This window comes from Arachis ipaensis, chromosome B4 (assembly GCF_059453495.1).
Source record: "Arachis ipaensis isolate K30076 ecotype BB chromosome B4, ASM5945349v1, whole genome shotgun sequence".
Taxonomy (NCBI): Eukaryota; Viridiplantae; Streptophyta; class Magnoliopsida; order Fabales; family Fabaceae; genus Arachis; species Arachis ipaensis.
The window spans coordinates 125868322-126009999 of NC_142439.1; the positions used below are offsets into that span (position 1 = coordinate 125868322).

The 141678-nt window shown below is 37.0% G+C and overlaps 18 protein-coding genes, 1 long non-coding RNA gene and 6 pseudogenes across 27 annotated transcripts in view; 12 read left to right on the forward strand and 13 right to left on the reverse strand.

The window, feature by feature from the left end:
* The window catches only part of LOC107639742 (RING/U-box superfamily protein), a 4711-nt gene extending 3720 nt beyond the window's left edge, over positions 1–991 (forward strand). The window contains exon 8 of the mRNA XM_016343329.3: positions 505–991. Within this exon, the coding sequence (XP_016198815.2) occupies positions 505–610 (106 nt within the window). The 3' untranslated portion in view covers positions 611–991. The remainder of the gene's footprint in view (positions 1–504) is intronic.
* A 948-nt stretch (positions 992–1939) lies between these two features.
* Positions 1940–5281, reverse strand: LOC107639743 (uncharacterized). Its single transcript, XM_021121624.2, has 6 exons — positions 4884–5281; positions 4579–4752; positions 4029–4154; positions 3583–3687; positions 3014–3187; positions 1940–2573 (listed from the first exon to the last, which is right to left on the reverse strand). The coding sequence occupies exons 1-6, from the start codon at positions 5079–5081 to the stop codon at positions 2208–2210; spliced, it is 1143 nt and encodes a 380-aa protein (XP_020977283.1). The 5' UTR covers positions 5082–5281; the 3' UTR covers positions 1940–2207.
* Positions 5282–23417: 18136 nt separating this feature from the next.
* On the forward strand, positions 23418–27599 carry LOC148569102 (uncharacterized). Its single transcript, XM_088483105.1, has 8 exons — positions 23418–23944; positions 24111–24337; positions 24451–24553; positions 24991–25439; positions 25641–25679; positions 26266–26339; positions 26450–26603; positions 27182–27599. The coding sequence occupies exons 2-4, from the start codon at positions 24251–24253 to the stop codon at positions 25182–25184; spliced, it is 384 nt and encodes a 127-aa protein (XP_088339231.1). The 5' UTR covers positions 23418–23944; positions 24111–24250; the 3' UTR covers positions 25185–25439; positions 25641–25679; positions 26266–26339; positions 26450–26603; positions 27182–27599.
* LOC107636972 (CRS2-associated factor 1, chloroplastic-like) lies at positions 27004–31462 on the reverse strand (annotated as a pseudogene). Its single transcript, XR_015880790.1, has 5 exons — positions 31439–31462; positions 28569–29014; positions 28254–28478; positions 28013–28113; positions 27004–27862 (listed from the first exon to the last, which is right to left on the reverse strand). The product of XR_015880790.1 is annotated as a CRS2-associated factor 1, chloroplastic-like (transcript).
* Positions 31027–33395, reverse strand: LOC107639744 (putative pre-mRNA-splicing factor ATP-dependent RNA helicase DEAH4). 7 transcript variants are annotated; one of them, XR_002361648.2, is made up of 5 exons: positions 32656–33395; positions 32344–32467; positions 32132–32222; positions 31673–31734; positions 31027–31279 (listed from the first exon to the last, which is right to left on the reverse strand). XR_002361648.2 is itself a non-coding variant. In XM_021121626.2 (4 exons), exons 1-3 carry the CDS (start codon positions 32765–32767, stop codon positions 32141–32143), a joined length of 318 nt encoding a protein of 105 aa, XP_020977285.2. In that variant the 5' UTR covers positions 32768–33395; the 3' UTR covers positions 31027–31734; positions 32132–32140. The 7 variants fall into 7 exon arrangements, 3 of the variants coding, with proteins under 3 accessions (XP_020977285.2, XP_020977286.2, XP_088339214.1); XR_015880574.1 differs by having other exon boundaries at positions 31027–31543; XR_002361645.2 differs by adding an exon at positions 31439–31543 and having other exon boundaries at positions 31673–32222.
* Positions 33396–33671: 276 nt separating this feature from the next.
* LOC148569103 (uncharacterized) lies at positions 33672–34634 on the reverse strand. The gene is made up of 3 exons (XR_015880575.1): positions 34285–34634; positions 34145–34173; positions 33672–33992 (listed from the first exon to the last, which is right to left on the reverse strand). It is a non-coding gene; the product is annotated as an uncharacterized LOC148569103 (long non-coding RNA).
* A 14479-nt stretch (positions 34635–49113) lies between these two features.
* On the forward strand, positions 49114–56153 carry LOC107639746 (auxin-responsive protein IAA9-like; annotated as a pseudogene). The gene is made up of 6 exons (XR_015880811.1): positions 49114–49311; positions 50333–50712; positions 50830–51059; positions 51134–51495; positions 51616–51711; positions 55701–56153. The product of XR_015880811.1 is annotated as an auxin-responsive protein IAA9-like (transcript).
* Positions 56154–58144: 1991 nt separating this feature from the next.
* Positions 58145–58711, forward strand: LOC148569104 (sucrose transport protein-like). Its single transcript, XM_088484889.1, has one exon. The coding sequence runs from the start codon at positions 58145–58147 to the stop codon at positions 58709–58711; it is 567 nt and encodes a 188-aa protein (XP_088341015.1).
* A 3043-nt stretch (positions 58712–61754) lies between these two features.
* LOC148569105 (sucrose transport protein SUC5-like) lies at positions 61755–62250 on the reverse strand. The gene is made up of 2 exons (XM_088484890.1): positions 61907–62250; positions 61755–61821 (listed from the first exon to the last, which is right to left on the reverse strand). Exons 1-2 carry the CDS (start codon positions 62248–62250, stop codon positions 61755–61757), a joined length of 411 nt encoding a protein of 136 aa, XP_088341016.1.
* Positions 62251–65170: 2920 nt separating this feature from the next.
* On the forward strand, positions 65171–65656 carry LOC148569106 (putative sucrose transport protein SUC6 pseudogene; annotated as a pseudogene).
* A 2501-nt stretch (positions 65657–68157) lies between these two features.
* LOC148569107 (putative sucrose transport protein SUC6) lies at positions 68158–69559 on the forward strand. Its single transcript, XM_088484891.1, has 3 exons — positions 68158–68293; positions 68427–68546; positions 68925–69559. The coding sequence occupies exons 1-3, from the start codon at positions 68158–68160 to the stop codon at positions 69557–69559; spliced, it is 891 nt and encodes a 296-aa protein (XP_088341017.1).
* An 89-nt stretch (positions 69560–69648) lies between these two features.
* LOC148569108 (sucrose transport protein SUC1-like) lies at positions 69649–70113 on the reverse strand. The gene has a single exon (XM_088484892.1). It carries the CDS (start codon positions 70111–70113, stop codon positions 69649–69651), a length of 465 nt encoding a protein of 154 aa, XP_088341018.1.
* Positions 70114–71653: 1540 nt separating this feature from the next.
* Positions 71654–72256, reverse strand: LOC107636979 (putative sucrose transport protein SUC6). Its single transcript, XM_016340443.2, has one exon. The coding sequence runs from the start codon at positions 72254–72256 to the stop codon at positions 71654–71656; it is 603 nt and encodes a 200-aa protein (XP_016195929.2).
* Positions 72257–77167: 4911 nt separating this feature from the next.
* Positions 77168–77653, forward strand: LOC148569109 (putative sucrose transport protein SUC6 pseudogene; annotated as a pseudogene).
* A 2691-nt stretch (positions 77654–80344) lies between these two features.
* Positions 80345–81556, forward strand: LOC148569110 (putative sucrose transport protein SUC6). Its single transcript, XM_088484893.1, has 2 exons — positions 80345–80543; positions 80922–81556. Exons 1-2 carry the CDS (start codon positions 80345–80347, stop codon positions 81554–81556), a joined length of 834 nt encoding a protein of 277 aa, XP_088341019.1.
* An 89-nt stretch (positions 81557–81645) lies between these two features.
* LOC148569111 (sucrose transport protein SUC1-like) lies at positions 81646–82110 on the reverse strand. The gene has a single exon (XM_088484894.1). It carries the CDS (start codon positions 82108–82110, stop codon positions 81646–81648), a length of 465 nt encoding a protein of 154 aa, XP_088341020.1.
* Positions 82111–83650: 1540 nt separating this feature from the next.
* Positions 83651–84253, reverse strand: LOC148569112 (putative sucrose transport protein SUC6). Its single transcript, XM_088484895.1, has one exon. The coding sequence runs from the start codon at positions 84251–84253 to the stop codon at positions 83651–83653; it is 603 nt and encodes a 200-aa protein (XP_088341021.1).
* A 7898-nt stretch (positions 84254–92151) lies between these two features.
* Positions 92152–93730, forward strand: LOC148569113 (sucrose transport protein SUC1-like). The gene is made up of 3 exons (XM_088484896.1): positions 92152–92287; positions 92421–92540; positions 92919–93730. Exons 1-3 carry the CDS (start codon positions 92152–92154, stop codon positions 93728–93730), a joined length of 1068 nt encoding a protein of 355 aa, XP_088341022.1.
* A 1936-nt stretch (positions 93731–95666) lies between these two features.
* Positions 95667–96269, reverse strand: LOC148569114 (sucrose transport protein SUC1-like). The gene has a single exon (XM_088484897.1). The coding sequence runs from the start codon at positions 96267–96269 to the stop codon at positions 95667–95669; it is 603 nt and encodes a 200-aa protein (XP_088341023.1).
* An 8712-nt stretch (positions 96270–104981) lies between these two features.
* Positions 104982–105479, forward strand: LOC107636980 (putative sucrose transport protein SUC6). Its single transcript, XM_016340444.1, has one exon. It carries the CDS (start codon positions 104982–104984, stop codon positions 105477–105479), a length of 498 nt encoding a protein of 165 aa, XP_016195930.1.
* An 812-nt stretch (positions 105480–106291) lies between these two features.
* On the forward strand, positions 106292–107617 carry LOC107636981 (sucrose transport protein SUC1-like). Its single transcript, XM_016340445.1, has 2 exons — positions 106292–106385; positions 106770–107617. Exons 1-2 carry the CDS (start codon positions 106292–106294, stop codon positions 107615–107617), a joined length of 942 nt encoding a protein of 313 aa, XP_016195931.1.
* An 11882-nt stretch (positions 107618–119499) lies between these two features.
* On the forward strand, positions 119500–120228 carry LOC107636982 (putative sucrose transport protein SUC6 pseudogene; annotated as a pseudogene).
* Positions 120229–120264: 36 nt separating this feature from the next.
* LOC107636983 (sucrose transport protein SUC9-like) lies at positions 120265–121480 on the reverse strand. Its single transcript, XM_016340447.1, has 3 exons — positions 121378–121480; positions 120905–121025; positions 120265–120793 (listed from the first exon to the last, which is right to left on the reverse strand). Exons 1-3 carry the CDS (start codon positions 121478–121480, stop codon positions 120265–120267), a joined length of 753 nt encoding a protein of 250 aa, XP_016195933.1.
* Positions 121481–133014: 11534 nt separating this feature from the next.
* Positions 133015–133503, reverse strand: LOC148569115 (sucrose transport protein SUC1-like). Its single transcript, XM_088484898.1, has one exon. It carries the CDS (start codon positions 133501–133503, stop codon positions 133015–133017), a length of 489 nt encoding a protein of 162 aa, XP_088341024.1.
* A 1160-nt stretch (positions 133504–134663) lies between these two features.
* On the reverse strand, positions 134664–140281 carry LOC107636984 (putative receptor-like protein kinase At5g39020 pseudogene; annotated as a pseudogene).
* Between the last annotated feature and the right edge of the window lie 1397 nt (positions 140282–141678).

Genomic DNA, 141678 nt, shown 5'->3' on the forward strand with positions numbered 1-141678 from the left:
ATATATACTGGTCTGCCTAGTAATCTGAAATTATTTTATTTATTTTGAATTGGCACTTGGTTACCTGTATGTATGAGTTTTTTTATTTTCAAATGTAGCAATAGTTTGCTTCATCTTTATGGATTTTAACTTAGAAGTTTCATGTTATGCTTTTTAATTTTTAGCATGGAGTTATCTGGTCCTAGATTTGGCTTTTCTAGAGTATACCCGGCTCTTTAGGTAGTAGAATGCGCAATAATAGCCGTTGATGAGAAAATTGCAGATATATTTATCTATCATACAGGATTCTATGTTTCAAATTTTTAAATTATTTTATTTTCAAAAGTAGCCGTCCACTCCTAATGGGATAAGGCTTTGTTGTTGTTTGTTATTTTCAAATCAGTGGCTATGATTGTTGAATGTGAATGGTAGAGAAGCCAAATTCACTGATCTTGCAGTGCTTCAATCTCTCTTGCTATTTTCATTTTTATTCCTTTCTATTTTCTTGCTCTCTTATTTTACCAGGTTTGAGAGGGAAAGGACCTGCCCATTGTGCAGGGCTTTGGTAAAACCAGCAGACTTGAGGTCATTTGGTGATGGTTCTACTAGTTTATTCTTCCAGTTATTCTAAGATATTATAAATACAAGCCAGGATGTTTTTCTGCTATGAAGCTTTTTACATTTTTGAAAGAAGCAACCTTGATATATATACACCAACAACACATGTAAAATTTCGCTGGAGGCATTCGTGGTTACACTTTGAGAACGTCGAATGCGGATGAGTCGCATTGAACTGGTCGCATCATGTTCATATAATGTACTAGTAAGAGGTTAAGTGTATCTTCTAATGACCCTGTAAGCTAGAGGAAGTTCATTGTAAGTCTTTGACTCTTCATTAAGAAATGAAGGTCTATTTCTGCAGTTTCTGCCATATATAGTGTAAAAGTGACAAATATTTCCGAATGTGGTTTATGAAACACACCCGCAAGGAGTGTTGCTTCACTTCACACAATCTTTGTGTAGTTTTATGTTTTTGTTTTATTGCATTTGATCTGATAGTTTCCTTTTCTATATATTATGATAACTTAGTAGGAGGTAGTTTTAATTAAGAACTATGTGAAGATGCTTTTAATTATGGGTTATTCTGAATTTATTAGATGAACATTTTGTTTCTCTTTGACTAAGGATAATCAACATCATTTCACTTGTGATATTGCTTTAATTTGTTATAGATTAGTTATAAATAACTAAAGTTATGATCAAACAATATACAGTGGTTTCATAATCCTGGTTGTCACTTGAAATAGGTATGTAGCTCAAAAAATGGTCTAACTATGAAATAGGTTCTCCATCTCACTAGACCAAAATAAATACTGATGACAGTAAAGATTAATTTTCAGAGAATGGTCAAAAAGGAACATTCAGTCACTATTACTTAAATACTTCATACGAGGCATGAGCTGAGTTAATTCTAGGTGTCTTTCTAAAGTACTGATGATTGTTGAAAAGTATATAAAGGACATGAAATGAGATCATTTGCGTAAATGCCTATATGGTATCGTTATATGAAACAATTACAAGTATATATGAACTTGTGTTAGCTACTTGTACTGGTTAATATTATTTTACTAGTAGAGAATTTTAATTACTTCATAGATGAGGCAGTAAGATGAAGTCATTTCAAAGCTTGATTGTGCATCTTCTGATGCAAAAGAAAGGAATGAATTGATTTGGACTTGCTACTGATACTTTGTAACATTCTGATTCTGAGGCCACTGTACCATATAATATAGGATTTTTGTTCAAAAAATTCACCATCCAAAATCTCTGGCTGGTTTTGTTGTTATTTAACTTATTAATCTTCTTATGATAATTTGACTTCTATTAATGCATTGAATCTGAATACCAATACTTCCCTAATATAAAGATGAGAAAAAAGTGCAATTTGAATTACAAGAAGTTACAAAAAGAAAGAAAAAAGAATAACTTTGTATAGATCAATATCAGCCAATACAATAAAAAACCATGAACATAAGTCAGACAAAAATAAATAAATAAATAAATAAATGTGTAGTTTCTTGAAATATCACCCAGCCTCTTCCTCAGTGGTAAAAAATAGAAACAAATTAATAAATGCTACAAAAAAGAAAAACATGCATTTTCCTTGCTTCTAAACAAGAAGAACCCCATCTAAACTAAATGCTATTGTTTGAAGGAGAACAGATATATCACTTTGGAGAAGCTGAGACACTGGGAAGAGGAGCCTCATTTTCTGATGCACTCTTACTATCTTTCTCTATCACAGTTAACATCTCGTTTGGGAGAATAGGTGAACTTTCTGAGTTCCGAATAACCACTCGAAGAGGTGATTCTGATGGTGATGGGTTGAAAGACGTTATCCGGGACACCCCACTCGAGCTGTCATAAACCTCTGGGACTTCGGCGATGCCATCATCCAGGTACACTACATCCTGCATTGTCAGCTGATGGTACTCCACAATCTCCCTTAGGAAACGGTTTTCCCTAGCATATACCTCATTCTCGCCTGCCAAGCGAGTCTTCTCGGCAAGAAGCGTCTCCAGTTGAAACCGAATCTGTACAAGTTACAAAAATATAGCCATATAGGAGTTTCATATTTAAATGATCATATTCTTGTTAAAAACACAATGAGTTCTTGGGATATATGCCTAACACAGGGTAGTTAGTATATATGCATATAATAAACAATTCCATAGTGTGCTTGAAGCAAAAGAAAGCTCTTGCCTTCAACCACAAAATGCGTACCACTTTAACTATTTTTCAATGCTGTATATGATAGGCAAACATGCAATGGTGTAAAAGCTAGAAGGGATGAAAAAAATAATCTCCAGCAAAAATGAGGTTATAAACTTATGAGACTCAGACATATAACTCATGTTTAGATAAAACAACACATGAAATTGGAAGATGCTTTCAAATTTTGTTATGCCTGTATGAGTGCTTCATAGGTGTTGTCATATCAAATTTGAAATAGGGAACAACAAATAACCAATACCATATCATCATCTTCACGGTTCTGTCCCTTAGTGGTAGTGGTATCGCGGTCGCGGAGCATTTTATTTTCTTCTTCTAGTTGAGAACACCTGGCTTTCGCAAAAGCCAAATCTGCTTTAACAGTTTTTAGCTCGCGAAGAAGTAGTTTTGCTTTGGCAGCCGTTGCCATTGCCACCTGCAAGTCGCAACCAAAGCAAAGTGAAATTATGCTTGTTCAGTTACTTAAGACCACAAACATTTTATTCAACTAAACTGTCATTACAAACTCAATTTTCTTTTCAGAAATGCTATCAGAAGCGGCTGATAATTCAAAGGAGTAAAAGGTTGAAAACTACTCATCAATCCAATGGTTAAAAAACATTATGATGTTCTGCCATAAACTTCTGACAATGAAATTCTGGTTTAGTATTTTTCTTATGATTTTATAATGGTTGAATGTGTCATTACTGATCTGCATAGAACCATCTTATTCAAACTAAAAAAATCTATTAACATCTCTGATATAACTTATACAGTCTGTGCCTTCACTTAGTGAGGCAACAACACACGATTACATAGTTGGCACCTTACTTCTCGAGATGCCTTGAGTTGTGATTCATTGTCCTCGTGACTTCCTTTAAGCCGGATTTGAGTCTTCAGTTCTGCTGTCTTGCTCTCCACGATCATTCGGCCTTCCTGAAGAAATTTGAGAAGCAGCAATGAGATGAAGAATGTGATAATGGTTATGTTGTTTCAATACTTGAAATGATACAATTCCCATACACCAGATAATGAAGAATCAAATTAGTAGTTAACTATGTGTCTCAACTAGTTCACAATTCTGTTTTTTTCTGAAAGCAAGATGTTACTACATTGTTACCCTATAATAAAACATCATTAATAGACATAGATCAGGTTTGATGTTTCAAGCGTGGAAGAAACATTTGCCAACTAATTCAAACAAAGCCATGTAACTTGTTATGAACTGTGGACATAAACCAATTCCAAGGTGGAAACATATAAGACGGAGAATTTACCTCAAAAGCCTTCTCAAAGGTGTCACCTAAGTGATTAAGGGAACTAGTGATTGCCTCCAATCCCTTCCTAATTGTAGGGTTGTCCCCTAAATTATGAGATTCATGTTGTTGATATGACGGCTTCGACTGTGAAGGGAAGTCCCAATCATGGCAAACAAAAGAAAACACAATTGATTCCAATTCAACTAGACATAGATTTAGAGTCTCAGTTCTATGGTTCATGTGATTTACATTGAGTTTAGGAATCATACCATAAACATAACACATCCATTGGTTTAATAATACAAATACAAGATATAGATACAATACAATACCATTTAGAGGGAAATGTTTTTCCATTTCAGTATTAATATGAATTATTGCCAACACAACAAGTTATACTAAAGATCCTGAAAAATTAGTATGAAAAGTAATAACATAATTGGAAGCATGTAATTAATATCAGAACAGATACAATGACTAATTTTAAGTATTCGAAAATCATAGGATGGTAGGATGGATTCAAGAAGAATCAACATTTTTGCCTCACATTTGAACCAACATTAATCACCTGAGATTCTGGAGCACCTGTATTACTGAATGGGTATGATCTGAATTTTTGTGGCATAGTGGCATGTGATGATGAATACGGATATGGAACAGTGTTAATATCATCATCAATAATTGATTTGGCTCTCTGAGCCAAGACACCCCAGAAGCCAGTCTTTGAGTCACCATCATCATTCTGCATGCATGCAAATTCACCCATTCATTCGTTCATTGAGACAAATCATCAAACACATGGTATCATTTCCAATAAGATAGACTCATCAATAAGAAAAATGAAAAGATTTCTTGATAGGGAAGGAAAAAGACCTTGGATTTGTGATGATCAGAGGCAGGGTCGAAGGCGTGGCCGCCAGAGGCGGAGGCCTTGGCTTGAGCAACAACGGATGACGACGACGATGAAAAATCACTCTTGATTTCATTGTTTTCAGGTAATGATGATTGAGATTGAGGAATCTCATCCTCAAAGGTTGAAGACTTTGGACCCTGCCTTCTTCTGTAAGCCATGTTCTGTTATAAGAGAAAGGAGAAAAAGAAAAGAAAAGAAAAGAAAGATCACAGGTTCACAAGAAGAAAGAAATGAGGGGAAGGAAAAGAAGCCTAAGCAAAGTTTTTGATTCAGATTCAATCAACAACCTCTTCTCCTTTTTTGAGGGGTCATGAAATAGAAATACCAACCAAAATATGAAACATTATGTCATGCTGCTATGTCATATACAAATTAATTAATTTTTAAACCCATAATCTAAATATCTAAATATAAGTAATAATTGTTAAAAAAAAGGAACGTAGGATAACTGTAACTGGAAGTACTAACATCACATTGGTTTGAAACTTTGAATAATCCTCGTTCTATTTTTAGCGGTCTGAATTTCGAGTTATGTTAGTGCTGATTGCTGAAGAGTGTCTAGTCATATATAGAATATCATTGCATTCTTTTCGGCACTAATCTATAATGTATAGCTAAAGTTTAGACAAAAATAAATGTTTGGAGTGTTTAGTTTATTATTCTGTTTAAGTAAATATTGAGATGTTCAAATTTTGTCTTATACATATAGTAATTTATTGATTGATGATAAACTTTTAAATAAAATTTCGATCCATGATGAATTAGTTTTTATTCTACCAGACTAAAAAAATATTGTGGAAGACTAAAAAACTTAAATAAAAATAAGTTTTTGAAATGCACAAAAAATATATTCTAAAATTATTTTAGAATTACATTAGTATTTTTTAAGTTTTATAGTGAATGGAAATAATGTAATAAATTAATTATTTATAGCTTAATTCAAATATAATATTTTATGAGGAGTGTTAGGGTCAGCAAAATTTGTGATGTTTAGCCATCAATTAGTCATCATCAATATTTTTAATGATGTGAGATGACATCTAATGATATAGGATTAATCATTTTCTTTTTTATGGTTAAGTGTTGGTCAGATTTCAACAAAAGTATTGACTCTCTAGACTTTCTCTTATTTTACATTTAAATAAAATACATAAAAAAATTTATTTCATATATTAAATATGTGTACAATTAAACGCAAGAATATATAAAAAATGGTACTTCATCCTTTAATTTTGAAGAATATATAAAAAATGGTACTTCATCCTTTAATTTTGAAGAATATCAGAATAATTGTCGAATAGAAGGTGTTTCGAGTGTTACCTGAAAATGGGTTGTATTTGGGTCTAGACGTGAGGTCCAGGCTCCTGCTGGCACCGTCTGACTTTTACGGGTGCCGCTGTCTAAGTTTCTAATGAGGAGGCGGAGGGAGGGTGGTACCTGCAAGGGATTCTCATGCTTAAGTTAGCAAGGGTTTTGTTGAGTTTAGAAAACTAAAATATGATTAAGATGATGACTAAACATTATTGGGTTATTTGTTTGTATGATTTTATTGTGTTTGTGTGCAGAAAATTAATTAATTCCAATTGGCCCAAGAAGCATGAAAAACAAGCCCACATTAATAATCCAAATCTTGATCCAAAATGGAAAACGGTTTAATCAAGAAAAAGAAAACAAGCCACATGTTATGAGTAGAAAAACAAATTAGTTATGGCATAATTTATCAAGCCTATTAATAAACAAGTTGATTGAAAACAAGTGGCCGAAAAAAGAAAAACAAAAAGGGCCAAGTAAAAGAAACCAAGCCCAAGCGATAAAGTAACCCAAAGAATCAAGTATGAAGAATTAAAGAAAGAAACCCAAGAGTTCACAAGCTTCATATGGATTCTATCATTCTTAGTAACTATAACTCCAAATTCAATTCAATTTAATTTCATTGAAAGCTTCCACCAAAAGTTTCTCTCTTCTCTCTCCTCTCTCACTTGCTTCGGTCAAATCACTTCATCTTCCAAGAAAGAAAGAAAGAAAAGAGAAAGTACAAAGAATAAGTTGTGAAGAAAGGCTAAAAGATTTTTGCCAAGAAAAGAAAAAAGGCTTCGATCACAAAGCAAATCTATCTTGGTGAAAGCACAATAAAAAGTTTATTTCCTCTTTTGTGCTACAAAGAAGAAGAAAGCTTCAGAGTCTCAAGCATGGAAGAAGCAAAAATGGAAAACAAGAAGCCATCTTGGGTCAGAAGCACATCAATGGTCAGAATCAAAACTTGAAGCCAAAGCAAAGTTCAACGGCTCAGATTCAAGATGCATGAAGAAAAAGGTTGAAAGAGAAGATTGAAGGTATGGTTGCATGTTTGATTCGGTCACTGCTTCTACCCTGTCTCTCCTCTGTCACGCCAATGCTGCATCTATGTATTGGGAAAAGAGAACCAAAATATGCTGAAGAAGGTTTCAAGCCCTGGAAGCTTCACTCCTCTATAATAGGGGTGAACGGCCAAGGATTAAGTAAGGAGTGAAAGCACATGTTTGGGTTCCCGTAGTTCTTTGAGCTGTTTATTCTTCTCCTTCATAGCTATCATTGAATATTTCTTTTTCTCAATTTAGACTGTCTGTGTTTCATTGGTAAAAGGCAAAATGTGAGATTTTGTAAGAAAAATCCAATGATTGGAAAAAGGCAGAGAGTTAAACAAAAAGCCATAGTTATTTCAGAAATTCTTTGTATGTATTTCTGTTTTGTTGTCATGATCCTAAGGGGATTCCTTTGCAAGTTGGATTAGCACTTTGTTGTTGAAAGCTAGGGTGAGTCCTAGTCAAGTTTAGGTTGGGATAGAATTTGGACTTGTTCCCTTGCAAGTTGGGTTAGAACTTTGCGGTTGAAAGCTAGGTTTTAGTCCTAGTCAAATTCAGATTGGGTTTAGAATCTGAATTTGTCCCAGATAGGATTAGTTAGATCCTAGAGAAGGAATTGGTTTTTGTAATCTGTTAAAAATAGTGAAATTTTGTCACTGTTGTGATGGAGACTGGATATAGGCTACATTGCACCTTGTAGCTAAACTAGGATACATCTGGGTGTTCTATCTTCTTCCCTTCTACTTTTCTGTTTCTGTTAGTCAGGAGACAAAATAAAAAGATCTCTCAGTTGTTCACGAGAAAAAAAGTAAAAATATCTCGTAAGTACCTTCGAGAAAGAAAAAGGAATACTCAGCAGAAAAAGTAGCTAAGATTCAACCATCATTTTTTCTTAGCCACTGATAACTATCAGGTTCAAAGTAGGTTTTTAGTAGATTGCATTCTGAATATACCTGAGGTTGTTAGTGTATTTATAGTAGAAAAGATAACCACCTTTTAGAGTAGTTCCACCTTTAATAGTGGGTAGCGGTTCTCTTTTTCTAGGGAAGTTGTTGATATCTCCCTTCTAAATAAGTGGGAGATATCTTAGGAGTTAATTACTTATTTGAATAAGTAGAGCTGAACTGTCGTCATCGCGCCCGACTTCTATAAAATTGGGTAGGTGTAATAGTTGGATCTCTTGAGTGGGCTTCTATTTTGGGCCTAGCTATTCTTTTGGGTCAAGGTATGAACAGTGCCCCTGCTTGAATCCGAGGTTTTCGAGGTCAGGCTCGAGCATTTGTAGATCAGACTGGTCTCTAGCGGATATAGACATCAGTTCGGGCAAGCTGACTTCCTCGGGGCTAAGTTGAGTACTCGACGTATATTAAAATTTGAGATGTTACATCTTTTCGTAGTTTTGCGTACGTTATTCTACGATTACCTTGGTAATCGAATGCCATAAAAGAGGAGTCGTGAAATTATTCTTTTATCCCTGGTATCTTATAAATACAAAAATTCCCTCTTTCTTCTTTTTTCATTCCTTCTTTTAAAATGTTTATACTCACTAAAAAATTTCTTCAATCTTCTTCGAAACCCCCTTTTCTTCTTCAAGACTTATTTATCTTGAATTTCTGATTGGGAATCTTCGTTCGTTTGTTGGTGATTTTGGATTGTACGCGTTTCTGCTGCTTGTATTTTCAACGTTTTCACTTCGTGTTTTCTCAAGGTTGGTCTTTTTGCTCTTTTGAACTACCCTTTGCATTCTGAATGATGTTCTTCTTCTTTGTTTTTTTATTTCTTTTGTTAATAATTCTTTGTATGCTTGATAATTTGTGTTGTAAAAAATCGATTGTGAAAGGTTGCTTCTTTCTTTGTTGCGGAAGGTTGCTGTGAATGTGAGTGTGGGGGTTTTGTTCTGTGTTGCCATCAAATGGTGCCATTTTTCTTATTGAAGATGGCGCCATTTCCATATTTTGGAAAATGTAGTGTATGTGTTGTGTGTAAGAAGGGTTGTAAGAATTGTGTTGTTCTTGGTTGATGATGACCCGACCTCTTTTGACTGCGCGAATGCTTATGTGTTTATTTTTGTCCTGCCAACTTGTGGTGATGATCTTATTTTGTTGTATTGTAGGTATAGCTTTTATGTCTTGGTCAGTTATTCACAACATGTCTTCTAAAGTTCTGTCCGACCTGAGCTGGGTAGATATATCTGTTCTTACTCCTGTCTCTGTTATTGATAAAGAGTGCGTGAAAACCTTTCGTAGGCATCATAGGTTATGTTTAAATCGGGAGGATGAGAGAAGATACGAAATTGTAGTTGCCGATCCTAAAGAGAGGATCTGTTTTCCTCGACCTGATAAGTGGAAGCGTCATTTCATTTATGTGTATGATTGCTTTTTCACAAAACTAGAAGTTAGCCTTCCATTTTCTAATTTTGAATCTGATGTCCTTAAGGTTTGTAATGTTGCCCCTTTCCAACTGCATCCTAATTCTTGAAATTTCTTGAAAATATATAAACTTCTTTGTTGGAACTCGACGTCCTTCCTTTTTTTTTATCTAAGGTTGTGTTTTCATTACTAGAAAAAGGTCCACTAAGGATTTACATGCACCAGGGAGTAAATAAGTAAAAGTTCCACCAAACAGGATTTAATTAAAGCTCATTACGTTGAACAAGTCTGAAGAATTGGTAAAGTTAGCTCATGTCCTTCTGTTCTTGTAGCATAGCATGGACTTCTTCAACACAAAGGGATGGAGGCTTCCTGGACCCATCGAAGATGAAGCTATTCATGGCCTTCCAAAGCTACCATAGAAGGTTTGCCGCTAGCTCTACCCGATCTGATTTGTCACTGAAAGCTTCTATTTTCTTGGTAACTTATTTCTAACATCACCAAGGGTGTTCATCTGGGTTTGGAATGGAAAAGTTTACTAAGTGCCAAGCTTCCAATGAATTAGTACAATACCACAGATAATGGTGGACTAACTCTTCCGCCAAGCCACACCTGGGGCAGGCCGAATTCACTACTTCAATTCTGGCACTGATTTTGAACTTCACCGGTAAGGCATTGTATATTAATTTTCAAAGAAAACTTCTAATTTTTGGTTGGCATTTCAACTTCCAGATGCTAAACCATAAGGTGTTTCAAGTGACATTATTCCGGAAAAAACTCAAGCAACAGATGATTGAATTGGAAGGCAGCTCTGTACCCAGCTACAACTGAGTATGCACCAACTCGATTCATCATCTAGGTAACCTTATATTTTCTTCCCTGGATACTTATTTGTAAGGTAGCTATTGTTACTGTTAGGCTAAATGTCTCTGTTATTTTTTGTTGATTCCACTGTCCATTTGATTGAATTAGTTCAGATACCCATTTTGAAACATGATCTGAGATTGGGGTAGAATTAGGAGTAATAGCCACAAAGTTCATGACCCAAGAATCCTCCTTAATTCTGATTGATCTATCGTTCCCAACTTCCTAGAGGATACCTTTTTCCAACACCTTTTTGCTTTCTATGATACTACGCCAACCCCAAGAGGGGTTTATTCCTGTCTCAGTACTCAGAAATGTGGAAAATCTAAAGTATTTACTTTTTAGGACCTTGTAGATTAACGGATAAGGTCTTGTTAAAAGTCTCCACCCTTGCTTTGCAAGCATTGCAAGGTTAAAAGTTTTCATGTCTTTAAAATTGAGTCCACCTTGTGATTTCGATCTACATGTTATCTTCCACCCCACCCAATGCATCCTCCGTTCATTACCTTAAGGTCTTCTTTTATCTCTTTGTTTTTACCAAACCTTTCAATTCCAAGAAACAAGGCTGGATCTCCTTCCGAGCTGTTCAGGAAAGGAAGGTTTTTGCCATTTTTTATGATTCTTTTCAGGACTTTAAAAATTACTTCTTTAATATCCGTGCTGTGGAGGGTGTCCGACATTTCTTTCTGGGTGAGGGAGATGAGCCCCTTTTTTCTTTGTACTGGGAAGAACATTCTGTAATAGTTAAGCATAATTTGGACGACTTAGATGAGATTAAGGAGAGCATAGTCGGTTTGTTCTAGGATTGTTGAGGTCAAGCTCTTTATCTGGATACCAAGAAGTTTAAGAAATCCAAGCCAACTTCAATTCGAATTAGGTAGCCTTCTTTTTCATTTTGTAGATGTAGTTTTGTTGATTTGTTTTCGTTGCTGACTTAAGCATTGGAGTCTCTTGCAGGTACCAATCCCCACCTCCTCACGAGGAACTCGGACAGGCGGCACCTTGACATCTACAAGTCGAACGCTGCCATACAGAAAGATCCAGACCTCACGTTTAGGCCCAAATCAACGTTTCAGGTAACTCTCAAAACAATTATAATTATTATTATTATTATTATTATTATTATTATTATTATTATTATTATTATTATTATTATTAGTGTTTTCGTTAAAGATGAGTAATTAATATTATCATTAGTATATTATTAATTTTTTGTAATACTATTTTTTATAACAATCATAATTTATTATTATTAATATATTAATAAAAATATTTTAAGAATATATTGTTAGTCGAAAGAGTATAACAATAATGACATATTATTATATTATTATTTTATTCGTATTATTTTTTTAATATATTATTAATTATTATCATTAATATATTAATATTTTTAACGGATTATTATTTTTCATAACTAAAAAATGTTACAGTTATTATTATTATTATTATTATTATTATTATTATTATTATTATTATTATTATAACGCTGTTTATTATGAAAATAATAATTTATTATTATTAATATGTGAATAATAATATTTATTATTCCAAAGAGTTCAATGATAATGATATATTATTATTTTTTGAATATATTATGATTATTATTATGACTGTTATTGTTGTGGCTAATTATTAATATTATTATTAATGTTATTATTAACATTAATTATAGTTATCAAGTAATATTAATAATTTTTTTTTGCAAGCAATCAGAAATTTGTTACTCAGAAAATTTGATTTGCTATAAACTTTTAACAAGATAACTACAACGGCGCTAATATTAACTGGGTTTCACCATGTTTTGCAAGTAAATGAAATGAGAGGTCATTCTGCACTCCTTAGTGCTTTGGTGGAACGATGGAGGCACAAAACCCGCACGTTTCACTTTTCAGTTGGCGAAGTAATACTGTGACACTAGAAGACGTGACACATATACTTGGCCTCCCAGTTAATGGGGAGCCCGTCACGGGTAGAACGGACAACAGTCACCAGTTCTTGGTGGAGAATTGTTTCACTTGTTTTGGTCAGTTGTCCAGTCCTGACGATCACGTATTGAGTAAGGTAATATTGTATGGGTCCGGCGGTGCAGAGACACCGAACTACGTGACACGCTGGAGTCCGTTGAGTAGTACGTCCGGGCTCATATTTTCTACGAGCTCAGAATGGTATTTCCAGATAAGTCGACCAATTCTTTGAACTCAAAGTTTTTGCCTCTACTTTGAGATTTTCACCGCGTTCCACTATACAGTTGGGGCAGCTAGTTTGGCACATCTGTACAGGTCGTTGTGTTGTGCATCACGATACAACTGTAAAGAGATGGATAGACCTCTCGTTCTACTTTTTGTATAGGCGTGGGAGCATATGCCGTTCCTGGCACTTATTCTCGCAATGAGTTTGCCAATGTTGGTGTTCCACTTGCGTGCCGGCATTGGTTATCGTTATTGTTGTTGTTGTTGTTGTAGTAATTACAATCATTCTAATTTTCTTTAAGTGGAGTTATTGGTGCCGGCTAACAAGATATACGTGAAGGTCTACGACGCACTTTAGGCGACAAGTCGATGACATGGGAGTCAACGAGGTAGGTTTTAAAAGTTTATGTTAAACAACTTATTTAGAATAATAAGTTTATTAATCGACTTTGTGGTTACTGATGTGCAGTTTATATGGCAACCATATATGGTAGTTGTAATTTTAATTAATAACCATAACATACCCATATTCACATACTCAGAAAATTCCGGGACATGCATGTCTGTGAGATCTAGAATTTGCATAAAAGACGGAACACTAAATGGGTGCTAGTTTACAATCGCATCTGCTTCATTTTGCACCGCCGGGTTGCCTATGCTAGGTCTCCGTCATCGTTTTGTCATCGACTTTGTAGTTGGCTTCGAACTCTTCTTCACTGACATTGTTATCTTCTTCCTAATTTATATCCATGAGCTCATCAACATTGACCTCCTCGCCAATCGCGTCTAGCCCCGTATGCTGTTCAAACTCAACATATAGCTCTATTATCGACACGTGAAATCGGGTTTGTTGATAAATATAGAACATCTGCTGCATACATGTGTCGTTAGTGATGGACATTATTTAAAACTATATCAACCTACCAAATATTTGTACAGAATTCCTGTATAAAATGTTACTCACCCTTTTTAAAATGTAACTTTGTATCTTCTCACAATGACCATTTTATAACTCTACAAATGAGACCAAACAGGGAGTTTCAGTACACTTATAAGCTTCAATATGTATGCTCCTTCTTCATCAGAAAGGACAGAGGTCATGAAGAAGGAAAAGAAGAAGAGCACAAGAGTATAAAAGCCAATAAGAATTTTGGATTCTGATTTGAGGTATGTTATTGGAGCGAGCAAGTAGCAATAAACTTAGATGATGTTATTACAAAATTCGTCGCATAAACTTGTTATAATTCTATCTGCCTTGCTTTAGTGGACACCTCTCTCTTAAAAGATTTATTCAAACATAAACCTAGTAAAAATATTACATCTTATGAATCTAATAGAACATTAAAGCTCAATGCATCACCAATAATAAAATATATACATGATAGAATTTGAGTAGGAAAATGAAGGATAATATGCCAATTGCCAACCAGAATAACGGAGAGTATAATACTAAAAAATGACTAATGTTAGGTGAAGGTACACCTTAATTTGTTGCCATTCAACGCTAACCTAGTTGCTTCTTTTGGACTAACATTTTGTTTGGATGAGATGAATTTGGAGAAAAAAAAATGGAAGAGGATAAAATGGATGAAAAAAGTGATTTTTCTTCGTTTGGATCAACAGTAAAATTGGATAGAAAATGCAAAAGTATATGTGAGATTCAGGTTAAAATTTTCTTCTCAAAGTAGCGAAGAAAACTGATATTGGAAGGACAGCATAGGTAAAAAAATACAAATTTATCCTTTCAATACAATTAAAAATACATTAAAAAAATTTACCCTTTAAAAGACAACAGAAAAAGATAAATTCAAAAAAATCTTTATTGTTAACAAAGATAATATATTAAAATTCTAAAATACAATTGAAATTACTCTTTTTTTTGTTAGAAAAATAATTTAAATACACTAGTATATTATAATTTATATATAAAATAGATAAGGGTGTTAATATAATTTCATTTGGTTATGATTTTCTTTCTTCTTACTTTTTCTTCCATCAAAAAAAAAAAAGGTTTCTTCTAACTTTCTTATTGTTCATTTTTCTCTTCATCCAAACAATATAAAAAAAATCAACTTTTTCTTCTATTTTCTTTTTTCTCATTTTCTTTTCTCCCATATTCTTTTTTTTTTATTTTCCATCTTCCATCCAAAGTGTAAATATACCCACTAACGTGGTCTCTAGCTAGCATGAAACAACCAGGGTCTCTGGATTTGTTATTGTTATTTTATACCACGCATGCAAGCCTGCACGTGAAGATCATGTATTTCTACATATTTCATAACAACAACATTATTCATACATTAAAATCAGTCACTAAAATCAACTATTAATATATTTATATATAAATATATGTGTGGTTTAATTTATTTTTAATGTGTATTTATATTTTAATATATATTTTATATTGATGACCGACTTTAATAACTTATTTTAGTGTACATATAACATAGTCGTTCTCATAATGCATGGACTAACATAAACTTGAGTGATATATTGGTCTTTAAAATATTAGATATGCTAGATAATTTAGTGCTTCATAAAATAAAAAAAAAACAAATTATTCTCTTAAAAGAGTCTTAAATAAATATGTTTAAACAGGATAAGTATCCTTTACATAACTGTTCTATTTATAGATCCTCACACTTGGATAATTGTAGCCAACAAATTTAATATCATCAATTATCTCTCATCTCAATCAAACATCAAGGATCAAAATCATCACCAATTATCACAGCTTTTCTCTCTTTTGCTTCATTTGATTCTAGGGAGCCATCTTTTACCGTGGTCATTGAATTGGACTCATCATCCATATTGCTGGAAGATATACGTGAAATTTGTAAGCATAGACTTGAAGTAGAATACAAGAAAGGCTTAGGAAGAAATGTATTGAGTGCAGTGATCTTTTTATCATTTCTACTGCTTTATTAATTGATGGTCTATGTGATGAATTTGTTTGAATGTATCATAAACTCATTAAAAATAATTTTTTTTATCAAATCATTTTTTTCATCGGTCACAAGTGAGTGAATATGAGATAGTATGTTATTTTATTCAAAATCTTTGTAAATCCAATCTGAGAAGTATATTTTGCTGAAATTTGACTGTCTATTTTCGTAGTTATTTCTTCTGCTAACCATTTCAAAAATTAACATGCCATAACTATATACATTAAATTTGTGCAAAACACCACCGTTAATACAACTAAATACTTCAGGTGCAATATATCCAATTGTTCCTCTTCTTCTCAATATGGACACAATATTCTCTTAAATCTTCATCCAAAAAAATCTTCATCCAAAAACCTTCCATATATTTAAATCATTATTTGGATTGCAGACAATCACTGTATATTAGTATGCCAGTAAAGTACACTGGGCATATGTGAAATTTTTCCCATACTATTATACTAAATGTTTATTAATTTGATTTTGTATAGATTCAATATATATAATAATAACAAAAAGTATGATATGTACTCAAGTTTTCTAAATAGTAAAATCATTTATATATTTATTTTTATTATTAATTTAAATTTTTAAAATAAATAATTTTAAAATGAATTATTTTAATATGCTAATAATTTTAACATGTATCCAATTATATTATATATATATATATATATATAAAAGTATATATTACTTATCTTTATATTAGTACAATTAGAGAGTCCCGCATATTCTATATGTTTTCGTTATAATTGATATAAATTTAGTGTTTTATTTACAAGGTTTTCTTCTTAAATAAAACAATTTTTAGATTTTTATTCAAATATAACAATTAGTACAATGAACATAATTTGATAATTTGAAGAGTAGGTTGGGGGATGTCTAATTGACACTCAATATTTTAAAAACGTGTTAGGTTTAAATTTTAGATTTTTTATTTAAATTAAATAAATATAATATTTACAAAAATAAATAAATGGTAAAATAATTACAAAAATGCATACTCATTTATATTTCGAATGCTAAGAAAATTTAAAAAAAATGAGTATATATCATATGCACAGACCTCATTTTATAATAGAATGACGATGTCATATCTCGAATGCACGCATAATAAGAACATGCACTAATATCAGCATCCTAGCAATTTGTAATGGGGATTCAAGTATCTGAAATAAATATTATTTTAACTCAAAATCGAAGATATGGTCATTTTAATTTAATTGGAACGTTTTCAATTAATATTGAAAATAGATGATTTTAATAAACTATTTTAACTCAAATTATGTAATTTAAAATTGTGTATTTAAGTACATAATTTAAAATTACCAATTTAATATAACAAATTTTATAAAATTATTTATGTATTTTATTATTTAAAATATTTAAATTATATTGTTTAAATTATATTAAAATTTTTAAATTTAAATTATATCATTTAAATTTTGTTTCAGTTTCAAAAAGGTCACAATTGTTATATGGTTATGTTTATGTGTCGATGCAATACGTGAAGGGTCCTTTATATAATGTGTGTAGGACTGTAGGCAACACTTCTAGCCTTTCATTTTTTTCTCGTTTTTATTTTCTTAAAATTAAAAGTGAGACTTGAATTTGTGAAATTATATTATTTAAATTATAATTTGTTAGTCTTTTATTTTTGTCCGTTGTTATTATTATTATTGAATAATATATTGACATCGAAATTCCATTATTATGACTAATCTAACAATTTAATATGATATAACTAAGTTGTAACTCAATTATGTTATTTATACATTAAAATAAGTCACTAAATCAATTATACATATAAAATTAATATTAAAATATAAAATATATATTAAAAACGATAAAATAATTACCGGTGGATGAAATTCTCTTCCAATCTTCTTACGAAGTCACGGAGTCCAATTCTCGTCGGAGACAGCGTCCTCGCACTCTGCAACGTCGGCTCGTTGTGGCTGATGGAGGTTGCACGACGGTGCTGATGGTTGGTGGATTGAAGTCGCTGTGGCCGATGGAGATCACGCGATAGTACTTCAAGGAGTCCAACAAATTCAAGGTTTTTGGAGGCAGAAATAGGATTTGCTTCTCGGTGAAGCAGATCGGGAGTGGGAGGACGTCGGAGGCCTCAGGAGGTGAAAGAGAAGGTGTAGTGGTCGTGATTGTGAGTCTTTTGGCCACTGCATTAGCGTTGGGAAGGCCAACAGCAGAAGTCCATTGTAAAGAGGGGTGAGAATGAGAAAAATGGGAAATGGACAAAATAAAAAAGGAAATGCGAAGAGAGAGAGGGGGGATGATGGTAATAGTGGCGAAGAGAAGGGTAATTTGAGATTTTTTTAGTGTTTGGATTATTTTGTTATACAGAACTCATATTTCATAGGTACAAATAGTAATTTATTTCTTGTATGGGTATATATGTCAGCGTATTCAACTTTCGTGGGTAAAAATGGTAGTTTACTTTATTCTTAAATTAAAATAGTGAGTCATACATTTCGTAAAAGTTACAGAATTAATAGTGATTAACCATTTACTTTACCATTTTATCAACTTCTTCATTTTAGACCAATAATTTTATTAAATAAATATAAAATAATTAAAAATTCATAAAAAAATATAAATTTACCTAAATTTATATGAAAAGAAATTAATAAGAAAATTATAAACTCATCACCTAAATTTATATAAAATGAAGATGCTTTTTATTATTTCCTTAACCGTTATGTGTAATTATAATTTGATATTTATAACTATTTTGAACAGAACAAAATATGCGAGTAAGTATTTACTGTAAATATTTCTTAAATTTATTGCAATATATAATGAATTAAAAATGAATAAAATTTATAATTTAATTTGGTACAATAAAAATAAAATTGGCATTTACATAATTATTTTGTTAGGTGTACAAATAACACAATTTTATTTCAATTTTACAATATACTATTACCAGCTTATTTATTTCTTTTTTGTTATAAAAGTAAATAATCATGTTATATGTATACTAAAATTAATCATTAAAATAAAGATTCAATTATTTTATTAGTCTCTATAGTTTTATCAAATTATTAATTAGATTTTTATACTTTTTTTCTCTTTTCAATTAGATCCTTACATTGTTTTAATTTTGTAATTAAGTCATTTCTAGTGTAAAAAATATTAGAGTTAACTGAATATTTTTTTGCAAATTGAAGATATTTATAATTAAAAACTTAATTAAATTTTTGACCGCATGTATTTTGGTAAAAATATTATGTTAATTTTAACATGAAAATGACGTAATTACAAAATTAAAAGTATTGTAGGAACCCAATTAAAAAGAAAACAAATACAAGGACCTAATTGAAAATTTGATAAAACTACAGAGACCAACAGAGTAATTAAACCTAAAATAAATTACTAATATAAATACATATTAAAATATAAAATATACTTTAAAAATGAATTGAACAATATATGTATTTATATACATATATATAGTAACTGATTTTGATATACACATAATATTTTTAAAAAATAAATTATCATCTTTATTCTTCTTTTTTTTTCTTCTTATTTTTTATAAAATTTTATTTTTTTTATTGGTTTGATAAAATTTTATTGGTCCGCCTTTGATACTCTTATTTGTCATTCTCCCCACCCTAGTATGTGATTTTCGGTTTCACTATATTTGTGCTACATTGCTAATGTCACAAATTCACAATTCAGAAGGGCAACAGTTTCAACCTTTAAGAAATTATACAATTTAATTATTGGTCCCCATATTTCCTTATTTGCGATTAAGGACCCTATATAATTATGGCCTACAGGGCTACAAATCTACCGCATATATTATTTGGTCCCCATATTTCCTCATTTTCCCTTAAGGACCCTTATGGCCTACAAGTCTATACTCTATACAACATATAGCAAAAGCAATATTCGGTAATCGGCACCAATATAGTGTATCCATGTGAATGTGTTGGGGGTAAATATGGAATTAACTTGTCATCTTTTCTACAATTATATGGTAGACGTAGGAGGAGGAGGGGGAATCTTAACATCCTTTGCTTAAAAAGAGAAGAGGGTAATAAGTAGGGTAGTTGAAATTGTTGAATGTTGATGAATATCAACATTTGGCTAAGCATGCTATTGTATATTTTTCCCCCTCTGGCTTCACAATCACGATTCTCTTTTTTTTTTTTATTGGCTTTTAAAGTTTAAGAGGAAAAATGGACGGAACAGCATAATAAATATGAGGGAGTACATGGAGGGCATCATCATTACATTGAGTAAGAGTTCTGAGGAAGTCAATAATTAAGTGCTAATTATAAATCTATCAATTTATATAATCCAATGATACTAAATTGATAAATTTTTATAAATATTTTTATTCTGTATCTAATTGAATATGCTAAGTGTCATATGTAACTGAGTTAACGTTTCGTATTATTAATTGTTAGCAAAAACTGCTAATTGAGTGACTGAAAGACAAAAATGATTAATCTGTAATCTTTAAAAGACTAATTTGATTTATAAAATCTTTCGGCTGCGTTTGGTTCTGAGAACAAGACAAGATAAGACACTAAAATCAAAACACAAAGGATATAGTCACCAAAATTACTGTTCTTGTTTTTTGTCCAGAGATAAATTAGAACAAATTAAAAAAGTTTAATTTATTCTCATTTTTTTTCATTAAAAAAATTTAAGAAGAGAAATATAATAATAAAAAATATAACCATAACAAATTAATAAGAATAACGAAAGAAAAAATAAAAAAATAAGTCATGTCTCTTATTAATGTTACTGTGTCATTTCTGTTAAGATATATACAAAATACAATAATTTAGTGTTTTTAGACACAATATCTCTACATGTCTCATTTGCTATTCACGACTTTGTGTTTATGTATCTTTAACTCAGTGTCTCATACTTATAAACAAACGCAGCTTCAAGAACGAGTTTAAAGACCGAATATTTTTTAGAAATTAATTTAACTATTTATTCGATATTTATTAATTTTGTTTACATATTTTTAAACGAATTTGGTTCCTTTACATTGATATGCACATGTGTTAGTAATACTTTGAGTTATATAATTATATTAATATTCTCATATAATAATGTATATTAATTCTTGTATCCTCTCTCCGCCAAATTTTCTGCAAAAAACAATTGATATACTCATATATTTTTAGTAATTACTAAAAGTTAATCACTAAATTAGTTAAAAAAAAAGTATTGCTTTCTTAGTCTATATATGAGGTTTGCTTTGCCTTTATAACTATGCTATATATATATATACAAAAATAGTGATTAAATTAGTCACATATATAAAATATATATTTAAAATAATTTAAATAACACATAAATGTATACATTAATATATAGGTGTTGATTTGTTTGTGTATATATAATATTTTTGTTTTGTTTGTATAACCACTTTTAAAAAATAATTATGTGATTTATAGGATTTTATTTGCTAAAATATATAATTTATAACATTTTTACCAAAATGTATCTTATCTTTTATTTCGTTTATACTGTAAACGAGATAAGAAATGGAGTATATTTTGATAAAAAAATACAAATTATATACTTTGGTAAATTTTATTTTATTTATTTAAAAAAATCTAATCATTATATTCATAGAGATAGGTATATAAAAATTAATTTAAAAATATAAAAACTTAAGTATATAATATAAAATTAATTAAATAAAAATATTAAAAAATAATTAATGCTTAAATCTATCATATTATTAAAAATAATTACATGTAAAATTACTAAATATTTTTTATTTTATCAAGTACATATTTCATATATAGATTAAAAAATTTTGATATGGAAGCAAAATAAGTGATATACTTTAACATGGTAATTTTTGGTGTTTTTTAAAATTGTGGGAGTACACAAATTAGACCCTTCGATTTGTGTTTAAAAAAGTGAAAAAAATTCAGAGTGTAAAAAAAATTGAAAAAACTCGGAGTATATAAATCGGACCATGCGAGTTGTTTGATTTTAAAATTTTGCTTAAGAAGTCGCATGGTCCGACTTGTGGTTGGGCAAATATAAATTTCAGAAGCTAGAAATCGGGCCCTCCGAGTTGTTTGTTGTTGTCAATTTTTTCACGAAATGGAATATCCAACGCAACTCGAATCCTCCGAATTGTTCTACTGACACCACATGGCTGTGAAGTACCTATATTCCCCATGTTTAAGTTCAACACCACTCTTACTTCCATATTCAAATAAAAAAGCGCCATATATATGCTTCTTCAAAATCTTAAAAAAACTAAGGCCACTATTTACCATTTTTTTTAGGTCCGTGCCTAGTGTCTATATCTCAATATTCTGTGCTAAACAAATATGATCTTCTTCTTCTTCACTTAGTTCTCTCTTCTTCCACTCTCTCTTTCAATATTAGCCTAACACCGTTCTTCTTCTTCTTCTTCTTCTTCTTATTATCTCTTTCTGATCTTCTCATTATTCTTCAGCACGAGTAAGTAAAACTCCTAAGTATTCACCTCCTAAGTTTTTTTTTGTTTCTTTTTAATTTCTTATGTTGCTTCATGGACTTTTCATTGAAACCCTTCTGCAATTCTCTGTGTCCCTTTGCTTTTCCCCTTTTTTGCTTTCAACTGGGACATGCATCTTTATTCCACTTTTTCTTAATTCCTATTTTTGTTCCAGTAATGGATGAGAAAACTCTCAAAAACTTCTTTTTTTCAGTGCATTATTAACACAAAGTAGTGCTCACTAGTTTCTGTTTTTTTTTTTATTTGTTCTTTCAACTTTTCTTCTTCACTTTCCCTTTTTATTTTCTGACCAAAACCAAACTGAATCAGTGTTTTGTTATCTTCACTTCTGGATGATTTTATTTTATTTTATTTTCAAAAGATGAAACTGAAAAAAGAATCTGCTTTTTGTTTTTCGTCTATCTACTGAAATGTGCTTCGATGGAAGATGACTCAGCCAAGAGTGAAAGACTCTGACTCATAAATTTTCATGTGAATTTTTTTTTATTTATTATTATTATTATTATTATTATTATTATTATTATTATTATTATTTATTACAGCTTGTTTTGTACTATGTTTTTAATTTTATTCCCCTTGGGTTATTTTTAGAACTTTGTCTTGTAATACTTAATATGTGTATCTATCATTCTATCTGTGAGTCTTTGCAGCAATGAATGGCGATTCTCATTTTCTTTTTAATTTGTGTTATATTTATTTATTTATTTATTTATTTATTAAATTATATAGTGTATTAAAATATACAAAATGTGAATATTTTAAACTGAGGTGGTGGTGGATTCTGTTTGTTTGGTGTTATTCGGCTTATATTCTGTTTGTTTGGTGTTATTCTGTTTTTATATGAAATGTATTTTATTTATCACATCAAAATTACAGTGTATATAATGAACTAAAATTTTCAACTGAACTTAAGCTTTTGTCATAGTAAAATTTATCCTTGCAACTTAAGAATTATGTTCTTGTTGCAGGTGGGGTGACATCAATGAACGATTTCCCGAGAAAATTCTTCCCAGATGTGTACAAAAGAAAACACATGCACCTGGAAGTGATAGACTACGCAAATATAACAATCAAGTGCTGATACTCTTCACATTCTCGCTCTATTTATCAGTACTAGTAATGACATTCTTTACTTGTTACTTGACAAGAAAGAAAGGCAGAAAGGCAAGTATCATTCTGGGAGCCCTTAGCTTCTTGGTTAGAGCAATATTCAATGCAGCTGCACATAATATTGCAATACCCTTTGATGAGCATTGCAATGTTCTGTGCAGCTGCATTGAGTATTGCTCCAGCCAAGAAGCTAAGGGCTCCCACAATGATACTTGTCTTTCTGCCTTTTTTTCTTGTCAAGTAGCAAGCAAAGAATGTCATTACTAGTGCTGAGAAATAGAGCGATGATGTGAAGAGTATCAGCACTTGGTTGTCATATTTACAGTAGTTTGTCGCCTCCTGGTGCATGTGCTTTCTTTTGTAATCGTCAAGATCTTGTTGAAGCCAGTGAAGAAGCACAGGCTGTCACTAGCCCCTTTAGGACACTCCTGAAGAGGAAGTACAGACTCAACTTGTGATAGAAGCCTTAGGGATTCCGGCATTCAAAGATGGAAATTTCTTTTTAAATTCATGACTCGAGCACTACAAACATAATAATGAATTGGATTACTTAAAACATTGGCAGCTATATATATAATGGCATAAACAGTTTGTGCATGATCACCATTTTGCTTCTCAAATTCTCATCATGTTTCTCCATGGCAATGGTTTTGTCCACGATAACCAATACATCAGGCATGGTTTTGTAAGCTCCATTTCCATAATCCGCTGAACATTTCTGCAAAGAGGCATCCAGCACATGTCATCTTTATCTTACAAAACCATTTTCAGTTGCTATATATTAACTATCAACTAATATTAAGCTCCACAGTTCTTAAACCAATTAACAACCTGATAATAACTAATTACAGTCAGGAACACTCGTTGCTTACCATATGTACAAGTGAAATTAGAAGGTAGAAGCCGGACCAGAAGTTGGTTGAGAGGCTGAAGACTGCTATCTTGGCTGCTAAAGCTCTGGCTGCTGACGTTGAGCAGAAGCAGTTTGGAAATGAACTCACCAGGGAATGGCTTGATAATCTCAAGGATGCTTTCTAGACTGCTGATGAAAACCTACTTAGCCATGACCAAGACTGAAGTTAGTTCAGATTTGTTCTCTGATAGTATATTTGTTTGCCAATAATTTATTGGGTCTGTTTAGCTGATTACATTTCACATTTTGATGTTACGCCACTGCTATTGTAAGTGCAGGATTTTGATGACATGGATAAGCGCTTGAAGGATATAGAAGATGAAACTGCTGCTCTTAAAGAGATGCAAGCCAAGGTCAAGAAGGAGATGGGATCTGTTCAGGGTAGCTATTTTAATTTTTATTTTGTAAATGATTTCTCGTTCTGCATTGATCATAGAACATGTCCTAACTCCTTTGCCTACAAGATGTTTTGTTTCTGGTTGGATGATTATGATTTGGCTTGTTTGTTACTGGCTAATGAGTAGCACTCTCTCACTTGGCTGTGAAGGCTATATTCTTGTATACTCATTTGAATATTCAGGTTATGAACAAATTCAAACTGAATTTTATTGACCTCTGTTTTAGAGTTCACAGGACTTCATGACTTCATGCTTAATATTATTGCATTATACATTTAGACCATTTTTTATGTGGTTTGTTATGTTTTTCTATCTCTTTTTCATTCCCTTCTCATTCTTATCTATGTTAATGTGTAAATAATGTTATCCCAGTGTATTGTTAGACTCCATTGTCTGTTATTGATTCTAATCTCCGGATAGATCTTGGAACTGCATCTGCTAGTCAGGTCAACAGAGAGGAGATAGATTCTCGTTCAGTCTTTGTAGGCAATGTGAGCTCTCTCATTCCCTCTTTACTTGAGAAATTTTTATGTTGTTTGGCTGTCTTTTCCTCACCACTCATGATATGGACTAAATATATTAATGTCTTAACTTCTTTTGAAGATATCAAGTAAAGGAGAACGTGTACAATTGATCGAGTACAATTTAATCAGATTTTTAATTAAAAACGGGCCACTAAAGTCACCAGTCATCACTAATAATAATCACTCACTTGTCTTTTTTTAAAAATATATTATTATATAAATCTCTTTAGAAAATTTCACTTGGTGTTGCACACACACAGAGATAGATAATAGTTTGTCTAAGCTTAGATAGCAGCTTTCTACCTTGAAGAGTAAGGATCATCAATCATTATTATTTATTTTATGGTATGAAAACAACACACTCCAAACTCTTTATATTATTTCTTCTTCACATACACATATCTATCTATATCTTGATGGATTTGTTTCCATTATTTTTCTATTGTTTATTTTCTTTTGTTTTTCTTTTCGCCATCAAATTTCAATTCAGATCCCCTTAAAAAATCATATTCTAATAATATTTCATCTTTGCCTTTTTGTTTTCAGGATCTGTGACTACCAAGCAAGTCCAACCCAATATTATTGGTACTGGATCAATTAATTAATTAGTTAATATATTATAATATGCTTTGTTTAGTGACTGAGGTTGCATGTCGGTGGTCCTGTTATTTCTTTTAAAAATAAAAGATGAGTTTTATTTAGGACATGATAATGTTGCTTGAGATTTATTATCCTTTAGACAAAAACAAAAAATATTATATGATAAAATTCACCCAAAGGTTCGGCAATAGTGATTGGCTTATATTATGATCAAGACTTAATCGTAACTGAATTTTGAATATAAAAATGGCAGTACATTGAAAAACATAATTATTTTAAGATCTGTAGCTAGAAGGAAACATCTGAAAAATGTGCTGGCCTGTCCTATAGATTATGAAACATTTGCATGCTTTATAGGCTCAATTCACATCAAATTTAGTTTCTTTAGGACTTCTTGTAGTCTATGTTAATCAGGAAACATATCCAACTTCTTTATCTGTCATGTTGATCTGTTCAAAATGTGAGCCACATATCATCCAAAATGTTCTTATTTCTTGGAAACCTTTTTGTCCTTCCTAACCAAGAGATATAAAAATTGAAAGCATGTTTGCTGATATTTTTTATCTTATAGGAAGCAAGTGCAATACCTTTTGCTGCACTAACGGCTTGGCGTGATCTAAAAAGTACTGCCAGAATAACTGAAGGGTATGATTTCAATTGGATGAATTTAAGTTTTCATCTTATACCCTCTAAATTCATCTTGCTAAAACCTCTTTTTGTTTTACTCACTAATATTCTTTGGTTTATCTCAACAGACAAAGGATATTAGTAGTGGGAGGTGGAGGAGCAGTAGGTTTTGCTGCAATTTAGATTGCAGTAGCTACTGGTTGTCATGTTGCAACCACTTGTGGAGGTCAAAGCATTGAGCGACCAACTGGTGCTGAGCAGGCTGTTGACTATATTACTGAGGTGGTTATGAATATTTTTTGGATCATATTACTTGCCATGCTCATATATTTTAATTATGAATCTTTTTTGGATCATATTACTTCACATCTCTGCCTCAAATGTGAGTTTCCCTTGATTAATTACCCTGATTAGAATATTTAGTGTTTATTCTTGAGTTTGTAATGGGAGGGGAATTATATGATAAAATTGTAAGTATTTATGTGCTATTTGTCTATTGGATATGCTGGAGATTGGTTCTGCTATACTCATCTTGAAAATTAGCTTGAAATAGACATTTTTTTTTATTGGGGGCCTCAGTCCTTCAAAAAAAATTATCAGAAGTTAAAATCAGGTGATAAGATGAGTATTCACTCAGTACAAAATAATATGTAGGACATTGCAAATTAACAAAAATGGTGCATTTGATAAGATCATAACATTTTATGATAGCAATAAGTATCACATTAAGAGTTTTGCAAGTTCATCTACTCGTAATGTTCCTCGTGGTACAACATTAAGAAATCGTTCATCAAAATTTGTTTTTCTTTGAATTTTAGAACTCTTTTGAGTCTTCTCCCTTTCACCTTTATCTTTCACAGGAATGGCAGCAGTTTCTTTTCCCTTGGAGGAAGCGGAACCTTGTTGCTTGGCAGTTTTTTGAACCACAACCTTACTATGTCTCCTAAAGACTGGTCCGGAGGAAGCTGATTTGGCAAAGGAAACTGTAGTTTGATAAATAGGGTCAACATCCAAAGAATCTTCATCTAAAATAAGAACTGTCATTAGTTCCTAACATTACCTCAGATCCTAAAACTGATGTAGAAGGGCCATCACTGCAGCTTTTGCTATCCATCATATCCTCGGCTCCATTGCTTTCATTCCAAGCTTCTGAGGGGCAATTAGCATGGCTGTCATCATCCGACAAAGTCATATTAGTGAGAATGTTCCAGCGAGACTCCCGCTCACCATAGGAGCCTGTAACATTGTTTATACATTCGGCTTCAGATTTTCTTGCAAGTGAAGTAGCACTAGTGACAGATTGCTTGCTATCTTCTATGGGAGACGACACCTCAACTTTTTCCAAAGCCAAATCATGCTAGTGTCATTGCCTTCATTCTCTAATGAATTCTCCTGCCGACTTGATGCTGAGACTTCTGATGCTAGTATCTTGTTATTTTGTTCATTGGGCCCCTTTGAATTATCTGTGGGATTTGGTAGAGCCGACTTCCAATTTTGCCCTCTCCACATAAGTATGAAAGCAATACACATGGAACGAGATCCTACATTTAAAAAATACAGATCATCATTAGTTTTTAAAGAAAACAGTCTTATGATATAATAGCAAAACCAAATAAACAAATAAAAAAGGCTTAAATCCATTTGATCTTCATTCAATATTGCATACAAAATTGTGGCAAAAATGTTTATACCCTTAGTTTGGCTCCAATCTTTCTATAGTCACTTTTATTTAGCCCTTGGCAGTTTATGCGGACAAGTTCACACTCTTCAAATGCCTCTCTGACATTTTTTCCTGCAACAAGAAAATATATCATTTTCTTTGTATAAACAATAAAAATGAAGACAGATAAATGGCTGTTTGCCAGCAGAAAAGAACAATAATTTTGCTTTAAAGATGAATTGTAGTGGACATTCTCAACATTAAAGAGGTACCTAGCTTGCATATGGGAATTAATTCCCTTCCCTTTTTACGCATTTCAGTTACTTGTTGTAGCGTTAAACCTTCTGGAACACGCTTAACAAGCTTAGGATATACTGGAGGCACAGGCTTCCACAGCATCAGGGGAAACCGCGGCCGTGTTCCATAGTTATAGTTTCTGCCTCGGAAAGGTACAACACACCACCCCTTCTGTAGATTATTTTCCCCCCTGTCTTCTCCTGGTAAACCAAATAATGACATTAGGAGGCTAGAGAAACATAAAGAATGAAGAAGCAAGAAACAAAAAAGTAGGAGAAGAAGATAATAACCTCTAACTGGCGGCAGACATTGTCCATATCAACTCTACAAACTCCTTTACACTTAATCTTGCAGACCCTCTTTCGCTTCCAGTGAGCATGAATATTGTCCAACATGTTATGCGTCAAACCATCTCTATCTAAATAACACAACAGGTAAAGCTTTTCCTTTTCCATTCCCAAAGCGTCGATCTCCTGCTGAGTCAAGGGCTCACTGAGAATCTCTTCTCTGGGGGAAACGTACCGGGGGAAGGTGCCGAGAAGAAAAGGACCAGGGGACTGAACGGGCTTTATCCCTTTCTTGTCGGGCGGAGGAAGCACGAAGGAGTCGAATTCCTTCTGCTGCTTCTTGCTGGGTGGAGTGGGCCCCGACCCGTTCATGGGCGGGGTGTGGTGGCAGGGCCCAAGGGGAGGAAGGGGGGCTCCCGGATCTTGAGTGGCTTGGCCTTGGGAGTCACCTTAAACTCTCAAAATAAAATAAAATGTTCAAATTTATTTTTATTCGGTCCAAATCAAAACAATAATAAATTATTCTATTTAACATTTAAACAATAAATAAAATCGTTCATATATAAATCATATGTAAAATTGCGAATGTAATTATAATTACTTATATATATGCATAAGTCTTAAGAAAATTAGAATTATAATTTTTTAACATCTTTTATTAGAATATATTTAGAATATTATATATATAATATCTAAGTATATTTTGAACTAATATTATGTTTTTTAGTTTAATATTAGATTAATTTCATCGTTATAATTATATTATATTCTTAGCCTATATATAAATAAGCAACTCGCATAAAACATTCATCATAGCACATATAATACAACAATAACAAAGTTTATTCATAAGTTATTAACATAATGAACTCTAACATCTTTAATTAAGAAACAACTATACATTATTTTAACTAATTTTAATTTATGTTACTAAGAATGTTGTAGTTATAATGTATAAGCATTAATAACTAATAAGATAACCATCTAATTTAAACTTTAAATAACAGAGATATATATATTTAAAATAATTATATAATTTGATCATCAGATAAATTATAAAAATAAATAAGGAAAATTAGAAAAAAGAGATAGTGATTCGAGCCAAGGGAGACAGAGCTGTCCCTACTGTATTGAAATATGAAGGCAAAAGAAGAATATCACAGTTTCAAGTATATCGAAAATACTGGTATTCCAATTGTTTTAACCGTTGATTTGAATTATAAAAAATATATATAATATATATTAATTAAAATTAACGGTTAAAATACTTGAAATACTGATGTTTCCGATTGAAATTTTTCCTATCACATATATATGGTAACATATTCTGGCGTGTTGCCTTGTTTGGTCTCCTTTACATATGGTCATGGCACACTATATCATGCTATGCTTGCACAACTATCTGCCAACCCTGTTTCTTTATATTAATTCACCGAATAAATACTAATTATTTTTAACTAACCTAAGATTCTTGGGATTACAATCTGTTCATATATATAGTGCGTGCAAATTGTGATGCACATTAACACTGACAGAAAATACGATATGATATAAAATTTTCCACACATGAATTTTTAAATTTTATAAATTATTACAAGAATACGGTGTATATATATAAAATAAATTTTTAATTATTTTTAATATTTTTTTAATTATATAATATATTTAAAATATTTTTTAATAAATAATAATATATTATTTCTAAATTTATTTTTTAAGAATTTATATTAAGAATAAGATTAAATATGTTGGCACGTGATAATATTTAAGTATATTTACACATGTATAAAAAATAATTTTTTATTTTTTATTAAGATACGATTGAATATACAGGCACATATATTGAACAAATATCGATAAGTATCGTATCTAAAATATGTTCGAGGTACAGATACGATAACGTAACTCAGCTAATTATTCGTGCTTTATAGTTAATTATAATGTCTAGACTCTAAACTACTTCTCCTATCACTACAAGAAAAATCACTTTTAGCGGCCATTTATTTTGCTTTTAGCGGCAATAAAAATAGCCGCTAATACATTTACCAGCAATTAGACATTAGCCGTCTTATGCTTTGCCGCTAAAAGGTTTTAGCGGCAATTATAAAATTTGTCGGTAAAGACTTTTTTAATGGCCACAAAAAGTATATAATTTTTAGCGGCCATTTTCTTGGCAATTTATATTACCACCAAAAGTTATTCTAAAATTGCAATGTTATTCATTTTTAGCGGCTATTAGTATTGCCGCCAAAACCCATTTTATCGGCAATTTATATAGCCACTAAAAATGTAATGTTATTCACTTTTATTGGCCATTACTATTGCCACTAAAATCTTAAAACTTTTTTAGTTATATTATACTTATTTTCTTAGAAGCAACGAACTATCTTTTTATTAGAATCTCAATTATTTTTGCCAACAAATTTTATTGTTATGCATAATATAAATATACTGAAATTAATTACTACAAAATGAGATATTTCATTAATCTCAAAATATTGATACACAAAAATTCCTTGAAAAGTAATATATTATATTACAAATCTAAACAAGAAATACTACAAGGCTATAACTATATCAATCCTGCAAGAACCTAAGTCGGAATTGCTGCTGATTAGCGATGAATTGCCACTTGACGAGTCATCTTCTAAAACTTTCTTTAGGTGGGTGAAACTTTGAATAGAAAAAAGAGTGCTCATGTGTACCTGGTTTGACTTTGATACAAATTTTAATAAGAATTAAATAGTTAGACATTAGTATTGACAATAAAAAAGAGAGTAATGCTTATAAATGGTTAACATTTGTAATACAGTGGGAAGAACTTGTCAATAACAATTAAAAATATTTATTGAATTGAGGGACCATGAGATTACCAAGTTCATTCTGAAACCTTCCATTTACAATTTGAATGAATGAATCAATCATTAAAGGCTGCTGCAGTCTAATTAATGTGAATGTTCAAGCCTTCAATTGTAAACCTACTCAGAAGATCATTACTCATGAAACTTTCGCACAACACCATTACTCTTTTAAAAAAAATAAATTTATAAACATCAATTCATATATATTAAAAATTATTTTATGACCACAATTAATCTAGTAAGTACCTGTAAAACTAAGCCAAGAGATATGTCTTCAGGATATATGCAAACATAATCTTAATGAAGCTCTGCAGAAAGCATTTCAAACACTTAAACCAAAATCCAAAAATTCAAATACATCCATGAAAGACCATGCAAAGTATCCCTTTATGTTTGATCAATCTCTGAAAAGAAAAATTTAGGATCAAATGAGAAAAATATACACACATAAAGCAATTGTGTTTTCCTTTTACGAGGGTCTAATTCATTAGCACTATGAGCCTTTTAGAATCAAACTATTCTGGATCCAACTGAATCGGCTACTTTAAGGTAACTTGTTAGCCAAAAACCAGTTTTCACATGTTATGTAACCAAAATTTCATAAGGTCTATCTTTACTTTTTAAATAAGCTAAATAGAGTAGTAACTCAAGAAAAATAAGCTCTCATTTTTTTTTCAAACCACAAAAAACTAGCAACTGCATTACCTTATGGAATCAAGCACAGCACCAATATATACATGCAAGTATTCCACTCTTGTCACATCTTGAAGTGATGAATTCCTTTGTGTCTGTTGACCTAACAAAACAAGCCATTTGTCACACTACTTTACCAATGGCACAATGCATTATAATGATTCGCATTCACCCTTGTTGTTGAAATAATATATGTGTGAGAGAGAGAGAGAGAGAGTGAAAACCTCCACCCTGGTAGCAATGTAGTTTCAGCTGATAACATGGCAGCAACAGTCAAAGCCTTAGGTATGCAACCATAATCATTTGCCTCCATCAAGGTTCGTGATAAGGAAGGTTCTAATGGAAGCTCTGCATAGAATTTTAGAACAAAAAAATAAAATTAAAATTAATAAAGTTAGAAAGAAAATAGTGCACAAGGAACTTGTTGAAATACTCATTCAGAATGACATCTCATGATGAAGATAATGATAGTGAAATGCATGATTTCTCCAGACTAATTTAAAATTAAACCAAAAAAGAAAAGGAGAAATAACTACCAGCCATCTTCTGTCCAATACTTGTAATTGCACCATTTTCATCAATAGCATCAATCAGATATAATTGCTTCAAGGCATCTTGTAAGGACTCAACTGCAGAAAAGCCAGTCATTCATCGCCAAGTTATAGTCGAGTAAAATCCACTAAATCACTAATTGTCATGGAAGATGGAACAGGAAGATTAAAATAAAGAGAAACTAAACATATGCATTAAAATCAGTTGGGAACAGAACTCTGGGCCGATAAAAAGAACAAGAGTAACAGTAGAACACCATTGAAGAAGCCACAGAAAGAATTCAAAAACTTTTGAAATAACAAGTGAAAAAAGAAAAAGAAATGAAGCAACTTACCACAATCAAATGAGAATCAAGTTCAGTTATTTAACATTACTAAGAAAGAAAAAAAGAACAATTTAGTAAACTTTCAAATAAGAAAAAAGTATCTTACATGAAGGAGGATCAAGAAAATCAAATTTCCGGAGAACAAAGGTAATGCCTTGTGGTTATGCAACTAAGTAATCTAAATAAGGAGAACATGAGAGTAAAACAACCAGTTGAAGGTCTCTAACTTAATAACTAATAAAAAAATCATGGGCTCTTTGAGTGGCTGCCCAGTCTTCATCTGTATCATTTGCAGGAAGAATAATCTAAATTCAATATAAAAAGACTATGAACTTCAATTAAGAGTTGGTATAAGCTAAGTAACTAAGTCAAAGCTTTTTCCTTTGCAACAAGTAAATACTATATACCTTATACTTTCTTCTATACAATCTCACTACTGAAGAATGTGATAGCAAAATATGATGAACTGCCAACTAAGGCTCAGTTGTGGAGTCACCCCTACTGCTATTATATTTCTGGCAAAATGGGGGCGAATATCGTATAGGTGGGGTTGTTTCTTGATCATAACCACCTATGGTAAACACGTTCGGCTCGTTCATAGTATTCCAATATAAGACTCTGTCACCGAACTCTCTGAAACACACTTCTGCATAATTTATGAAGTCTCTTCTGCATTCGCATTCAAGTGATTGTTAGATTCATATTTCTCAGTTCTTTCTACAGTTGTAAAATAAGCAATTGTGTCTCAAGCACAAGAGTTTCACTGATTAATTCAAACAACAGTGTGTATAAGGGTTCATTAACATACATGATTTTAGGAGTATTATACAAGGCTTTACTATAGAAACTAATACAGAACATAAATTAAATTTCAACGTTTCTCATTACAAACACAAGTTTGAGTTAGGAGTATTATATACTTGGAATCAATCTTGACCAAGAAATGGATAACCTATAAGCATCAAGGCCTGTTCCCACCATGAGTTTCACATCTTCCTGCAACATAAAATCATCAGAAACGGTTGAAGCTCCAGCTGGCATTTTCTCAAACACATTATGTGCATATTCTCAATTTTCCACAAATTATAAAAGAAAAAATCACAATGTAAACAAATAATGGAAGGAATGCGTATTAGTGTATTATTGACCTTGTATTTGTGGCTGATATAAATTCAACCTAAATGAAAAACAAGCGTGAGTGTGTGACTTAAAACAAAAGGAATCAAAGGAACAATTAACAATAATTGAGAAGATAAGTAAACAAAGAAGACTAAAGCGTAAGGTTGACCTGTTCAACCATTCTATGCTTGAGAATGGTGGATTTAGCCATGACCTTAATGGCAATGCTGTCTCCGGTGTCGGTGTTCTTGGCGAATATACCTTCGGCGACTCCTCACCTTCTTCATTGTTTCGCAGAGAGAGAGAGAGAGAGAGAGAGAGAGGGAGAGAGAGAGAGAAGAGGAACGATGAGAGCTAAGAAGAGTTCGGCGATGAGAAGAGTGTGATGACACTCACGATCTGTCTCCATCGGTGGCGACAGCATCCTCTACTAGAGGAGAAGAGTTCGGCGACGAGGGATGGTGATGGTTGATTGCGTTTATGGTTAGGTTGCTAAGAGAAAGGGGGTGTCCGTGAATTTTGTTCTTCTCTCTCTAATTGTTATAAAAAAAGATTTTAATAAAACTAATACTAGCCATAATACAATGGCCATTAAAAACATTTTACTAAAAGTAATTTTTTTATATGTTAATAAAAATAATACCAGCCATAGTATTATGGCCACTAAAAACTTTTTATTAAAGATAATTTTATTATATTTTTAGTGGCAATAATAATAATTGTCATTATAGTATATAATATTAATGACAAATATATAATAGCCACAAAAACATAACTTAAATACAAAAAATAGTGGCCATTGTATTATTGCCGTTAAAAGTTTGTCGTTAAAACTAATTATTCTTGTAGTGTATACATTGATTACATATATCTAAATTATTCTAAAGTGATGATATATAATATATAAAGGTGCATGTACATGCATGGTTTATAGAATACATACCCTATACGTACTTTATAATAATATATTTAGGCACCTTATTTTATTTGGAAGGAGGAGTTAAGTACCTTTGATTAGATTGTATATGTGTTGTACGTGCATGATATATTATTCTTTAATGAAAATGAAATGAATATGATGGTAAGTGATGATGATGAATAATGTGTGTAGTGAGAATGCAGGGCATATTGGGGATTTGTGAAGTGTGAAGTGTGAAGTGTGAAGTGGTAGGGTGATTGGTCCCCACACAGCACAACAATAAATCCTTGCGTAATTTTTAAACTACGGTTAAGGTTGTACTTGTACTTGCACTTGCACTTATTATTTGTTATAGGACCATAAACAAAGTTTTGTGTTTTTATAAAAAATCAGTTATTAAAGTAATTATTATATATATTGTTTTATGTATTTTTAAGAGGAATGCTAGGGAGCCAACAGAAATTGTGATATATAGCCATCAATTAGCCATCATAAATGTATTTAACGGTGGAAGATTATATCCAATGGTGGAGGATTATTCATTTTACTTTTGATGGTTAAGTGCTGGCTAAATTTTAACAAAATTGCTGGTCCCTAGACTTTTTCAATTTTTAATATAAATTTTATATTTTAATATATATTTTATATAAATATATAATTAATTTGGTAATAATTGAGATAATAATCTAAAATAAATTTAATATCTGTAATTTTGTGTCGCCTAGCTATAACACCTATAATTATATATTTATTGTATTTAATATATATTATCTAATTATTCAAACGATAAACATGATGTATTGGTTAGGAGAGGGTGGGCATTATTGGAGAGGTGCAGTCTTGTCTTTTCTAGGTTTAATTTAATGCAAGGTACGAAATGAAAGAACTCAAACAAAAGAAAGAAAAATAATTAATAGAATCTGAAATGTGAAAATGACTTTAATTTCATTAAATCAATTAGGAATTTAATTAGGACGTTATATCTAGAACTGGAAGAACTACTACCTAGTCTACCATGTTAATAAATATATACTACTCCTAAGTCCTGAAAGTCCAAGTAATTTTGATTTGAATGTGGAGAATTATTCACAGTAACATGAACAAATTAGGTCATTGGCATGGGTTTTGCTGCTCAAAATGTTAATAAGGAAAATTCAGGAACCCCTAACTTTAAAACACAAAAAGGGAAGTGAGCATATAGGGAATTTTCTTTTCCATATAAAAATATTGTTGTAAAAAGTACGGTTAAGAATTTATAATATATACCAATATATTAATATTAGCTACTGAAGGATTATCATGTGTTCATAACACGCAGCGGAAGAAAAGAAAATAATCCTTAAAGATCTATTTTGTGCTTAAACTTTATTCCAATAATAAATATATAGTAGATCAGATCTAAATACCTGAGTACGCTAGTAAAAATCTTTTTTCTCCTTCGATGGTACGAAGGCGCTATGCGTATCCACACCGAGACCAATCTCTGCTGTCAACTCCTTGACCAATGGACATCTGATCTAAATTGAGAAACCTCTTGCAACTCTTTGCACGCCATAAAATTCTTCTCTAAGAATTAGGCTCACATACATTTATGTGTATATAGGTAAAGGAATAAAACTCTTCTATTTTATTCTCGTCTCTTTCTCATTCCTTTACTCTTGGCATACATATATATAGTATGAGATTTGTTACTGATTTTAAATTTGATTCTCAATTCAAATTTAAATCATATCTTGTTATTTTAAACTTGAATCTTTCAAATTTATGAATCATATCATAACTCAATTTGAAACAGAATCAATTAGGATCTTATCCAAATTTAGAATTCAAGTTTAGAAATAGAATAACTAATTATTCTCAAATCTCATATAATATTCTCAATTATCATACTATTATTATATTCTTGGTGCTAGCAAAAAATATAATAATATTATATTTAAATTAATATAATTATTTATTTGATCAAATCAAATTAATAATTAAATAATTCTACAGCAAAGATTAGAATACTCGTTAGTGTGTGACCCCATAGGTTCAATACTAAGTGGGTAGTAAATTAGTCATACTAAATTTACTAATCAAGGTTGGCGTCTAGCAACACTCCTCAACGATCCGATAGTATGAAGTAATATATTTTTACTAAGAACCTAAGAAGAATAAAGTATAATTCCTTCCATCTTTCCAGCTCTTGGTTAACCCTTAGAGTATGGTTTAATTGTCAAACTCTAACTTGTTACCATTATTATAATGAACTGTGAATGACCTAAGAAACTCATTTCTTCATTCATTCAATCCCCTTGGCCAAGGTTTTATTCATCTCAGTCATTATAATCATAGAGCTCAAACTCTTTACCGAGAGTTGACGGATTCCTTATTGACTAATTATTAATTCTACAAGTATTTAAATCATACCCAATATCCATTCAACTAGCACCCTAGGGTATTAGGTGTCCGGAATCAAAGTATAATAAATACATTGTTAATTACTATGACAGTCGCAGGTCAAAGGAAACTATATTACTGTGTTCATCCTGAGAATATCCTATTGACAAATATACGGTAATTATAACCATTAGGAATTCTCAAAGTGAGTCAGTTCAATGGTCATATCTCTATATGCACCATCTATATATATAATTTAATAAATGAGTCTATTAATCTTCATCCAATGAAGACCATTATATATATATATATATATATATATATATATATATATATATATATATATATATATATATATATATATATATATTGATCTTTCCGGATTATTAATGTCCTTTTTAATAATCCTATGACCAAGAACAATTTAGATTAAATTATAAAAGATTTATCTCTCAATATTATGATCACTATCACAATAATAAATCTATAAATTTAATCAAGGACGTTATTATATTAACATTTTAATATAATAACAATAACAAATTATTTGACACGTGATTGATTGGATTGTGGTCATACTACTTATTCCCAACAGCTACTTTAGAGTTTAGTATTTATAATTTAAAAAGTAGGGTTAAGAATTTATAATTTAGAATATAAAAAATATAATTGTAAGATTTTTTTTTTTTTGCGCAGCAGAATTTTGCGTATAAATCTTACTATGTTGTCCATATTATTAAACTTTAGATTCTTAATGATAAAAATTGGGTTTATAATTTTATACAATAAAAATGTTAAAAATCTATATTTATAAAAGAGCTCCCACATTAATGTCAATTTCATCATCTATGTTGGTTCTTTAAAAATTCAAATATTCTTTTTTCATCTAAGATAATCCTAATTTCATACGAAAGTCACAATTTAATTCTTTTTTTTTTTGTTTGAATGTTTTATATGGTATGGTGTCTTTGAGGTGCATTTTTTATGAAACTTGAAAGTATATAAAAATGTTTGCAGTTGAACATAAATCTTAACATAAAGGTTTATTAGTCTTTTTGTTTTTGTGAACATAAATCTAAAAAGAAACTCAGTAAAAAAGAAAAAGAACAATGAAGAAGCTCCTAAACTATACTGTTCATAAGCAAAGGAAGCAAGGTGGGTGATACTGGCTTCATAGTTATTTTGGACTTTAAATTAAGCCATTTAGTGAGTCACGGAATTTGCACTTTTTTCAATTAGCACAAAACGCAGCTATCAAATATATAATAATGTTCAATTGTGATGTGATCTTTTTTTATATTTATACTCAAATGTTCAAATATATAAAAAAAAAGGACATTTATTTGAATAGAAAGGGTGCAAGTATCTAAATAAATGGTTTGCTGGCTCTATTTGGATAATTATCCTTTATTTGTTAAAAATAAAAAGAGATGATGACTCAATAGGTTCAGCCAAAGTTAACTAAAATTAACACAAAGTTATGATGCCAGTGCATTAGTATTGGAAGATAGAGAATTATGATGGAAACTAGGGCCATTAATGATGAATTTCTTTATGAGATCTTTATTAATTGTTTACCAATCACACAATAACTATTTCCCAAATAATTTTAAAGCCTACTTGTATATGTAAATTGTCCAAGCATGGTCTCTTACTTCTGCTTGAAGTTTTTTTCTCCATATTCCCCAAACAAATAATACCCTATACCCACAACTTGGAGAATTTTGAAGCATCAAAGAGGAAAGAAAATGATCAAAGCAACCAAGCATATGTCATTGGTCTACGCATAATCATAACGGAGAAGAAAATAATATTTAAAATAAAGCAAAATTTATTTTTCTCTTCTAGGGTACAAGCCAAAAGAAGAATTTGTTGGGCTTCCTTTTGATTATATTTATATATATTTATTTCTTTAACGAATACATCTTTGTGTATATATAGTATATATACGTCAATGTTTTCCTTTTCAAATAAAGTTATCCTGATTATGGGTCAAAATTATTTTTGCCTTTAATTTTTCTAACTCCTTTTCCTTTTTTCTGATTGGGGCCTCACTAACAAAGTCGTCTCATCTACTTTGAGGAGGATCAAAAGTACCTCAAATAAGCCCCTCTTAGAGTGGTCCACTATATATATATAGGATCATTTAATTTATTTTGTTCCTACCCCAAGGCATGGTAAAACAAATATAATTTATTTTGTGGATTATGACGTTCGAGCATTACCTTTTTTTTTTTTCATCACATTGTGATTGCTTCATATCTAAAGGAATAATAATATTTAAGGTAAAGTTATTGTTTAATTGGTCATCATTTTTTTTATTGTATTTTATATAGAGAGAGAGTTCAAAATACAATATAAATTGTGAATGTTAAGCCTAGGCTTTGTCCATTTCTGGTTTCATATTTTATTTTCGTGTCTTTGATATATGTTATATAATATTATAATCTATCCACTGATATAGGTTATATATATTGAGTTTTAGGGTGTTAATGTATAATTATTTATATGTTTCTATCTGATAGTTTAGATTTTTATAATAAATAATTTTATAACATAATATTAAAATTTTAATAATTAAAAAATCTAATATTTATTTCTTATTTTCTCAAAAATAAATTTAAGATAACACAAACAAAAGAACAAAAAAAATTATGCAAAGATTACGTACTCAAATCCCAAAAAAAAAAAAAACAACAACAATAAAAAAAATCTTGCGTAAAGGCGGTGCATAAATGATTTTATGATATGGATATCTGTCGATTTGAATATTAGCATACACTTATATGGGTTATTTCATTAAAGGATTAGATTAAGACTGAGATATAAAATTGTGTTTGATAAATGAGATATGTATAGAGATAATGTGTTTAGAGATAATTTTGTGTTTATTCTGACAGGAAGGACACAGAGACATTAACAAGAGATACAACTTATTTTTTATTTTTTTATTATTTTTGTTAATTTTTTATAATTATATTTTTTATTGTTATATTTCTCATCTCAAATTTTTTGAATGAAAAAAATAGAATAAATTGAATTTTCATAATTTATTCTAATTTAGGGTTTAGAGAATACAAGAATACAAAATTTTGTATCTCTATCTATCAGTGTTTTATCATATTCTATTTTCAATATCTTATCATATAGAATAAATTGAATTTTCATAATTTATTCTAATTTACCACCAAATAAAATATAAGAATACAAAATTTTATATTTCTATCTATTAATATCTTATCTTATATTATTTTCAATATCTTATCATGTCCTGTATATTCTTATAAACAAACGCAGCTTAATATCCTTCAGTTCACTTGTTAATATCAAATCACTATCATGTCGGTGCTTTTGTTTCTTGGTGGGTTAGCGTGCTGTTAGTCCATGATCAATTATCATCATTATCTCATTATCTCAACCCCGCCATTTGCATTATATTATTTGAAGTGAACGAAATAAGACAAACACAAGTTCAAAAAAAAAATAAAAAAATCGAAGTGCTATTAGTGGAATAAACAGCTGCCTTTAAAATATAGATTCAAGTGCAATCAATTCCACGTAAAATTGATAATTAAAAATCGTTAGATAAAAATTTAATCAAATTAATTAAATTATTTAACAGTTTTATCTATCAATTTTAAATAAAATTAACTGTACCTAAATTTTTATCTAATTATATAAAAAGATAAAATATTAAATTGATCTTATATATTTAAACGTAATCATATTTTTTGTCTTTAATTTTTAAAATGTCCTATTTAAATCTAAAAAAATATTTTATTTAGCTTTATAATTTTATCGTAAAGTCAAAATTAAATAATTAATAGAATATTCTACGTAACAGCAATATAAAAACAAAGTCAATAATTTAAAGAACAAATATAAACTCTAAAAAATATAAAATATTAATCATAAATATATTAATATATTTATTTATATTTTTTTTATAGATATCTTCTTTGTGTTCATTGAAATATTAGGAGTGGAGAAAATAAATGGTTTCTATTCTTTGGTCATAAGTGGCTTCCCATTTCTTGGTTGAAATTTGTGACACCGTAAATCATATATAGGAAATCTAAATGTGGCATAGCCCTACAAGTAAAACTTTGCAGTGTATGGAACTGCACTAGTTTTCATATCTCTTAAATTCTACTCCTCCATTGAGGGGTCTAACATGGTGTTTAATATTAGATTCAATAATGTATCTTACAGGTATAACCTCATGTATTTTATTTTGACTAGAAAAAATTTTCAATTCACTTGTTTAATGACCCAAATAAAACAAACCAAAAAATAATAAATTTTTGTCATGTTCGTATATAATAACTCAAGTTTTAATTTTTGTACAGTGCACTCATTTATTGGGATGTAGTATTTTTTTATGATATCTTTTTAATTAATAGTGACTAAAATGATGATAAATTAACACTTCAATACTACATTTAACACTAGTGAAATAACTAACTTTATTTTTGACATTCAATCAAAATAGATACAATATCATTTTTTATTTTTTTATCATAATATTTTTTAATAAAAATTTATTTGTAATTATTTTTATATTAAATTAATAATAAAAAATATTAAATAATAATTTAATTAAATTAATCAAATTATCTAATACTTTATTATTAATAATAATTTTACATGAAAGCATCATCAATTAAGTTTTTACCATTTTTTTTAAATCCCGATCAGAAAGAAAGAAAAATAATATTAGGGTTATAGGTAAAACACCCCAGCATGTTTGCCGTTCTCTAATCTCTATGAAGCAAAGAATATATAATTTTTTTTTGAGACAAAAAGTGTTGTGTGGATATGCATTATTATCATAAGCTGTACCATGTGGGGCCCAACTGTGTAATCTTTGTGTCTTGTTCTTAGGGGAGCCAAGAAAAATTCACACTTCTCTCGCATCTACATCTCTTTTCTACACGTACACTATATCATTTCCAAATATTATATCTTAATATTTATGATCTTTGTGCGTATTGTTGTGGGATAATTCATGTGTTAATAATTCATGTCTCATTTATTATTAGCTATGTTTAATAATTTAAATAAGATTTACATTTCACTAGTATTAAATGAGAAAGAGACTACAATATTTACATTATAAATATAAAAGAATAAATCATTTTTATATTACAAAAGATATCTAATAATGAAAAAAATTAATTTAATATTCGTTAGACAAAATTATATCATTTTTTTTATAAGAGAATCTCGAACCCATAATCTCTAAATGAGTATGAAAAAAATATGTTATTTAAATTATAACTGATTGACAATAAAATTATATCTATTTGGTAAAATTACTAAAGAGCAGTTTTGTTAAATGATTTAATATTTAATTAGTATTAAATTAATTTATATTTTTTATGATTATATTTTTTAACAATTTTATATTTATATGTTTAAAATCTTAATTTATTCTATACGTAATATATTTTTATTTTCAATATTAGAATATGAAAAAAAGAGAAAGGTATATATATATATTGAAAAAATTTAAAGCTGGTTCTTAAAAGACCAAGACAATATATTCTAATTTTGAGATTTTTATTAGTTCCATATAAAAGGCATAAATTTATAATATTTGGCCTTCAAATTGTTCTAATTATAAAAAGACCGGTTAAATATGCTAAAGCACTAATAATTTTTGGATATTGTTAATTAAAGACCAATTGTATCTTTTTTATTAATGTTTTGAAAAGATTAAATAATTTTTTATTTTATGAAAAAATAGTAACTGGCATTTTAAGGTTAATTAATTTTTAAATAACATAACAATATTTTAAAGTTAATTTTGAAAAGATTAAAATACCAAAGTTAAATTATTAGCGTATCCGATGATAAATAATTTTAAAAAGACTAAATTATTCTTATAGGATTAACTAAGATGACACGATTGTATTAAAAATTAGAAATTTTTATATATGAAAAAGTCTAAAATATTCTTACACATAACTTTTAAAAAACTAAAATAAATTTTTATGATTAACTTTAAACTATTAAATGTCCTTTTTATAATAAAACTTTTTTAATTATATTAAAATTATAAACTTTAATTTTTTAACAGACTAAAATATCTTTATAATTAATATTCAAGAGAACAAAACAATCCTTAAAAGGTTAATTTTAAAAAAAAATCTAAAATACCATGATACGATTAGTTTATGTTGTTTAACTGTATTAGAAATTAAAATTTGAATATAATTAAAAAAATACTCTTGTAATTTATATTTAGAATGCTAAAACACAAAATTACACTCTGTATTTTAAAAGAGACATAGTCAATAATAAGTCAACAAATATATTTAAATTGCACTCTGTATTAATTAATTGTCATTAATTATTGATTATTTAAATTTTATTTTTTAACAAATACAAAATTAATGATTATTAATTACCTTTTCTTACTCTGATTCACCTTTTACCATTTATTACGCAAACTCTAATTTCTCTTTTAAAAAAAAACGTCTTAAAAAAAATTCAGATAAAGAATCATCCAAATCCTAAGAAAAAAACATACAAAATATAGGAAAAAGAATCATACAAATTCTAAAACAAAAAAAAAAAGTAAAAAAATAGGAAAAAGAATCATCCAAAACTAATAAAAAGAATCATCTGAAATTTAGAAAAAAGAAACATATAAAACTAGTTAAAAGAATTATTCAAAACTAAATAGGAGGAGGAGAAAAAGAAGAGCCGTACGATGACCGACGAGGATATCTTGAACGGCGTTGCATACACGGTGGGGGACTCGCGGTGGCGCGTTGCGAGGAGGAAGATACGGAGGCCGCGCATCGCGAGTGGAGGAGTCGCCATAGATCGGAGTAGTTGATTGAGCGTCGCGAATCGGGCAGCGATGGTTAAGTCGTAACGGGTGGGGCTGTGTCGTTGTCGAAAGAAGGACGGTGACAGGACACAAGAAAAAGGCCGCGCAGCGCGACGAAAGAGGCGACGGTGGTAAGTGGGTGACGGCGTTGAAAACTACTTAGAGACCGCATGCTTGTAGAGGGAGAGATTAGACTATTTTCAAGTAAATAGAAAGAAATCAAGTTTTTGATGAATTATTTTTATTGTGTATTATAAATGTGATTAGGATAAATGTAAAAAGAATTTTTTTAAATTTTAAATTTTTATTTTTAAATTTTTATTTATTTATAAAATTTAAATTATAATAAAATTGGTTTATATTAAATTGGAGGAAATTATGTTATTTTTATGTTAAATTAATAATAAAAATTATTAAATAATAATTCAATCAAATTAATTAAATTATTTAATATTTTTTATTATTAATTTTACATGAAAACATCATCAATTAAGTTTTTACCTTTTTCATGTTAAGCTATTTTTGGATTGGTCCCTATAGGTGCTCTCTATTTTCATGCAAAGTTGTTCTGATTCCATAACTCTCCCCAATCCCCATTCCCAAATTAAAACAAATACTAGTAGTAAGCATGCCACTTCCATCTAAATTATTAATATAAATATATATTAAAATATAAAATATACTTTAAAAATGAGTTGAACAATATATATATTTATATACATATATATAGTAATTGATTTTAATATACACATAATATTTTTAAAAAATAAATTATCATCTTTATTCTTCTTTTTTTTCTTTTTTTTCTTATTTTTGATAAAATTTTATTTTTTTTATTGGTTTGATAAAATTTTATTGGTCCACCTTTGATACTCTTATTTGTCATTCTCCCCACCCTAGTATGTGATTTTCGGTTTCACTATATTTGTGCTACATTGCTAATGTCACAAATTCACAATTCAGAAGGGCAACAGTTTCAACCTTTAAGAAATTGTACAATTTAATTATTGGTCCCCATATTTCCTTATTTGCGATTAAGGACCCTATATAATTATGGCCTACAGGGCTACAAATCTACCGCATATATTATTTGGTCCCCATATTTCCTCATTTTCCCTTAAGGTCCCTTATGGCCTACAAGTCTATACTCTATACAACATATAGCAAAAGCAATATTCGGTAATCGCCACCAATATAGTGTATCCATGTGAATGTGTTGGGGGTAAATATGGAATTAACTTGTCATCTTTTCTACAATTATATGGTAGACGTAGAAGGAGGAGGGGGAATCTTAACATCCTTTGCTTAAAAAGAGAAGAGGGTAATAAGTGGGGTAGTTGAAATTGTTGACAACATTTGGTAAGCATGCTATTGTATATTTTTTCCCCCCTCTGGCTTCACAATCACGATTCTCTTATTTTTTTTTTATTGGCTGTTAAAGTTTAAGAGGAAAAATGGAAGGAACAGCTTAATAAATATGAGGGAGTACATGGAGGTCATCATCATTACATTGAGTAAGAGTTCTGAGGAAGTCCATAATTAAGTGCTAATTATAAATCTATCAATTTATATAACCCAATGATCCTAAATTGATAAATTTTCACAAATATTTTTATTTAGTGTCTAATTGAATATGCTAAATATCATATGTAACGTGAGTTAACGTCTCGTATTATTAATTATTGGGAAAAAACTATCAATTGAGTGACTGAAGGATAAAAATGATTAGTCTATAATCTTTAAAAGACTAATTTAATTTAAAAAATCTTTCGGCTGCATTTGGTTTTGAGAATAGAACAAGACAAGACACTAAGAACAAAACACAAAGGATATAGTCACCAAATTTTTGTCTAAGGATAAACTAGAACAAATTAAGAAAGTTTAATTTATTCTCATTTTTTCATTAAAAAATTTTGAGAAGAAAAATATAATAATAAAAAATATAACCATAAAAAATTAATAAGAATAACAAAAGAAAAAAAAAATAAGTCGTGTCTCTTATTAATGTTACTGTGTCATTTCTGTTAAGATATATACAAAATACGCTAATTTAGTGTATTTAAACACAATATCTTTATTGATGTCTCATTTGATATTCATCACGACTCTGTGTTTATGTATTTTTAACTCAGTATCCCATACTTATAAACAAATGCAATTTCAAGGACGAATTTAAAGAACCAATATTTTTTAAGAATTAATTTAACTATTAATCCGATATTTATTAATTTTTTTACATATTGTTAAACGAATTTGATTCATTTACATTGATATGCACATGCGTTAGTAATACTTTGAGTTATATAATTATATTAATAGTCTCATATAATAATGTATATTAATTCTTGTATCCTCTCTCCGCCAAATTTTTTTGCAAAAAAAATTGATATACTCATATATTTTTAGTAATTACTAAAAATTAACCACTAAATTAGTTAAAAAAAAAAGTATTGCTTTCTTAGTCTATATATGAGGTTTGCTTTGCCTTTATAACTATGCTATATATATATATATATATATATATATATATATATATATATATATATATATACAAAAATAGTGATTAAATTAGTCACATATATAAAATATATATTTAAAATAATTTAAATAACACATAAATGTATACATTGATATATAGTTGTTGATTTGTTTGTGTATATATAATATTTTTGTTTTGTTTGTATAACCACTTTTAAAAAATAATGATGTGATAATTAATTTATATTTAAATATGTTAATTAAAAAATAGTTTTAAGATAATTTACTATGCTAAAAATGTATAATTTTTTTAAGTAGTATAATTATATAATAAAGATAAAATAATTTTATATATTATTATTATTTAATATTTAATAGTATAAATTCATAAAAAAAAATAAAAAATGATAGCTAAAGTTAATTAGTCAATTCATTAAAAAAGTTATTTATAATAATAAATTACAAAATATTATTTTTGCTTATAAATTATTTTTCAACTTAAAATAATAAATTTTAATTATAATCTATTTTCAACTTCATACTTCGCAAAAAAAATATTCGCCCGATGAGTAAAATTGTTAGTTTTAAAAATAATACAAGACAAAATATTAACAATAAAATCAGAGATGGATCTAAAAATTTTAAGGTCGAATTTCAAAACGAATTTTATAATTTTATTTTTTATTAGCTTTTTATTATATAAAAGTAATTTAGACATAATATATATTTTTTATAAGAAAATAACATTTAAAATACACTATGCAATTACCAAAATACAATGACATAAGTCATTGTTAATATTCTATATAATAATATAATGTTAAATATGTTAATATTTTAATATTATTAAAAATAAATTTTTAAAAACTTAATATAGAGATGAGTATATAAAAATTAATTTAGAAAGTGCAAGAACTTTGGTTAAATAACAAATATTAATGAATAAAAAATTAAAAATAAATAAGTGAAAAACAATACATAAAAGTCACTAAATCACATAATATTTTTTATTTTTTAAACCATATTTTATAGATAGATATAGTTGTTTTTTTTTTTTTTTGAAGGTACAAAGCCACTACTGCCCCCCTTATATCCATTCTTGAATAGGACACAAAGAAGTAGAAACACAAAAATTAATATGTTTATATTTTATTTAATAATAAATTAAATATAAAATAAAATAAATAATAAAAAATCAAATTTATCTTATTTTTTCTTTAGATCAAAATTTAGAAGGAAAATAGAATGATAAAAGATATAATTGTAAAAAATTGATATTGACAATAAAAGAAAAAATAAATTATATATCCATTTAATATTTATGTTTTTTCTAATATGAATGATACAAAATACATTAGTTTAGTATATCAGAACATAATGTCTTTATTTATATTTCATATGTCAAATACAATTATATCTTTGTGTCTATTAGGGACAAATCTAAAAATTTTAATATGCGGAGGTCGAATTTTATACAAAATTTTTAATTATTTTTTGTATTTTTTATTATGTAAAAATAATTTATGCATGATATGTAATTACTGAATTGCTCTTTTTAAAATTTTTAGCAATATATATAGAAAAAAATATAGATTTTTTTCAATAATTTTATTTTTGATATGAGAATTACATAAAAAAAATATAACAATATCAATAGTACCCCATAGAATTATAAAATACTAATACTTTTATGATATGTTTAGTTAAGAAGTTATTACATATCTCTTTGATTAAGATTAGTTCTTTTAAAAGTTTCAAAAACTTAAAAATAAAATATTAATTATTAATCATCTCAAATATATCAATATTTTTATAGAATATAAAATATAACTCTCAGAATAAAATTATAATCGAAATAAATTATCATAAAAAATATAACATTTTACAATAATAAAGTTTAGAAAAAAACTTAGTAATTTCTATTAAAAAAAACTAAAATAGACAATATAATTATTAAAATAAAATGATGTAAATTATTATAGGATTTTATTTACTAAAATATATAATTTATAACATTTTTACCAAAATGTATCTTATCTTTTATTTCATTTATACTGTAAACGAGATAAGAAATGGAATATATTTTGATAAAAAAAATACAAATTATATACTTTGGTAAATTTTATTTTATTTACTTAAAAAAATCTAATCATTATATTCATAGAGATAGGTATATAAAAATTAATTTAAAAATATAAAAACTTGAGTATATAATATAAAATTAATTAAATAAAAATATTAAAAAATAATTAATACCTAAATCTATCATATTATTAAAAAATTACATATAAAATTACTAAATATTTTTTATTTTATCAAGTACATATTCCGTATATATGCTTCTTCAAAATCTTAAAAAAACTAAGGCCACTATTTACCTTTTTTTTAGATCCGTGCCTAGTGTCTATATCTCAATATTCTGTGCTAAACAAATATGATCTTCTTCTTCTTCACTTAGTTCTCTCTTCTTCCACTCTCTCTTTCAATATTAGCCTAACACCGTTCTTCTTCTTCTTCTTCTTCTTCTTCTTCTTCCTCTTATCTCTTTCTGATCTTCTCATTATTCTTCAGCACGAGTAAGTAAAACTCCTAAGTATTCACCTCCTAAGTTTTTTTTTTTTGTTTCTTTTTAATTTCGTATGTTGCTTCATGGACTTTTCATTGAAACCCTTCTGCAATTCTCTGTGGCCCTTTGCTTTTCCCCTTTTTTGCTTTCAACTGGGACATGCATCTTTATTCCACTTTTTCTTAATTCCTATTTTTGTTCCAGTAATGGATGAGAAAACTCTCAAAAACTTCTTTTTTTCAGTGCATTATTAACACAAAGTAGTGCTCACTAGTTTCTGTTTTTTTTTATTCGTTCTTTCAACTTTTCTTCTTCACTTTCCCTTTTCATTTTCTGACCAAAACCAAACTGAGTCCGTGTTTTGTTATCTTCACTTCTGGATGATTTTATTTTCAAAAGATGAAACTGAAAAAAGAATCTGCTTTTTGTTTTTCGTCTATCTACTGAAATGTGCTTCGATGGAAGATGACTCAGCCAAGAGTGAAAGACTCTGACTCATAAATTTTCATGTGAATTTTTTTAATTTATTATTATTATTATTTATTACAGCTTGTTTTGTACCATGTTTTTAATTTTATTCCCCTTGGGTTATTTTTAGAACTTTGTCTTGTAACTTTTTCCACCGAAAAGTAATTATTACTTAATATGTGTATCTATCATTCTATCTGTGAGTCTTTGCAGCAATGCATGGCGATTCTCATTTTCTTTTTAATTTGTGTTATATTTATTTGTTTTCATTGGGTATATAAAGTTCCTAACTTTGCCTTATTGCAATTTAAGAATTTGTACTTGGCTATTGTTGTTCATTTGAGCAAAGGTATGATTCAATTTTCAATCTATTATTGGATTTTATGACACTGAGGTTGCTTATGAATATTGTGGGAAAGCTGTGTTTCAATGTATTGTTTTCTCTGTTTGATTGATAAGTTTGAAGGCTGTGGAGTGTAGTGCAAGATTCTGTTTAGTCAAAATGATCTGTTATTCTGTTTGTTTCATGAACCATTTCAAATGCTGTTTTTGTTGTTTGATAGGGAAAACACAAAATTTAGGAACTTCTTGGTTTAAATTTTGATGTCACCGCCGGTATTTAGCATAGCGGGGGAGGAGGAGGGGAAAAGCAATGTGACTTTGTTGGTTTCGTCGAGTGCCATGGAATGTGCTCACATGGAGAGCTCCGAGTTGAAAGTGCGCAACTACATGGAATTGTCTGGTTGTTCTTCTGCTGACAGCTCGGTTTTGCCCTTACCGGACGAGCATAAAAGTAATCTGAACCTGAAAGCTACCGAGAGAGATTCTGATCATTGCTTAAGAAGCTCAACTCAGTTTGATGAGAAACCTCTTTTCCCCTGCAAAGGCTGCTGTTTTGGGTAACAAAAGAGGATTCTTAGATGTAATGAATGGGTTCCAGAAGGTAAATGTCAATTTAGTCTGAGGAAATATCCTTTTTAACTATGATCTTTGGGTACTTAAAGTAATTGCAATCTTGTTTTTAGTATGTGTAAGACTGTAACATGCTCTGATCATGCAGGGGAATTTTTTATCTAATTCAGAAGTGAATACAATTCTGTCGTCAAGGCCTTCTTCTAACTTAGGATTAAAACCTGCTTCTCTGCTTGAGAGTCTTGGGGTTCAACAAGCCAAAATGAAAGAAGTTTCGACAACAAAGGTTGGGGTCGAGAAGCCTCATCATGCTTTCAATGAGAGCAGACCCAGTCTTAATGGTTCTGCGAATAATAATAGCAGTGCACCAGCTACCAAGTAAGTAGAATAATCGAAAGTTTGAGCATACCTGTGGAAATGATTTCTGAATTCTGATATTCCTCGTGCGACAGGGCGGAAGAATTCACTGGCAACCAATTCGAAAAAGATGGACAACCGGGGTCCGGTCCACTGTTTGTCAAGGTCATCTTGGAGGGTGCTCCCTATTTAAGGAAAGTAGACTTGAAGAATTACTCTACATACCCGGAACTATGTTCCGCGGTTTTACTATAAGTAAGGAAGAATTCGTTTGATGCAAGAAAACTTAGTTTGCCTGGATCCAGTTACTGCTTGTTTCGGTATGATTTCAGGTCAATGCGGATCTTCTTCATGGGTCAGAATATGTTCTTACCTATGAAGACAGAGATAATGATTCCATGGGAGTAAGTTCTAATTCTTTCATGCACTTGTTTTCGACATCAGAAGCAGAGCAAGGGTAATCTTTTTAGTTTTTTCTTTTTTCATTTCTAAATAATGCTGGTTTCAATTATTGGGTCAACTTTTAATTAACCTTGTAGTTGAAAAATAAAATAAATAAAAATTGTATATTTTTTAGGTTATTTGTGATGCATGGAGAGCCAGTCCCTACAAACAAGAGACACAATGCTGCCAAGATCTTCAGTCACCCTTATATAGCCTCTCAGGAACCATGGTATATATAAATTTTCAGTATTTTTATTTTTAAATTTCGTTAAAAAAATAGATGTGAAAATAAAAAATATTAATTTATTATTTTTACTATTTTTTCTTTCACAAAATTTAAAAAATAAAAAATTAGAAAAATAAAAATGCAAACAAAAAATTGCCTGAAATATTAAATTTCCATGCCACTTTAGTAATATTTTCATTTTAAGTTCTTGAAACCCTTTTTAGATAGGAAAATTATAAGGTACAGAGATCAGTATACATATATTCAATTTTAATCACAAAAATGACGACACTTAGTTTTCCTCTAGTGCAATGAGAAGTAGCTTCACAAAGTAGCTTCACAAATGGCTTAAAGCTTCGCAGGAGCTAATTATCATTGCTAGCTCATAGACTTGCACACATAGTAATAATAATTTTTTTTTTCTCTTTCCGTGGGAGGGGTAGGATCATAGTAATTAAACAATATTAAATACTACTTGAGAGCCAATAAAAAACATTAATTTTTTTGTACCAAAGATCAAGTGTATTTTTTGTTCACAATTGCCATGCTATTTGTTATATGTAAAATTTTTTGCTTTGATATAACTTAAATAATTGTTTTAAAGATTATTTTTGAGGGAAAAAAACATTTGTTTTATCTCAGGATTTAACAAAAATTTTAGTTTTTTATCTTCATAAGGTAAATAAATTAAAATATTCAATTTTAATTTGAATATCTTAAATAATTTTAATTGTCTTATTTAAATAGGCATAGCACATTTTTACCATTTAAATACTTTTCTTATTTAATTTTCTTAAATAATTTTTTTATTATTAATTTTACATTGAAACAGCACGCACGCCAAGTGTTTGTTGGTTTGATACAAAGGTTATTATTTAACTCTTCAAACATCTCTGTTCCCCCTTCCCCTTTTTGGTTCTTTTTCATTTGTTGGGCTCCCTTCATTCTTCTTCACTGTTAGGATTTCACAATAAAGTTTTTTTATTTGCTGGGGGAGGATGTGATTAAATTGTTGCTTAAAGTTTAGCTTTTTCATCGTATGAAACAGTGTTCTTTGTTTTTTTGATAATTTCAAGTGGCCAATTTCAATTTTAATTGCTGATTCATCTTATAATATAACTATAAGATGCCTAGAATTTCGTGGATAAACTACAAGTCTGAACTTTAATGCATCTTTAGATCTTGCCATTGATATTCTTTTTCAACTCTTGCTTCCTATTTGTTCTTGTTAGCAACCACTTTTTGACACCTTTTATGGTAGGCATACATGTATATATAAGGGACTTTGTGTATGAAGAACAAAAAGAAGAAAAATTTCTTACTCTATTAAAGTCCTCGATCTGTGTGTTAAAGCATTTTGCTTTTCTTTTTAATAGTGTGTTCACATGAACATGTTTACCATTATAACCATCATCTTTGTTAACTTTATTATTATTTATCATTGGCTCCTTGTGAATCACCCTCATACTATTGCATATTTTGGTACACTTTTGAACTGAACACATTTCACAATTGATTTCATTAATAGTCAATAATACCTATGACTATGATCAAAGATTACATTCATCATTCACCTACCGCAGATATATTTTAATTTATGAGTGTTTATCAACTTTTTTTTTTTATTTTTTACACAATATCGAGTACAATAAAAAAGCATTTAGAATATTTAATTATTTAAAAAGCATACTTGGATAAACAATTTTGTAATTAATTCTTGATTTGATTTTTTCAACTACTGTATAAATAATCAAAGTGTTTGATACTATGAACCAGAAGAAATCAATAAAAAATTGTTTGGTAGGATTCTCGATTCTTGGAACCACACATGAAAAGAATAATTATAATATAGGAAGCTTTTCACCTGTTCCAGTGTACTCTTTGGAGTATGACTATTTCATTGTTTGTAACCAACCAGATTTTATATAAAAAATACAAATAGTCTAGATTTAAGAAAAAAAAATTTTGTGGACATTCACAAAGAAAGTGTATGGTGGACATGCAACTGTTACATCCTTTGGTCAGTTTATTTGACTTGAAAATGTTTTTTTTATCCAAAGTAGCTTCAAGCTAGTTTGAGTAGATATATATTAAAATTGTAGCATTGGGTGAGTTAAGCTGATGATTTTGTTGTAAAATTTCTATTTTTTTTATAAAAAATAAGCTTACATATTTGCTTAATAAAAAAAAGTTGCTTAATAGAAAATGATATTCTACTAGTAAGGTAAGTGTTATTAATTTGTTTTATTGGAAAAAAAATAAAAAAAATAAATATGATATATTAACTGGAATTGTTACAAAATATGTTTTTAATTTAATTAATTGAATGTAAAATGAGTTAAAAAAAATATATTTTCTTTAAATGAATAGAACAATAAATAGGACAATTTTAATATTAATATAAGCTAAATTTAATTGGTCAAAGAAGTACCACTGTAATAATATTAACAAAAATTTGTGCAAAAACAATATTACTTATATTTTAATTTTATCGACTAAACTCATTTCAAAGTAGAAGTATTAAATTTATTGTGCTAAATTTTAAGGATAATATAGAATTTCACAATAAATTAATTTTATCTAATATTTATTAATTAAAGAAATAAATTAATTAAAATCTTTTTTAATTAATTAATGATAAGTCTTAGGAAAAAAACTAATCTTATAATTCTTGTTAACTAAATTATGATATAGAATAGTAGTATGAATAGTTTTATGGGTAGGATTTGTCAAGAAATAACTTAGAAATTGACAATAGATAAATAATAAGGGGTTAATAGAAAAAATAAATAATAAATTTTGTGCATCTATAACATTATTGGTGAAGAATATTTATTAAGAAAATTAAAATATTAAGTTATCAATTAACATCTTTAGATGAAAGGCATCAGTAGTCAAATTAAAGAAAAACCCCTAGAATTATAGACTCTCAAATTTTGTAAAGCTATAATAAATTAATTTTTTTTTGTATATAAGAAACCATTTAATAAAAAAATAATATTAATATTAAATCTATTATCGTTAAGTTAGATTAACTAATTGCTTACACTTGTAAGTTAAGGATAGATAACTACTTATGCTACTTATAATGGATTAGATAAAAAATTTTAGAATTATAATTGTGCTAAATTAATATTCTTTTGTTTTTAAGTCTTTTTTTTATTTTGTTTTTTGATGAAATTTAGTTTTAACATTTTCAAAAATAATGGTAATTCTTATCAAAGAAATAAATGAGCACATATGAAATTATTTGTTGTGATTTTTTAGAATTTATTTAGAATAATTATCTTTTAATTTAGATTTTAATAAGTATTATTATTAATTTTTTTTCATTCCCCATGATAATTAAGAAAAGTAAATGAAACGAAAAGGATCTTAATATTAATAAATTAAAGATGGACAAAGAAAATATTGAATGAAAAAAATATATCAACTTCACTATTAAGATGTATATATGTGTAATATTTTTTACTTATATTATGTGTTAGTTTTTCAAGATAACAATATTTAGTTTCACCTTTAATATATTATAAATAAGTAAATAAACAAAAGTCAAGAAACAGAAAATTTAAAAAGAATGAGAAAAAAATCATTTTTAATTATAGAGATCTATTTAACATTTATCACCAGCTTTTTTTTCTTTTATTTCTCTTTGTTTTTCTTATTTTAAATAATATAGTAAAAGACAAATTTCAATAATATATTATAAAATATTTTTAAAGCGACATGTTCATGCTATATTTAAATACTATTATATAAGAAAGAATTAAAGAAGTCATTATATGTAAAGTAAATATGATTGTCTTTTTAATTCATCTATATTTATTAAAGATAAATAATATTAATATTAAATACATTGGATAACTTAAAGAAAAAAGTAAAATAATATTATATATTCAAGTTTTTTTATTAATCAAGTATAATCAAATTAGTTTAATATAACAAAAATCAGTTATAATTAGTATTATTTAATTATATATTTCTTTTTTCAGAGGATCACAGAAATTACTGGAGTGGTTGTTTCATTTGATCCCAAGCCTATCCAGGTAAAAAATGATCATCACAAATATCAATATTTTTTATTGCTAAATGATGTGGTTGTTTCATTTGATCCCAAGCCTATCCAGGTGAAAAATGATCATCACAAATATCAATATTTTTTGTTGCTAAATGATAATTATGCTGAAACTTGTTAATTTCTAACGTGCAATGATTATCAGCAATGGAAGAATTTAGTTCATTTTGTCAGTGACAAACATCATTGTCATAGCTATAATTTTAGAATTAGGACCAGACCAAAATTGTTAATTAGTTCGTTATTGATAACTTTGAATCTTATCAAGGAATTATATTTGACTATTACCACTAATTTAAACCGTCTACATTTATAATAGATATGTAGGTGTATATCTACAAAATTATACTTTGCGAGTCATTCTCTCTCTCTTTTATTTACATTCTATGTTAAGTAAATTATTTATGTTAAGTAAATTATTTTTTTATTTTATTTTAGATATTAAGCTTTCTATGAATTTATGTTAATTATTCCTTCTTATTTTTTTGACTGAAAAATCAAGCTGCTCTAAAAGAATTTATATTAATTATTTCTCCTTGTTGTCCTCTTAAAACAAACTACTCTCATTAGCTATTGCTGTTTTCTTCTAATATAGTTAGTTATTATTAATTGTTAATATTGGTGTTTGTTTTTTTTTTTTCTTAAAGGAGATTGATAAAAAATATTTATGGATCTTTAGCAAACACTAAATGCAAATTGTACATATATAGCAAATTGTTGCGTCATGACTTTGTAAGATATTTCTATCTTATACTTATTTGCTTTTATATGTTTATGTTATTTTTTTGCACTTTTTTTTTATATATATTGTTCTTTTGATGAAATGTTTGCCTACCTTTGAATTATTAATAGAATTCATTCATCTATTAATATTTTTTTAAGGTGGTGTTAGCGGACATAAAAATTACATTATTTTTGCTACCAAAATTCTTAGTTTAATAGTAATATCACTATGAACAGTTAGGTTTTTCCAAGAATTGGATGAGTTTATCAAGACATAGCCAAGAGTTTAGGGACAACATCAATAGATTCTAGGACTATGCTTACTCCGTTTTACTCTTGTTGCCAATTAAATTTGGATGTTTAATTTTGTCAATAGATATGTTAAATTTAGAAAATAGCAATGGCTGACAGAAGTGTGCGATGAGTTCCGTCCAAACCTGAAAGGTTGCATCTTCTTTTACTATTCTTGACGGGTGTGGCTCTGTCCTGCACCCAAGACAAGCAAGTATCTCATTCTTTGGGAATTTTGCCGCCAGTGATGAACCGAAAACCAGACTAGCAAACGTGTTCTTCTCATTCTTCATGGTAGTAGGAAGCGTATTTATTGCCATGGAGAATGAGAAGCCAACATCAAGGATAAAATTGAGAATTTTCCAAACGTTCTTGGAGCCACCAAGTGCACACTCAATGGGTTCCACACCCAAAGACACAACACCCATAAACACCCAGTTTATCAAAAGACCCCGAGCTTTATACGACACGTCGATGTTATACGCTGCATCCCTAGGTTTCCACTGTATACCTCCTTCCCCATCCAATCAGTGTTGTACAAGAAGAACACAAACACATCAGTTTCTCCCCGTCAAACACACTCCCCATTCCTCAAATACCTCTGTCTCTCTCCATCAAACACACTCCCCATCCCACGAACGCCTCTATCTCTCTCTGTCAAACCTACTCTCCATCCCTTGAATGCACTCCCCGCATCTCTCGAACGTGCTCTTCGTCAAACACTCTCTCCATCCCTCGAATGTAACACTATGTAGCCATGAGACCGGCGCAGCTAGAGTCGGGGTCAGCACCGGTGCAGTCGTAATAGGGGTCACCACTGGGGCAGCCAAGCCTAGTCCAAAAGCTGGTCATGGTGGCCTTCGTCGCTGCTGGAATACACTTAGCCTCGGCTGTATAGCTAACAATGCTAATAACTGTCTGCCAGATTTTTGGAGTACCTATCAGAAGAATCTCATTCGTCTGGCTCGACGGCCCCGTTTCCAACTTGGTTCTCGAGCCCATCCTCGGTTACTACAGCAGCAACCCTGTCCTTTTATCCATGCCGGTGCCGTTGCCCTTATAAGAGATCTTTTGATGATTGGCTTTTTCGCAGACATCGACTACGCCTTTTGAGACTTACTCTCCTGTACAGAACTTTGGGCACGCATCATAGTCCTATTTATGATTGGGTTCTGGTGTTTGGAGATGTCGATTAACATGATCCAAGTCCCCTGCCGAGCCTTCCTTGATGACCTTACGGCCAGCGACCAACGAAAAATTCGACTGCCAAACACGCTCATCGCATTTTTCATGGCAGTGAGAAGTGTGTTGGGTTACTTGGCCACATTCCTTTAGAGATTCCCGACAATGTTCCCATTCACGATTACAAAAGCATCCGACCCTATCTGCGCAAACCTGACAGGCGGTTTATTATTCTCGATGCTCCTTCTAGTGTCTTTGACGGGTGTGGCTCTTTCCTGCCTCAAGATCAAGCAGGTATTACCTGAGAAGTCAAGTGAGCAGAAAGAGGAAGATGATAGATGGACGGTGGTTACATGTTTTCGGAAAATGTTAGCGGCGATGAAAGGGTTGAAGAAGCCGATGTCGCTAATGACGGTTACACCAATAAATTGGTTGGCGTGGTCAATGATCTTCATGTACATTTATGATTGGATGGAGAGGGAGGTATACAGTGGGAAGTCTGGGATTAAAGTGGATACAGTGTCTGACATAGGCTATCGGTATATAAATTGTGGTCTTATACTAAATTGGTTTGTTATGGGTGCTATGTCTTTGGCTGTGGAACCCATTGGACGTGCTCTTTGTGGGACAAAAATTCCTTGGGGGCTGAAAATTTTATCTTGCTGGTGGCTTGGTTACGACGGTTTACATCAGCAAGCTAGCTTAGGACGAGCGACTGGAGCACTATGTTGACCTTCGCTTTTAAGATCGTTACCCCTCCAACATTATCACCTTCTTTTTCTTCAACAAAAGCTTTAGTTTAACAAACTCTTATTTTAACCGACCTCATGTCTAGCCGAGGACTACCTCCCTCCAAAGCTTCTCCTCTTTGTGCCCACTTTCGAATACCTTCCTCTTTGTGCCCGACACCTTCTACCTCCCTCCAAACTCTCTTCTTTGTGTCCAGTTACATACCTTCTTCTTTGATAGCCATGAGTTCACCGACAGAATCAGGCTCCACACTGGCGGAGCCAATCTCATTGTGGAAGCTGATTTTGGTTGCCTCCATCGTTGTCGGGATCCACCTTGTCAACGCTGTCCAGATAGCATGGCTAATACCAATCTATGTGGCATTCAGAATACCGGATAAATGGACCTCTTTGGTGTGGCTCGTCGGCGCCGTTTCTAGTTCTGTTTTCCATCCCTTACTTAGTTATTACAACAACACCTGTAAACTCGGGTGGCAGCACCGTCCTTTTATATTTGCGGGTGTTGTTGGCGCCACCATAGCTTTTGACAATTGGATTCGCCAAAGACATTGGGTACGCCTTTGGAGACAACCTCTCCGAGTATACTCAGTATCACGCCTTAATCATTTTTCGGATCGGATTGTAGATGTTGGAGATTTCGATCAACATGATCGATGCCCGCTGCAAAGACTTCCTTGATGATCTTGCCAGCAGAGACCAACCAAAGATCAGACTGGCATACTAGTTCTTCGATTTCTTCATGACAGTCAGAAACGAACTGGGTTACTTGGCCGCCTTGTTTAGTAGATTCGATATTATGTTGGAATTCACCGTGACAAAATTATGTGATAGGTTCTGCGCAAATGTGAAAAGCATATCAACTTTCTCAATTCTTCTTCTACCGTTATTGACGGCTGTGGCTGTGTTCTGCGTCCAGAACAAGCTAGCATTACCAGAGGAGGAGTCAAGTGAGAGACAAGAGGAAGATGACATGTTATTCAGCCTCTTCAAGGTCTGAAACATTTCTCGGAAGCATTTAACTAGTGCGCATCTGTCATCTTTCTTTTCCGTCTCACTTGACTCCTCCTCAGGTAATGCTGGCTTGTTCTGGATGCAGAACAGAGCCACAGCCGTTAATAACGGTAGAAGAAGGATTGGGAAAGTTGATATGCTTTTCATGTTTGCGCAGAACCTATCACATGCTTTTGTCACGGTGAATGCCAACATAACATCGAATCTACTAAATAAGGCGGCCAAGTAACCCAATTCGTTTCTGACTGCCATGAAGAATGAGAAGAACTGGTATGCCAGTCTGATCTTTGGTTGGTCTCTGCTTGCATGATTGTCAAGGAAGTCTCTGCAGCGGGCATCGATCATGTTGATCGAAATCTCCAACATTCATAATTCGATCCCAAAATTGATTAAGGCGCGATGCTGAGTATACTCGAAGAGGTTGTCTCCAAAGGTGTACCCAATGTCTTTGGTGAATACAATTGTCAAAAAGCTATGATGGCGCCAACGGCACCCGCAAACATAAAAGGACGGTGCCGCCACCCGAGTTTACAGGTGTTGCTGTAATAACTAAGCAAGGGATGGAACTCAGAGCTAGAAACGGCACCGATGAGCCACACCAAAGAGGTCCATTTATCCGTTATTTCGAACTCCACAAAGATTGGTATTAGCTATGCTATCTGGACAGCGTTGACAAGGTGGATCACGACAGCGATGGAGGCCACCAAAACAAGCTTCCACACTGAGACTGGCTCCGCCGGTGTGGAGCCTGATTCTGTCGGTGAACTCATGGCTATGGAAGAAGAAGGTATGTAACTGCGCACAAAGAAGAGAATTTGGAGGGAGGTAGATGGTATCAGGCACAAAGAGGAAGGTATTAGAAAGTGGGCATAAAGACGAGCAGCTTTGGAGGGAGGTAGTCCTCTGCTGGTCAAGAGGTGGGTTAAAATAAATCATCATCACCTTCTTTTTCATCAACCAAAGCTTTAGTTTAACAAACTCTTATTTTAACTCACCTCTTGTCCAGCCAAGGACTACCTCCCTCAAAAGCTTCTCCTCTTTGTGCCCACTTTCGAATATCTTCCTCTTTGCGCCCGATACCTTCTACCTACCTCCAAACTCTCTTCTTTGTGCCCTATAACATTCCTTCACTTTTAAGCCAAGAGTTCACCGAGTTCATTGACAGAATCAGGCTCCACATCGGCGGAGCCGATCTCAGTATGGAAGCTGGTTTTGGTGGCCTCCATCGCTGTCGGGATCCACCTTGTCAACGCTGTCCAGATAGCATGGATAATACCAATCTATGTGGAGTTCGGAATACCGGATAAATGGACTTATTTGGTGTGGCTCGTCGGTGCCGTTTCTAGCTCTGTTTTCCATCCCTTACTTAGTTATTACAGCAACACCTCTATACTCGGGTGGCGGCACCATCCTTTTATGTTTGCGGGTGCTGTTGACGCCACCGTAGTTTTTTTGACAATTGGATTCGCCAAAGACATTGGGTACGCCTTTGGAGACAACCTCTCCGAGTATACTCAGTATCGCGCCTTAATCATTTTTGGGATCTGATTGTGGATGTTGGAGATTTCGATCAACATGATCGATGCCCGCTGCAGAGACTTCCTTGACGATCTGGCCAGCAGAGACCAACCAAAGATCAGGCTGGCATACCAGTTCTTCTCATTCATTATGGCAGTCGGAAATGAACTGGGTTACTTGGCCGCATTATTTAGTAGATTCGATGTTATGTTGGCATTTACCATGACAAAAGCATGTGATAGGTTCTGTGCAAATTCGAAAAGCATATCAATTTTTTCAATCCTTCTTCTACCGTTATTGACGGCTGTGGCTGTGTTCTGCGTTCAGAACAATATAGTATTACCTCAGGAGGAGTCAAGTGTGAGGGAAGAGGAAGATGACAGATGCGCACTAGTTAAATGCTTCCGAGAAATGTTTCGGACCATGAAGAGGCTGAAAAACATGTTGGGTTTTATTCAACCTCTTCATGGTCCGAAACATTTCTCGAAAGCATTTAACTAGTGCGCATCTGTCACCATCCTCTTCTCTCTCACTTGACTCCTCCTCAGGTATTGCTGGCTATTTCTATACGCAAAACATAGCCACAGCCGTCAATAACGGTAGAAGAAGGATTGAGAAAATTGATATGCTTTTCATATTTATGCAGAACCTATCACATGCTTTTGTCACGGTGAATGCCAACAAAACATCGAATCTACTAAATAACGCGCCCAAGTAACCCAGTTCGTTTCTGACTGCCATGGAGAATAAAAAAAACTGGTATGCCAGTCTGATCTTTGGTTGGTCTTTGCTGGCAAGATCATGCCGGAAGTCACTGCAGCGGGCATCGATCATGTTGATCGAAATCTCCAACATCCATAATCCGATCCCAAAAATGATTAAGGCGCGATGCTGAGTATACTCGGAGAGGTTGTCTCCAAAGGCGTAGCCAATGTCTTTGGCGAACCCAATTGTCAAAAAAGCTACGGTGGCCCCAACGACACCCGCAAACATAAAAGGACGGTGCCGCCACCCGAGTTTACAGGTGTTACTGTAATAACTAAGTAAGAGATGGAAAACAGAGCTAGAAACAGCGCCGACGAGCCACACCAAAGAAATCCATTTATCCGGTATTCCGAACTCCGCATAGATTGGTATTAGCTATGCTATCTGGACATCGTTGACAAGGTGAATCCCGACAGCGATGGAGGCCACCGAAACAAGCTTCCACACTGAGATTGGCTCCGCCGGTGTGGAGCCTGATTCTGTCGGTGAACTCATGGCTATTGAAGAAGTAGGTATGTAACTGCGCACAAAGAAGAGAGTTTGGAGGGAGGTAGAAGGTATCAGGCACAAAGAGGAATGTATTAGAAAGTGGGAACAAAGAAGAGCAGCTTTGGAGGGAGGTAGTCCTCTGATGGTCAAGAGGTGGATTAAAATAAATCATCATCACCTTCTTTTTCTTCAACGAAAGCTTTAGTTTAACAAACTCTTATTTTAACCCACCTCTTGTCCAGCTAAGGACTACCTCCCTCCAAAACTTCTCCTCTTTGTGCCCATTTTCGAATAACTTTCTCTTTGTGCCCGATACATTCTACCTCCCTCCAAACTCTCTTCTTTGTGCCAAGTTACATACCTTCTTCTTTGATAGCTAAGAGTTCACCGAGTTCACCGACAGAATCAAGCTCCACACCGGCGTAGCCAATCTCAATGTGGAAGCTGGTTTTGGTGGCCTCCATCGCTGTCGGGATCCACCTTGTCAACGCTGTTTAGATAGCATGGCTAATACCAATCTATGTGGAGTTCGAAATACCGGATAAATGGACCTGTTTGGTGTGGCTCGTCGGCGCCGTTTCTAGCTCTGTTTTTCATCTCTTACTTAGTTGTTACAGCAACACCTGTAAACTCGGGTGGCGGCACCATCCTTTTATGTTTGCGGTTGCCGTTGGAGCCACCATATCTTTTTGGACAATTGGATTCGCCAAAGACATTGGGTACGCCTTTGGAGACAACTCTCCGAGTATACTCAGTATCGCACCTTAATCATTTTTGGGATCGGATTGTAGATGTTGGAGATTTCGATCAGCATGATCGATGCCCGCTGCAGAGACTTCCTTGGTGATCTTGCCAGCAGAGACCAACCAAAGAACAGACTGGCATACCAGTTCTTCTCATTCATCATGGCAGTCAGAAATGAACTGGGTTACTTGGATGCATTATTTAGTAGATTCAATGTTATGTTGGCATTCACCATGACAAAAGCATGTGATAGGTTCTGTGCGAATGCGAAAAGCATATCAATTTTCTCAATCCTTCTTCTACCGTTATTGACGGCTGTGGCTCTATTCTGCGTCCAGAACAAGATAGCATTACCTGAGGAGGAGTCAAGTGTGAGGGAAGAGGAAAATGACAGATGCCCACTAGTTAAATGCTTCCGAGAAATGTTTCGGACCATGAAGAGGCTGAATAACACGTTGGGTTTTATTCAGCCTCTTCATGGTCCGAAACATTTCTCGGAAGCATTTAACTAGTGCGCATCTGTCATCATCCTCTTCCCTCACACTTGACTCCTCCTCAGGTAATGCTGGCTTTTTTCTGGACGCAGAACACAGCCACAGCCGTCAATAACGGTAGAAGAAAGATTGAGAAAATTGATATGCTTTTCATATTTGCACAGAACCTATCACATGCTTTTGTCACGGTGAATGTCAACAAAACATCAAATCTGCTAAATAAGGTGGCCAAGTAACCCAGTTCGTTTATGACTGCCATAAAGAATGAGAAGAATTGGTATGCCAGTCTGATCTTTGGTTGGTCTCTGCTGGCAAGATCATCCAGGAAGTCTCTGCAGCGGGCATCGATCATGTTGATCGAAATCTCCAACATCTATAATCCGATCCCAAAAATGATTAAGGCGCGATGCTGAGTATACTTGGAGAGGTTGTCTCCAAAGGCGTAGCCAATGTCTTTGGCGAATCCAATAGTAAAAAAAGCTATGGTGGCGCCAACGGCACCCGTAAACATAAAAGGACGGTGCCGCTACCCGAGTTTACAGGTGTTGCTGTAATAACTAAGTAAGGGATAGAACTCAGAGCTAGAAACGGCGCCGATGAGCCACACCAAAGAGGTCCATTTATCCGGTATTCCGAACTCCACAAAGATTGGTATTAGCTATGCTATCTGGACAGCGTTGACAAGGTGGATCCCGACAGTGATGGAGGCCACCAAAACAAGCTTCCACACTGAGATTGGCTCCACCGGTATGGAGCTTGATTCTGTCGGCGAACTCATGGCTATTGAAGAAAAAGGTATGTAACTGCCCACAAAGAAGAGAGTTTGGAGGGAGGTAGAAGGTATCAGGCACAAAGAGGAAGGTATTAGAAAGTGGGCACAAAGACGAGCAGCTTTGGAGGGAGGTAGTCCTCTGCTAGTCAAGAGGTGGGTTAAAATAAATCATGACCTTTTTTTTCTTCAACCAAAGCTTTAGTTTCACAAACTCTTATTTTAACTCACCTCTTGTCCAGCCAAGGACTTCCTCCCACCAAAGCTTCTCCTCTTTGTGCCCGCTTTCGAATACTTTTCTCTTTGTGCCCGATACCTTCTACCTCCCTCCAAACTCTCTTTTTTGTGCCCAGTAACATACCTTCACTTTTAAGCCAAGAGTTCACCGAGTTCACTGACAGAATCAGGCTCCACACCGGTGGAGCCAATCTCAGTATGAAAGCTGGTTTTGGTGTCCTCCATCGCTGTCGGGATCCACCTTGTCAACGCTGTCCATATAGCATGACTAATACCAATATATGTGGAGTTCGGAATACCGGATAAATGGACCTCTTTGGTGTGGCTCGTCGGTGCCGTTTCTAGCTCTGTTTTTCATCCCTTACTTAGTTATTACAGCAACACCTGTAAACTCAGGTGGCCGCACCATCCTTTTATGTTTGCGGGTGCCGTTGGCGCCACAATAGCTTTTTTGACAATTGGATTCGCCAAAGACATTGGGTACACCTTTGGAAACAACCTCTCCGAGTATACTCAGTATCGCGCCTTAATCATTTTTGGGATCGGATTGTGGATGTTGGAGATTTCGATCAACATGATCGATGTCCGCTGCAGAGACTTCCTTGATGATCTTGCTAGCAGAAACCAACCAAAGATCAGACTAGCATACCAGTTCTTCTCATTCATCATGGCAGTCGAAAATGAACTGGGTTACTTGGCCGCATTATTTAGTAGATTCGATGTTATGTTGGCATTCACCATGACAAAAGCATGTGATAGGTTCTGCGCAAATGCGAAAAACATATCAATTTTTTCAATTCTTCTTCTACCGTTATTGACGGCTGTGGCTTTATCCTACATCCAGAACAAGCTAGCATTACCTGAGGAGGAGTCAAGTGTGAGGGAAGAGGAAGATGACTGATGCGCACTAGTTAAATGCTTCCGAGAAATGTTTCGGATCATGAAGAGGCTGAATAACATGTTGGGTTTTATTCATCCTCTTCATGGTCCGAAACATTTCTCGAAAGCATTTAACTAGTACGCATCTGTCATCATCCTCTTCTCTCTCACTTGACTCCTCCTCAAGTAATGCTGGCTTTTTCTAGACGCAGAACACAGCCACAGCCGTCAATAACGATAGAAGAAGGATTGAAAAAATTGATATGCTTTTCATATTTGCGCATAACCTATCACATGCTTTTGTCACGGTAAATGCCAACAAAACATTGAATCTACTAAATAAGGCGCCCAAGTAACCCAGTTCATTTCTGACTGCCATGAAGGATGAGAAAAACTAATATGCCAGTCTGATCTTTGGTTGGTCTCCGGTGGCAAGATCATGCCGGAAGTCTCTGCAGCGGGCATCAATCATGTTAATCGAAATTTCCAACATCCATAATCCGATCCCAAAAATGATTAAGGCGCGATGCTGAGTATACTCGGAGAGGTTGTCTCCAAAGGCGTACCCAATGTCTTTGGCGAATCCAATTGTCAAAAAAGCTATAGTGGCCCCAACGACACCCGCAAACATAAAAGGACGGTGCCGCCACCAGAATTTACAGGTGTTACTATATTAACTAAGGGATGGAAAACAGAGCTAGAAACGGCGCCGACGAGCCACACCAAAGAGATCCATTTATCCGGTATTCCGAACTCCACATAGATTGGTATTAGCTATGCTATCTGGACGTCGTTGACAAGGTGAATCTGACAGCGATGGTGGCCACCAAAATAAGCTTCCACACTGAGATTGGCTCCGCCAGTGTGGAGCCTGATTCTGTCGGTGAACTCACGGCTATCGAAGAAGAAGGTATGTAACTGCGGACAAAGACGAGAGTTTGGAGGGAGGTATAAGGTATCAGGCACAAAGAGGAAGGAATTAGAAAGTGGGCACAAAGAGGAACAGCTTTGGAGGGAGGTAGTCCTCTGCTGGTCAAGAGGTAGGTTAAAATAAATCATCGTCACCTTCTTTTTCTTCAATCAAAGCTTTAGTTTAACAAACTGTTATTTTAACCCACCTCTTGTCCAGCCAAGGACTACCTCCCTCCAAAGCTTCTCCTCTTTGTGCCCACTTTCGAATACCTTCCTCTTTGTGCTCGATACCTTCTACCTCCCTCCAAATTCTCTTATTTGTGCCAGTTAAATACCTTCTTCTTTGATAGCTAAGAGTTCACTGAGTTCACCGACAGAATCAAGCTCCACACCGGCGTAGCCAATCTCAATGTGGAAGCTGGTTTTGGTGGCCTCCATTGCTGTCGGGATCCACCTTGTCAACGCTGTCTAGATAGCATGGCTAATACCAATCTATGTGGAGTTCGGAATAATGGAAAAATGGACCTCTTTGGTGTGGCTCGTCGGCGCCGTTTCTAGCTCTATTTTCCATCCCTTACTTAGTTATTACAGCAACACCTGTAAACTCGGGTGGCGTCACCATCCTTTTATGTTTGCGGGTGCCGTTGGCGCCACCATATCTTTTTGAACAATTGGATTCTCCAAAGACATTGGGTACGCCTTTGGAGACAACCTCTCCGAGTATACTCAGTATCGCGCCTTAATCATTTTTGGGTTCGGATTGTAGATGTTGGAGATTTCGATCAACATGATCGATGCCGGCTGCAGAGACTTCCTTGATGATCTTGCCAGTAGAGACCAACAAAAGAACAGACTGGCATACCAGTTCTTCTCATTCATCATGGCAGTCGGAAATGAACTGGGTTACTTGGCCGCATTATTTAGTAGATTCGATGTTATGTTGGCATTCACCATGACCAAAGCATGTGATAGGTTCTGCGCAAATGCGAAAAGCATATCAATTTTCTCAATCATTCTTCTACCGTTATTGACGGCTCTATTCTGCGTCCAGAACAAAATAGCATTACCTGAGTAGGAGTCAAGTGTGAGGGAAGAGGAAGATGACAGATGCGCACTAGTTAAATGCTTCCGAGAAATGTTTCGGACCATGAAGAGGCTGAATAACATGTTGGGTTTTATTCAGCCTCTTCATGGTCAGAAACATTTCTCGAAAGTATTTAACTAGTGCGCATCTGTCATCATCCTCTTCTCTCTCACTTGACTCCTCCTCAGGTAATGCTGGATTTTTCAAGACGCAAAACACAACCACAACCGTCAATAACGGTAGAAGAAGGATTGAGAAAATTGATATGCTTTTCATATTTGCGCGGAACCTATGACATGCTTTTGTCACGGTGAATGCCAACAAAACATCAAATCTGATATAAAGGTGGCCAAGTAACCCAATTTATTTCTAACTGCCACGAAGAATGAGAAGAATTGGTATGCCAGTCTGATCTTTGGTTGGTCTCTGCTGGCAAGATCATCCAGGAAGTCTCTGCAGCGGGCATCGATCATGTTGATCGAAATCTCCAACATCTATAATCCGATCCTAAAAATGATTAAGGCGCGATGCTGAGTATACTCGAAGAGGTTTTCTCCAAAGGCGTACCCAATGTCTTTGGCGAATCCAATAGTAAAAAAAGCTATGGTGGCGCCAACGGCACCTGCAAACATAAAAGGACGGTGCCGCCACCCGAGTTTACAGGTGTTGCTGTAATAACTAAGTAAGGGATGGAACTCAGAGATAGAAACGGTGCCGATGAGCCACACCAAAGAGGTCCATTTATCCGGTATTCCGAACTCCACAAAGATTGGTATTAGCTATGCTATCTGGACAGCGTTGACAAGGTGGATCCCAACAGCGATGGAGGCCACCAAAACATACTTCCACACTGAGATTGGCTCCGCCGGTGTGGAGCCTGATTCTGTCGGTGAACTCATGGCTATCGAAGAAGAAGGTATGTAACTGCGCACAAAGAGGAGAGTTTGGAGGGAGGTAGAAGGTATCAGGCACAAAGAGGAAGGTATTAGAAAGTGGGCACAAAGACGAGCAGCTTTGGAGAGAGGTAGTCCTCTGCTAGTCAAGAGGTGGGTTAAAATAAATCATCATCACCTTCTTTTTCTTCCACCAAAGCTTTAGTTTAACAAACTCTTATTTTAACTCACCTCTTGTCCAGCCAAGGACTACCTCCCTGAAAAGCTTCTCCTCTTTCTGCCCACTTTCGAATACCTTCCTCATTGTGCCCGATACCTTATACCTCCCTCCAAACTCTCTTTTTTGTGCCCAGTAACATACCTTCAGTTTTAAGCCAAGAGTTCACCAAATTCACCGACAGAATCAGGCTCCACACCGGCGGAGCCAATCTCAGTATGGAAGCTGGTTTTGGTGGCCTCCATCGCTGTCGGGATCCACCTTGTCAACGCTGTCCAGATAGCAAGGCTAATACCAATATATGTGGAGTTCGGAATACCAGATAAATGGACTTATTTAGTGTGGCTCGTCGGTGCCGTTTCTAGCTCTGTTTTCCATCCCTTACTTAGTTATTACAGCAACACCTGTAAACTCGGGTGGCGGCACCATCCTTTTATGTTTGTGGGTGCCGTTGGCGCCACCATACCTTTTTGGACAATTGGATTCGCCAAAGACATTGGGTATGCCTTTGGAGACAACCTCTCCGAGTATACTCAGTATCGCGCCTTAATCATTTTTGGGATCGAATTGTGGATGTTGGAGATTTCGATCAACATGATCGATGCCCGCTGCAGAGACTTCCTTGGTGATCTTGCCAGCAGAGACCAACCAAAGAACAGACTGGCATACCGGTTCTTCTCATTCATCATGGCAGTTAGAAATGAACTGGGTTACTTGGCCGCATTATTTAGTAGATTCGATGTTATGTTGGCATTCACCACGACAAAAGCATGTGATAGGTTCTGTGCAAATTCTCAATCTTTCTTCTACCGTTATTGACGGCTGTGGCTCTATTCTGCGTCCAGAACAAGATAGCATTACCTGAGGAGGAGTCAAGTGTGAGGGAAGAGGAAGATGACAGATGCCCACTAGTTAAATGCTTCCGAGAAATGTTTCGGACCATGAAGAGGCTGAATAACACGTTGGGTTTTATTTAGCCTCTTTATGGTCCGAAACATTTCTCCGAAGCATTTAACTAGTGCGCATCTGTCATCATCCTTTTCTCTCTCACTTGACTCCTCCTCAGGTAATGCTGGCTTTTTCTGGACGCAGAACACAGCCACAGCCGTCAATAACGGTAGAAGAAAGATTAAGAAAATTGATATGCTTTTCATATTTGCGCAGAACCTATCACAAGCTTTTGTCACGGTGAATGCCAACAAAACATCGAATCTGCTAAATAAGGTGGCCAAGTAACCCAGTTCGTTTATGACTGCCATGAAGAATGAGAAGAATTGGTATGCCAGTCTGATCTTTGGTTGGTCTCTGCTGGCAAGATCATCCAGGAAGTCTCTGCACCGGACATCGATCATGTTGATCGAAATTTCCAACATCTATAATCCGATCCCAAACATGATTAAGGCGCGATGCTGAGTATACTCGGAGAGGTTGTCTCCAAAGGCGTACCCAATGTCTTTGGCGAATCCAATAGTAAAAAAAGCTCTGGTGGCGCCAACGGCACCCGCAAACATAAAAGGACGGTGCCGCCACCCGAATTTACAGGTATTGCTGTAATAACTAAGTAAGGGATGGAACTCAGAGCTAGAAACGGCGCCGATGAGCCACACCAAAGAAGTCCATTTATCCGGTATTTCGAACTCCACAAAGATTGGTATTAGCTATGCTATCTGGACAATATTGACAAGGTGGATCCCGACAGTGATGGAGGCCACAAAAACATGCTTCCACACTGAGATTGGCTCCACCGATATGGAGCTTGATTCTGTCGGTGAACTCATGGCTATCGAAGAAGAAGGTATGTAACTGCCCAGAAAGAAGAGATCTTGGAGGGAGGTAGAAGGTATCAGGCACAAAGAGGAAGGTATTAGAAAGTGGGCACAAAGACGAGCAGCTTTGGAGGGAGGTAGTCCTCTGCTAGTCAAGAGGTGGGTTAAAATAAATCATGACCTTCTTTTTCTTCAACCAAAGCTTTAGTTTCACAAACTCTTATTTTAACTCACCTCTTGTCCAGCCAAGGACTTCCTCCCTCCAAAGCTTCTCCTCTTTGTGCCCGCTTCCGAATACCTTCCTCTTTGTGCCCGATACCTTCTACCTCCCTCCAAACTCTCTTTTTTGTGCCCAGTAACATACCTTCACTTTTAAGCCAAGAGTTCACCGAGTTCACTGACAGAATCAGGCTCCACGCCGGTAGACCCAATCTTAGTATGAAAGCTGGTTTTGGTGTCCTCCATCGCTGTCGGGATCCACCTTGTCAACGCTGTCCAGATAGCATGGCTAATACCAATATATGTGGAGTTCGGAATACCGGATAAATGGACCTCTTTGGTGTGGCTCGTCGGTGCCGTTTCTAGCTCTGTTTTCCATCCCTTACTTAGTTATTACAGCAACACCTGTAAACTCAGGTGGCCGCACCATCCTTTTATGTTTGCGGGTGCCGTTGGCGCCACCATAGCTTTTTTGACAATTGGATTCGCCAAAGACATTGGGTACACCTTTTGAAACAACCTCTCCGAGTATATTCAGTATCGCGCCTTAATCATTTCTGGGATCAGATTGTGGATGTTGGAGATTTCGATCAACATGATCGGTGTTCGCTGCAGAGACTTCCTTGATGATCTTGCTAGCAGAAACCAACCAAAGATCAGACTAGCATACCCGTTCTTCTCATTCATCATGGCAGTCGAAAATGAACTGGGTTACTTGGCCGCCTTATTTAGTAGATTCGATGTTATGTTGGCATTCACCATGACAAAAGCATGTGATAGGTTCTGCGCAAATGCGAAAAACATATCAATTTTCTCAATCCTTCTTCTACCGTTATTGACGGCTGTGGCTTTATTCTACGTCCAGAACAAGCTAGCATTACCTGAGGAGGAGTCAAGTGTGAGGGAAGAGGAAAATGACTGATGCGCACTAGTTAAATGCTTTCGAGAAATGTTTCGGACCATGAAGAGGCTGAATAACATGTTGAGTTTTATTCAACCTCTTCATGGTCCGAAACATTTCTCGAAAGCATTTAACTAGTACGCATCTGTCATCATCCTCTTCTCTCTCACTTGACTCCTTCTTAGGAAATGCTGGCTTTTTCTGGACGCAGAACACAGCCACAGCCGTCAATAACGGTAGAAGAAGGACTGAAAAAATTGATATGCTTTTCACATTTGCGCATAACCTATCACATGCTTTTATCACGGTAAAAGCCAACAAAACATTGAATCTACTAAATAAGGCGCCCAAGTAACCCAGTTCATTTCTGACTGCCATGAAGAATGAGAAAAACTGGTATACCAGTTTGATCTTTGGTTGGTCTCTGCTGGCAAGATCATGCCGGAAGTCTCTGCAGCGGGCATCAATCATGTTAATCGAAATCTCCAACATCCATAATCCGATTCCAAAAATGATTAAGGGGCGATGCTGAGTATACTCGGAGAGGTTGTCTCCAAAGGCGTACCCAATGTCTTTGGCGAATCCAATTGTCAAAAAAGCTACGGTGGCCCCAACGACACCCGCAAACATAAAAGGACGGTGCCGCCACCCGAATTTACAGGTGTTACTGTAATAACTAAGTAAGGGATGGAGAACAGAGCTAGAAACGGCGTCGACGAGCCACACCAAAGAGATCCATTTGTCCGGTATTCCGAACTCCACATAGATTGGTATTAGCTATGCTATCTAGACGTCGTTGACTAGGTGAATCCCGACAGCGATGGAGGCCACCAAAACAAGCTTCCACACTGAGATTGGCTCCGCCGGTGTGGAGCCTGATTCTGTCGGTGAACTCATGGCTATCGAAGAAGAAGGTATGTAACTGCGGACAAAGATGAGAGTTTGGAGGGAGGTAGAAGGTATCAAGCACAAAGAGGAAGGAATTAGAAAGTGGGCACAAAGAGGAGCAGCTTTGGAGGGAGGTAGTCCTCTACTGGTCAAGAGGTGGGTTAAAATAAATCATCATCACCTTCTTTTTCTTCAACCAAAGCTTTAGTTTAACAAACTGTTATTTTAACCCACCTCTTGTCCAGCCAAGGACTACCTCCCTCCAAAGCTTCTCCTCTTTGTGCCCACTTTCGAATACCTTCCTCTTTGCGCTCGATACCTTCTACCTCCCTCCAAACTCTCTTCTTTGTGCCCAGTTAAATACCTTCTTCTTTGATAGCTAAGAGTTCACCGACAGAATCAAGCTCTACACCGGCGTAGCCAATCTCAATGTGGAAGCTGGTTTTGGTGGCCTCCATTGCTGTCGGGATCCACCTTGTCAACGCTGTCTAGATAGCATGGCTAGTACCAATCTATGTGGAGTTCGGAATACCGGAAAAATGGACCTCTTTGGTGTGGCTCGTCGGCGCCGTTTCTAGCTCTATTTTCCATCACTTACTTAGTTATTACAGCAACACCTGTAAACTCGGGTGGCGGCACCATCCTTTTATGTTTGCGGGTGCCGTTTGCGCCACCATATCTTTTTGGACAATTGGATTCTTCAAAGACATTGGGTACGCCTTTGGAGACAACCTCTCCGAGTATACTCAGTATCGCGCCTTAATCATTTTTGGGATCGGATTGTGGATGTTGGAGATTTCGATAACATGATCGATGCCGGTTGCAGAGACTTTCTTGATGATCTTGCCAGCAGAGACTAACCAAAGAACAGACTGGTATACCAGTTCTTCTCATTCATCATCGCAGTCGGAAATGAACTGGGTTACTTGGCCGCATTATTTAGTAGATTCGATGTTATGTTGGCATTCACCATGACAAAAGCATGTTATAGGTTCTGCGCAAATGCGAAAAGCATATCAATTTTCTCAATCCTTCTTCTACCGTTATTGATGGCTGTGGCTCTGTTCTGCGTCCAGAATAAGATAGCATTACCTGAGGAGGAGTCAAGTGTGAGGGAAGAGGAAGATGACAGATGCGCAATAGTTAAATGCTTCCGAGAAATGTTTCGGACCATGAAGAGGCTGAATAACATGTTGGGTTTTATTCAGACTCTTCATGGTCCGAAACATTTCTCGAAAGCATTTAACTAGTGCGCATCTGTCATCATCCTCTTCTCTCTCACTTGACTACTCCTTAGGTAATACTGGCTGTTTCTAGACGCAAAACACATCCACAGCCGTCAATAACGGTAGAAGAAGGATTGAGAAAATTATTATGCTTTTCATATTTGCGCAGAAACTATCACATGCTTTTGTCACGGTGAATGCCAACAAAACATCGAATCTGCTAAATAAGGTGGCCAAGTAACCCATTTCGTTTCTGACTGCCATGAAGAATGAGAAGAATTGGTATGTCAGTTTGATCTTTGGTTGGTCTCTGCTGGCAAGATCATCCAAGAAGTCTCTGCAGCGGGCATCGATCATCTTGATCGAAATCTCCAACATCTATAATCCGATCCAAAAAATGATTAAGGCGCGATGCTGAGTATACTCGGAGAGGTTGTCTCCAAAAGCGTACCCAATGTCTTTGGCGAATCCAATAGTAAAAAAAACTATGGTAGCGCCAACGGCACCCGCAAACATAAAAGGACGGTGCCGCCACCCGAGTCTACAGGTGTTGCTGTAATAACTAAGTAACGGATGGAACTCAGAGCTAGAAACGGCTTCGATGAGCCACACCAAAGAGGTCCATTTATCCGGTATTCTGAACTCCACAAAGATTGGTATTACCTATGCTATCTGGACAGCGTTGACAAGGTGGATCCCGACAACGATGGAGGCCACCAAAACTAGCTTCCACACTGAGATTGGCTCCGCCGGTGTGGAGCCTGATTCTGTCGGTGAACTCAGAGCTATTGAAGAAGAAGGTATGTAACTACGCACAAAGAAAAAAGTTTGGAGGGAGGTAGAAGGTATCAGGCACAAAGAGGAAGGTATTAGAAATTGGGCACAAAGACGAGCAGCTTTGGAGGGAGGTAGTCCTCTGCTAGTCAAGAGGTGGGTTATAATAAATCATCATCACCTTCTTTTTCTTCAACCAAAGCTTTATTTTAACAAACTCTTATTTTAACCCACCTCTTGTCCAGCCAAGGACTACCTCCCTCCAAAGCTTCTCCTCTTTGTGTCCACTTTCGAATACCTTCCTCTTTGTGCCCGATACCTTCTATCTCCCTCCAAACTCTCTTCTTTGTGCCCAGTTACATACATTCTTCTTTGATAGCTAAGAGTTCACCGACATAATCAAGCTCCACACTGGCGTAGCCAATCTCAACGTGGAAGCTGGTTTTGGTGGCCTCCATCGCTGTCGGAATCCACCTTGTCAACGCTGTCCAGATAGCATGGCTAATACCAATCTATGTGGAGTTCGGAATATCGGATAAATGGACCTCTTTGGTGTGGCTCGTCGGCGCCGTTTCTAGCTCTGTTTTTCATCCCTTACTTAGTTATTACAGCAACATCTGTAAACTCGGGTGGCGGCATCATCCTTTTATGTTTGCGGGTGCCGTTGGCGCCACCATATCTTTTTGGACAATTGGATTCGCCAAAGACATTAGGTACGCCTTTGGAAACAACCTCTGCGAGTATACTCAGTATCGCGCCTTAATCATTTTTGGGATCGGATTGTGGATGTTGGAGATTTTAATCAAAATGAACGATGCCCGCTACAGAGACCTCCATGATGATCTTGCCAGCAGAGACCAACCAAAGAACAGACTGGCATACCAGTTCTTCTCATTCATCATGGCAGTCAGAAATAAACTGGGTTAATTGGCCGCATTATTTAGCAGATTCGATGTTATGTTGGCATTCACCATGACAAAAGCATGTGATAGGTTCTGAGCAAATGCGAAAAGCATATCAATTTTCTCAATCCTTCTTCTACCGTTATTGACGGCTGTGGCTCTGTTCTGCGTCCAGAACAAGATAGCATTACCTGAGGAGGAGTCAAGTGTGAGGGAAGAGGAAGATTACAGATGCGCAATAGTTAAATGCTTCCGAGAAATGTTTCGGACCATGAAGAGGCTGAATAACATGTTGGGTTTTATTCAGACTCTTCATGGTCCGAAACATTTCTCGAAAGCATTTAACTAGTGCGCATCTGTCATCATCCTCTTCTCTCTCACTTGACTCCTCCTCAGGAAATGCTGACTTTTTCTGGACGCAGAACACAGCCACAGTCATCAATAATGGTAGAAGAAGGATTGAGAAAATTGATATGCTTTTCATATTTGCGCAGAACCTATCACATGCTTTTGTCACAGTGAATGCCAAAAAAACATCGAATCTGCTAAATAAGGTAGCCAAGTAACCCAGTTCGTTTCTGACTGCCATGAAGAATGAGAATAATTGGTATGCCAGTCTGATCTTTGGTTGGTCTCTGCTGGCAAGATCATCCAGGAAGTCTCTGCAGCGGGCATCGATCATGTTGATCGAAATCTCCAACATCTATAATCCGATCCCAAAAATGATTAAGGCGCGATGCTGAGTATACTTGGAGAGGTTGTCTCCAAAGGCGTAGCCAATGTCTTTGGCGAATCCAATAGTAAAAAAAGCTATGGTGGCGCCAACGGCACCCGTAAACATAAAAGGACGGTGCCGCTACCCGAGTTTACAGGTGTTGCTGTAATAACTAAGTAAGGGATAGAACTCAGAGCTAGAAACGGCGCCGATGAGCCACACAGAAGAGGTCCATTTATCCGGTATTCCGAACTCCACAAAGATTGGTATTAGCTATGCTATCTGGACAGCGTTGACAAGGTGGATCCCGACAGTGATGGAGGCCACCAAAACAAGCTTCCACACTGAGATTGGCTCCACCGGTATGGAGCTTGATTCTGTCGGCGAACTCATGGCTATTGAAGAAAAAGGTATGTAACTGCCCACAAAGAAGAGAGTTTGGAGGGAGGTAGAAGGTATCAGGCACAAAGAGGAAGGTATTAGAAAGTGGGCACAAAGACGAGCAGCTTTGGAGGGAGGTAGTCCTCTGCTAGTCAAGAGGTGGGTTAAAATAAATCATGACCTTTTTTTTCTTCAACCAAAGCTTTAGTTTCACAAACTCTTATTTTAACTCACCTCTTGTCCAGCCAAGGACTTCCTCCCACCAAAGCTTCTCCTCTTTGTGCCCGCTTTCGAATACTTTCCTCTTTGTGCCCGATACCTTCTACCTCCCTCCAAACTCTCTTTTTTGTGCCCAGTAACATACCTTCACTTTTAAGCCAAGAGTTCACCGAGTTCACTGACAGAATCAGGCTCCACACCGGTGGAGCCAATCTCAGTATGAAAGCTGGTTTTGGTGTCCTCCATCGCTGTCGGGATCCACCTTGTCAACGCTGTCCATATAGCATGACTAATACCAATATATGTGGAGTTCGGAATACCGGATAAATGGACCTCTTTGGTGTGGCTCGTCGGTGCCGTTTCTAGCTCTGTTTTTCATCCCTTACTTAGTTATTACAGCAACACCTGTAAACTCAGGTGGCCGCACCATCCTTTTATGTTTGCGGGTGCCGTTGGCGCCACAATAGCTTTTTTGACAATTGGATTCGCCAAAGACATTGGGTACACCTTTGGAAACAACCTCTCCGAGTATACTCAGTATCGCGCCTTAATCATTTTTGGGATCGGATTGTGGATGTTGGAGATTTCGATCAACATGATCGATGTCCGCTGCAGAGACTTCCTTGATGATCTTGCTAGCAGAAACCAACCAAAGATCAGACTAGCATACCAGTTCTTCTCATTCATCATGGCAGTCGAAAATGAACTGGGTTACTTGGCCGCATTATTTAGTAGATTCGATGTTATGTTGGCATTCACCATGACAAAAGCATGTGATAGGTTCTGCGCAAATGCGAAAAACATATCAATTTTTTCAATTCTTCTTCTACCGTTATTGACGGCTGTGGCTTTATCCTACATCCAGAACAAGCTAGCATTACCTGAGGAGGAGTCAAGTGTGAGGGAAGAGGAAGATGACTGATGCGCACTAGTTAAATGCTTCCGAGAAATGTTTCGGATCATGAAGAGGCTGAATAACATGTTGGGTTTTATTCATCCTCTTCATGGTCCGAAACATTTCTCGAAAGCATTTAACTAGTACGCATCTGTCATCATCCTCTTCTCTCTCACTTGACTCCTCCTCAAGTAATGCTGGCTTTTTCTAGACGCAGAACACAGCCACAGCCGTCAATAACGATAGAAGAAGGATTGAAAAAATTGATATGCTTTTCATATTTGCGCATAACCTATCACATGCTTTTGTCACGGTAAATGCCAACAAAACATTGAATCTACTAAATAAGGCGCCCAAGTAACCCAGTTCATTTCTGACTGCCATGAAGGATGAGAAAAACTAATATGCCAGTCTGATCTTTGGTTGGTCTCCGGTGGCAAGATCATGCCGGAAGTCTCTGCAGCGGGCATCAATCATGTTAATCGAAATTTCCAACATCCATAATCCGATCCCAAAAATGATTAAGGCGCGATGCTGAGTATACTCGGAGAGGTTGTCTCCAAAGGCGTACCCAATGTCTTTGGCGAATCCAATTGTCAAAAAAGCTATAGTGGCCCCAACGACACCCGCAAACATAAAAGGACGGTGCCGCCACCAGAATTTACAGGTGTTACTATATTAACTAAGGGATGGAAAACAGAGCTAGAAACGGCGCCGACGAGCCACACCAAAGAGATCCATTTATCCGGTATTCCGAACTCCACATAGATTGGTATTAGCTATGCTATCTGGACGTCGTTGACAAGGTGAATCTGACAGCGATGGTGGCCACCAAAATAAGCTTCCACACTGAGATTGGCTCCGCCAGTGTGGAGCCTGATTCTGTCGGTGAACTCACGGCTATCGAAGAAGAAGGTATGTAACTGCGGACAAAGACGAGAGTTTGGAGGGAGGTATAAGGTATCAGGCACAAAGAGGAAGGAATTAGAAAGTGGGCACAAAGAGGAACAGCTTTGGAGGGAGGTAGTCCTCTGCTGGTCAAGAGGTAGGTTAAAATAAATCATCGTCACCTTCTTTTTCTTCAATCAAAGCTTTAGTTTAACAAACTGTTATTTTAACCCACCTCTTGTCCAGCCAAGGACTACCTCCCTCCAAAGCTTCTCCTCTTTGTGCCCACTTTCGAATACCTTCCTCTTTGTGCTCGATACCTTCTACCTCCCTCCAAATTCTCTTCTTTGTGCCAGTTAAATACCTTCTTCTTTGATAGCTAAGAGTTCACTGAGTTCACCGACAGAATCAAGCTCCACACCGGCGTAGCCAATCTCAATGTGGAAGCTGGTTTTGGTGGCCTCCATTGCTGTCGGGATCCACCTTGTCAACGCTGTCTAGATAGCATGGCTAATACCAATCTATGTGGAGTTCGGAATAATGGAAAAATGGACCTCTTTGGTGTGGCTCGTCGGCGCCGTTTCTAGCTCTATTTTCCATCCCTTACTTAGTTATTACAGCAACACCTGTAAACTCGGGTGGCGTCACCATCCTTTTATGTTTGCGGGTGCCGTTGGCGCCACCATATCTTTTTGAACAATTGGATTCTCCAAAGACATTGGGTACGCCTTTGGAGACAACCTCTCCGAGTATACTCAGTATCGCGCCTTAATCATTTTTGGGTTCGGATTGTAGATGTTGGAGATTTCGATCAACATGATCGATGCCGGCTGCAGAGACTTCCTTGATGATCTTGCCAGTAGAGACCAACAAAAGAACAGACTGGCATACCAGTTCTTCTCATTCATCATGGCAGTCGGAAATGAACTGGGTTACTTGGCCGCATTATTTAGTAGATTCGATGTTATGTTGGCATTCACCATGACCAAAGCATGTGATAGGTTCTGCGCAAATGCGAAAAGCATATCAATTTTCTCAATCATTCTTCTACCGTTATTGACGGCTCTATTCTGCGTCCAGAACAAAATAGCATTACCTGAGTAGGAGTCAAGTGTGAGGGAAGAGGAAGATGACAGATGCGCACTAGTTAAATGCTTCCGAGAAATGTTTCGGACCATGAAGAGGCTGAATAACATGTTGGGTTTTATTCAGCCTCTTCATGGTCAGAAACATTTCTCGAAAGTATTTAACTAGTGCGCATCTGTCATCATCCTCTTCTCTCTCACTTGACTCCTCCTCAGGTAATGCTGGATTTTTCAAGACGCAAAACACAACCACAACCGTCAATAACGGTAGAAGAAGGATTGAGAAAATTGATATGCTTTTCATATTTGCGCGGAACCTATGACATGCTTTTGTCACGGTGAATGCCAACAAAACATCAAATCTGATATAAAGGTGGCCAAGTAACCCAATTTATTTCTAACTGCCACGAAGAATGAGAAGAATTGGTATGCCAGTCTGATCTTTGGTTGGTCTCTGCTGGCAAGATCATCCAGGAAGTCTCTGCAGCGGGCATCGATCATGTTGATCGAAATCTCCAACATCTATAATCCGATCCTAAAAATGATTAAGGCGCGATGCTGAGTATACTCGAAGAGGTTTTCTCCAAAGGCGTACCCAATGTCTTTGGCGAATCCAATAGTAAAAAAAGCTATGGTGGCGCCAACGGCACCTGCAAACATAAAAGGACGGTGCCGCCACCCGAGTTTACAGGTGTTGCTGTAATAACTAAGTAAGGGATGGAACTCAGAGATAGAAACAGTGCCGATGAGCCACACCAAAGAGGTCCATTTATCCGGTATTCCGAACTCCACAAAGATTGGTATTAGCTATGCTATCTGGACAGCGTTGACAAGGTGGATCCCAACAGCGATGGAGGCCACCAAAACATACTTCCACACTGAGATTGGCTCCGCCGGTGTGGAGCCTGATTCTGTCGGTGAACTCATGGCTATCGAAGAAGAAGGTATGTAACTGCGCACAAAGAGGAGAGTTTGGAGGGAGGTAGAAGGTATCAGGCACAAAGAGGAAGGTATTAGAAAGTGGGCACAAAGACGAGCAGCTTTGGAGAGAGGTAGTCCTCTGCTAGTCAAGAGGTGGGTTAAAATAAATCATCATCACCTTCTTTTTCTTCCACCAAAGCTTTAGTTTAACAAACTCTTATTTTAACTCACCTCTTGTCCAGCCAAGGACTACCTCCCTGAAAAGCTTCTCCTCTTTCTGCCCACTTTCGAATACCTTCCTCATTGTGCCCGATACCTTATACCTCCCTCCAAACTCTCTTTTTTGTGCCCAGTAACATACCTTCAGTTTTAAGCCAAGAGTTCACCAAATTCACCGACAGAATCAGGCTCCACACCGGCGGAGCCAATCTCAGTATGGAAGCTGGTTTTGGTGGCCTCCATCGCTGTCGGGATCCACCTTGTCAACGCTGTCCAGATAGCAAGGCTAATACCAATATATGTGGAGTTCGGAATACCAGATAAATGGACTTATTTAGTGTGGCTCGTCGGTGCCGTTTCTAGCTCTGTTTTCCATCCCTTACTTAGTTATTACAGCAACACCTGTAAACTCGGGTGGCGGCACCATCCTTTTATGTTTGTGGGTGCCGTTGGCGCCACCATACCTTTTTGGACAATTGGATTCGCCAAAGACATTGGGTATGCCTTTGGAGACAACCTCTCCGAGTATACTCAGTATCGCGCCTTAATCATTTTTGGGATCGAATTGTGGATGTTGGAGATTTCGATCAACATGATCGATGCCCGCTGCAGAGACTTCCTTGGTGATCTTGCCAGCAGAGACCAACCAAAGAACAGACTGGCATACCGGTTCTTCTCATTCATCATGGCAGTTAGAAATGAACTGGGTTACTTGGCCGCATTATTTAGTAGATTCGATGTTATGTTGGCATTCACCACGACAAAAGCATGTGATAGGTTCTGTGCAAATTCTCAATCTTTCTTCTACCGTTATTGACGGCTGTGGCTCTATTCTGCGTCCAGAACAAGATAGCATTACCTGAGGAGGAGTCAAGTGTGAGGGAAGAGGAAGATGACAGATGCCCACTAGTTAAATGCTTCCGAGAAATGTTTCGGACCATGAAGAGGCTGAATAACACGTTGGGTTTTATTTAGCCTCTTTATGGTCCGAAACATTTCTCCGAAGCATTTAACTAGTGCGCATCTGTCATCATCCTTTTCTCTCTCACTTGACTCCTCCTCAGGTAATGCTGGCTTTTTCTGGACGCAGAACACAGCCACAGCCGTCAATAACGGTAGAAGAAAGATTGAGAAAATTGATATGCTTTTCATATTTGCGCAGAACCTATCACAAGCTTTTGTCACGGTGAATGCCAACAAAACATCGAATCTGCTAAATAAGGTGGCCAAGTAACCCAGTTCGTTTATGACTGCCATGAAGAATGAGAAGAATTGGTATGCCAGTCTGATCTTTGGTTGGTCTCTGCTGGCAAGATCATCCAGGAAGTCTCTGCACCGGACATCGATCATGTTGATCGAAATTTCCAACATCTATAATCCGATCCCAAACATGATTAAGGCGCGATGCTGAGTATACTCGGAGAGGTTGTCTCCAAAGGCGTACCCAATGTCTTTGGCGAATCCAATAGTAAAAAAAGCTCTGGTGGCGCCAACGGCACCCGCAAACATAAAAGGACGGTGCCGCCACCCGAATTTACAGGTATTGCTGTAATAACTAAGTAAGGGATGGAACTCAGAGCTAGAAACGGCGCCGATGAGCCACACCAAAGAAGTCCATTTATCCGGTATTTCGAACTCCACAAAGATTGGTATTAGCTATGCTATCTGGACAATATTGACAAGGTGGATCCCGACAGTGATGGAGGCCACAAAAACATGCTTCCACACTGAGATTGGCTCCACCGATATGGAGCTTGATTCTGTCGGTGAACTCATGGCTATCGAAGAAGAAGGTATGTAACTGCCCAGAAAGAAGAGATCTTGGAGGGAGGTAGAAGGTATCAGGCACAAAGAGGAAGGTATTAGAAAGTGGGCACAAAGACGAGCAGCTTTGGAGGGAGGTAGTCCTCTGCTAGTCAAGAGGTGGGTTAAAATAAATCATGACCTTCTTTTTCTTCAACCAAAGCTTTAGTTTCACAAACTCTTATTTTAACTCACCTCTTGTCCAGCCAAGGACTTCCTCCCTCCAAAGCTTCTCCTCTTTGTGCCCGCTTCCGAATACCTTCCTCTTTGTGCCCGATACCTTCTACCTCCCTCCAAACTCTCTTTTTTGTGCCCAGTAACATACCTTCACTTTTAAGCCAAGAGTTCACCGAGTTCACTGACAGAATCAGGCTCCACGCCGGTAGACCCAATCTTAGTATGAAAGCTGGTTTTGGTGTCCTCCATCGCTGTCGGGATCCACCTTGTCAACGCTGTCCAGATAGCATGGCTAATACCAATATATGTGGAGTTCGGAATACCGGATAAATGGACCTCTTTGGTGTGGCTCGTCGGTGCCGTTTCTAGCTCTGTTTTCCATCCCTTACTTAGTTATTACAGCAACACCTGTAAACTCAGGTGGCCGCACCATCCTTTTATGTTTGCGGGTGCCGTTGGCGCCACCATAGCTTTTTTGACAATTGGATTCGCCAAAGACATTGGGTACACCTTTTGAAACAACCTCTCCGAGTATATTCAGTATCGCGCCTTAATCATTTCTGGGATCAGATTGTGGATGTTGGAGATTTCGATCAACATGATCGGTGTTCGCTGCAGAGACTTCCTTGATGATCTTGCTAGCAGAAACCAACCAAAGATCAGACTAGCATACCCGTTCTTCTCATTCATCATGGCAGTCGAAAATGAACTGGGTTACTTGGCCGCCTTATTTAGTAGATTCGATGTTATGTTGGCATTCACCATGACAAAAGCATGTGATAGGTTCTGCGCAAATGCGAAAAACATATCAATTTTCTCAATCCTTCTTCTACCGTTATTGACGGCTGTGGCTTTATTCTACGTCCAGAACAAGCTAGCATTACCTGAGGAGGAGTCAAGTGTGAGGGAAGAGGAAAATGACTGATGCGCACTAGTTAAATGCTTTCGAGAAATGTTTCGGACCATGAAGAGGCTGAATAACATGTTGAGTTTTATTCAACCTCTTCATGGTCCGAAACATTTCTCGAAAGCATTTAACTAGTACGCATCTGTCATCATCCTCTTCTCTCTCACTTGACTCCTTCTTAGGAAATGCTGGCTTTTTCTGGACGCAGAACACAGCCACAGCCGTCAATAACGGTAGAAGAAGGACTGAAAAAATTGATATGCTTTTCACATTTGCGCATAACCTATCACATGCTTTTATCACGGTAAAAGCCAACAAAACATTGAATCTACTAAATAAGGCGCCCAAGTAACCCAGTTCATTTCTGACTGCCATGAAGAATGAGAAAAACTGGTATACCAGTTTGATCTTTGGTTGGTCTCTGCTGGCAAGATCATGCCGGAAGTCTCTGCAGCGGGCATCAATCATGTTAATCGAAATCTCCAACATCCATAATCCGATTCCAAAAATGATTAAGGGGCGATGCTGAGTATACTCGGAGAGGTTGTCTCCAAAGGTGTACCCAATGTCTTTGGCGAATCCAATTGTCAAAAAAGCTACGGTGGCCCCAACGACACCCGCAAACATAAAAGGACGGTGCCGCCACCCGAATTTACAGGTGTTACTGTAATAACTAAGTAAGGGATGGAGAACAAAGCTAGAAACGGCGTCGACGAGCCACACCAAAGAGATCCATTTGTCCGGTATTCCGAACTCCACATAGATTGGTATTAGCTATGCTATCTAGACGTCGTTGACTAGGTGAATCCCGACAGCGATGGAGGCCACCAAAACAAGCTTCCACACTGAGATTGGCTCCGCCGGTGTGGAGCCTGATTCTGTCGGTGAACTCATGGCTATCGAAGAAGAAGGTATGTAACTGCGGACAAAGATGAGAGTTTGGAGGGAGGTAGAAGGTATCAAGCACAAAGAGGAAGGAATTAGAAAGTGGGCACAAAGAGGAGCAGCTTTGGAGGGAGGTAGTCCTCTACTGGTCAAGAGGTGGGTTAAAATAAATCATCATCACCTTCTTTTTCTTCAACCAAAGCTTTAGTTTAACAAACTGTTATTTTAACCCACCTCTTGTCCAGCCAAGGACTACCTCCCTCCAAAGCTTCTCCTCTTTGTGCCCACTTTCGAATACCTTCCTCTTTGCGCTCGATACCTTCTACCTCCCTCCAAACTCTCTTCTTTGTGCCCAGTTAAATACCTTCTTCTTTGATAGCTAAGAGTTCACCGACAGAATCAAGCTCTACACCGGCGTAGCCAATCTCAATGTGGAAGCTGGTTTTGGTGGCCTCCATTGCTGTCGGGATCCACCTTGTCAACGCTGTCTAGATAGCATGGCTAGTACCAATCTATGTGGAGTTCGGAATACCGGAAAAATGGACCTCTTTGGTGTGGCTCGTCGGCGCCGTTTCTAGCTCTATTTTCCATCACTTACTTAGTTATTACAGCAACACCTGTAAACTCGGGTGGCGGCACCATCCTTTTATGTTTGCGGGTGCCGTTTGCGCCACCATATCTTTTTGGACAATTGGATTCTTCAAAGACATTGGGTACGCCTTTGGAGACAACCTCTCCGAGTATACTCAGTATCGCGCCTTAATCATTTTTGGGATCGGATTGTGGATGTTGGAGATTTCGATAACATGATCGATGCCGGCTGCAGAGACTTACTTGATGATCTTGCCAGCAGAGACTAACCAAAGAACAGACTGGCATACCAGTTCTTCTCATTCATCATCGCAGTCGGAAATGAACTGGGTTACTTGGCCGCATTATTTAGTAGATTCGATGTTATGTTGGCATTCACCATGACAAAAGCATGTTATAGGTTCTGCGCAAATGCGAAAAGCATATCAATTTTCTCAATCCTTCTTCTACCGTTATTGATGGCTGTGGCTCTGTTCTGCGTCCAGAATAAGATAGCATTACCTGAGGAGGAGTCAAGTGTGAGGGAAGAGGAAGATGACAGATGCGCAATAGTTAAATGCTTCCGAGAAATGTTTCGGACCATGAAGAGGCTGAATAACATGTTGGGTTTTATTCAGACTCTTCATGGTCCGAAACATTTCTCGAAAGCATTTAACTAGTGCGCATCTGTCATCATCCTCTTCTCTCTCACTTGACTACTCCTTAGGTAATACTGGCTGTTTCTAGACGCAAAACACATCCACAGCCGTCAATAACGGTAGAAGAAGGATTGAGAAAATTGTTATGCTTTTCATATTTGCGCAGAAACTATCACATGCTTTTGTCACGGTGAATGCCAACAAAACATCGAATCTGCTAAATAAGGTGGCCAAGTAACCCATTTCGTTTCTGACTGCCATGAAGAATGAGAAGAATTGGTATGTCAGTTTGATCTTTGGTTGGTCTCTGCTGGCAAGATCATCCAAGAAGTCTCTGCAGCGGGCATCGATCATCTTGATCGAAATCTCCAACATCTATAATCCGATCCAAAAAATGATTAAGGCGCGATGCTGAGTATACTCGGAGAGGTTGTCTCCAAAAGCGTACCCAATGTCTTTGGCGAATCCAATAGTAAAAAAAACTATGGTAGCGCCAACGGCACCCGCAAACATAAAAGGACGGTGCCGCCACCCGAGTCTACAGGTGTTGCTGTAATAACTAAGTAACGGATGGAACTCAGAGCTAGAAACGGCTTCGATGAGCCACACCAAAGAGGTCCATTTATCCGGTATTCTGAACTCCACAAAGATTGGTATTACCTATGCTATCTGGAGAGCGTTGACAAGGTGGATCCCGACAACGATGGAGGCCACCAAAACTAGCTTCCACACTGAGATTGGCTCCGCCGGTGTGGAGCCTGATTCTGTCGGTGAACTCAGAGCTATTGAAGAAGAAGGTATGTAACTACGCACAAAGAAAAAAGTTTGGAGGGAGGTAGAAGGTATCAGGCACAAAGAGGAAGGTATTAGAAATTGGGCACAAAGACGAGCAGCTTTGGAGGGAGGTAGTCCTCTGCTAGTCAAGAGGTGGGTTATAATAAATCATCATCACCTTCTTTTTCTTCAACCAAAGCTTTATTTTAACAAACTCTTATTTTAACCCACCTCTTGTCCAGCCAAGGACTACCTCCCTCCAAAGCTTCTCCTCTTTGTGTCCACTTTCGAATACCTTCCTCTTTGTGCCCGATACCTTCTATCTCCCTCCAAACTCTCTTCTTTGTGCCCAGTTACATACATTCTTCTTTGATAGCTAAGAGTTCACCGACATAATCAAGCTCCACACTGGCGTAGCCAATCTCAACGTGGAAGCTGGTTTTGGTGGCCTCCATCGCTGTCGGAATCCACCTTGTCAACGCTGTCCAGATAGCATGGCTAATACCAATCTATGTGGAGTTCGGAATATCGGATAAATGGACCTCTTTGGTGTGGCTCGTCGGCGCCGTTTCTAGCTCTGTTTTTCATCCCTTACTTAGTTATTACAGCAACATCTGTAAACTCGGGTGGCGGCATCATCCTTTTATGTTTGCGGGTGCCGTTGGCGCCACCATATCTTTTTGGACAATTGGATTCGCCAAAGACATTAGGTACGCCTTTGGAAACAACCTCTGCGAGTATACTCAGTATCGCGCCTTAATCATTTTTGGGATCGGATTGTGGATGTTGGAGATTTTAATCAAAATGAACGATGCCCGCTACAGAGACCTCCATGATGATCTTGCCAGCAGAGACCAACCAAAGAACAGACTGGCATACCAGTTCTTCTCATTCATCATGGCAGTCAGAAATAAACTGGGTTAATTGGCCGCATTATTTAGCAGATTCGATGTTATGTTGGCATTCACCATGACAAAAGCATGTGATAGGTTCTGAGCAAATGCGAAAAGCATATCAATTTTCTCAATCCTTCTTCTACCGTTATTGACGGCTGTGGCTCTGTTCTGCGTCCAGAACAAGATAGCATTACCTGAGGAGGAGTCAAGTGTGAGGGAAGAGGAAGATTACAGATGCGCAATAGTTAAATGCTTCCGAGAAATGTTTCGGACCATGAAGAGGCTGAATAACATGTTGGGTTTTATTCAGACTCTTCATGGTCCGAAACATTTCTCGAAAGCATTTAACTAGTGCGCATCTGTCATCATCCTCTTCTCTCTCACTTGACTCCTCCTCAGGAAATGCTGACTTTTTCTGGACGCAGAACACAGCCACAGTCATCAATAATGGTAGAAGAAGGATTGAGAAAATTGATATGCTTTTCATATTTGCGCAGAACCTATCACATGCTTTTGTCACAGTGAATGCCAAAAAAACATCGAATCTGCTAAATAAGGTAGCCAAGTAACCCAGTTCGTTTCTGACTGCCATGAAGAATGAGAATAATTGGTATGCCAGTCTGATCTTTGGTTGGTCTCTGCTGGCAAGATCATCCAGGAAGTCTCTGCAGCGGGCATCGATCATGTTGATCGAAATCTCCAACATCTATAATCCGATCCCAAAAATGATTAAGGCGCGATGCTGAGTATACTTGGAGAGGTTGTCTCCAAAGGCGTAGCCAATGTCTTTGGCGAATCCAATAGTAAAAAAAGCTATGGTGGCGCCAACGGCACCCGTAAACATAAAAGGACGGTGCCGCTACCCGAGTTTACAGGTGTTGCTGTAATAACTAAGTAAGGGATAGAACTCAGAGCTAGAAACGGCGCCGATGAGCCACACCAAAGAGGTCCATTTATCCGGTATTCCGAACTCCACAAAGATTGGTATTAGCTATGCTATCTGGACAGCGTTGACAAGGTGGATCCCGACAGTGATGGAGGCCACCAAAACAAGCTTCCACACTGAGATTGGCTCCACCGGTATGGAGCTTGATTCTGTCGGCGAACTCATGGCTATTGAAGAAAAAGGTATGTAACTGCCCACAAAGAAGAGAGTTTGGAGGGAGGTAGAAGGTATCAGGCACAAAGAGGAAGGTATTAGAAAGTGGGCACAAAGACGAGCAGCTTTGGAGGGAGGTAGTCCTCTGCTAGTCAAGAGGTGGGTTAAAATAAATCATGACCTTTTTTTTCTTCAACCAAAGCTTTAGTTTCACAAACTCTTATTTTAACTCACCTCTTGTCCAGCCAAGGACTTCCTCCCACCAAAGCTTCTCCTCTTTGTGCCCGCTTTCGAATACTTTCCTCTTTGTGCCCGATACCTTCTACCTCCTTCCAAACTCTCTTTTTTGTGCCCAGTAACATACCTTCACTTTTAAGCCAAGAGTTCACCGAGTTCACTGACAGAATCAGGCTCCACACCGGTGGAGCCAATCTCAGTATGAAAGCTGGTTTTGGTGTCCTCCATCGCTGTCGGGATCCACCTTGTCAACGCTGTCCATATAGCATGACTAATACCAATATATGTGGAGTTCGGAATACCGGATAAATGGACCTCTTTGGTGTGGCTCGTCGGTGCCGTTTCTAGCTCTGTTTTTCATCCCTTACTTAGTTATTACAGCAACACCTGTAAACTCAGGTGGCCGCACCATCCTTTTATGTTTGCAGGTGCCGTTGGCGCCACAATAGCTTTTTTGACAATTGGATTCGCCAAAGACATTGGGTACACCTTTGGAAACAACCTCTCCGAGTATACTCAGTATCGCGCCTTAATCATTTTTGGGATCGGATTGTGGATGTTGGAGATTTCGATCAACATGATCGATGTCCGCTGCAGAGACTTCCTTGATGATCTTGCTAGCAGAAACCAACCAAAGATCAGACTAGCATACCAGTTCTTCTCATTCATCATGGCAGTCGAAAATGAACTGGGTTACTTGGCCGCATTATTTAGTAGATTCGATGTTATGTTGGCATTCACCATGACAAAAGCATGTGATAGGTTCTGCGCAAATGCGAAAAACATATCAATTTTTTCAATTCTTCTTCTACCGTTATTGACGGCTGTGGCTTTATCCTACATCCAGAACAAGCTAGCATTACCTGAGGAGGAGTCAAGTGTGAGGGAAGAGGAAGATGACTGATGCGCACTAGTTAAATGCTTCCGAGAAATGTTTCGGATCATGAAGAGGCTGAATAACATGTTGGGTTTTATTCATCCTCTTCATGGTCCGAAACATTTCTCGAAAGCATTTAACTAGTACGCATCTGTCATCATCCTCTTCTCTCTCACTTGACTCCTCCTCAAGTAATGCTGGCTTTTTCTAGACGCAGAACATAGCCACAGCCGTCAATAACGATAGAAGAAGGATTGAAAAAATTGATATGCTTTTCATATTTGCGCATAACCTATCACATGCTTTTGTCACGGTAAATGCCAACAAAACATTGAATTTACTAAATAAGGCGCCCAAGTAACCCAGTTCATTTCTGACTGCCATGAAGGATGAGAAAAACTAATATGCCAGTCTGATCTTTGGTTGGTCTCCGCTGGCAAGATCATGCCGGAAGTCTCTGCAGCGGGCATCAATCATGTTAATCGAAATTTCCAACATCCATAATCCGATCCCAAAAATGATTAAGGCGCGATGCTGAGTATACTCGGAGAGGTTGTCTCCAAAGGCGTACCCAATGTCTTTGGCGAATCCAATTGTCAAAAAAGCTATAGTGGCCCCAACGACACCCGCAAACATAAAAGGACGGTGCCGCCACCAGAATTTACAGGTGTTACTATATTAACTAAGGGATGGAAAACAGAGCTAGAAACGGCGCCGACGAGCCACACCAAAGAGATCCATTTATCCGGTATTCCGAACTCCACATAGATTGGTATTAGCTATGCTATCTGGACGTCGTTGACAAGGTGAATCTGACAGCGATGGTGGCCACCAAAATAAGCTTCCACACTGAGATTGGCTCCGCCAGTGTGGAGCCTGATTCTGTCGGTGAACTCACGGCTATCGAAGAAGAAGGTATGTAACTGCGGACAAAGACGAGAGTTTGGAGGGAGGTATAAGGTATCAGGCACAAAGAGGAAGGAATTAGAAAGTGGGCACAAAGAGGAACAGCTTTGGAGGGAGGTAGTCCTCTGCTGGTCAAGAGGTAGGTTAAAATAAATCATCGTCACCTTCTTTTTCTTCAATCAAAGCTTTAGTTTAACAAACTGTTATTTTAACCCACCTCTTGTCCAGCCAAGGACTACCTCCCTCCAAAGCTTCTCCTCTTTGTGCCCACTTTCGAATACCTTCCTCTTTGTGCTCGATACCTTCTACCTCCCTCCAAATTCTCTTCTTTGTGCCAGTTAAATACCTTCTTCTTTGATAGCTAAGAGTTCACTGAGTTCACCGACAGAATCAAGCTCCACACCGGCGTAGCCAATCTCAATGTGGAAGCTGGTTTTGGTGGCCTCCATTGCTGTCGGGATCCACCTTGTCAACGCTGTCTAGATAGCATGGCTAATACCAATCTATGTGGAGTTCGGAATAATGGAAAAATGGACCTCTTTGGTGTGGCTCGTCGGCGCCGTTTCTAGCTCTATTTTCCATCCCTTACTTAGTTATTACAGCAACACCTGTAAACTCGGGTGGCGGCACCATCCTTTTATGTTTGCGGGTGCCGTTGGCGCCACCATATCTTTTTGAACAATTGGATTCTCCAAAGACATTGGGTACGCCTTTGGAGACAACCTCTCCGAGTATACTCAGTATCGCGCCTTAATCATTTTTGGGTTCGGATTGTAGATGTTGGAGATTTCGATCAACATGATCGATGCCGGCTGCAGAGACTTCCTTGATGATCTTGCCAGTAGAGACCAACCAAAGAACAGACTGGCATACCAGTTCTTCTCATTCATCATGGCAGTCAGAAATGAACTGGGTTACTTGGCCGCATTATTTAGTAGATTCGATGTTATGTTGGCATTCACCATGACCAAAGCACGTGATAGGTTCTGCGCAAATGCGAAAAGCATATCAATTTTCTCAATCATTCTTCTACCGTTATTGACGGCTCTATTCTGCTTCCAGAACAAAATAGCATTACCTGAGTAGGAGTCAAGTGTGAGGGAAGAGGAAGATGACAGATGCGCACTAGTTAAATACTTCCGAGAAATGTTTCGGACCATGAAGAGGCTGAATAACATGTTGGGTTTTATTCAGCCTCTTCATGGTCAGAAACATTTCTCGAAAGTATTTAACTAGTGCGCATCTGTCATCATCCTCTTCTCTCTCACTTGACTCCTCCTCAGGTAATGCTGGATTTTTCAAGACGCAAAACACAACCACAACCGTCAATAACGGTAGAAGAAGGATTGAGAAAATTGATATGCTTTTCATATTTGCGCGGAACCTATGACATGCTTTTGTCACGGTGAATGCCAACAAAACATCAAATCTGATATAAAGGTGGCCAAGTAACCCAATTTATTTCTAACTGCCACGAAGAATGAGAAGAATTGGTATGCCAGTCTGATCTTTGGTTGGTCTCTGCTGGCAAGATCATCCAGGAAGTCTCTGCAGCGGGCATCGATCATGTTGATCGAAATCTCCAACATCTATAATCCGATCCTAAAAATGATTAAGGCGCGATGCTGAGTATACTCGAAGAGGTTTTCTCCAAAGGCGTACCCAATGTCTTTGGCGAATCCAATAGTAAAAAAAGCTATGGTGGCGCCAACGGCACCTGCAAACATAAAAGGACGGTGCCGCCACCCGAGTTTACAGGTGTTGCTGTAATAACTAAGTAAGGGATGGAACTCAGAGATAGAAACGGTGCCGATGAGCCACACCAAAGAGGTCCATTTATCCGGTATTCCGAACTCCACAAAGATTGGTATTAGCTATGCTATCTGGACAGCGTTGACAAGGTGGATCCCAACAGCGATGGAGGCCACCAAAACATACTTCCACACTGAGATTGGCTCCGCCGGTGTGGAGCCTGATTCTGTCGGTGAACTCATGGCTATCGAAGAAGAAGGTATGTAACTGCGCACAAAGAGGAGAGTTTGGAGGGAGGTAGAAGGTATCAGGCACAAAGAGGAAGGTATTAGAAAGTGGGCACAAAGACGAGCAGCTTTGGAGAGAGGTAGTCCTCTGCTAGTCAAGAGGTGGGTTAAAATAAATCATCATCACCTTCTTTTTCTTCCACCAAAGCTTTAGTTTAACAAACTCTTATTTTAACTCACCTCTTGTCCAGCCAAGGACTACCTCCCTGAAAAGCTTCTCCTCTTTCTGCCCACTTTCGAATACCTTCCTCATTGTTCCCGATACCTTATACCTCCCTCCAAACTCTCTTTTTTGTGCCCAGTAACATACCTTCAGTTTTAAGCCAAGAGTTCACCAAATTCACCGACAGAATCAGGCTCCACACCGGTGGAGCCAATCTCAGTATGGAAGCTGGTTTTGGTGGCCTCCATCGCTGTCGGGATCCACCTTGTCAACGCTGTCCAGATAGCAAGGCTAATACCAATATATGTGGAGTTCGGAATACCAGATAAATGGACTTATTTAGTGTGGCTCGTCGGTGCCGTTTCTAGCTCTGTTTTCCATCCCTTACTTAGTTATTACAGCAACACCTGTAAACTCGGGTGGCGGCACCATCCTTTTATGTTTGTGGGTGCCGTTGGCGCCACCATACCTTTTTGGACAATTGGATTCGCCAAAGACATTGGGTATGCCTTTGGAGACAACCTCTCCGAGTATACTCAGTATCGCGCCTTAATCATTTTTGGGATCGAATTGTGGATGTTGGAGATTTCGATCAACATGATCGATGCCCGCTGCAGAGACTTCCTTGGTGATCTTGCCAGCAGAGACCAACCAAAGAACAGACTGGCATACCGGTTCTTCTCATTCATCATGGCAGTTAGAAATGAACTGGGTTACTTGGCCGCATTATTTAGTAGATTCGATGTTATGTTGGCATTCACCATGACAAAAGCATGTGATAGGTTCTGTGCAAATGCGAAAAGCATATCAATTTTCTCAATCTTTCTTCTACCGTTATTGACGGCTGTGGCTCTATTCTGCGTCCAGAACAAGATAGCATTACCTGAGGAGGAGTCAAGTGTGAGGGAAGAGGAAGATGACAGATGCCCACTAGTTAAATGCTTCCGAGAAATGTTTCGGACCATGAAGAGGCTGAATAACACGTTGGGTTTTATTTAGCCTCTTTATGGTCCGAAACATTTCTCGGAAGCATTTAACTAGTGCGCATCTGTCATCATCCTTTTCTCTCTCACTTGACTCCTCCTCAGGTAATGCTGGCTTTTTCTGGACGCAGAACACAGCCACAGCCGTCAATAACGGTAGAAGAAAGATTGAGAAAATTGATATGCTTTTCATATTTGCGCAGAACCTATCACAAGCTTTTGTCACGGTGAATGCCAACAAAACATCGAATCTGCTAAATAAGGTGGCCAAGTAACCCAGTTCGTTTATGACTGCCATGAAGAATGAGAAGAATTGGTATGCCAGTCTGATCTTTGGTTGGTCTCTGCTGGCAAGATCATCCAGGAAGTCTCTGCACCGGACATCGATCATGTTGATCGAAATTTCCAACATCTATAATCCGATCCCAAAAATGATTAAGGCGCGATGCTGAGTATACTCGGAGAGGTTGTCTCCAAAGGCGTACCCAATGTCTTTGGCGAATCCAATAGTAAAAAAAGCTATGGTGGCGCCAACGGCACCCGCAAACATAAAAGGACGGTGCCGCCACCCGAATTTACAGGTATTGCTGTAATAACTAAGTAAGGGATGGAACTCAGAGCTAGAAACGGCGCCGATGAGCCACACCAAAGAAGTCCATTTATCCGGTATTTCGAACTCCACAAAGATTGGTATTAGCTATGCTATCTGGACAATATTGACAAGGTGGATCCCGACAGTGATGGAGGCCACAAAAACAAGCTTCCACACTGAGATTGGCTCCACCGATATGGAGCTTGATTCTGTCGGTGAACTCATGGCTATCGAAGAAGAAGGTATGTAACTGCCCAGAAAGAAGAGATCTTGGAGGGAGGTAGAAGGTATCAGGCACAAAGAGGAAGGTATTAGAAAGTGGGCACAAAGACGAGCAGCTTTGGAGGGAGGTAGTCCTCTGCTAGTCAAGAGGTGGGTTAAAATAAATCATGACCTTCTTTTTCTTCAACCAAAGCTTTAGTTTCACAAACTCTTATTTTAACTCACCTCTTGTCCAGCCAAGGACTTCCTCCCTCCAAAGCTTCTCCTCTTTGTGCCCGCTTCCGAATACCTTCCTCTTTGTGCCCGATACCTTCTACCTCCCTCCAAACTCTCTTTTTTGTGCCCAGTAACATACCTTCACTTTTAAGCCAAGAGTTCACCGAGTTCACTGACAGAATCAGGCTCCACGCCGGTAGACCCAATCTTAGTATGAAAGCTGGTTTTGGTGTCCTCCATCGCTGTCGGGATCCACCTTGTCAACGCTGTCCAGATAGCATGGCTAATACCAATATATGTGGAGTTCGGAATACCGGATAAATGGACCTCTTTGGTGTGGCTCGTCGGTGCCGTTTCTAGCTCTGTTTTCCATCCCTTACTTAGTTATTACAGCAACACCTGTAAACTCAGGTGGCCGCACCATCCTTTTATGTTTGCGGGTGCCGTTGGCGCCACCATAGCTTTTTTGACAATTGGATTCGCCAAAGACATTGGGTACACCTTTTGAAACAACCTCTCCGAGTATATTCAGTATCGCGCCTTAATCATTTCTGGGATCAGATTGTGGATGTTGGAGATTTCGATCAACATGATCGATGTTCGCTGCAGAGACTTCCTTGATGATCTTGCTAGCAGAAACCAACCAAAGATCAGACTAGCAAACCCGTTCTTCTCATTCATCATGGCAGTCGAAAATGAACTGGGTTACTTGGCCGCCTTATTTAGTAGATTCGATGTTATGTTGGCATTCACCATGACAAAAGCATGTGATAGGTTCTGCGCAAATGCGAAAAACATATCAATTTTCTCAATCCTTCTTCTACCGTTATTGACGGCTGTGGCTTTATTCTACGTCCAGAACAAGCTAGCATTACCTGAGGAGGAGTCAAGTGTGAGGGAAGAGGAAAATGACTGATGCGCACTAGTTAAATGCTTTCGAGAAATGTTTCGGACCATGAAGAGGCTGAATAACATGTTGAGTTTTATTCAACCTCTTCATGGTCCGAAACATTTCTCGAAAGCATTTAACTAGTACGCATCTGTCATCATCCTCTTCTCTCTCACTTGACTCCTTCTCAGGAAATGCTGGCTTTTTCTGGACGCAGAACACAGCCACAGCCGTCAATAACGGTAGAAGAAGGACTGAAAAAATTGATATGCTTTTCACATTTGCGCATAACCTATCACATGCTTTTATCACGGTAAAAGCCAACAAAACATTGAATCTACTAAATAAGGCGCCCAAGTAACCCAGTTCATTTCTGACTGCCATGAAGAATGAGAAAAACTGGTATACCAGTTTGATCTTTGGTTGGTCTCTGCTGGCAAGATCATGCCGGAAGTCTCTGCAGCGGGCATCAATCATGTTAATCGAAATCTCCAACATCCATAATCCGATCCCAAAAATGATTAAGGGGCGATGCTGAGTATACTCGGAGAGGTTGTCTCCAAAGGCGTACCCAATGTCTTTGGCGAATCCAATTGTCAAAAAAGCTACGGTGGCCCCAACGACACCCGCAAACATAAAAGGACGGTGCCGCCACCCGAATTTACAGGTGTTACTGTAATAACTAAGTAAGGGATGGAGAACAGAGCTAGAAACGGCGCCGACGAGCCACAGCAAAGAGATCCATTTGTCCGGTATTCCGAACTCCACATAGATTGGTATTAGCTATGCTATCTAGACGTCGTTGACTAGGTGAATCCCGACAGCGATGTAGGCCACCAAAACAAGCTTCCACACTGAGATTGGCTCCGCCGGTGTGAAGCCTGATTCTGTCGGTGAACTCATGGCTATCGAAGAAGAAGGTATGTAACTGCGGACAAAGACGAGAGTTTGGAGGGAGGTAGAAGGTATCAAGCACAAAGAGGAAGGAATTAGAAAGTGGGCACAAAGAGGAGCAGCTTTGGAGGGAGGTAGTCCTCTACTGGTCAAGAGGTGGGTTAAAATAAATCATCATCACCTTCTTTTTCTTCAACCAAAGCTTTAGTTTAACAAACTGTTATTTTAACCCACCTCTTGTCCAGCCAAGGACTACCTCCCTCCAAAGCTTCTCCTCTTTGTGCCCACTTTCGAATACCTTCCTCTTTGCGCTCGATAACTTCTACCTCCCTCCAAACTCTCTTCTTTGTGCCCAGTTAAATACCTTCTTCTTTGATAGCTAAGAGTTCACCGACAGAATCAAGCTCTACACCGGCGTAGCCAATCTCAATGTGGAAGCTGGTTTTGGTGGCCTCCATTGCTGTCGGGATCCACCTTGTCAACGCTGTCTAGATAGCATGGCTAGTACCAATCTATGTGGAGTTCGGAATACCGGAAAAATGGACCTCTTTGGTGTGGCTCGTCGGCGCCGTTTCTAGCTCTATTTTCCATCACTTACTTAGTTATTACAGCAACACCTGTAAACTCGGGTGGCGGCACCATCCTTTTATGTTTGCGGGTGCCGTTTGCGCCACCATATCTTTTTGGACAATTGGATTCTTCAAAGACATTGGGTACGCCTTTGGAGACAACCTCTCCGAGTATACTCAGTATCGCGCCTTAATCATTTTTGGGATCGGATTGTGGATGTTGGAGATTTCGATAACATGATCGATGCCGGCTGCAGAGACTTACTTGATGATCTTGCCAGCAGAGACTAACCAAAGAACAGACTGGCATACCAGTTCTTCTCATTCATCATCGCAGTCGGAAATGAACTGGGTTACTTGGCCGCATTATTTAGTAGATTCGATGTTATGTTGGCATTCACCATGACAAAAGCATGTTATAGGTTCTGCGCAAATGCGAAAAGCATATCAATTTTCTCAATCCTTCTTCTACCGTTATTGATGGCTGTGGCTCTGTTCTGCGTCCAGAATAAGATAGCATTACCTGAGGAGGAGTCAAGTGTGAGGGAAGAGGAAGATGACAGATGCGCAATAGTTAAATGCTTCCGAGAAATGTTTCGGACCATGAAGAGGCTGAATAACATGTTGGGTTTTATTCAGACTCTTCATGGTCCGAAACATTTCTCGAAAGCATTTAACTAGTGCGCATCTGTCATCATCCTCTTCTCTCTCACTTGACTACTCCTTAGGTAATGCTGGCTGTTTCTAGACGCAAAACACATCCACAGCCGTCAATAACGGTAGAAGAAGGATTGAGAAAATTGTTATGCTTTTCATATTTGCGCAGAACCTATCACATGCTTTTGTCACGGTGAATGCCAACAAAACATCGAATCTGCTAAATAAGGTGGCCAAGTAACCCATTTCGTTTCTGACTGCCATGAAGAATGAGAAGAATTGGTATGTCAGTTTGATCTTTGGTTGGTCTCTGCTGGCAAGATCATCCAGGAAGTCTCTGCAGCGGGCATCGATCATCTTGGTCGAAATTTCCAACATCTATAATCCGATCCCAAAAATGATTAAGGCGCGATGCTGAGTATACTCGGAGAGGTTGTCTCCAAAAGCGTACCCAATGTCTTTGGCGAATCCAATAGTAAAAAAAACTATGGTAGCGCCAACGGCACCCGCAAACATAAAAGGACGGTGCCGCCACCCGAGTCTACAGGTGTTGCTGTAATAACTAAGTAACGGATGGAACTCAGAGCTAGAAACGGCTTCGATGAGCCACACCAAAGAGGTCCATTTATCCGGTATTCTGAACTCCACAAAGATTGGTATTACCTATGCTATCTGGACAGCGTTGACAAGGTGGATCCCGACAACGATGGAGGCCACCAAAACTAGCTTCCACACTGAGATTGGCTCCGCCGGTGTGGAGCCTGATTCTGTCGGTGAACTCAGAGCTATTGAAGAAGAAGGTATGTAACTACGCACAAAGAAAAAAGTTTGGAGGGAGGTAGAAGGTATCAGGCACAAAGAGGAAGGTATTAGAAATTGGGCACAAAGACGAGCAGCTTTGGAGGGAGGTAGTCCTCTGCTAGTCAAGAGGTGGGTTATAATAAATCATCATCACCTTCTTTTTCTTCAACCAAAGCTTTATTTTAACAAACTCTTATTTTAACCCACCTCTTGTCCAGCCAAGGACTACCTCCCTCCAAAGCTTCTCCTCTTTGTGTCCACTTTTGAATACCTTCCTCTTTGTGCCCGATACCTTCTATCTCCCTCCAAACTCTCTTCTTTGTGCCCAGTTACATACATTCTTCTTTGATAGCTAAGAGTTCACCGACATAATCAAGCTCCACACTGGCGTAGCCAATCTCAACGTGGAAGCTGGTTTTGGTGGCCTCCATCGCTGTCGGAATCCACCTTGTCAACGCTGTCCAGATAGCATGGCTAATACCAATCTATGTGGAGTTCGGAATATCGGATAAATGGACCTCTTTGGTGTGGCTCGTCGGCGCCGTTTCTAGCTCTGTTTTTCATCCCTTACTTAGTTATTACAGCAACATCTGTAAACTCGGGTGGTGGCATCATCCTTTTATGTTTGCGGGTGCCGTTGGCGCCACCATATCTTTTTGGACAATTGGATTCGCCAAAGACATTAGGTACGCCTTTGGAAACAACCTCTGCGAGTATACTCAGTATCGCGCCTTAATCATTTTTGGGATCGGATTGTGGATGTTAGAGATTTTAATCAAAATGATCGATGCCCGCTACAGAGACCTCCATGATGATCTTGCCAGCAGAGACCAACCAAAGAACAGACTGGCATACCAGTTCTTCTCATTCATCACGGCAGTCAGAAATAAACTGGGTTAATTGGCCGCATTATTTAGCAGATTCGATGTTATGTTGGCATTCACCATGACAAAAGCATGTGATAGGTTCTGAGCAAATGCGAAAAGCATATCAATTTTCTCAATCCTTCTTCTACCGTTATTGACGGCTGTGGCTCTGTTCTGCGTCCAGAACAAGATAGCATTACCTGAGGAGGAGTCAAGTGTGAGGGAAGAGGAAGATTACAGATGCGCAATAGTTAAATGCTTCCGAGAAATGTTTCGGACCATGAAGAGGCTGAATAACATTCTGGGTTTTATTCAGACTCTTCATGGTCCGAAACATTTCTCGAAAGCATTTAACTAGTGCGCATCTGTCATCATCCTCTTCTCTCTCACTTGACTCCTCCTCAGGAAATGCTGACTTTTTCTGGACGCAGAACACAGCCACAGTCATCAATAATGGTAGAAGAAGGATTGAGAAAATTGATATGCTTTTCATATTTGCGCAGAACCTATCACATGCTTTTGTCACAGTGAATGCCAAAAAAACATCGAATCTGCTAAATAAGGTAGCCAAGTAACCCAGTTCGTTTCTGACTGCCATGAAGAATGAGAATAATTGGTATGCCAGTCTGATCTTTGGTTGGTCTCTGCTGGAAAGATCATCCAGGAAGTCTCTGCAGCGGGCCTCGATCATGTTGATCGAAATCTCCAACATCTATAATCCGATCCCAAAAATGATTAAGGCTCGATGCTGAGTATACTCGAAGAGGTTGTCTCCAAAGGCGTGCCCAATGTCTTTAGCGAATCCAGTAGGAAAAAAAGCTATGGTGGCGCCAACGGCACCCGCAAACATAAAAGGACGGTGCCGCCACCCGAGTTTACAGGTGTTGCTGTAATAACTAAGTAAGGGATGGAACTCAGAGCTAGAAATGGCACAGATGAGCCACACCAAAGAGATCCATTTATCCGGTATTCTGAACTCCACAAAGATTGGTATTAGCTATGCTATCTGGACAGCATTGACAAGGTGGATCCCGATAGCGATGGAGGCCACCAAAACAAGCTTTCATATTGAGATTGGCTCCGCCGGTGTGGAGCCTGATTCTGTCGGTGAACTCAGGGCTATCGAAGAAGAAGGTATGTAACTGCGCACAAAGAAGAGAGTTTGGAGGGAGGTAGAAGGTATCAGGCACCAAGAGGAAGGTATTAGAAAGTGGGCACAAAGAGGAGCAGCTTTGGAGGGAGGTAGTCCTCTGATGGTCAAGAGGTGGGTTAAAATAAATCATCATCACCTTCATTTTCTTCAACCAAAGCTTTAGTTAAACAAACTCTTATTTTAACCCACCTCTTGTCCAGACAAGGACTACCTCCCTCCAAAGCTTCTCCTCTTTGTGCCCATTTTCGAATACCTTCCTCTTTGTGTCCGATACCTTCTACCTCCCGCCAAACTCTCTTTTTTGTGCCCAGTAATATACCTTCACTTTTAAGCCAAGAGTTCACCGAGTTCACTGACAGAATCAGGCACCACACCGGCGGAGCCAATCTCAGTATGGAAGCTGGTTTTGGTGACCTCCATCGCTGTCGGGATCCACCTTGTCAACGCTGTCCAGATAGCAAGGATAATACCAAAATATGTGGAGTTCGGAATACCAGATAAATGGACTTATTTGGTGTGGCTCGTCGGTGCCGTTTCTAGCTCTGTTTTCCATCCCTTACTTAGTTATTACAGCAACACCTGTAAACTCGGGTGGCGGCACCATCCTTTTATGTTTGCGGGTGCCGTTGGCGCCACCATAGCTTTTTTGACAATTGAATTTGCCAAAGACATTGGGTACACCTTTGGAGACAACCTTTTCGAGTATACTCAGTATCGTGGCTTAATCATTTTTGGGATCGGATTGTAGATGTTGGAGATTTCAATCAACATGATCGATGTCCGCTGCAGCGACTTCCTTGATGATCTTGCCAGCAGAAACTAGCCAAAGATCAGACTGACATACTAGTTCTTCTCATTCATCATGGCAGTCGGAAATGAACTGGGTTACTTGGCTGCATTATTTAGTAGATTCTATGTTATGTTGGCATTCACCATGATAAAAGCATGTGATAGGTTCTGCGCAAATGCAAAAAACATATCAATTTTCTCAATCCTTCTACTGTTATTGACGGCTGTGGCTCTATTCTACGTCCAGAACAAGCTAGCATTACCTAAGGAGGAGTCAAGTGTGAGGGAAGATGAAGATGACAGATGGGCACTAGTTAAATGCTTCCGAGAAATGTTTTGGACCATGAAGAGGCTGAATAACATGTTGGGTTTTATTCAACCTCTTCATGGTCCGAAACATTTATCGAAAGCATTTAACGAGTACGCATCTGTCATCATCCTGATCTCTTTTACTTGACTCCTCCTCAGGAAATGCTGGCTTTTTCTGGACGCAGAACACAACCACAGCCGTCAATAACGGTAGAAGAAGTATTGAGAAAATTGATATGCTTTTCATATTTGCGCAGAACCTATCACATGCTTTTGTCACGGTAAATGCCAACAAAGCATCGAATCTACTAAATAGCGCGCCCAATTAATCCAGTTCGTTTCTGACTGCCATGAAGAATGAGAAAAACTGGTATGCCAGTCTGATCTTTGGTTAGTTTTTGCTGGCAAGATCATGCCGGAAGTCTCTACAGCGGGCATCGATCATGTTGATCAAAATCTCCAACATCCATAATCCGATCCCAAAAATGATTAAGGTGCGATGCTGAGTATACTCGGAGAGGTTGTCTCCAAAGGCGTAGCCAATGTCATTGGCGAACCCAATTGTAAAAAAAGCTACGGTGGCCCCAACGACACCCGCAAATATAAAAGGACGGTGCCTCCACCCGAGTTTACAGGTGTTACTGTAATAACTAAGTAAGGGATGGAAAACAGAGCTAGAAACAGTGCCGACGAGCCACACCAAAGAAATCCATTTATCCGGTATTCCGAACTCCACATAGATCTGTATTAGCTATGCTATCTGGACATCGTTGACAAGGTGAATCCCGACAGCGATGGAGGCCCCCAAAACAAGCTTCCACACTGAGATTGGCTCCACCGGTGTGGAGCCTGATTCTGTCGGTGAACTCATGGCTATTGAAGAAGAAGGTATGTAACTGCGCACAAAGAAGAGAGTTTGGAGGGAGGTAGAAGGTATCAGGCACAAAGAGGAAGGTATTAGAAAATGGGCAAAAAGAGGAGCAGCTTTGGAGGGAGGTAGTCCTCTGATGGTCAAGAGGTGGGTTAAAATAAATCATTACCACCTTCTTTTTCTTCAACCAAAGCTTTAGTTTAACAAACTCTTATTTTAACCCACCTCTAGTCCAGCCAAGGACTACCTCCCTCCAAAGCTTCTCCTCTTTGTGCCCACTTTCGAATACCTTCCTCTTTGTGCCCGATACCTTCTACCTCCCTCCAAACTCTCTTCTTTGTGCCCAGTTACGTACCTTCTTCTTTGATAGCTAAGAGTTCACCGAGTTCACCGACAGAATCAAGCTCCACACCGGCGTAGCCAATCTCAATGTGGAAGCTGGTTTTGGTGGCCTCCATTGCTGTCGGGATCCACCTTGTCAACGCTGTCTAGATAGCATGGCTAATACCAATCTATGTGGAGTTCGGAATACCGGATAAATGGACTTATTTGGTGTGGCTCGTCGGCGCCGTTTCTAGCTCTGTTTTCATTCCCTTAATTAGTTGTTACAGCAACACCTGTAAACTCGGGTGCCGGCACCATCCTTTTATGTTTGCGAGTGCCGTTGGAGCCACCATATCTTTTTGGACAATTGGATTCGCCAAAGACATTGGGTACGCCTTTGTAGACAACCTCTCCGAGTATACTCAGTATCATGCCTTAATCATTTTTGGGATCGGATTGTGGATGTTGGAGATTTCGATCAACATGATCGATGCCCGCTGTAGAGACTTCTTTGGTGATCTTGCCAGCAGAGACCAACCAAAGAACAGACTGGCATACCAGTTCTTCTCATTCATCATCGCAGCCGGAAATGAACTGGGTTACTTGTCCGCCTTATTTAGTAGATTCGATGTTATGTTGGCATTCACCATGACAAAAGCATGTGATAGGTTCTACGCAAATGCGAAAAGTATATCAATTTTCTCAATCCTTCTTCTGCCGTTATTGATGGCTGTGGCTCTGTTCTGCGTCCAGAACAAGATAGCATTACCTGAGGAGGAGTCAAGTGTGAGGGAAGAGGAAGATGACAGATGCGCACTAGTTAAATGCTTCCGAGAAATGTTTCGGACCATGAAGAGGCTGAATAACATGTTGGGTTTTATTCAGACTCTTCATGGTCCGAAACATTTCTCGAAAGCATTTAACTAGTGCGCATCTGTCATCATCCTCTTCTCTCTCACTTGACTACTTCTTAGGTAATGCTGGCTGTTTCTAGACGCAAAACACATCCACAGCCGTCAATAACGGTAGAAGAAGGATTGAGAAAATTGTTATGCTTTTCATATTTGCGCAAAACCTATCACATGCTTTTGTCCCGGTGAATGCCAACAAAACATCGAATCTGCTAAATAAGGTGGCCAAGTAACCCATTTCGTTTCTGACTGCCATGAAGAATGAGAAGAATTGGTATGTCAGTCTGATCTTTGGTTGGTCTCTGCTGGCAAGATCATCCAGGAAGTCTCTGCAGCAGGCATCGATAATCTTGAACGAAATCTCCAACATCTATAATCCGCTCCCAAAAATGATTAAGGCGCGATGCTGAGTATACTAGGAGAGGTTGTCTCCAAAAGCGTACCCAATGTCTTTGGCGAATCCAATAGTAAAAAAAACTATGGTGGCGCCAACGGCAGCCGCAAACATAAAAGGACGGTGCCACCACCCGAGTCTACAGGTGTTGCTGTAATAACTAAGTAAGGGATGGAACTCAGAGCTAGAAACGGCTTCGATGAGCCATACCAAAGAGGTCCATTTATCCGGTATTCTGAACTCCACAAAGATTGGTATTAGCTATGCTATCTGGACAGCGTTGACAAGGTGGATCCCGACAACGATGGAGGCCACCAAAACTAGCTTCCACACTGAGATTGGCTCCGCCGGTGTGGAGCCTGATTCTGTCGGTGAACTCAGGGCTATTGAAGAAGAAGGTTTGTAACTGCGCACAAAGAAAAAATTTTGGAGGGAGGTAGAAGGTATCAGGCACAAAGAGGAAGGTATTAGAAATTGGGCACAAAGATGAGCAGTTTTGGAGGGAGGTAGTCCTCTGCTAGTCAAGAGGTGGGTTAAAATAAATCATCATCACCTTCTTTTTCTTCAACCAAAGCTTTATTTTAACAAACTCTTATTTTAACCAACCTCTTGTCCAGCCAAGGACTACCTCCCTCCAAAGCTTCTCCTCTTTTTGTCCACTTTCGAATACCTTCCTCTTTGTGCCCGATACCTTCTATCTCCCTCCAGACTCTCTTCTTTGTGCCCAGTTACATACATTCTTCTTTGATAGCTAAGAGTTCATCGAGTTCACCGACATAATCAAGCTCCACACTGGCGTAGCCAATCTCAATGTGGAAGCTGGTTTTGGTGGCCTCCATCGCTGTCGGAATCCACCTTGTCAACGCTGTCCAGATAGCATGGCTAATACCAATCTATGTGGAGTTCGGAATATCGGATAAATGGACCTCTTTGGTGTGGCACGTCGGCGCCGTTTCTAGCTCTGTTTTTCATCCCTTCCTTAGTTATTACAGCAACACCTGTAAACTTGGGTGGCGGCATCATCCTTTTATGTTTGCGGGTGCCGTTGGCGCCACCATATCTTTTTGGACAATTGGATTCGCCAAAGACATTAGGTACGCCTTTGGAGACAACCTCTGCGAGTATACTCAGTATCGCGCCTTAATCATTTTTGGGATCGGATTGTGGATGTTGGAGATTTTGATCAAAATGATCGATGCTCGCTACAGAGACCTCCTTGATGATCTTGCCAGCAGAGACCAATCAAAGAACAGACTGGCATACCAGTTCTTCTCATTCATCATGGCAGTCAGAACTGAACTGGGTTAATTGGCCGCATTATTTAGCAGATTCGATGTTATGTTGGCATTCACCATGACAAAAGCATGTGATAGGTTCTGAGCAAATGCGAAAAGCATATCAATTTTCTCAATCCTTCTTCTACCGTTATTGACGGCTGTGGCTCTGTTCTTCATCCAGAACAAGATAGCATTAGCTGAGGAGGAGTCAAGTGTGAGGGAAGAGGAAGATGACAGATGCGCACTAGTTAAATGCTTCCGAGAAATGTTTCGGACCATGAAGATGCTGAATAACATGTTGGGTTTTACCTATCACATGCTTTTGTCACGGTGAATGCCAAAAAAACATCGAATCTGCTAAATAAGGTAGCCAAGTAACCCAGTTCGTTTCTGACTGCCATGAAGAATGAGAAGAATTGGTATGCCAGTCTGATCTTTGGTTGGTCTCTGCTGGAAAGATCAACCAGGAAGTCTCTGCAGCGGGCCTCGATCATGTTGATCGAAATCTCCAACATCTATAATCCGATCCCAAAAATGATTAAGGTGCGATGCTGAGTATACTCGGAGAGGTTGTCTCCAAAGGCGTACCCAATGTCTCTGGCGAATCCAATAGTAAAAAAAGCTATGGTGGTGCCAACGACACCCGTAAACATAAAAGGACGGTGCCGCCACCCGAATTTACAGGTGTTGCTGTAATAACTAAGTAAGGGATGGAACTCAGAGCTAGAAACGTCACCGATGAGCCACACCAAAGAGGTCCATTTATCCGGTATTCTGAAATCCACAAAGATTGGTATTAGCTATGCTATCTGGACAGCGTTGACAAGGTGGATCCCGATAGCGATGGAGGCCACCAAAATAAGCTTCCACACTGAGATTGGCTCCGCCGGTGTAGAGCCTGATTCTGTCAGTGAACTCATGGCTATCGAAGAAGAAGGTATGTAACTGCACACAAAGAAGAGAGTTTGGAGGGAGGTAGAATGTATCAGGCACAAAGAGGAAGGTATTAGAAAGTGGGGACAAAGACGAGCAGCTTTGGAGGGAGGTAGTCCTCTGCTAGTCAAGAGGTGGGTTAAAATAAATAATCCTCACATTCTTTTTCTTCAACCAAAGCTTTAGCTTAACAAACTCTTATTTTAACTCACCTCTTGTCCAGCCAAGGACTACCCCCCTCCAAAGCTTCTGCTCTTTGTGCCCACTTTCGAATACCTTCCTTTTTTTGCCCGATACCTTCTACCTCCCGCCAAACTCTCTTTTTTGTGCCCAGTAATATACCTTCACTTTTAAGCCAAGAGTTCACCGAGTTCACTGATAAAATCAGGCTCCACACTGGCGGAGCCAATCTCAGTATGGAAGCTAGTTTTGGTGGCCTCCATCACTGTTAGGATCCACCTTGTCAACGCTGTCCAGATAGCAAGACTAATACCAATATATGTGGAGTTCGGAATACCGGATAAATGGACCTCTTTGGTGTGGCTCGTCAGTGCCGTTTCTAGCTCTGTTTTCCATCCCTTTCTTAGTTATAACAACAACACCTGTAAACTCAAGTGGCGGCACCATCCTTTTATGTTTGCCGGTGCCGTTGGCGCCACCATAGCTTTTTTGACGATTGGATTCGCCAAAGACATTGGGTACACCTTTGGAGACAACCTTTTCGAGTATACTCAGTATCGCACCTTAATCATTTTTGGGATCGGATTGTGGATGTTGGAGATTTTGATCAACATGATCGATGTCCGCTGCAGAGACTTCCTTGATGATATTGCCTGCAGAAACCAACCAAAGATCAGACTAGCATACCAGTTCTTCTCATTAATCATGGCAGTCAGAAATGAACTGGGTTACTTGGCCGCATTATTTAGTAGATTCGATGTTATGTTGGCATTCACCTTGACAAAAGCATGTGATAGGTTCTGCGCAAATGCGAAAAATATATCAATTTTCTCAATCCTTCTTCTACCGTTATTGACGGCTGTGGCTCTATTCTACGTCCAGAACAAGCTAGCATTACCTGAGGAGGATTCAAGTATGAGGGAAGAGGAAGATGACAGATGCGGACTAGTTAAATGTTTCCGAAAAATGTTTCGGACCATGAAGAGCCTGAATAACATGTTGGGTTTTATTCAACCTCTTCATGGTACGAAACATTTCTCGAAAGCATTTAACTAGTGCGCATCTGTCATCATCCTCTTCTCTCTCACTTGACTCCTCCTCAGGTAATGCTGGCTTTTCTGGACGCAGAACACAGCCACAGTCGTCAATAACGGTAGAAGAAGGATTGAGAAAATTAATATACTTTTCATATTTGCGCAGAACCTATCACATGCTTTTGTCACGGTGAATGCCAACAAAACATCGAATCTGCTAAATAAGGTGGCCAAGTAACCCAGTTCGTTTCTGACTGCCATGAAGAATGAGAAGAATTGGTATGCCAGTCTGATCTTTGGTTGGTCTCTGCTGGCAAGATCATCCAGGAAGTCTCTGCAGCGGGCATTGTTCATACCCGGGGTCGAGCTGTCCGAACCAGGATGTTCAGTAGCGAAGCGACCGACCTGTTCAGGTCAAGCGGACCGACTTCTTTACGAAGAACTCGGCCAAATCGACAGCAAAGCCCAATAAAAGGGCCCAAATAGAGGAACACGACCCAGAATCCAAAGGCAATCCCAGCCTATAGAGATAAAGGCGGTTCTCTTGAAGATATGCTGTCTTCACTCAAGATAAGATAAGATAAGATAAGATAACTAACTTATCTTATCAGAAAGGTCAGCCCACGCTACTATAAATACACTGGAGCACCCAGGTATAACTCATACTCTGATTCTACATAAAAAACCTGCTTAATACCCGTGCTAACTTAAGCATCGGAGTCTCTTGCAGGTACCCCCTACCCTCTGGTGGCCAAGGATCAGCAGTGCAGCAAGTCCAACGAGTCGGACCCAACAGTTCCGGCCGTCATCAGCCAGCCGGACACGTCATCTCCAACCAATACAGAAGATCTCATCCGAGATCGACCTCCAGTTTCAGGTAACCCTCGGAACATTGGCGCCGTTGCCGGGGAACCTGGAAGTCATCCCAAAACCATGGCGGACGGCCATGACAACGACCACGATTCAAATCTGGAGAACAGAATGCCGCACAAGAACGCGGACACTACGCTAAAGGATACCCCGGAATCCAAGGGAGACAAAAACTCACCAAATCCGGGAGCCATGAAAGCACTCCCAGATCGTTTGAAGTAGCTAGAGAAAGAAACCCAGCAACAACGGGAAATCGGAAAAGATCTACAAAGAAAAGTACGGCGACGTCGAGAACTAGAAGAAAAACTACAGCAATTAGAAGCCGACCTCAAAACAAAAGCTCCTCGGACCACTCCTGAAGAAAAATCACGCAAAGAACATGACCCATTCACCAGGGAAATCATGAAGACCAAAATTCCAAAGGACTTCAAGCTTCTGGATATGGTTTTGTACGATGGCACTACAGATCCCAACCATCATCTTAGCAATTTCAGAAGCAGGATGTACCTTACTGATGCCTCGGATGCCGTTCGCTGCAAAGCTTTTCCAACAACTCTCACAAAAACGGCGATCAGATGGTTCGACAACTTACCTCCGAGGTCCATCTCAAACTTCGACGATCTGGCCAAAAAGTTTCTGGCCAGATTCTCCATCCAGAAGGATAAGGCCAAGCACGCACCCAGCTTACTAGGGATCAAGCAAGGAGATCGGGAAAGCCTCCGCAACTACATGGAAAGATTCAACAAAACATGCATGGACATACAAAGTTTACCAACAGAGGCCGCCATCATGGGGCTTATCAATGGCTTACGACCTTTCAGCCAATCCATATCAAAAAAGTATCCCGCCTCCTTAGACGAAGTACAGGAGCGAGCAGAAAAATACATCAACATGGAAGAGAACGCTCGGTTGGGAGAAACCTCAAAATCTGGAGCCTCCTACCGAGACAAAGACAAGGACTCCAAAAGAAAAGAAGATCGACAGGGTGAAAAAATCAAAAAGTACCACAACTACACTCCTCTCAAAGTATCCCTGGTCGACATATACAAAGAAGTTTGCCATACTGAGAAAATTCTCCCAGCGCGACCACTCAAAGGCAAAAGGGGAGGAGGAAATCGGAAGGAGTATTGTGACTACCATCGAGTTTGGGGACACTCTACCAACGAATGTTTCGATTTGAAAAACATCATAGAAAAATTGGTAAGAGAAGGAAAATTAGATCGATTTCTGGCCACCCGGGATGATGACCAAAGAAAAAGACGGAGAGACGAAGATGATGGACGAACTGAACGGTCACCTCGGACACCAGAAAGACACGTCCACATGATACATGGCGGATTCGCAGGAGGCGGGATCTCCAAATCATCCCGAAAGAGATACCTTAAAGAAGTATACCACGTTGAGGGAAAGGAGGACGCATCCGACATCCCGGCGATAACATTCACTAAAGAAGACGCATCCGGCATCATCCCGGGACACGACAACCCCATGGTCATCACAATTATACTGGCAAACGCCAATTTATACCGCACACTAGTAGACCAAGGGAGTTCTGCCGATATCTTATTCAAAACAGCCTTCGACAAACTCGGCTTAGACAAAAGGGAACTAAGAGCATACCCGAACAATTTGTTTGGACTAGGAGACACTCCGATACAACCGTTGGGATACGTATCGCTACACACTACTTTTGGAAAGGGGAACCAATCTAGGACCCTCAAAATAGACTACATTGTGGTCGACGTAAGTTCAGCCTATAATGCTCTCATAGGACGGACAACACTCAATCAACTCGGCGCAATAGTCTCAACTCCACATCTATGCATGAAATTCCCAACTACAGAGGGGATAGCCACGGTAAAGGCAGATCAGAAGATGGCACGTCACTGTTATAACGAGAGCTTAAACCTCAAAGGCAGAGGAGACGAGTTTCATACAATTGAGCTTGGCGGAGCTCAGCGTCGAGAAGAACTCCGTCCGCACCCAGAAGGTGAGGTAGAGAAGGTCCAGATTGGAGACACCGCAGATAAAACGACTAATATCGGTACGGTCCTAAGAGGAGACTCAAAGGACTCACTGATACGATTCCTGCGAGATAATGTCGATCTCTTCGCATGGAAAGCCGCAGACATGCCAGGCATAGACTCCAAGTTAATGTGCCACAAGTTAGCAGTCTATCCAAGATCTCGGCCGGTGCAGCAGAAACGAAGAAAACTCAGACCAGAACGATCCCGAGCTGTGGAAGAACAAGTACAAGCGTTATTGGAAGCAGAATTCATAAGAGAAGTCAAGTATCCACTATGGCTAGCCAACATCGTTTTGGTGAAAAAGTCAAACGGGAAGTGGCGCATGTGTACCGATTACACTGATCTCAACAAAGCCTGCCCAAAAGATCCATATCCACTCCCAAGTATTGACGCTCTGGTAGATGCTTCCTCTGGATATAGATACCTCTCGTTTATGGAAGCCTATTCGGGATACAACCAAATCCCCATGTATCCACCAGATCAAGAAAAAACGTCGTTCTTAACACCAAAGGCGAACTACTGCTACATCGTGATGCCTTTCGGCCTCAAGAACGCAGGAGCTACTTATCAAAGGCTAATGAATAAAGTCTTCTCAGATCACATCGGGAAAATCATGGAAGTCTATGTGGACGACATGTTGATAAAAATACAGAACGAAAATACATTATTGTCCGACCTGTCCCAAGTATTCGACACTATAAGAAAGCATGACATGCGACTCAACCCCGCAAAATGCACCTTCGCAGTTGAAGCAGGCAAATTCTTGGGTTTCATGCTCACACAAAGGGGAATTGAAGCAAATCCAGACAAATGTCAAGCTATACTCAACATGAAGAGCCCAACCTGTGTCAAAGAGGTACAGCAACTCAACGGGAGATTGGCCGCCCTATCCCGATTTTTAGCAGGAGCTGCGATAAGATCTCTCCCCTTCTATGCTACTTTAAGAAAGGGAAAACAGTTCGAATGGACGACAGAATGTGAACAAGATTTCCAAGACTTCAAGGAGTTCTTAGGACGGCCACCTATCCTATCTCGACCACAAGAAGGAGAACCACTTATATTATATCTCGCAGTAGGAAGCCGGGCGATAGCCTCAGCACTAGTCAGAGAAGACGAAAATGGGCAACAACCCGTCTACTTCATTAGCAAAACACTACAGGGATCCGAGCTGAACTACCAGAAAATAAAAAATTTGCCTATACTCTCATCCTAACATCTCGACGACTCCGCCCATACTTTCAGGCTCATACCATTAAGGTTAGAACTAACCAGCCCATAAAAGGAATACTGCAAAAAACAGATTTAGCAGGGAGAATTCTACAATGGGCAGTCGAGTTATCAGAGTTTGACCTCCAATATGAAGCTCGGACGGCCATCAAATCACAGTATCTGGCCGACTTCATCGCAGAATTCACAGATACCCCGGAAACTCCCGAAGAATGGAATCTCTACGTGGACGGTTCCTCAAATAAAACTGGAAGTGGCGCAGACGTGATAATAGAAAGCAACCAAGGAACCCAAGTTGAGCTTTCCCTCAAGTTCAGGTTCCCGGCCTCCAATAACCAAACGGAATATGAAGCACTATTAGCTGGTTTGAAGCTGGCTAAAGAGGTCGGAGCCCAAAAACTCAACATTTACAGCGATTCACAAGTGATCACATCACAAATAACAGGGAGCTACCAAGACAAAGACCCCACCATGAAAAAATATTTAGACAAAACCAAGGAGTTACTCGGACAAGTCGGGGAATATAAGATTTGCCACATACCCCGCGAACGAAATGCCCGAGCTGATGCACTCTCAAAACTAGCCAGCACCAAACCAGGGGACAACAATAGAAGCCTCATCCAGGAAATGTTGCAAAGCCCGTCAATCTCGGAAGAAGAACAAGTCCTGGCCATAACAAGTCAGGACCAAGGATGGATGACCCCCATAGTCAACTACCTCAAAGAAGGAACACTCCCCGCAGAAGAAAAGGAGGCAAAAAAGTTAAAAAGGGAGGCACAGTACTACACCATCATAAACAACATCCTGTACAAAAGAGGAATCTCAATACCCTTACTAAAATGCGTGCCGACCTCCAACACTAAGGAAGTGCTAGAAGAAATACATAGCGGCATTTGTGGCAATCATCTCGTAGCGCGAGCTCTCGCCAAAAAAGTACTCCGGGCAGGATTTTATTGGCCAACTCTACAGAAAGAAGCCACAGAATTTGTAAAGACATGTCCACCATGTCAAAAACATGCCAATTTTCACATCGCCCCACTAGAAGAGCTCATCAGCGTGACTTCACCTTGGCCATTTGCAAAATGGGGACTCGATCTTCTCGGCCCCTTCCCGCAGGGATCAGGACAAGTTAAATTTCTCATAGTGGGAGTAGATTACTTTACAAAGTGGATTGAGGCAGAGCCCCTAGCTAATGCCACCGCTCAAAGGAGTCGAAAATTCTTATATAGAAACATTGTCACGAGATTCGGGATTCCATATTCGATAACTACAGACAATGGCACTCAATTCACAGATGCAGGCTTCAGAAAACTAGTAGCCGACTTAAATATAAAGCACCAGTACACCTCCGTTGAGCATCCACAAGCCAATGGACAGGCCGAGGCGGCTAACAAAGTCATATTAGCTGGGCTAAAACGGAGATTACAAAATGCAAAGGGAGCCTGGGCAGAAGAGCTTCCACAGGTCCTATGGGCATATCGAACAACTCCACATTCCACCACGAAGGAATCCCCCTTCCGATTAGCATATGGAACGGAAGCGATGATTCCAGTAGAAATTGAGGAAGGATTGCCAAGAATAGTTCACTACAATGAAGGAGCAAACTCCCAACTTCAAAGAGAAGAGCTCGACTTGTTACCCGAAATCCAAGAAAGAGCTCGGATCAAGGAAGAAGCCCTAAAGCGCCGAATGGCTTCCAGATACAATCAAAAGGTAGTGCCGAGAAGTTTTGTGGAGAATGATCTTATCCTAATCCGAAATGATATCGGAACAACTCGACCGGGAGAAGGAAAGCTGGCCGCAAACTGGAAAGAACCCTATCAAGTTATAGAAGTACTTGGAAAGGGCTACTACAGAATGTCCGAACTCGACGGACGAGAGCTTCTCAGGTCATGGCACGCCTGCAACCTCAGAAGGTACTACAGTTAGAAAAGAGGATATAAAAGATCTCATCATTGGATGCACTCTTTTTCCTAAAAAGGTTTTTTAATGAGGCACCAAGTTGAGACTCAGACAATCTCATATGTATTTCTACTTTTTCTTTTAATAAAATATATTTGAGATATTCTACAAAGATTTCAAGACACATTAATCTGAAGCATTCATCGTCCGATTATAAAGCGACAGATCGGCAGAAAGTGAAAAATAATTTCACTGCACGATCACGGTAAAGACAAACCGTCCGATAAAGGTGAAAATGCGATTCACCCAAAGGACGATCTAGAGATGACAACCACTTTCTACAAATCGGCAAAGATGAACACAGGATAATGTAAGAAGTTATCGAAAGTGATCTAAAAAAGAACCTGACGAGGTCCTACGGATCACTAAAATAATAACTTTAAGACTGGCCGACGTTGAGAAGTCGGACCAAGTCAACCCGAGTTACAAGTAAACCCTGGAAAGAGGTCTGGCCAACCCTATTAAAGAGGATTACTTTAACTCATAAGGGCTCGACATGACAAAGTCAGCCCAAACTAAAAGTTATCAAAGTAGTCCCTGAAATAGATCTGACAAAGATCCAAGAAAGAGGACTACAAATAACTTAAAGGAGACCGATATAACCAAGTCGGACTCCTACTACTACTAAAAGTTATCAAAGTAGTCCCTGAAAGAGATCTGACAAAGATCCAAGAAAGAGGACTACAAATAACTTAAAGGAGACCGATATAACCAAGTCGGACTCCTACTACTACTAAAAGTTATCAAAGTAGTCCCTGAAAGAGATCTGACAAAGATCCAAGAAAGAGGACTACAAATAACTTAAAGGAGACCGATATAACCAAGTCGGACTCCTACTACTACTAAAAGTTATCAAAGTAGTCGCTGAAAGAGATCTGACAAAGATTCAAGAAAGAGGACTACAAATAACTTAAAGGAGATCGATATAACCAAGTCGGACTCCCACTACAAACAAGTTATCAAAATAGTTCCTGAAAGAGATCTGACAAAGATCCAGGAAAGGGATTACAAATATAACTTGGAAATGGACGGTGAAAACAACTCGGAGACCAACTTGAAGGAATCGGTTACGAATCGTCAGAAATAAAACAGAACGAGAACGAACCAAAAAAATTCTTAGTTAGACCTACCTAGCCACAACCACAAAGGATTCAAAATACAAAATACAAAAGCAATCCAAAAGAGGTTAAGCTGTAAGGTTTCAACATTCACAGAAAAAGAAATACCAAGTCAAGCACAAAGACAAAGTTATCATCCACAAGGTTAACAAGCCTCGGAGGCAACCAAAACCTACCGCAAAAAGTAGAGGCATGCTACCATTTGTTTTTATAAAAAACAAAAGTTGCTAGGCAAGCAACAAGAAAGTATCAGCAAAACATAAAGAGTTTTAAAAAGCCCACAAGCCGGGCCAACTACATGTCCAGAATAAAAATAAAAAGCTAAGAGTCAGAAGATTTTTTAGCAGCATCAGGCCGAGGAGACGGAGGCCGAGTCTGGAGAGGAACTGCATCTACAGTACCGTCATCCCGATTCAAAATCTGGCAGTCGGGATCAGAAACAGGAGGACCAACCTCGGCAGGGGCAGCAGAAGTCGACACCTTGGAAGAGGTTACAGGGGGAGGATCGACGTCATCCTCATCCTCGTCATCAGGGACAACCTTGCCATCCCTTACAACGTTCTCCAAGCTAAAGAGGCTCAGGTCAGCCTCGGGAGCAATAACCCGAACTTGTTCCTTCAGGTTCTCATAGGCAGCAGTTACACTGCCAACAAGGTGACCTTGGAGTTCGGAATAATTCTCCCGGGCATTCTCCAACTCTTCTCTTAGACGCAACACCTCCCGGTAAGACGTCAGATAACTATTCTTATGCCGCATAGCCGTGTCCTCGGCCAGTTTCAGAGAGCCAGCCAAGGAAGTAGAAATAGCCTTTTCATTTTCCAAATCTTTCTCCAACCTGGCCACCCTTACTTCAAGCTCCCCTTTCAAATCCTTCATCCGATCAAACTCCTGTTTGGCCTCCTCCATAAAAGCTTTAGTGGCATGGAGAGGAAGACTTTGAGCAGTCCGATAAAGGGCCGCCCCCATGTGTGCCAACTTGATACCACTCCGGGTGATATAATCAAAATGATGAAGAATCGACACGTCATCCATAGGAAGAACACCATAAGGGCCGATTTGTTGATCTACAAACTCAACTGCATCAAAGTCAGGAGCATCAAGGTTGAAAGGTTCAGTTGTTCTTTGCTTCTTACTAGCAGGGGGACCGGAAGCAGCAACGGAAGATTGGGGAGGATCGACCTGACGGACCCGAGGAGTAGGAATTGCTCTCCTCGGCCCGGGAGAACTCGGTATAGGAGGTTTAACCAGAGGCTGAGAAGACCCCTCTCCGGCCGCTTTGGCCGAGAGGTTTAGTGCTGCGGTCGCCTTCTTCGCCTTCTTATAGGCTCTCATAGAATCGTTATTCTTTGACATCTCTGAAAAACACAAAAAACAAAGACAAGTTACAACACAGGAGAAACAAAGCCCGGGAGCAAGTATAAAAACAAATCAGGCAATACCCAAAACAGCTCGAACCAAAGATGGATCACTCAAAAACCTCTTCGTATCCAGGTGGGGTGGCTTCCCCCACAAATCTTCAAGAACGACCACAAAGGCCCGCTCAACCTCACTAAGAATTTCCCACGTGTAACGTGGCACTCTTACATTCTTTTGCCACTCCAGAGGAAAAGCAGGTTCATCATTTTCATCAAGAAAAAAGGGGCGAACCCCCTCAATGGCACGGACTCGGAAGAAATAGTTCTTAAAATCTTTAAACGACTCATCATACATGGCAAAAACTTTATGCCCCTGGGCCGACCTGAAAGAAACCTAGGAAGCTTTCTTTTTGGAGGAACCCTCAGGTTTGGCCGAGACAAAAAGATAAAGGAAAAGAGTTTCAGAAGGTATTATATCCAACTCCTGACAAAGAAGTTGAAATATTTTGATAAAACCCCAGGAGTTTGGATGCAGCTGGGATGGGGCAATGTTGCAGGACCACAACAAATCAGTTTCAAAGGCAGTAAAAGGGAAAGTAACGTTCAATTGGCTGAAAAAGTATTCATAAGCATAGAAAGAGGGACGCTCCCCCTCGACGGAAGTCGGAAAACAAACTCTCTCATCAGAATCAGGAGCAACAAGCTCATAATCACCCTCGCAGGAACTGTTAGTACAAATCCTATGGCGCTTCCTCAGCTCTGTGCAAAATTCAGCATCCACAATAGAAACACACAACAAAACAAGGGAGTCCAGCCAATCGGACATCCCCTCGGGAACTCTGGAAGACATCTCTACAATGTTATTGCGAGAAGACATGAGGCCAACTAAATCCTACAAGTAAGAAAAGAAGAGGGGATTACTAAAAACATCTTGGACAAAGGAAAAAACAACTCAATACGATGCAGGAGATCACACAGAAAAGGAAAACCCCAAGACTCAAACCAAAATCTTGGGGCATCCTTTGGAGGCAATAATCAGGCAAAGTTTCTAGGAAAAATCTACAGATTGCACCCCGGCATCTCTCAGAAAGAAAACAAAAGAAAGCAAAAATGCAAAAAGGATCACCCTCATACAGTTTATCAGAAGAAAGCACTATTTCTACAGTTTAGTAAAAATAACCAAGCGGAAAGGCGCAAACTTTTTTCGAAATCAAGCAAAAAGCAAGCACCAACACCAAGCATACCAAACAAGAAATCATCAAAGACACCAGCCTTTTTTCCAGAATCAGACGCATTATCATCAAAAGCACAAACGAGAAACAACATGCAGAAGCCCTAAGCACATTAACGCAATAGGAAAGGCGAAAAAGATTCAGAGCACGCATTACGACTATAACTAGGCACAGTAGAAGCAGAAAGATCCAAACTTCCCTCAAAGCAAAATCGCAACTTAATCACAAAAGGCCAAAAGCAGCGAAAAAGAAAGAAAATGCGAATGGAACTCACCTGGAGAAGAGAAAAGCTTCAAAGGAAAGAAGGAGAGGTAAGTTGTCCCGAGAATCATCAAGCGACGCCGCCACGAAGGAAAAGAGGAAACGAAGGCGAAAAATAGAGAACAAGAAAAACGGAGGAAAATGGTGAAGAAGTTACAAAAGAGCAAAGAAGAGAAACCGTCTCTGAGCTTTCAAAAATCAAAATAAAGAGCCAAAGGAAAAACGGAGCAATTAATACTAATTAATTAGGGTATTAAACCCTCGCACGTTCCCCAAGACAAAGTGCTAATACAAAAGGGCGCGCTTTTAGAAGGAAAACGTTCTACATTCAAAAAAGCTTCTGCAAAGGAATCGACAAAATGCTTGAGTTCGGCTTCACTAGAGAAGGACCGAGGTCAAGAACTCGACCTCAAAAGGAAGACCGAGCTCAAGCAGGGGCACTGTTCATACCCGGGGTCGAGCTGTCCGAACCGGGATGTTCAGTAGCGAAGCGACCGACCTGTTCAGGTCAAGCGGACCGACTTCTTTACGAAGAACTCGGCCAAATCGACAGCAAAGCCCAATAAAAGGGCCCAAATAGAGGAACACGACCCAGAATTCAAAGGCAATCCCAGCCTATAGAGATAAAGGCGGTTCCCTTGAAGATAAGCTGACTTCACTGAAGATAAGATAAGATAAGATAAGATAACTAATTTATCTTATCTGAAAGGTCAGCCCACGCTACTATAAATACACTGGAGCACCCAGGTATAACTCATACTCTGATTCTACATAAAAAACCTACTTAATACCCGTGCTAACTTAAGCATCGGAGTCTCTAGCAGGTACCCCCCACCCTCCAGTGGCCAAGGATCAGCAGTGCAGCAAGTCCAACGAGTCGGACCCAACAGTTTTGGCCGTCATCAGCCAGCCGGACATGTCATCTCTGACCAGTACAGAAGATCTCATCCGAGATCGACCTCCAGTTTCAGGTAACCCTCGGAACAGGCATCGATCATGTTGATCGAAATCTCCAACATCTATAATCCTATCCCAAAAATGATTAAGGCGCGATGCTGAGTATACTCAGAGAGGTTGTCTCCAAAGGCGTAGCCAATGTCTTTGGCGAATCCAATAGTAAAAAAAGCTACGGTGGCGCCAACGGCACCCGCAAACATAAAAGGACGGTGCCGCCACCCGAGTTTACAGTGTTGCTGTAATAACTAAGTAAGGGATGGAACTCAGAGCTAGAAATCGCACAGATGAGCCACACCAAAGAGATCCATTTATCCGATATTATGAACTCCACAAAGATTGGTATTGGCTATGCTATCTGGACAGCATTGACAAGGTGGATCCCGATAGCGATGGAGGCCACCAAAACAAGCTTCCACACTGAGATTGGCTCCGCCGGTGTGGAGCCTGATTTTGTCGGTGAACTCATGGCTATCGAAGAAGAAGGTATGTAACTGCGCACAAAGAAGAGAGTTTGGAGGGAGGTAGAAGGTATCAGGCACAAAGAGGAAGGTATTAGAAAGTGGGGACAAAGAGGAGTAGCTTTGGTGGAAGGTAGTCCTCTGCTGGTCAAGAGGTAGGTTAAAATAAATCATCATCACCTTCTTTTTCTTCAACCAAAGCTTTAGTTTAACAAACTCTTATTTTATCCCAACTATTGTCCAGCCAAGGACTACCTCCCTCCAAAGCTTCTCCTCTTTGTGCCCACTTTCGAATACCTTCCTCTTTGTGCCCGATACCTTCTATCTCCCTCCAAACTCTCTTCTTTGTGCCCAGTTACATACCTTCTTCTTTGTTAGCTAAGAGTTCACCGAGTTCACCGACATAATCAAGCTGCACATCGGCATAGCCAATCTCAATGTGGAAGCTGGTTTTGGTGGCCTCCATCGCTGTCGGGATCCACCTTGTCAACGCTGTCCAGATAGCATGGCGAATACCAATCTATGTGGAGTTCGGAATACCGGATAAATTGACCTCTTTGGTGTGGCTCGTCGGCGCCGTTTCTAGCTCTGTTTTCCATCCCTTACTTAGTTATTACAGCAACACCTGTAAACTCGGGTGGCGGCACCATCCTTTTATGTTTGCGGGTGCCGTTGGCGCCACCATATCTTTTTGGACAATTGGATTCGCCAAAGACATTGGGTATGCCTTTAGAGACAACCTCTGCGATTATACTCAGTATAGTGCCTTAATCATTTTTGGGATCGGATTGTGGATGTTGGAGATTTTGATCAACATGATCGATGCCCGCTGTAGAGACTTCCTTGATGATCTTGCCAGCAGAGACCAACCAAAGAACAGACAGCCAAACCAGTTCTTCTCATTCATCATGGAAGTTAGAAATGAACTGGGTTACTTGGCCGTATTATTTAGTAGATTCGATGTTATGTTGGTATTCACAATGACAAAAGCATGTGATAGGTTCTGCGCAAATGCGAAAAGCATATCAATTTTCTCAATCCTTCTTCTACCGTTATTGACGGCTGTGGCTCTGTTCTGCGTCCAGAACAAGATAGCATTAGCTGAGGAGGAGTCAAGTGTGAGGGAAGAGGAAGATGACAGATGCGCACTAGTTAAATGCTTCTGAGAAATGTTTCGGACCATGAAGAGGTTGAATAACATGTTAGGTTTTATTCCGCCTCTTCATGGTCCGAAACATTTCTCGAAAGCATTTAACTAGTGCGCATCTGTCATCATCCTCTTCTCTCTCACTTGACTCCTCCTCAGGTAATGCTGGCTTTTTCTGGACGCAGAACACAGCCACAGTCATCAATAACGGTAGAAGGATTGAGAAAATTGATATGCTTTTCATATTTGCGCAGAACCTATCACATACTTTTGTCACAGTAAATGTCAACAAAACATCGAATCTACTAAATAAGGCGCCCAAGTAACCCAGTTCGTTTCTGACTGCCATGAAGAATGAGAGAAAATGGTATACTCGGGCATCGATCATGTTGATCGAAATCTCCAACATCCATAATCCGATCCCAAAAATGATTAAGGCGCGATGCTGAGAATACTCGGAGAGGTTGTCTCCAAAGGCGTACCCAATGTCTTTGGCGAATCCAATTGTCAAAAAGGCTATGGTGGCGTCAACGACACCCGCAAACATAAAAGGACGGTACCGCCACCCGAGTTTACAGGTGTTACTGTAATAACTAAGTAAGGGATGGAAAACAGAGCTAGAAACGACGCCGACGAGCCACACCAAAGAGGTCCATTTATCCGGTATTCCAAACTCCACATAGATTGGTATAAACTATGCTATCTGGACATCGTTGACAAGGTGAATCCCGACAGCGATGGAGGCCACCAAAATAAGCTTCCACACTGAGATTGGCTCCGCCGGTGTGGAGCCTGTTTCTGTCGGTGAACTCATGGCTATCGAAGAAGAAGGAATGTAACTGCGCACAAAGAAGAGAGTTTGGAGGGAAGTAGAAGGTATCAGGCACAAAGAGGAAGGTATTAGAAAGTGGGCACAAAATGGAGCAGCTTTGGAGGGAGGTAGTCCTCTGCTGGTCAAGAGGTGGGTTAAAATAAATCATCCTCACTTCTTTTTATTCAACCAAAGCTTTAGTTTAACAAACTCTTATTTTAACCCACCTCTTGTCCAGCCAAGGACTACCTTCCTCCAAAGCTTCTCCTCTTTGTGTCCACATTCGAATACCTTCCTCTTTGTGTTCGATACCTTCTACCTCCTTCCAAACTCTCTTCTTTGTGCCCAGTTACATACCTTCTTCTTTGTTAGCTAAGAGTTCACCGAGTTCACCGACAGAATCTAGCTCCACACCGGCGTAGCCAATCTCAATGTGGAAGCTGGTTTTGGTGGCCTCCATCGCTGTCGGGATCCACCTTGTCAACGTTGTCCAGATAGCATGGCTAATAACAATCTATGTGGAGTTCGAAATACCGGATAAATGGACCTCTTTGGTGTGGCTCGTAGGCGCCGTTTCTAGCTCTATTTTCCATCCTTTAGTTATTACAGCAACACCTGTAAACTCAGGTGGCGGCACCATTCTTTTATGTTTGCAGGTGCCGTTGGCGCCACCATAGCTTTTTTGACAATTGGATTCGCCAAAGACATTGGGTACGCCTTTGGAGACAACCTCTCCGAGTATACTCAGTATCGCGCCTTAATCATTTTTGGGATCGGATTGTGGATGTTGGAGATTTCGATCAACATGATCGATGCCCGCTGCAGAGACTTCCTTGATGATCTTGCCAGCAGAGACCAACCAAAGAATAGACTGGCAAACCAGTTCTTCTGTAAGACCCAGAAATTTTGGAAAAATTTTATTATGAGCCAATTTCAAAATTATTTATTTATTAGAGATTTTATTTTCAGAATTTATTTCATTGAAAATAATTAAATCAGGTTTTGATAATTAAAATATAAATTTTACTTAATTTCATTATTATTGAATAATTTTCTATACTTAAATTATAAAATTTAGCAGTTGTAAAAGAATATGAATTTTATATGATTTAGTTTAAATAATTGAGATTTTAGAATTTAATATTTTAATTTCATAAGCAAGGAAAATAAATTATATCATCTCTAATTTTAAATTAAGATACTTGATTAAAATCTAATTAACAAATTGATAATTAAGTAATATTTTTAAAGTAATTTTAAGGGATTAAATTAGATTTCGAATTAATAAAATATACCCTAATTTGATTAAAATTACTAAACCCTAATCAATCCATTATCCCCAAATTAAACCCTAACCTCCCTAATACTATCAGCACCGCCATCCACCCCCTAAAACCTCCAGTTATTCACCCATTCACTGAAAAAAAGAAAGAAAGAAAAGTAGGAAGAAAGAAAGGGGACAGAGAAGAGAGGGAGATTCGAGAAAGCAGGGGGGAACGGAGGAGAAGAAGAGGAAAGAAAGGAAGGAGCTTGCCGGCGCTGTTGGGTCCGCCGCTACCGTTGCGCGCCGTTGTTGCCGCCGAGCCCAGTGTCGTCGCGTCACTGCGGCTATGCCGTCACAGATGAGGAGAGAGGCGACAGAGGGAGAGAAAATCCGCGGTGGAGAAAGAGAAAGCGCGCTCGTGAGGGATGTCAAAGTTGCGTTCCGCCGCTGTGTTGCACGAGGTTGCCGCCGTCGCCTCAAGGCTCGCCATCGTCATCCTCGGCGGGAGCCCTTGCTATCACTAGTGGAGCCGTATCCGCCGCCGGTCTGAGCTGAGAAGAAATGCATGGAGAGAGAATAGGGGGCATCGTGGGAGCTCCATCGTACCACTCCTGCCAGCCGCCGCCAAGTTCTACTGCCGATTGGAGCCCTAGCCACTACCGTCAATTGGGGTCAAAATCGTTGCTATGTTCCCAGAGCTGTCATGGAAGTGGCTGATTCGGTTCCAATTCCTCCATTGTTGAGACTGTAAGCTTTAATCCCTGCCTTGATTCCATCCTGTTCCTGTCTTTCTCCTGTTCTAGCTAAGGGAACCTAAGTCTCTGTTTAGTACTGCCATTCTGTTTTCTCTGTTGGTTGCTAGGACCATTATGGTGGTGTTGAGGCCAACAGGAAACTGTTAGAGCTGCTGTTGATGAGTTTGATATTGCTACTTCAATTCTGGTTTGTTCTTCTCCTTGATTATGTTCCATTTGCACATGTTATTGTCATTGCCACACTTGTTTTGATTTAATTCTAGTATATGCCCTGTTTTGAAATTCTCAGGGCTGTGTTCACTTTCAATACCTATTCTATTTGGATTCTCTATTCTGCTGTTACTACCATTATCGTCGTGGAATTGTTGCCGCTGCTGCCATGAAACAAAAAGGGAAGGGAGTTGTCACATTTAATCTACGCGGGTTTAACTAAATTGAGGTAGGGGATTATTCAAAAGTTAAAATATTTTGGGATTGAATACCTGATGAGTCTAGTAGATTAATGCAAGTGAATTAATTTCTGTACTTGAAATGATTTTCTGCTGTGATTGAAATTGTGGCTGAGTTGATTATTAATTTATCAAATTTTTGAGTTTATGGCAAAAAAATTATTGAATATGTTGATGTTGAACCTTTGTTTAAAAGTGGTTTTTATTGATTATGCAAAATGGATTTGGAAATGTTGATTTGAAATGTTAGTTTTGATTGGGCCGAAGTTGAAAAGAGGGGACCCGAAATGGGTGGCAAACTCCAATTTTTAGGGGAGGTGCTGTCGAAATTTTTCTAAGAATTTCGAAGTAATTTTGGGTGTGATTTCAAAAATGATTTTGATTTAAGCATCTTTAATGAGAGAAGTATGTTTGAATGTTTTTAAAGATTATTGAAGAGACTTGGATTTTTATGATTTGATTAACTTGTAGTTTTAAAACTCATGTGATTTCTAATGATGAAAAGAGATTTGATTAACTAGCAAAATACTTTAAAATAGTAAATTGAGTATAAATTCAAGGGTTTGAGAATAGGAAAGGAAAGGAAGTCTAAGGTTTTTAATGAAAAAGAGGAAGAAAGTTATTTTAAGAGATATGAAGAAAAACATGTGGTGTTAATTTGGAGGCGATTTTAGTGAGTTGTTTAAAGGTTGTCTTTGAAATTGAGGTGTAATTTAATGACAATTGAGTTGTTTGAGGTCTGGTGATGATCTTGGATAATTATAGTGCTGGATAATTATAGTAGTGTGGAGTGATGACTGTGATTGATGATGTTGGTCATGATATTGATGACAAGATTTGTGATGAATGAAACATGGTTGAGAATGATGTGGATATTGAAGAATTATGATTGAAATATTCATATGACTTATTTATTTGAATTATCTGAGATACGAGTTTCCCTAGGTAAAGTACCGTGGCTTGCCACCATGTGTACCAGGTTGAGACTCGATACTCTGTTGACCCTACGATGTAAGTGTGACCGGGCACTATATAAATTCCCGAAAATGTTACCCCCATTGAGCAATATTGATTATTTGAGAAAAAGCTATGCATAGATTCTTGGGGATGCACATCGGGGGACAGTCTAAGGACAATTCAGACTTGTCGGGTTGGCTGGATAACCGACAGATGAGCCTCATCAGCCATAGGACAGGCATGCATCATATGCATTTGTATGTTTTGATTGAATGTGCAGTTGTTTTGGTTTGCCTAATTGCTTAGCCATGTTTATCTGCTACTTGCTTTACTTGCTGTACTTGAATCTTATCTGTGATTTCCTTGTTTGTCCTGTATGTGTATGTTTATCTGAGAGACCTTTTTTAGAGGAGATGTGATGAAGATGTTTTTTTTGTTTGTGGTAATGAAAGTTGAAGTAGGTGGACTAGGTGTTCCCTGAGTATCCTAATGTATGTATTATTTGGATAGGAGCAAGCGAGGTAAGTTGGATAGGAAGTCACTAGGCACGTATTTGATCCTTTTTGCTTCTTTAAACTATTCATCTTACTGATTTGTAAATTGAAGGGATTTCTTTAAACACCTTTCAAAGTAAGCTTTGTACCAAACTTTTCAAAAAGGTTATTTCAAGGATAAACTGTTTTATGAAGAAATTAATTCTATTTGCAAGTATTTTTTTGCTTTGATAGTATTCCCTTCCCTACTGAGGACGTGTGGTTTGTTCTCACCCCAATATCTTCCACCCTTTCAGTGATAGGTTCGAAGACTCAGTTTGAAGCTGCGGGCGATTATTGACTTTATCTATGCGTTGTGTTACCTTCATAGAGTTCCCTCGCTTGTTGCTTAAGATTTTTATTTTATACAGAGGAATAGGTATTGTATCTGAGTTTTATTTTGATTTACTTGTATAAGATTTATTATTATTAGTAATTATGTAATTATTGTTAATTGGTGATGCCTGATATATGATTTTTAATGAGTTATAAACAACTTTATAGCATTTTATTAAAGATTGAAGTGCGAGTTCGAACTAAAGGCTCAATATTAAATAGTTAGTAAGGAAAATAGGTTAGTAAGACCTTACTTTTGGTACAATCATGACGTATTGAAGGTTGGGTTGTTACATTATGGTATCAGAGCAGTTCATCCTGATTAGAGTCTTGAGAATGGACTGACTATACTTTATTGTATACTCTGAGTGTCTGTCATGTTATAGGTCTTGTCTGAATGACGAGAATTAGAGCTTTATGTACATGACTGTCTATTGATTAACACTGCTAGCTTACCGTTGCATATCTGTTGATATTAAGTCTGGCCAACTTAATATTGTTAATTTATGTGTACGCGAAAGTTAACGGGTTATCATAGATGAAATAGAAGTAATAGGTAACGCTTATAACACGATTTGGGAAAGTTAGGGGTTAATTCCTGAGGTTACTTTGTTATATGTCTCGAAATTCTGCTGAGGACATGCGACTTGTTCCTCCTTGATGTGCCCTGAAGTCCTTATTTGAGATTTCTTTCTTGAAAAATAGTTTGACTATTTTCCAACCCTATCCCTTCGTTTATATGCTTTTTGCTTTATGTTGTTTAAACTCTTTTTCTTAACTCGTGTACTTTGAAATAACAGAGTGATCATTGAGATCTTTGCGATTTTGCTATCGATTAAGTTGTTTTCCTTGAGAGTATTGCATTCTTTTTGAATTAGCTACAAATTTGTTTGAATTGTCATATTCTGTGAACTGATTTCCTTTTTGCATATTTCAATCCTCTTGAAAATCTTTATAGGATTGTGATATTAAGTGTCCTATTCACTCTTGTTTTAAATTTTTTTTTTAAAGAACTTTTGGTTTATTGTTGTGCAAGTTGTTATTGATTTTGCATTCTTTTACTTCAACGGTGTATCCCTTTACTGTAAGTTAAACTTGGTTTGGTGCGACATAACCATCTATTGAAATTTTAATAAAATCGTTTTTGACTTTGCCTACATTTCTTTACCTTAAACTTTGAAAATTTTTGTGTACGGTTTAAATTTGTTTATTTGTAATACATCCTCTATTCCTTTTTATGAGTACAATTTTATCTCAGGTTTCCTTCTAGCTAGAGTGCAGTTTTATGCATGCTTTTGTTTAGTCGGTATTTAAATACCTTTCGGAGTGTTTGAGAAAATATAATTTTGCCCTTACCCAAATTAAATCTTTTCTTTTCAAAATTTGCATAGTTTATTTCAAATTAAATTTATATTGGAATAAAGCCACGTTTAAGTTCTTGTTATTCTTTTGAAGGATGTTTGCTGCTTATCTTTTCTTTTAGACCGCGAAATAAATTTTTCGCAAATTTTCCATTCTTTTATGAATAATGCATTTAAAAATATTTTTAATCGTACTCTTGAGTTCTGTGAACCTTTTTTTGTGTTTAAGATATTCTTTTCTGCAAATCTCATGCTTTTTTGATTTAGCTTGAACTCATTTCAAAATATTGTATTGTTTTTCATTTTGTTGGTCCTATCAAATTCTTTTGATTTAAATTTTTTATTCGAAATACGATTTGATTCTCCTTTTTAGCGCATCTCAATGTCCTTGAATATCCTTATGAGGTTGCGATTTCAAGAATACCCTTGGAATTTTGGTTTTAGGTCTTTTTAAAGAAATTTCAAGTCAATCTTTTCTTGCCTGATTGTGTCCATAGCCTTCTTTTAAATCTGATAAAGATGTTTTGAATTTAGCATGCTTTTATTCATATGAGTTCTTGAAAGCATATGTATTTTGAGACCTTGCCTCAAATCCCCTTTTTGAAACAAATTTGGATTCTTTTCAACTTTATTGCAATTTCACTACATATCTCTAATTGACTAAATATTTATGAATTTTTGAGAAATTACTTTTGGTTTTTAGCTTAATTAAATTTCATCTTTCAAACTTCACATATTCTATCTTTACTTTAAGAATAATTTTGAATTAAAAGAACTTGATTTTCCTTCTAATCCTATTGCAATTTTATGCGTATTTTTGTTTGATTATATGTTTAAGCATACTTTGAGATTCTTGAAGGAAGATTTTGTTTCTATTTTACATAACCTTCATTTTACGAACCTCACGTAATATATTTCAACCCAGGTATGTTTTGAAGCAAAGCAAACATCTATACTTTTGTTAATTTCTTTAAATATTTATTTCATATCTTCTCTTTTTACAAAGTAACATAATTTTCCTCTTAAGTTCAAATATTCTTTACGGACATTCCATTTAATTGTGTTCCTAAACATTCTCTTAAATTTTGTAAACGACGTCCTTGACTTTGGTCATTCTCTTCTTATGAGTCTTATACTTTAAATTCAGTTTGAATTCAATTCTAACGAATGTACCATTTTCTTCTCATCGTCTCTATTGAAGTTCCTTGAACTCTTCATACATCCGCCTCTTATTTTTATAAAATACTATTTGAAACTGTATGAGTACCTATCCTGGTCATTACACTTCCTTATATAAATCCTATACTCTTTGACATGACATTAAAATTAACTTCGTACAACACCGATCCTTGAATCTTTGAAAATGTTAAGTGTTCCTTTTAATCCGGCCATATTGGCTTATGTTCCAATCGTGCCGTGTAATTTGCGTGTTGTTTGCCCTTTTTCTTTTTTTGAGATGTAATTTATATTTTTTTGCTTCATAATTTGTACCATACGCATATCTTGATCTGTTTACACTTCTAACTATATTAAAACTCTTGCAAAACAATTATTGATCTTATATTCTATCATGAGCTATGAAACCCTTGGGGTTGTCTGAAGTTCTTCCGTTGCAATGCATCACTATTGTCCTTAACCATTCTTCTTTTATAAAATCTCATACTTCCTCGATTCAGTTTGAATCTATTTCTTTCCAGTAATCTCATTGCTTGTATATCCTTATTTACTTGTGATCTTAGTAGTTCTTCAAATATTTGCAAGGGTTGTTTTTGTCACTTGTCCTTCTTTTTCTGAGGTCTTGTGTCCTTCTAAGTAAACTCGAGATTTGTTTTAATGTCAGTGCGACCTTTAGGTATAGCAAGCGATACATTAGTTCTTAGCACACAGTTAGTGAATGCGAAAGGTAAAATTGGTAAATGTGCGATGCCATAGAATGCTGTGGAGCTTTGTTTTATACGAAAGAGTTTTGTTGAAGTTACGTTTGTGAGTAGTTAGATTTGCAAAATGTTTGACGAAGTTGAAAACCCTCGGATGAGTTGTTTAATGAAGTACAGTTGAGAATGGTAGAGATAAGTTATATTGAAGTTTGAATAGTTGAATATCTGAAATTGGTGCGAGATCAGTGTGTGAATGTTAAGCATGTTGTTTTAAGCCCAGCCTATTTTATAACCTTTCGCCGCCTTGCTCTACCATTACATATTTGAACCATGTCATCATTTGCATCAAACTTGCTTATTAATTTCTGCCTTGCAGACACACTCCTACCCTTATATCTTTATACTATATGATAATCAAAGTATTTAAAACTATATAAATATGAATGCTAAGGTTCTTTGCTTTTTCATAAAATGTTAAAAACATATAATGTTTTCTGTAATATGCTAATTTTCGAGGACGAAAATTTTTATAAGTAGGGTAAGGTGTAAGACCCAGAAATTTTGGAAAAATTTTATTATTAGCCAATTTCAAAATTATTTATTTATTAGAGATTTTATTTTCAGAATTTATTTCATTGAAAATAATTAAATCAGGTTTTGATAATTAAAATATAAATTTTACTTAATTTCATTATTATTGAATAATTTTCTATACTTAAATTATAAAATTTAGCAGTTGTAAAAGAATATGAATTTTATATGATTTAGGTTAAATAATTGAGATTTTAGAATTTAATATTTTAATTTCATAAGCAAGGAAAATAAATTATATCATCTCTAATTTTAAATTAAGATACTTGATTAAAATTTAATTAACAAATTGATAATTAAGTAATATTTTTAAAGTAATTTTAAGGGATTAAATTAGATTTCGAATTAATAAAATATACCCTAATTTGATTAAAATTACTAAACCCTAATCAACCCATTATCCCCAAATTAAACCCTAACCTCCCTAATACTATCAGCACCGCCATCTAACCTCTATAACCTCCAGTTATTCACCCATTCACTAAAAAAAGAAAGAAAGAAAAGCAGGAAGAAAGAAAAGGGACAGAGAAGAGAGGGAGATTCGAGAAAGCAGGGGGGAACGGAGGAGAATGAGAGGGAAGAAAGGAAGGAGCTGGCCGGCGCTATTGGGTCCGCCGCCACCGTCGCGCGCCGTTGTTGCCGCCGAGCCCACTGCCGTCGCGTCACTGCGGCTATGCCGTCACAGATGAGGAGAGAGGCGACAGAGGGAGAGAAAATCCGCGGTGGAGAAAGAGAAAGCGCGCTCGTGAGGGATGTCAAAGTTGCGTTCCATCGTTGTGCTGCACGAGGTTGCCGCCGTCGCCTCAAGGCTCGCCATCGTCATCCTCGGCGGGAGCCCTTGCTGTCACTAGTGGAGCCGTATCCGCCGCCGGTCTGAGCTGAGAAGAAACACATGGAGAGAGAACAGGGGGCTTCGTGGGAGCTCCATCGTACCACTCCTGCCAGCCGCCGCCCAGTCCTGCTGCCAATTGGAGCCCTAGCCATTGCAGTCAATTGGGGTCAAAATCGTTGCTATGTTCCCAGAGCTGTCATGGAAGTGGCTGATTCGGTTCCAATTCCTCCATTGTTGAGACTGTAAGCTTTAATCCCTGCCTTGATTCCATCCTTTTCCTGTCTTTCTCCTGTTCTAGCTAAGGGAACCTATGTCTCTGTTTAGTACTGCCACTCTGTTTTCCCTGTTGGTTGTTAGGACCATTATGGTGGTGTTGAGGCCAACAAGAAACTGTTAGAGCTGCTGTTGATGAGTTTGATATTGCTACTTCAATTCTGGTTTGTTCTTCTCCTTGATTATGTTCCATTTGCACATTTTATTGTCATTGCCACGCTTGTTTTGATTTAATTCTAGTATATGCCCTGTTTTGAAATTCTCAGGGCTGTGTTCACTTTCAATACCTATTCTATTTGGATTCTCTATTCTGCTGTAACTACCATTATCATCGTGGAATTGTTGCCGCTGCTGCCATGAAATAAAAAGGGAAGGGAGTTGTCACATTTAATCTACGCGGGTTTAACTAAATTGAGGTAGGGGATTATTCAAAAGTTAAAATATTTTGGGATTGAATACCTGATGAGTCTAGTAGATTAATGCAAGTGAATTAATTTCTGTACTTGAAATGATTTTCTGCTGTGATTGAAATTGTGGCTGAATTGATTATTAATTTATCAAATTTTTGAGTTTATGGCAAAAAAATTATTGAATATGTTGATGTTGAACCTTTGTTTGAAAGTGGTTTTTATTGATTATGCAAAATGGATTTGGAAATGTTGATTTGAAATGTTGGTTTTGATTGGGCCGAAGTTGAAAAGAGGGGACCCGTAATGGGTGACAAACTCCAATTTTTAGGGGAGGTGCTGTCGAAATTTTTCTAAGAATTTCGAAGTAATTTTGGATGTGATTTCAAAAATGATTTTGATTTAAGCATCTTTAATGAGAGAAGTATGTTTGAATGTTTTTAAAGATTATTGAAGAGACTTGGATTTTTATGATTTGATTAACTTGTAGTTTTAAAACTCATGTGATTTCTAATGATGAAAAGAGATTTGATTAACTAGAAAAATACTTTAAAATAGTAAATTGAGTATAAATTCAAGGGTTTGGGAATAGGAAAGGAAAGGAAGTCTAAGGTTTTTAATGAAAAAGAGGAAGAAAGTTATTTTAAGAGATATGAAGAAAAACATGTGGTGTTAATTTGGAGGCGAGTTTAGTGAGTTATTTAAAGGTTGTCTTTGAAATTGAGGTGTAATTTAATGACAATTGAGTTGTTTGAGGTCTGGTGATGATCTTGGATAATTATAGTGCTGGATAATTATAGTAGTGTGGAGTGATGACTGTGATTGATAATGTTGGTCATGATATTGATGACAAGATTTGTGATGAATGAAACATGGTTGAGAATGATGTGGATATTGAAGAATTATGATTGAAATATTCATATGACTTATTTATTTGAATTATCTGAGATACGAGTTTCCCTGGGTAAAGTACCGTGGCTTGCCACCATGTGTACCAGGTTGAGACTCGATACTTTGTTGACCCTACGACGTAAGTGTGACCGGGCACTATATAAATTCCCGGAAATGTTACCCCTATTGAGCAATATTGATTATTTGAGAAAAAGCTATGCATAGACTCTTGGGGATGCACGTCGGGGGACAGTCTAAGGACAATTCAGACTTGTCGGGTTGGCTGGATAACCGACAGATGAGCCTCATCAGCCATAGGACAGCATGCACCATATGCATTTGTATGTTTTGATTGAATGTGCAGTTGTTTTGATTTGCCTAATTGCTTAGCCATGTTTATCTGCTACTTGCTTTACTTGCTGTACTTGAATCTTATCTGTGATTTTCTTGTTTGTCCTGTATGTGTATGTTTATCTGAGAGACCTTTTTTAGAGGAGATGTGATGAAGATGTTTTTTTTTTTGTTTGTGGTAATGAAAGTTGAAGTAGGTGGACTAGGTGTTCCCTGAGTATCCTAATGTATGTATTATTTGGATAGGAGCGAGCGAGGTAAGTTGGATAGGAAGTCACTAGGCACGTATTTTATCCTTTTTGCTTCTTTAAACTATTCATCTTACTGATTTGTAAATTGAAGGGATTTCTTTAAACACCTTTCAAAGTAAGCTTTGTACCAAACTTTTCAAAAAGGTTATTTCACGGATAAACTGTTTTATGAAGAAATTAATTCTATTTGCAAGTATTTCTTTGCTTTGATGGTATTCCCTTCCCTACTGAGGACGTGTGGTTTGTTCTCACCCCAATATCTTCCACCCTTTCAGTGATAGGTTCGAAGACTCAGTTTGAAGCTGCGGGCGATTATTGACTTTATCTATGCGTTGTGTTACTTCATAGAGTTCCCTCGCTTGTTGCTTAAGATTTTTATTTTATACAGAGGGATAGGTATTGTATCTGAGTTTTATTTTGCTTTACTTGTATAAGATTTATTATTATTAGTAATTATATAATTATTGTTAATTGGTGATGCCTGATATATGATTTTTAATGAGTTATAAACAACTTTATAGCATTTTATTAAAGATTGAAGTGCGAGTTCGAACTAAAAGCTCAATATTAAATAGTTAGTAAGGAAAATAGGTTAGTAACACCTTACTTTTGGTACGATCATGACGTATTGAAGGTTGGGTTGTTACATCTTCTCATTCATCATGGCAGTCGGAAATGAACTGGGTTACTTGGCCACAGTATTTAGTATATTCGATGTTATGTTGGCATTCACCATGACAAAAGCATGTGATAGGTTCTGCACAAATGCGAAAAGCATATATATTTTTTCAATCCTTCTTCTATCGTTATTGACGGCTGTGGCTCTGTTCTGCGTCCAGAACAAGATAGCATTACCTAAGGAGGAGTCAAGTGTGAGGGAAGAGGGAAGAGGAGTCAAATGCTTCCGAGAAATGTTTCGGACCATGAAGAGGCTGAATAACATGTTGGGTTTTATTCCGCCTCTTCATGGTCCGAAACATTTCTCGAAAGCATTTAACTTGTGCGCATCTGTCATCATCCTCTTCTCTCCCACTTGACTCCTTCTCAGGTAATGCTAGCTTTTTCTGGACGCAGAACACAACCACAGCCGTCAATAACTGTAGAAGAAGGATTGAGAGAATTGATATGCTTTTCATATTTGCGCAGAACCTATCACATGCTTTTGTCACGGTGAATGCCAACAAAACATCGAATATGCTAAATAAGGTAGCCAAGTAACCCAGTTTATTTCTGACTGCCATGAAGAATGAGAAGAATTGGTATGCCAGTCTGATCTTTGGTTGGTCTCTGCTAGCAAGATCATCTAGGAAGTCTCTGCAGCGGGCATCGATCATGTTGATCGAAATCTCCAACATCTATAATCCGATCCCAAAAATGATTAAGGCGCGATGCTGAGTATACTCGGAGAGGTTGTCTCCAAAGGCGTGCCCAATGTCTTTGGCGAATCTAATTGTCAAAAAAGCTATGGTGGGGCCAACGGCACCCGCAAACATAAAAGGACGGTGCTGCCACCCGAGTTTACAGGTGTTCTGAACTAAGTAAGGGATGGAACTCAGAGCTAGAAACGGCGCCGATGAGCCACACCAAAGAGATCCATTTATCCGGTATTCTGAACTCCACAAAGATTGGTATTAGCTATGCTATCTGGACAGCGTTGACAAGGAGGATCCTGACAACAATGGAGGCCACCAAAACAAGCTTCCACATTGAGATTGGCTCCGCCGGTGTGGAGCCTGATTCTGTCGGTGAACTCATGGCTATTGAAGAAGAAGGTATGTAACTGCGCACAAAGAAGAGAGTTTGGAGGGAGGTAGAAGGTATCAGGCACAAAGAGGAAGGTATTAGAAAGTGGGCAAAAAGACGAGCAGCTTTGGAGGGAGGTAGTCCTCTGCTACTCAAGAGGTGGGTTAAAATAAATCATCATCACCTTATTTTTCTTCAACCAAAGCTTTAGTTTAACAAACTCTTATTTTAACTCACCTCTTGTCCAGCCAAGGACTACCTCCCTCCAAAGCTTCTTCTCTTTGTGCCCACTTTCGAATACCTTCCTCTTTGTGCCCGCTATCTTCTACCACGCATGCAAGCCTGCACGTGAAGATCATGTATTTCTACAGATTTCATAACAACAATATTATTCATAACAACAATATTATTCATATTATACATGTGTGATTTAATTTATTTTCAATGAGTATTTGTATTCTAATATATATTTTATATTGATGGCCGACTTTAATAACTGATTTTAGTGTACATATAACATAGTCGTTCTCATAATGCATGCACTAACATAAACTTGAGTGATATATTGGGCTTTAAAATAATAGATATGCTAGATAATTTAGTGCTTCATAAAATAAAAAGAACAAATTATTCTCTTAAAAAAGTCTTAAATAAATATGTTTAAATAGGATAAGTATCCTTTACATAACTGTTCTATTTATAGATCCTCACACTTGGATAATTGTAGCCAACAAATTTAATATCATCAATTATCTCTCATCTCAATCAAACATCAAGGATCAAAATCATCACCAATTATCACAACCTTTCTCTCTTTTGCTTCATTTGATTCTAGGGAGCCATCTTTTACCGTGGTCATTGAATTGGACTCATCATCCATGTTGCTGGAAGATATACGTGAAATTTGTAAGCGTAGACTTGAAGTAGAATACAAGAAAGGCTTAGGAAGAAATGGTATTGAGTGCAGTGATCTTTTTATCATTTCTACTGCTTTATTAATTGATGGTCTATGTGATGAATTTGTTTGAAATTGAATGTATCATAAACTCATTAAAAATATTTTTTTTTATCAGATCATTTTCTTCATCTGTCACAAGTGAGTGAATATGAGATAGTATGTTACCTTATTCAAGATCTTTGTAAATCCAATCTGAGAAGTACATTTCGCTGGAATTTGACCGTCTATTCTCGTAGTTCTTTCTTCCTCCAACCATTTCAAGAATTAACATGCCATAACTATATACATTAGATTTGTGCAAAACACTACCATTAATGCGACTAAATACTTCAGGTGCAATATATCCAATTGTTCCTCTTCTTCCCAATATGGACACAATACTCTCTTTCTTTTGACATATCTTGACTAATCCAAAATAAAAAATTGTAGGACAAAAATCTTCATCCAAAAGAATATTTTAAAATTTAATATCAAGATATAAAATTCTTGTACCACATCTTCAATGCAAATATTCTAATCAACGAGCTATGCCAATTGCAATTTGGTTCCAATCCAAATTGCAAGTAGGAGTTGGAGATCCATTTTCATAAATGAACTTATCCAATGAACTATTAAAATATGAACTTATGAATGAGTGCTCTTATGTTTCTCTCGTTACAAAATTCTAAAAAAAAGATAATGTTCACATGAAATATTCTATTAATACTAGCAATTTCATTTATGAATTCTTTTTCACTCCCTTTTTCATTCATTTATCACTTTCACTGCAACAAGATGACCATCAGATAACTTCCCTTTGTACACAACATTATCCCCCTATATATATATATATATATTGAAAGAACACTTATAATTATAAAAAAAGATTTTTGGTAACAAATTATTTTTTTATACACGTTAACAATGAGATGATGATAATAATTATAAAGAGAAATTTAATTAACTTTAGTGTTTACCTACAACAGTCTTAAAAAGCCGCCAGTTCCACTTTGAAGATGATCCTAAAATGTAAAAGATCAATAACTTAGACATGGTAAAATTAAAGACAAGATTAATACTTAGATAATACATAATAATCTTGTGAAATGCTTATAGCTATGCAGTTTAAACACTTCATCAATTAGCAATATGGAAGTAGCAGTCTTAGTGGTATTAAGGATAGAGAGTAATAGTGTACAAGAGCAGTGTGTAAAACTGCATTGTTGTCTTTCTTTGTATTGCTGTCTTTCTTGATTAGTGACTAGCGTCCTTTTTGATAAGTCTTGAGCTTCAATAGTCACTAGCCATGTATATATATGTATAGCAAACTTGGCTTAGCAAGTATGTGATTCTGAAATAAAATGAAACTTGATTACACTCTCTTTACTAGTTTTTGTCTCTATTTTAATTTTTCTTTTCCTTCCAAACCTATCACTGCTCTTTCTCATAGAGCTGAGCTTACTATTTTTTTCTTTCTCTGAATCTTTTAAGTGGTTCTATAAAACCTTTCAGTTTAATCTTCCCACAATCATAGCGAGTATTAGCACAACTTGTATGGTTATCATCATTGGGGCTTAAGTAAGGAGGAATCTGAATCATTATCAAGAGGATCATTAAGTGCAAATAGCTGAGGATCGTAGTGTTTGTGTTTAATTAACTTGGCAAAATGAATAAGATAGTTAAACAAGATTAAAGGGATACTGCAAGATATGAAATTTCAAAGAAAAGGATAGTAAGTGAGACTTATAAACGTATTGTAGAGTTTAATTTGACTTACATATAGAGTATATGTAATAAGAATATATAGGAATTCAAATATTCAACCTATTTTGGTAATTTTTTAAGATATCATTAAACATTATTTTTACATAACAAGCAGAGTAGCCATCATAGAAAAATTGAATAGAAAAACTAGAGTATAAGATAGCAATGACTCAAATATTTTTTTTCGACTTTTCAAGACATAATCTGTAAGATACAATAAAATTGTTAAATGCGTTCAATGAAAGAGAAAATATTAGTAATGTTTCGGATAGTTTACTTGATTTAAATACAGAATAAAATTGTAATATTATTCATTTTACGTATTATATGAAGAAATTTGAGTATATATCAATGATGTAAAATCAAAATCAAACTAAAACAAACTATATTAAAGTTCTCTTTGTGACAGATTGCACAGTGAGACAGAGATTTGATTCTTGTAGTTGAAGTAAAAACAAGAAGAAGAAAAGAAAACGAAAGAAACGATTATTACATATTACTTATATAGCAAGGCATCAAGAAAGCAAAACACACTGCTCATGAGAAGCTTCACTTTTCTCACGTCAACAAGTTGTTATAGCTCCACAAAACATACCATTTGAGAAAAAGAGATACCGTACAAGAGTGGTGTCAAGAATATAATGAGAAATATGTTACACAACAATTACATAAATTTTGTTACCTTAGGCAAACTCATTTGGATTGATGGATTCATTTTGCACTAAAGTTGATGAATCTGCCTCATGTGTATTGTCATAAATTATTTCTGGAGATTGCAACTTTGATCCTTGGGAAAAAAATCACATTGGCTTCGGAGAAAGTGGGATAGAATCAAGTCGTCCTTCTAACGTTTCAATCACTATTTTCATGGATGTCTAATAGATTTTTTTGTATATATCACATGCTTACCAAAATAATCTTATTTACTAAATCATTTTTATTCTCTGTGTTTGTCAGGCATCTTGTTGAAAAATTATCTTTCTTCAGTTCCTTGTAAATTCACTCTGTAAAGTATATTTTATTGATAGGTGTATTTTTACCATTATAATTCTCTTTTTATTCGATTACTTCAAGAATCAACTTTCCATAACTGTACACATTATATTTTTGAGAAACCAAAAAAATTCCACGGTATATTTGATTATATACTTTTGGTACAAGTGTGCAACATATCTTGCTGTTCCTCTTGCATACTGTAGAAATACAATACTCTCTTTTTTTATGTATATTTTAACTAATCCAAAATTAACTATTTTAGGACGAAATCTATATTCAAAAGAATATTTTAAAATTTAATATCAAAATATAAAATCTTAATATTACATCCCAACGTAAATATTCTAATTCTCATAGTAATACTAATTATAATTTGGTAGAGTTTGCTCCAATATAATTTTGATGCTTTTTCATCGATAAATTTATCTAAAGAGTCATTTGGCATGAATTCATAAATCAAAGTTCTCTTATTTATCTCGTAATAAAATCCTAATTTCTCACCAAATGAATTGGTCATCTTTTTTACCTTTTTAGAAAGCCCATGACATTTGTATGCACCTTCACCATCGCCATCGTTGGACTCCACAGAATCCAAGCACAGCAAAAGCATACATAAACTAATAATAATACTTCCATTTTTGCATCTTGATTTCAGGTATGCCATAGATGATGAACAAACAACTTGTTACCTTTCACTACGTCGATGCTCAATATCATAGACATGCATCGACCACCAAAACATATAATGAATGAAACAACTCCAAACTTCAATTAGCTATATGCTATTTGCAAAAGAAAAAATATATATATTTATTTAATTTTATATTAATACTATTATTATCAGATAACATTGTAATTCTCATTCATTATTTTGCAATAATTTACATTCTCATCTTTATATTTAAACGATAAAAAAAGCTTACCACCAAATATATGTATTATTTAATTTATTTTTAATTTATATTTTATATTTTAATATATAATTTTTGTTAGTAATTAATTTTGTTAGTTGATTTTAATTTATCATATTAAATATACACCAAAATCAACTATTAAAATTAGTTATTATATATTTATATATTAATATATATTATTTAATTTATTTTTAATATATATTTTATTTTAACATCAATTTTATTATTTTTAATTTTAGTATAAATTTTATTTTGTATTTTTTATTAGTATATTTATAAAATATAGAATAATTAAATATTGTGTTTGATTGAAATATAATTTATTGCCAGTAGAATCGGTAGGATTGGGTAGTGAACTTTAGATTGTAGATAGAGGTTTTTTTTTTTTTTTTTTCTAAAGATAACATTTCATTGAATGAAATTTATAGATGGTCCACGATGAGCTCCTTACAAGATTCATAATGGGCTTTTCCTTAAAAACATCAATATAATATCACTAAAAAAAAGAAAGGACATGCTTAAGAAAAAAAAAAAGAGCTTTATGAAAGGATAATGTAGTCTTTCCTACACATAAAAAAAGAAAGAAAATATTTTTTAGGCGCTTCATCTTTCTTCTCTTTTCCGTGCTTGAAAGTCATTCTCTAAGGTAGCGTTTGGTGGAGAGACAGAGATGGAAAGACTGAGACTGAGAGACAAAGACTAAGAGACAGAGATTGAAATAAATCTCAGTATTCTGTTTGGTGCAAAATATGAGACAGGAATTGAAATAAGAATGAAACTCTAATTTAATTTGCACAAAGGATAAAATTGGAATTAATTAATTAAAATAAGAGTATTTTAGGTATAAAATGTTATTAAAGTTTTAGTCTCTATCTCTAAAAATTTTAGTCTCCTGTGTCCCTACTTTTTGGAGGTACTGAAATACTGAAATTTTGGAGACAGAAACATAAATTTTAGTACCAGTCTCTGAACCAACAAACACGATACTGAATCTCAGTCTCTCAGTCTCTGTCTCAGTACCTCAAAACAAACGCTACCTAATTTACTAGCTGTCTCTAAAATTTGTTGGTGACAAATTCTCTTACCCTCAAAAATCAGTTTATTTAGTAAAAAATATCTTCTAGAGTACAGATAGAATTAGAGTTAAGAGATTTTCAATTCGTAAATAAGATAAAATTGAGTTTTAAAAAAAAATTTAATTTGCAAGCAGAATTAGGGTGAAATTTAAACGATTCCATCCTACTCTATTTAATACCTATTGCTAGGTCGTTAAAATGAACTAAACTCATTAGACTAATGTAACACCCTAAGTTCTTATACTATCGTGGAGGTTTTTAAAATAAGGTGCCACACTTGATTAAGCAAAGAAATGACTAAATCGTTACGCGAGGCAGGAGTAAATACGTGTAGAGCGGAAAACGAGTAGTGCTAAAACGTTGGAATTTGAATTAGAGTGAAATAAACATCCTAACCATGAGTACGTTTCAAAATACTTATAGGGAACTAAAACAGGAAAAGAAGCTAACTACGACCTAAACTAATCTCGTCGAAGAGGCTTCCCTACTTGCATCCTATCCTATCCTTGATCAGGAGTCTTTAGTTATTCACGAATCGAGGTACCAGGGGTCTCCCTCCAACACCCTTTCGCGCAGTGAAGACCTGGTTCCATTGCGTGGGATGAACCAAAACTCGACGGGGTGCCGAAATGGGGGAGTAGGGCACGTATTCCACCTTTGGGCCTCCACAAGGGTTCAACTTCTCCTCTGGGTCCTCCTCCATAGTGTCTTCCTTCTGGCCAGGGTTGTCGGATTTCTCTTCTTCGGTCTCGGGGTCGGACTCAAGGTGTACCACCTTGGATGACCGCTTCCTAGATGTTGAAGCGTCCCTATCTAGGAAGGTTATGACGGGCAGCTGGGGTTCTTCTTCCACGAGTTCTCGACCTAAGTAGATAGTTTGGAGTATGGTAGTAGTGGTCGCGACTACCCACGCGTGCTTCGAGGGGTCATACTCAGAAGTTACCCTCGGGGGGCACTGCGTCGTCTCTATCCGCTATGCCATGTTCCTCTGGAGATAGTATGGGAAAAGAAAGGGAATGAGAACCTAACGTCTCAGTAGGAGTGCTATGTAACACCTCCATATCCATCTCCAGCCCACGTGCGGGATTTTAAAAACAAGCGTATAACATGGCATGTAATATGCATCTTCTTTTTTGTAAAACATGTGTGTAAAAGAAAGGGAAAACATATAGGAAAATAGAAGGATAACATCAACATAATCATAATTAAATCTAAGGAAAACATAGAACTCAAGCTTTCATTCGTGCCTTCTTTCTTTCTTAATTTATAACTTATATGGAGGGTATTGAACTCAAACCGGTATAAGTGGGAGTCCCCTTTCCTTACCGAAGGTTCTTATCCCAAACGTTTTGGCGATCACCTTCCCTTACCGAAAGATCATCTCGATCGATCACCTTCCCTTACCGAAGGATCATATCGATATCTTGTCTTTGGGGGTCACCTTCCCTTACCGAAGGATCATTCCCTCAATTTAATTTACACTCAAGGTTATTTAGACATACACAAGAAGAGAGTCATATAAAAAGATATATTATTATATAAAATTGATGGGATAGTCCCCTTCCCTTACCGAAGGTTCTTATCCCAAATGTTTTTCGATCACCTTCCTTTACCGAAGGATCATATCGATATCTTGTCTTTGGGGGTCACCTTCCCTTACCGAAGGATCATTCCCTTAGTTTAATTTACAATCAAGGTTATTTAGACATACACAAGAAGAGAGTCATATAAAAAGATATATTATTATATAAAATTGATGGGATAGTCCCCTTCCCTTACCGAAGGTTCTTATCCCAAACATTTTTCGATCACCTTCCCTTACCGAAGGATCATCTCGATCGATCACCCTCCCTTACTGAGGGATCATCTCGATATCTTGTCTTTGGGGGTCACCTTCCCTTACCGAAGGATCATTCCCTCAGTTTAATTTACATTTAGGTTGTTTTAAACGTACACAAGGGAAAAATCATATAAGTGCACATTATAAGAATATTAAATATTTTGAAGAAAAACATGTACTCTTGACTTTAAAGGAATAATGATAGAAGAGATCACATAGATGCACATAGGATTAAATTTTTAAATAAAATATTTGAGAAA

What these genes read in the sequence shown, in the direction of transcription:
- LOC107639743 (XM_021121624.2), bottom strand. Translation starts at nt 5,081, where the DNA reads ATGGCTTACAGAAGAAGGCAGGGTCCAAAGTCTTCAACCTTTGAGGAT. An exon ending in CTGATCATCACAAATCCAAG is followed by an intron (nt 4,753 to 4,883) that starts GTCTTTTTCCTT and finishes GCATGCATGCAG; the next exon opens with AATGATGATGGTGACTCAAA. An exon ending in CAGGTGCTCCAGAATCTCAG is followed by an intron (nt 4,155 to 4,578) that starts GTGATTAATGTT and finishes TTCCCTTCACAG; the next exon opens with TCGAAGCCGTCATATCAACA.
- LOC148569102 (XM_088483105.1), top strand. Translation starts at nt 24,251, where the DNA reads ATGAACTCACCAGGGAATGGCTTGATAATCTCAAGGATGCTTTCTAGA. An exon ending in TAGCCATGACCAAGACTGAA is followed by an intron (nt 24,338 to 24,450) that starts GTTAGTTCAGAT and finishes TTGTAAGTGCAG; the next exon opens with GATTTTGATGACATGGATAA. An exon ending in GGAGATGGGATCTGTTCAGG is followed by an intron (nt 24,554 to 24,990) that starts GTAGCTATTTTA and finishes ATCTCCGGATAG; the next exon opens with ATCTTGGAACTGCATCTGCT.
- LOC107639744 (XM_021121626.2), bottom strand. Translation starts at nt 32,767, where the DNA reads ATGACTGGCTTTTCTGCAGTTGAGTCCTTACAAGATGCCTTGAAGCAA. An exon ending in TATTGGACAGAAGATGGCTG is followed by an intron (nt 32,468 to 32,655) that starts GTAGTTATTTCT and finishes AATTCTATGCAG; the next exon opens with AGCTTCCATTAGAACCTTCC. An exon ending in ACATTGCTACCAGGGTGGAG is followed by an intron (nt 32,223 to 32,343) that starts GTTTTCACTCTC and finishes TTGTTTTGTTAG; the next exon opens with GTCAACAGACACAAAGGAAT.
- LOC148569104 (XM_088484889.1), top strand. Translation starts at nt 58,145, where the DNA reads ATGTTCCCATTCACGATTACAAAAGCATCCGACCCTATCTGCGCAAAC.
- LOC148569105 (XM_088484890.1), bottom strand. Translation starts at nt 62,250, where the DNA reads ATGTTTGCGGGTGTCGTTGGGGCCACCGTAGCTTTTTTGACAATTGGG. An exon ending in GTGACAAAAGCATGTGATAG is followed by an intron (nt 61,822 to 61,906) that starts GTTCTGCATAAA and finishes TTTTGCGTATAG; the next exon opens with AAATAGCCAGCAATACCTGA.
- LOC148569107 (XM_088484891.1), top strand. Translation starts at nt 68,158, where the DNA reads ATGCTGAGTATACTCGAAGAGGTTTTCTCCAAAGGCGTACCCAATGTC. An exon ending in GCCGCCACCCGAGTTTACAG is followed by an intron (nt 68,294 to 68,426) that starts GTGTTGCTGTAA and finishes CTATCTGGACAG; the next exon opens with CGTTGACAAGGTGGATCCCA. An exon ending in CATGGCTATCGAAGAAGAAG is followed by an intron (nt 68,547 to 68,924) that starts GTATGTAACTGC and finishes ATTCACCGACAG; the next exon opens with AATCAGGCTCCACACCGGCG.
- LOC148569108 (XM_088484892.1), bottom strand. Translation starts at nt 70,113, where the DNA reads ATGTTGGAAATTTCGATCAACATGATCGATGTCCGGTGCAGAGACTTC.
- LOC107636979 (XM_016340443.2), bottom strand. Translation starts at nt 72,256, where the DNA reads ATGTTTGCGGGTGTCGTTGGGGCCACCGTAGCTTTTTTGACAATTGGA.
- LOC148569110 (XM_088484893.1), top strand. Translation starts at nt 80,345, where the DNA reads ATGAGCCACACCAAAGAGGTCCATTTATCCGGTATTCCGAACTCCACA. An exon ending in CATGGCTATCGAAGAAGAAG is followed by an intron (nt 80,544 to 80,921) that starts GTATGTAACTGC and finishes ATTCACCGACAG; the next exon opens with AATCAGGCTCCACACCGGCG.
- LOC148569111 (XM_088484894.1), bottom strand. Translation starts at nt 82,110, where the DNA reads ATGTTGGAAATTTCGATCAACATGATCGATGTCCGGTGCAGAGACTTC.
- LOC148569112 (XM_088484895.1), bottom strand. Translation starts at nt 84,253, where the DNA reads ATGTTTGCGGGTGTCGTTGGGGCCACCGTAGCTTTTTTGACAATTGGA.
- LOC148569113 (XM_088484896.1), top strand. Translation starts at nt 92,152, where the DNA reads ATGCTGAGTATACTCGAAGAGGTTTTCTCCAAAGGCGTACCCAATGTC. An exon ending in GCCGCCACCCGAGTTTACAG is followed by an intron (nt 92,288 to 92,420) that starts GTGTTGCTGTAA and finishes CTATCTGGACAG; the next exon opens with CGTTGACAAGGTGGATCCCA. An exon ending in CATGGCTATCGAAGAAGAAG is followed by an intron (nt 92,541 to 92,918) that starts GTATGTAACTGC and finishes ATTCACCGACAG; the next exon opens with AATCAGGCTCCACACCGGTG.
- LOC148569114 (XM_088484897.1), bottom strand. Translation starts at nt 96,269, where the DNA reads ATGTTTGCGGGTGTCGTTGGGGCCACCGTAGCTTTTTTGACAATTGGA.
- LOC107636980 (XM_016340444.1), top strand. Translation starts at nt 104,982, where the DNA reads ATGTGGAAGCTGGTTTTGGTGGCCTCCATCGCTGTCGGAATCCACCTT.
- LOC107636981 (XM_016340445.1), top strand. Translation starts at nt 106,292, where the DNA reads ATGGAGGCCACCAAAATAAGCTTCCACACTGAGATTGGCTCCGCCGGT. An exon ending in CATGGCTATCGAAGAAGAAG is followed by an intron (nt 106,386 to 106,769) that starts GTATGTAACTGC and finishes TGATAAAATCAG; the next exon opens with GCTCCACACTGGCGGAGCCA.
- LOC107636983 (XM_016340447.1), bottom strand. Translation starts at nt 121,480, where the DNA reads ATGGAGGCCACCAAAACCAGCTTCCACATTGAGATTGGCTACGCCGGT. An exon ending in CTTAGCTAACAAAGAAGAAG is followed by an intron (nt 121,026 to 121,377) that starts GTATGTAACTGG and finishes CTTCTTCGATAG; the next exon opens with CCATGAGTTCACCGACAGAA. An exon ending in AACGATGTCCAGATAGCATA is followed by an intron (nt 120,794 to 120,904) that starts GTTTATACCAAT and finishes TAGTTATTACAG; the next exon opens with TAACACCTGTAAACTCGGGT.
- LOC148569115 (XM_088484898.1), bottom strand. Translation starts at nt 133,503, where the DNA reads ATGTTGGAGATTTCGATCAACATGATCGATGCCCGCTGCAGAGACTTC.